We start from the raw sequence: 144,179 nt of genomic DNA, 5'->3' as shown, positions 1-144,179 counted from the left end.
TGAAAGTGCGCCCAGCACCACTCCCATTCTCAACCAGCTCTTCTTCTCAACCAATGCCAGGAATTTTCGGAGGAGGATGGTTATCTGGCGTTTCTTTTCATTCAATTCTTATTGATTTAGCTTGTAGACATGATAAATATCACACAAATATTTTAGCAGTATCTTTTATCTTTACTCAATTAAAAAATTCTATGAATATCCTCTATTTCATTTTTCCCCTCAAGAGGAAAATAATTGCAATGGAAAATATTATCTTTTACATATTAAAAGACAGGTGTCTTCAAGTCGATTCCCAACCCTATAGGACAGAGTAGTTTCCCCATAGGTCTCCCAAGGCTGTAATCTTTATGGAAGGAGATTGCCACAACTTTCGCCCTTGGAAAGGCTAGTGAATTCCAACCACTGGCCTTTTGGTTAGCAGCCAAGGGCTCAGCCACTGCCACACCAGTGATTCCTTTTTAAATATTAGTATTATGTTATTTTTGTTGTTAGCTGTCATCGGGTAGGCCCCTGATTCATGGAGCAGGCCGCCCTACTCAAACAGAGTAGAACAGCTCCACAGGGTTTTCTTGGCTGTAATCTTGACAGAAGCAGATTGCCCAGCCTTTCTTCTGAGGCACTGCTACATTGGTTCCGAATGCCAAACTTTCAGTTCGAAACCAATCACAAACTGCTTGCACACACAGGCTCCTGCTGGTATCACAGGAAGGGAGAAATAATCTATTCTTTGGTGCACTTTTTAAATACTGGTGCCTGTGTTCGGTATTTCATATATACTGCTCGGTATAATTTTGATAACAGCCCTATGAGGTAGGCAATTACAATCTCTGTGTTACTGAGCTGCTTTGTGCAATCTGGTAACCACTAGGCTCCTGTGACCATTAAGAGCTAGAAATGTGGCTGATTCAAATTGAGACATGATGTTATAGAGGCTGAAGGATGTTGGTTTCATTAAAAACCTCACTAGTAACTCTATGGTAGAGTCATTCTTAGGGGAGACATTTTGACATCATCCTTTACGGTCATCAAAAACTATGAGAGCATTTCATTTTCTTGACACTTATTGAGCAGACACTAGGTTAAGTGGCAAGGATACAAAGATCATAGAATAGTCCCTAATTCCAAAGGAATATATAGTCCTGTTGAGGGGAGATACATTAAAAAAAAAAAAAAAGCCGTGTGGTCCTTACAGTGATGGAGCAATGCACAGGGCATTATGGAACCAGAGAGCAGGGACCCAGACTTTCTGGAGATGGAGGGTAAGAAGGTGGAGTGAGATCAGAGGTTTCTGGTGGAGGATGTGCCTAAGCTAAAGAGTAAGTGAGATATAAGACCAGGTTGTAAGAAGCCCTGGTGGTGCAGTGGTTAAGGGCTCAGCTGCTAAGTGAAAGGTTAGTGGTTTCCAACCCACCAGTGGCTCTATAGGAGAAAAGGCCTGGCAATCTGCTCCTGTAATGAAAAAAGCCTAGGAAAACCTATGGGACAGTTGTACCCTGTCCTATAAGGTCGCTATGAGTGAGAATCAACTTGACAGCACACAACAACAATGATAAGAATAGGTTTTACTTTACCTTATAGACCTGGGGAGAGGGTTGGGGGCTAGGTGGGGATTGGTGGGAGAGGAGAGCCATCCCAGGTGGAGGTGGAGCTGAGGCAGAGACAAGTAGAAAGGAAAGCAGCATGGACAATGAGGGATTTGCAAATGTTATAGCAAACGCATGAAGACTGGGAATGACAGAAACAGTGCTGGACGATTAGGAAGGCCTTCCTCTTATGTAAAGGATTTAGTCTTTCTTCTGTAGCCTGAAAGAAACTATTGCCAGGTTTTTAGAGGAGTGATGAGGTCAGATTTACACTTAAGATCTGTCACTCTGGTGGGTATATGCAGAGGATGAATTCGAGGTGGACGAAGTGGAGGAAGACCCATGTAACCTCTGGCAGCAGTCCAGGTGAGTAACGATAAGGAATGGAAAGGAGACTCCAGACTCCAGGTTTAGCTGGAAGGTAAGATTGACAGAAACCAGTCACTGAATGAATGTGGGGATCCTCAAGAGGATGGCTGGCTTGCGGGACCGTGACTGTGACTGTGATCAGACGAGAGGAAACAGGCTTAGGAGAAAAGATGATGAGTGTAGTTTTTGCTACAATGAATTTGAAATGTCGACGGACAGCCAGATTGTTATTGTTAGTTGCAGTTCAGTTGGCCCCTGACGCACTGTGAGCCCATGCACGATGGACTGAAACACTGCTCTGTCCTGTACTATCCCCACTATTGATTGTAGATCAGACCATTGTGATCCAAAGGGTTTTCATTGGCTGATTTTTGGAAGTACATCACAAGGCCTTTCTTTCTAGTCTGTTTGAGATTGTAAGCTAACCATCAGAGCAACACACAAGGTTCCACTGACAGACAGATGGTGGCGGCACATGAGGTGCATTGGCCTAGAATCAAGCCCAGGTACCCTGCATGGAAGGTGAGAATTATACCACTGAGTTGGTGGTTGGATATTTCATTCTGCAGATCAAGAGTGAATCTTGGCCAGGAGAGTCACACTTTGGAGGTTCATGAGGATATAAAATAGGCAGAGAGTTACCCACGGAGAGGAGGGGGAAGGACTCTGCTCTGGAATGAGGTTGTTTAGTAGACAAAGCAATAGGGAGGTCTGATCAGAGGGCCACTGAGGTGGATCTCTTGGTGTTGGCCGGGAGGAGGTCATTAGGTGTTGGAAGGCAGCTCATAGGGCACTGCAGTCACCAGAGGTAGGCAAGAAAGACGCTCTGTTGAGAAGGGGAGGAAAGAGTTTGGATAGTAGCTGGAAAGGAAATAGGGTCCAAGAAGATTTTTTAAAAAATAAATTTAAGTATGTGTTTGTTTCTTTGTTTAAATAAGGAAGAGGTTTAAAAATATTTAGGACAAAGAGTAGAAGCCAAGAGATAATGACTAGTAGACTTAGCTCCTGTACAAGAGAGAAGAGGTCTGGGTTGAAGGCATAAGTGGGAGTTTGGGCTTTGAGCAGGCCCGGTCCCGGAGCTGACTCAGACTGCACAAAGGGAAGCGGGAGGAGACGTAGCTACAGGTGTATTTGTAGGGAGGGCAGAAGATCATTGACAAATGAGGTATGAATGCCCACTGTGAGGTGAGCTTCCCTGAGGTCTGATGACACTGGGGAAGATTTGTACTAGTTGGCATGAGGATAGGAGTAATAACTGACCAAAAACAAATTCAAGAGTTGGTGGGAAGTGGGAACAGACTAGCTGGGTGGCTGTCCACAGATCCCAGGCACGCAGCTACGGAAGCAGCAAAGGCAGAACATAGCATGGCTCCAAGGCAGTATTTGGCTAGATGGCTTGGGTTGGATGTAGGGGATGCAGGAGAATAAAAGGCGCTGGTAAAAGAGTGATTCAGATGGTCATGTTGAGATCCCAGCTGGGCTGGTAAGGAAGAGCAGCTAAGCAGTGGTAAATGGATGGAAGGGAGTAGAGAGACAGATAAAATCCTTTCCAAGGCTTTTAAAGAACAGGTATTTAGCTTGTAGTTCCCATGGTTAGTTACTTGTATTATAGGTTTCTAAAGGAGAAGCTTTTTTAGGGTTTTAAAGGAGAAGCTAAGGCACAAGGGGCTACTTTCCAAAAAAAGTTGCATTAAGTCGTCACAACCTGGAGTTTAGGGATTATGGTATTTGCATCTTTGTATACCTAGTAAAAATGAATAGTATTAAAGCAATATGAATAAAATAAAACAGAGACCTGTGTCTTAATAGCAGCCTAGTCTGTAAGTTCACACTATTACAAATAGAAATGAGGAGAAATCTGCATAGAAATATTAAAATGCTATGATAATTAACTTTATTATTTAAATGCCATATGAATCAATTATTTCCTGCTAATACCTTAGATTTGGCCTTTGCTACCTCTAGGACTTGGGCAAGGCAGCTGACCTTTGTGAGCCTTTCTGGGACCCTCAGATGGAAGGAGCCAGTTCGTTCACTGTATCTCAGCTCCTATTCCTTTCACACAGCAGGAACGGGGTCTTACCGATCTTTGTACACGAGCAGCTATCACTGGCCCTTGTGCACAGGAGATGCTCAATAAATGGTTATCAAACAGGTGAAGGAATGGAGGAGTATAAAGTGAGAGGATTGACTTGGGTGATCTAGTAGGGCCTTCCTAGCTGAAGGTCTCTCATAGGCTGTCATGGCCATCTCAAACAGCTCTGCGATAGATCACAAAGATCACAGCGGTTCTCTTCAATCTGCCATTCTAACCCATGGATAATAGAAATCCCAGACACATTTAGGGATGGGATGTTATCCCAGAAAAGTTGATTATATTTCTAATTTACTGCTTCTAGCTCTCTTCTCCTCTCCTTCTACCCTGCTTTGTCCAAATTTATCTATTTTTCTCTCACTGTACTCAACCTTTGCCCTTCTTCACTGATGCTCTTCTCAAAGATGCTGTTTTCTTAGGCTACTTAAAAAAAAAAAAACCTGTGGTAGTGTGTGTGTGTGTGTGTGTGTGTGTGTGTGTGCGAGGAGCAGGACGATCACGGACAAAGGTTTGTGCCATTGAAGCGAAAATCTCACCTCACAGTTTTATCAGGAGTCAGTCCTACTTCTCAGACTGGATAAAAGGACATTGGGACCTTACTATGAGGCCCAAGTAGAAATAAATTATTATTTTTTAAAATTACATTTGTACATCCACACAATCATTTGGGCAGTTATGTTGTCTTTTTAGCTCTTATATCAATCTGTATGAAGGTAGGGCTTTCTACTTAGGTTCACCTCTGTGAGGAGCCAATAATTTGTGTATGTATACTTGGAAGGGTATATGAGATATCAGCGTTAGGGTCAGTGAAAGCTTAGAGATCAAGAAAATTCCTTAAATTCAGTTTCCTAATTCTGAAATAGGGAAAAGAATACCTACCTCACAGAGTTTTATCTCAGCTAAAAAATGCATTGAGGAAATAAATCCTGGCCATAATCAAAGCAGGGGGTCTATCAAAAAATAAAATAAAACAAAAAATGAACCTGTTGCCGTCAAGTCGATTCTGACCCATAGCAACCCTGTAGGACCGAGCAGAACTGCCCCATAGGGTTTCCAAAGAGCAGCTGGTGGATTTGAATGCTGACCTTTTGGTTTGTGGCTGAACTCGTAACCACTGTGCCACCAAGGCGCCAGGTGGTCTATAAGTGGGGGAAATTTTGAGAATGGGTGAATGATGCATGGATATCAGAAAGTGCTTACCAAAAATATTAAATAGAAAAGAATTACTCCACGGAGTAGAGAACAATGTAAGGAAAAACAAGAAAATGTAATGATCTGAGTAAGTGTCTGTACGAGGGTAAAGAAAGAATCAAAGATACTGATCTTTATAAGATAGGCTAATTGTTATAATAAGGCAAAATCTTTGCCCTTAAGTCGATTCCAACTTATGGAGACCCCGCTTGTGTCAGAGTAGAACTGCGCCAAAGGATTTGCAATGGCTGATATTTCAGCAGTAGGTAGCAAGGCCTTCTTCTGCAGTGCTGCTGGGTGGGCTTCAACAGCCACCCTTTAGGTTAGCAGGCCAGCACAAATTGTTCATTCTACCTGGGCATCTGTTACAATAAACAACCTATATATCATAGTATCTAAACATAATTAAAGTTTATTTCTCGTTCCTGGTTAAGAAGTAAATTTCAAGATTGTCAGGGGGATGGGAGAGACATTATACTGGGCACTGTCAGCTTTAACCATGCCCTTGCAGGTCATTGTGGAAGGGAAAGAGTAAGGGAGGAAGACCACACAGAATTTGATGAGGGGCTTGCATGTGTTCTACATCCTTCCTGCCCTCATTCCATTGGTCAGAACTCAGCAGTCACTTGGCCCCAGCCTGTCTGACGAGGAGGCTGGAGAATGTCAGATGTTCAGAAAGAGGAACCATTTGTGTAAGCATCTAGCCCATATCTGCAATAATTCATCTTCTGGTCCCCAAATTCTACTCTTCCTCTGATACATAGAGCACATTCAGCCCCACTTCCAGAGAGACACCCTAAAGCCTCATGCAGCCATGCATCCTGTTCAAAGGTCAGGATAGTCACATGATGCACAGTCCTCTACACCAGGTCCAAAAATAGCTTCTCATGGTCTAGTGAATTTATGAATTAAAAAAAAAAAAATGCTATCTGCCCTTCTCTCCGCCATATGTTCACCAAAAAAAGGGGTAAAGAAAGCATATCATCGGTCCCTCCCAGTTGCTGTTGAGTCATTTCCCACTCATGGGGACCCCATGTGTGTCAGAAGAGAACTGTGCTCCATAGAGTTTTCAGTAGCTGATTTTTCAGAAGCAGATTGGTAGGCTTTCTTCCAAGGTGCCTCAGGGTGGGCTTAAACTTGGTTAGCAGGCAAGCATGTTAACCGTTTACACACAGAGAGCTTCTCAGTTGTCCCTCCATTAAACAGAAACCATCCCATTGATTGCAACTCAAAGCAACCCTATGCACAGAGGAGAACTGCCTGGTAGGGTTTCCAAGGAGTGGCCTGTGGGTTTGAACTACTGGCCTTTTGGTTATCAGCTGATCTCTTAACCACTGTGCCACCAGGACTCCTCACTGCTCCTTTGTTGTTGTTGTTAGGTGCCAACAAGTCAGTTCTGACTCATAGTGACCCGAGGTACAACAGAAAGAAATGCTGGGAAATGCTGGCCGGTCCTGCACCATCCTCACAATTGTTGTTGTGCTTAAGCTCATTCTTGCAGCCACTGTGTGGTCCCTAGCATCCCTGAAATTCCACTGGGCAGACATTGCAAGAACCCTTAACCTGGAGTCAGAGGGGTTCCAAGTTTAGGACAGCTGTCTAGGATGAGCTTCCTTTTCCAGTGTTCAGGCCCCGGCTTCTACCTCTATGGGCATTTTCTGTTGTCTTTTGTTGTTCTAGACCACATCCAAAATGAGTATTGAGGAGGTCGGCCTCCTTGGAGGCAGCACAGCTTTTGTATCCTACTTTCTACCCAAGGGGTGTTTGAGGGTTTTGCCAATCAACCAGTCTTTTTGGGCCAGACTTGTGGTTTTCATGGCAGCACAATTCTTTTAGAAACTTAGTAGGCTGCTGATGTACTTGTTTCTCATCGGTCTGTGGGTCAGTAACCATACCCAAAGTTCCTTCTAGATCCTGTCTCATTTCTTTGTTTCTTAGCTCTTAAATGTCTCTTAATTTACTGATGGCTGCCATGAATCGACTCGACGGCACTGGGTTTTGGGTTTACCATGAATCAGAAGACTACACCCTTCATCTGATTTATCCTTCTAGACTGAGACATTGTTCCATTAGGACATCTCACTGGGCTTTTGTCCCTGAAAGTCCTTCTTAATCCTATTACCCTTCAGTTTCTCGAAACAATCATTCTGACCCAGCATATCTTGGGACTCTCTATTTCTTTTCAGTTCTACTTGCAAAACAGTCAGTACTTTCCTGAGCTCATTTCTTACATCAAATACCTTGTCAAATTCAGCCAGTAATAACCAAAGCAGAGTATTAACAGTCTGTATTACAACTTCTTCCTTCAGAGCCATAATCTCAGTAAGCACATGGTCTGTGTACCAATTTACAGCAGACATCAGTTTTGTAAATTATTTTGCTACTACGTAACATTGATTTCCTGACATCCAGACAGTTATACTTCTTTCTTCATCAAATTTCTGCCAAGGCAATTAGATATAATTGAAGGTTCTGATTTGGCAGCTTTCTAGTTCAAAGAGCCATATTCAACATTAGGTGGGCTATATAAGAAAAAAAAAACAAAAAACTGAAGGCTCGGTAGATTAATATAGCAAATGAGGCTAGCAGTGCAGGTGAGATCTTCTCCAGGTAGTTATTAAGAAAGACAAATCTCCCTCCATTTTGCAGCTCTTCCATCCTGAACTTCCAGGGCTCACATTGAAGAAGAAAAGCCATCATGGGGGATCTAACAGGTAGGTTGAGATCAGGCCTGGGATTGGTGAACATCACTTCTGCTCACCTTTCATTTGCCAGAACTTAATCACATGGTCTCAACCTAACCCCAGAGAAGCCTGGGAGATGTAGTTTAAGCTATGTACCCAAGAAAGGGTAACAAGCTTTCTAGGTATTCTCTGCCATTCATAATCAAATTTCTTACTTTGCCTAAAGTTGGATTTCACTGCCACCAAAAGTAGTCAAAAAGTAATATATATACATATATATATATTCCTTTTTAAAAATTACCAAATCATTTGGCTTCTTCCCCAAACTGAATTACCTCAATCATTTTTTGGTACCTCCTGGATTCTCCAAACTTTTCCCTGTGACATTGCTCCATTAAAACTAGATGATTAAAAAAAAAAAAAAAAAAAACCCACAAATGGCCCACCTCTCTAAAGGTTTAGTCAAGTACTAATTATTTTTATTTGAAATGCTAGGAATAGCAACAGATGGACTAAAAATTGAGAGATCCTCCCCCATTCCAGTCTGCCTGGGCTACCACTTACTGTGGTGTGAGCTCCAGCCATTTACCTTCTCTGGACCTTATTCTGCTCCTCTGTTAGACAAAGGCATTAAACTCAATCTTTTGCACGGTTCTTCCACTGACATCGAGTCTATTTCAACTCATAGCAACCTTATATGACAGAGTAGAACTGCCCTATAGGGTTTCCAAGGAGCAGCTGGTAGATTCTAACTGCTGACTTTTTGGTTACTAGATAAGCTCTTAACCACTAAGCCACCAGAGCTCATGGTCCTTCCAGTTGTGCACTATTGCATCCTCTCTTTCCAGCTTTCAAGGGGAAAGGTGGTACTTAGGTTGGACATATGTCCAGGAAGGAAAGGGGAAGCACAGTCAGAAATACCATCTTACTTGCATATCCTCAGCAGCCTTAGACTGAGTTTGTCTGCATCAGGAGTAGAAAGAACATTTGCATCCCATTCTCCTTACTGCTCCTTCCCTTCCCTGCATCACTCTTACATTACAGGTGGTGAAGGGTGACCGTCTCTGAGCTCTCTTGTCACCCAAGCCTGGGTCAGGCACAGTCCAATAGTAAATCCTTTTCCAACAGGCTCATCCCTGGTGCAGCACAGTTACAGGGCCTCTGAGCAGCAGTTCCAGAAATATTAATTATGACTGAAAAAGGCTGTTGAGCAGCTCGATTACAGGCTCTCTGGGTGAGGCACCCGTGGCCCAGCTGTGAAAGCCATTTCCAGGAGACTATCAATTCTAAGGAAATGGCCATCCAGCTGAATTGTGGTGGATCAAAAAAATGTTAATTAAGCAGGGGACAGCACTGTAAAGCAGCAGCTTGTGCCCTCCCTAGGAACTAGTAGCAGAATGTTCCAAGAGCTTAAAACATGCTTCTGTTGCAATGGCTTTTATTTCCATTTCATATTCTGAATTCAGGGTAAATAAAATATTTATCCTTTTTTAATCCCTTCCTTCCTTCCTTCTTTCATTCCTCTCTTTCTCCCTCCTTCCTTTCTTTCTTCCCCCTTTCTCCTTCCTTCCTTCCTTTCTTTCAGTTTGTTTCATACCATCTGTGAATGACAGCATTCTGACAGCAGTGTGGGAGCATCTGAAATTCTTTGGTATTTTCTGGGAAGGTTTGGAACTACAACAAGGCTTCTGTCAAAATCTATCAGAGGCAGTGTTCTACAGACCTGGCTTCAACCTCATTTCCCCAGATTGGGCACTCCTGGAGTTAGCGCCATCTTGAATACGCATCCACTCACACTGGTTCAAGTAAAGAAAAGTTGATTGAATATTTTACCTAAAAATCTCTGGAACACCTGAGAGATGGAATATAATTCCATAGGGGGCTCATGGGGACTGGAGTGTGGAGCCCTGGGCCCCTCCCTCCTCTCTTACAGGGCTGCATCTCTTGGTCTTGTATTCCCTGTTGTCTGCTCCACTCTATTGCCTTCCTTTCTAGACTGAATTATCTGTTCTTCATTACAGTGGTGTGCATGGAACAGTGGCTGACAACACCTACCCTCCCAACTCAAGCACCTAGTATGTCCAGCCTGGGCTAGAGGTTATGAGCACAGACTCTGGAGGCATCCTGCCTGAGCTCCAATCTTGCTTCTGCCACTTAACAACTGTGTTACTTTGGGAAAAGTGGCTTAACTTTTCTAAGTCTTAGTTTTCTTACTTGTAAATTAGGGAAAATAATAGTACATACTTCCTAAGATTAAAATAAAATGCCTCTTTAAAGTACCTGGTAAGTAGAAAGTGCTCTATGAAAGCTGGTTATTAGTGTGACAAGTGCCCACTTTTATCCACTGAAAGTAGGCTCTGTTTCTCTTAATTTTAGCTTTTTACTGAGAAAATCTGATTGGCCCAACCTAGCCAAGGGATTTGCTCCTCTTAAGATAGCTGGGCACAGAAGTCCTGTGGAGAAACGGCACAGTATGGAGAAGGGTATGTGATATAAGCAATGATTGGCATGTTGACATCAGTACTATTTTTTTTTCTTTCTATCTGCTTGCCTTCATTATCCCTTGACTAGCTTGCTTGATTTATTTATTCATGTATTCTACACACTCTGATGAAGGGCAGGTATATGAAGGAGCCCAAAGAAGAGAAGGAACCAGGACTTTATTCAGCTGTTAGCCACCAGTACAACTGTACTGCTTGTTAAAATATTGAATTATATTTTGTTTGTTAGTATGATACACCTACACCCTGAGCACCACAGATGTTCTTGCTTGTCCCTACCACTTTGCTACTCCCACCAAAACCCACAGGCATCCTTATCATCCAAAAACTAAAGGAATCATGCCTGACACAGGACAGGTCCTCATAGACACTTGTCCAAAGCATGACCAGCAACTTATGTTCTAGCTACATTCTCTGATGAATAGCTTTTGTTATTCTTTTTTCCAATCCTTATCCATCCAATGGGTCCTCATGGCCTTCTCTCAGCTCATGGTTGCATGCTAGTTGGATAAAAAAGAGAAGAAGAAGGCCATGTAGTGTTTTCAATGACTGGCACTGGAGTGTTATATTGGCATAGGGGCAATGGGCTGTGACATTCTAATGACCAGTTTTAGCCTCTTGATCCACCACTTCTTACGTGTGTAAGTGTTCATTTCCCAAACTCATGGAAACACTGGATATCAGGGGCCGTAAACATTTTTCCATTCCGGTGGTCAACGAATGATATCTTATTGTTTCAAGGTTCATTTTCTGGTTACTAATGAGGTTAATTTTTTTTTTTTAAATATGTATTTATAAGCTAGTTTTTTCCTGCATATTTTCTGTTACTATTCTGTTCTAATTTCTCTATTTAGTTGTGGAAAATTATTAATTAAAGCAGGAGGATATACTGTAGTGTTCAGTTTATAATGTGGATGAAGACGGTCTTTGGAAAATTTGTGAGAAGGAGAAAAAGGGAAACTTCTGAAGGTAAACTAAATTAGGAATCTTTTCTAGTAATTTAGGCAAAAATCTATTTTTGTTAGAGAATTGACATTACCTTTGACTTATTGAATACAGGTATAGGATCAGAGTAGTGCAAACAAATGGAAGTCAATTTGTCTCATAAGAAGACCAGAGTTTGATGGCTGCACTGGTATGGCTTCAGTAGCTCAGTGATATCAAGTTCAGAAAGACTGCAATTATATTGAGCTTCTTCTCACACTTAAGGAGCCCTGTTGGTACAGTGGTGAAAGCTCTCTGCTGCTAACCAAAAGGTTGGCGGTTCAAACCCACCAGCTGCTGTATGGCAGAAAGATGTGGCAGTCTGCTTCAGTAAAGATTTACAGCCTTGGAAACACTATGGAGCAGTTCTACTCTGTCCTATAGTGTCGCTATGAATCTGAATTGACTCATCAGCAGTGAGTTTTCTCACGCTTGTTGCCTCGTGAATACAAGTTTGTTGTAGCACCTCTGGTCATCACATCTTCATTCCAGCAAGAGAAAAAAGAAAGAGGAGCCTATAACTGTAATGCAAGTGCTTTCCTAGGAATTCAAGGTTAATGTCATTGTTAGGGAGAGTGAATGTTGGGTCACTATATGATACATAGGAAAGGAAAAGGGAAACCTCCAAGACAAATGAGATTTCTAGCATTGGAGACTGCATGCATGGTGACCATTAAGAAAATGCAAGAGGAGAAATTGGTTGAGAGTTTATGTGACACTTTTAGATTGACGTATTTTGAGCTCTTCACACAGATGTAAGGCAACTGGAAATATGGATCTGAGGTTGGGGAAGAAATAGAGATTGAAGGAAGAGATTCAGTTCAGGAGTCATCAGATTAGAGAATAGAGTCATAGTCATGGGTAGAATATAGGTGGGTAGAAAGAGCAGAGGATTAAAGACAAAATGGCAAGAAAATTCTAGAAACTGTTTTGTTCCCTTAAGTTTCGTAAATCAATTCTCAAATTTGATATAAGAATTGAAACCACACAATTACCTTTGTCAGTGCTGCATCGCTTCCTAAAGCAACAAAAAACCAAACCCAGTGCCATTGAGTTGATTCTGACTCACAGTGACCCTATAGGACAGAGTGGAACTGTCCCACAGAGTTTCCAAGGAGCGCCCGGCAAATTTGAACTGCTGACCCTTTGGTTAGCAGCCGTAGCACTTAGCCACTATGACACAAGGGTTTCCCATTGCTTCTTAAAAAATAGAGCTTATTAATTCCTAAATAATAGACTCAGGCAGTGTTGTACTGGGGAGGAAACTTTCAGAGCTTCTAAAGCAGCTCTTAGATCAATAGAAGACTTCGCTCTCTAGAACTATTTTTTTCCTCTCTAGCTCTTCCCTGGTAACTATTCCGATTATGCATTTAAAAAAAAAAAAAAGGGTAGGAAAAAAAAATTCCCTGATACATTTAGCTGCCTTGAGGGATAAGAATATGCAGCAGTAAGTGTGATATGTAAAGCATCTGCTCTGTGTGGCCTTGAAGGTATATGCGGTTGCCCTCTCCTGAGCCTTTGTACTGAGCTTCAAAGCCACAGTGCTGGAGCTCAAAGGCCTGTGGGAGTGGTGCCATCTTCCTCCTTTTTACTGAAACTCGAAAGTGAATACACTTTGATAGTTGAGTTGGTGTTTAAAATTGTTGGTTCTGGTAATGCACCCTTCTGAAAGGATTTTTCATTTTATAATCACATATTTAGAATTTAAATGGAAACCTCTATTTACCTGAATATTAAAATGGGAAATTTTCTCTTGCCGAATCCTGAATGCTGCTGAGGAAATGTTGAAATTGTCAGCTGATGAGCCTATAATAAAACAAATAGCTGAGAGTTATTGAGTGTCTGTTATTATGCGAAATACTTTATATGAATTACCTCCTGCAACCCACACAGGTGTTTTGTGCAGCAGATACTATTATGCCCACTTTGTATGTGAGGCTTAGGTAAGTTAAGGACTGTACTGTGTGTGGAGTCCCTGGGGTAGTGCAAATGGTTAATATGGTTAGCAGCTAACTGAATGATTAGAGTCTACCCAGAGATGTCTTGGAAGAAAACCCTGGCAACCAGCTTCTGAAAAATCAGCCACTAAACACTTAAAAGATTAGCTCGGAACCTTAGGGGACAGTGAGTTTATGTTATGGGGAGAGAACAACTAGAAAAGGAGGGTGAAAATAATTGCACAATATTGTAATCAAGGTCCCTGAATTGTATATGTAGAAACAGTTGAATTAGTGTACGTTTTGCTATATATATTCTCAACAACAACAACAAAATAAAATACAAAGATGCCAAAATCCCAGGAAATATGGGTGGGGCACCACCCATGTCAGCCACGGTAAATTAGTGTTTTTGTTGTTGTTACAGTTATTCTACTTTCGTGAAAACACACAAATAAACCCTCTGAATTAATAGAAAAAAAAAAGAATGCAACCAATGTCACTGAACAATATGTGTCAAAATTGTTGAATGGAAACCTGTTTTACTATGTAGACTTTCACAAAATACAGTAAAATATTATTTTAAAAAAAGAACCCTATGGAGTACAGTTCTACTCTGACATACATAGGGTCGCCATGAGTCAGAAGCAACTTGATAGCAACTTTTTTTTTTTTGGTACTAAATAATAATCTATTTTGATTTGATAGGTAAGTGCTGATGAGACACAAAGACAGAGAATTTCCAAGGATAACAACAAAAGAGAAAAGCTGTCATCAATGGGATGAAGAAATGATAACTTGATGCAGAGATTGAGACCAATGAGCAATGTCTAAGCTTCATTTCTGCAGCTAATAAGGGCCATGGTTGTGTCTGCTCTTCTGTGAAGAAGCATTAATCAAGAGAAGTTTTGGGGTTGAGAGGTGAAAGTAGAAAAAGTCATAAATTCAGAAAAAAATTTACATAATTTCCAACAACTCCAGTTTTGTCACATAGCTCCAGTGGGAACAAGTAATAATGATTTAAAACTAGCATGCCTCTCGATTCAAAAACTGTTGTATAAAGCTTGTGGAACTTCCTTGGCAAATCTACAGTAATTATATTTTAAGGAGTATTTGTAAACTCTAGTAATTACCTAAACAAAGACAAGCAAAAGACACATGAGCTATATTATGACAGAAAAGCAGGTGTGCCATTGAAATAAGGTAACTATTTGGAAGGTGTCTTAACATCTTTAGAGGAATTCTCTGAACAGAGGCTCTGCCTCAACTCAGGGCAATATTTTTGCTCTAGTGTTTTTGTACAATTTTCCTAAACAAATTGAATGTCTAGAATGGATTTAGAGTTTTTGTTTCCTCTAGGGTGAGGTGGAGGGGGTGAGGGTCTGGGAGTGGAGGATGCCACACACAAAATAAAGAAGAAAAGGAAAAAAGCTTTTTTTTTTTTACTCTTCTATGCTTAAATTTTTTTTTTTTTTTTTTTATGCTTACCTAAAAAATGGCTGAATCGTGAAACAGCTGGGAAAAACTAGCTAGGTTTTACATCTCTATATATTCTGGAGACTTGAGCCTGTATTTTTGAGTCTACAAAAACTCCACAGAATGAAGGGACCTAAGTTGCACTGGGGTCTAATGTTTCATGTTCAACCTTTCATTCATCCAACATTCGTTGAGACCTGTGCAAGTTGCTGGAGAAAGAATGGTGGAGAGGAGAAAAGTATGAGGACACCGATGCACATAAACGGGGTTAAAGTAGGAGGCTCTGGCTGGTGCAAGTGGTTTAGTGCTTGGCTACTAAACAAAACCCACCCGGGGGTGCCTTGAAAGGAAAGCCTGGTGATCTGCTTCCAAAAGGTCACAGCCATGGAAACCCTATGGAGCGTAATTCTACTCTGATGATCCTGGGGTCGCCAAGAGTCAGCGTCTACTCCATGGCAACCTTTTCTTTTTTTAAAAAGTGGGACCAAAGAGGACATGATGACACGCAGGTATTTAGAGAATCTTAGTAACTGTTGGAGAAAGGTGGCCTATTTTCACAAGTCTTCATTTCTTGGAAGCATGCAGACTTCTGGAGACTACCCTACAGTCCTATTCTAAAACACCCTGGATTAAATTCTTTTCCATTTTTCTTTCCTGTAAGCTTCCTTTCTTGTTCAGAGCTCTCTGACTACACATTTTCATTGCGGACTAATCATATTTTAGATCATGTCAGCAAACTTCCTTAAATCTTGTTTCAAATGAGGGTGTCCAGACTAATGGGGTGAGCTTGTGAAAGTGGACTGAAGCCAATGCTTTCAGGGCTTTTGTTCTTTTCACTGATCTTTAGTAATCAGCCACAAGTCACAAAGCCATATTAGTCACAAATTCCCTACTTTGGGTTTGTACTTTACCTCTATAGACAGATCTTTTTTATTCTTGGGGAAGACAATGTAGTGGAGGTCTTCTCACGGGCGTGTGTCAGGAGGGGATTGAATTCAGAAACGCTCACTAGGCAGCCATATTTCTTCATCATTAACTATAGCCATCAAACACATACTAAGTGCCAAGCACCATGCTGAGCACTGAGGATATATTATTGACCATAATGGACTTCATTTTTCCCTCATAAGTTTTTTTAAGTTAGAATATACCTTTAATCATTCCTTCATGGGTTTGAGTTTGCTTGAGCAACTGTTTCCTTGTCCTTGTAGCAAATCACTCATAATAGGTGTAACGCTCCCCAAGACATTATGGTCCATCCTTTAGATTGTAAGAAGGAAAAATGTGCACTATCAACAGTGTGTTGACAACTAGGCCCCATTAAGAAAGTTTCTATAAGATCTCAAGATCTATCATCCACCAGGCCTAGATTAGAACCTCCATGCCCTAAGTTTGGAGTCCCTGGGTCATGCAACAGTTAATGTGCTGGACTGCTAACCAAAAGGTTGACAGAGCCTACCTAGAGTTGCCTTAGAAGAAGGGTCTGGCAATCTACTTCTGAAAAAGCAGCTGCTTAAAACCCTGTGGAGCACAATTCTACTCTGACACACATCATGGGGTCACCATGAGTGGGAGTCAACTTGACAGCAACTTATTGCCCTAACTTCTGGGCAGAGCAAAAAAAGAAGAAGAAAATGGAAATGTCAAACTCATCCTCATGACTTGTGGGTCACCCTGGAGTTGAAGTGTTCAGGGCCTGGGGCTTTCCTACCTGGAACCAGGTGTTTCTCCATGCCATCAACCTTCCTGCTCTTCCTGTGTCCTATCCAGTCTTGCTCTGACCTAAGGTAAGTCATCTTTGGGCTTCATTTACCTTCTCTGTAAAATAAGAGATTTTGATTGGGTGATTTAACTTTTGGAGTTATGGAATTCTTTAGGAATCTCATAGAAGTTATGGACCCTCTACCTAGGAAAATAACAAGGTACCGGAATACACACAACTTTGCATACACTTCCAGGGAATTCATGGGTTTCCTGAGCCCACTCATAAGCCACCAGTGATTAGCACAGTCAACACTTTTGCATCAGAAGGTTTTTTTTTTTTTCATATTTTCCAGATTACATCTTCCTTCTCAAAGAACAACAACAACAAAAAAATGTGTTCTCTAGGTAATAGTAAAAACGATTTAGGATAATTAGAAATAATTTCCAACAGAAGAGGCTCACCATATTTTGATCGATGACAAAGAGCTTAAAAGTAAATCTTAATGATAATAATATTGGTAGAAAAGACATTGGGCTGAACACATTCATACATTTTTATTAAGAAGTCATGTTACTGTACAGTCACACAAGGAGAACAATTGCATGAGGGCTGTAAAGAGTATTGAAGAAACGTTTGCTTGGGATGGAGAAGGAGTGATTGTGCCCCAGAAAAAGGGGGCAAGAGGTTGAACAAGGCCAATGCTATGCCCGAGTGATACTAAAACACGATCTCTCAAAGTGTGTTTAATCAAATACTAGATAGTACAGACAGTAAGGGGAAAAAACATGTTCCATGGTAAATAAGTTTGGGAAGTATTGCAAATGTATTATATACTTGTAGAATGCATTTCAGATTAGTACACTGAAGGCTCTGAAAAGTCCTGTGGGGGGGGGAGGGGAGAAAAACTGTTAGTGTTGTTTAACTTCTATTTTCCAAATTTATTTGACAAGAGAACACATTTTTATCCCACGTATCAGCTATTAATATGAGTCTCGCTGAATACACTTTCAGAAAAATAATTTTTGAGATGTCCTAGGGGAAAAAGGCTACGAATCAATTTCTCAGGCAAAAGTGATGATCAGCTGAGACAGCATCTACTCGGGAAACACAGGAGAGGCGCATAGTTTGCATGGGAAAATTGACAACGTTTTCCTGCTATAACAGAGGGACTTGAGAAAGTGATGAAATGATATAAAGAGTCATAGTCCACTGGGGTGGACTATAAACAAAAGGCCTGATTGGACTTAGATATAGGGTGTATTGTCTACAAAATAAGAGTATTTTTGTAATTATAAAATGTTTCCACTACTGATGACCTTGGATTGTAAAGCTGTCACTCCATCTGTTAAGAAGTTTCTGTGCTGAAATCTGAAGAAGAGGCACAGAGTCTTACCTGCTCTGAACCAGGGACACTGATGAGACCACTTGAGAAGTCTGGCACATCACCAGGGGTGATCTGATCCAGTAGCAGGGGAAAAACCGAAGACAGTACCACCTTTAGAACTTGGCCTTGGACTCCACGTGACAATGGTGCTACACCAGGCTACAGGGAGGTTGGGCACTCCAACAAGCCAAGGCATCAGGAGACTTTGTGCTGCCTGAGAGAGTGAGTTGATGACTTTCATGTCCCTGTGTCTGATGGCAAGTAGACAGAGGCTACAGAAAGGTCATTCATGGCTTGATTTAATAGTAACAGTGATAGGCAACATTTATTGAGTTCTTAGTATGTATGAGGCATTGTTCTGTATGTAGATTACCTCATTTATCTTTATTATTTTGGGGGGGCAGGTTCTCTTCTCTCCATTTTATAGATGAAGGGACCAAAGCTTAAGGAGTAGAGCATTTGCCCAAGACCACGCAAAATGTTCGTTGGAGAGCCAGGATTTGAAGCAGGCCATCTGAATCTACCTTTCTAGTGGATTTATGAGTTCTGGGGGGAGTATTTGTGATTTTATCCCAGTCATTTAGTAGATCTTTTATTGCAGTGAGATACCACTCTAACCTCAGTATGTTGTTGTTGTTAGTGGCCGTTGAATTGGCCCTAGACTCATGGCAACCCAACAAAATGCTGCCCAGTCCTGTGCCAACCCTATGAGGGGTTGTGAATTCAACCATTGTGATCCATAGGACTTTTAGTGGTTGATTTTCAGAAGTAGGTTTCCAGGCCTTTCTTCCTAGCCCACATTAGTCTGGAAGCTCTGCTGAAGCCTGTTTAGCATCCTAGCAAAACACGAGTTTCGACTGACAAATGGGTGACTATACACGAGGTGCATTGGCTGGGAATGGAACCTGAGTCTCCTAACTGAAATGTAAAAATTCAACACTGCACTCTTATTGAAGGAGAAGATCACGATAACTCAGTTGCTGTGAGACCAACTCAAGAGTAAAAAAATTGGCCCTGGGGATGGAGCTGAAGACATGTTGATTCCAGAGACCTTGAGTAGCATTTAGAGATGCACTAAATCAGTCAAACAAGGAGGACCCAGGAAATAGCTCAGTAATAGATTGGAGACCATCGAAATACTGATACTGTAAGTGCTTCAGAGAAAATGAAAAAGACTCATTTTCTATTGGGAAAGGATTATTCAAGTGAAATTTATTTGCATTAGTCTCTGTTATGGCATTGTGGTGGTGGTGAGGCTGAAGATAAATGGGATGCTCACAGTCTCTCAGAGCCCTGGTGGTGCAGTGGTTAAGAGCTTGGCTGCTAACCAAAAGGTTAGCAGTTTGAATCTACTATTCACTCCTTGGAAACACTATGGGGCAGTTCTACTCTGTCCTATAGGGTCACTATGAGTCTGAATCAACTTGATAGCAATGGGTTTTGGTTTATAGGAGGAAACTAACAGACTTTTGGTTCAAAGCAGCCATCTTCTGGCCTAGAGTTTGCAATTGGTATGAAAGGTTTTTGTCTACATAACACTAGGCCAAGCTGCACAATAGCAGCAGGAGTAGACCACAGGCGAACTTGACAATTTAGACACGGACATTCAATTCACCCAACATGTTGGGATGATGTCTGGAGATGAAGGGAGTCTGTGCTGACTTCAGATTTTTTCCAAGCCACAATGTAAATCTGTGCATTGCCCAATCCTAGAGTTAGTTTTCACAATTCACCCAGTGGTACAAGGTGGCCCTTGTATTGTAATGCTGCTTTGACATGGTCAATACACTATTCCAGAATGCAATGGGGCAGATGAAAGACGAGCCATTTCCTTTCTTCTGACATGGCTCTCATCTGGTCACTGGAAGGACTGGGCAGCAGCCAACAAGTAATGTCCAGAATTCTGCAATATCTTGAATGATTTTAATAGCCTGGTTTGGGGTGGAGATGATACTGTTTTTAACTAACTTGCCACCTTTTTGCATTCTTGATTATATAGTGTAATAGGAAGAGTCAAAAATTCAGGCTCAAGAGCATTGTATTTGTTAAATTATATTTTACAAATATCCTCAGTGTAAACCAGAATGCTAAAAAAAAAATCAGCCTATCCCAGTGAACTTTGATCTTTAGTTTTTTTTTTTTTTTTTAATAAAAACTATGTATTCAGAAAAGAAATAATTCAAAAATTATAAAATTCCTATCTTGGTTGGCAAAGAGAAGTTTTATACAGTAATACATGTTGTCCGAGAGCTGTTGCTTAAGGCAAAACTGGAACTCTTTGAGAAATATTTAAAAGACAATTGGGTCTGAGTCCCTCCTCTGTCTCTTTTCCCAGATTGATACATGTGGCCTCCTACACTTAAAATGAAAAGTCCTCAGACAATCCCAATCACATTGTCAGTCAGATAGTCATCTCCTGAAAGGGGCTCCTTCACCTTTAAGGATGCATGTACAATAGTGATATGTAAGCAGCTCAAAGACTCAATACCCCTTTTTTCTGCAAAGCAAGGCTGGGTTAGGAAAAAATCAATATGTTGGAAGTAAAGGTCAGACGAGGAAAAGTGAAATGAAACAGAACTAAGGGAACAATATCCTTCATGAAGACTGTTTGAAGTTCCCTTTACCCTTGTGCTAGCTTCAGTGCAAATACATTTTATCCGAGAACAGAAGGCAGTATTCTTGAGGAAAAGTCATATTTTAAATATTTATCTATTCGAGGGCATCCTTATTGCATATTATCTTTGTCCTATTGACTAATACTCAAAAAGAATAGTGTATACTTTAAAGCGCATGTTGCTTGAGAATTTGAGTTGCCAGAGTCTTTTTTTTTCCCCCCTGATTTTGTAAGCCATGTGATTCGAACACATATGCATTTGCCTACCTTTTTGAACAGTTCTCAATTTACTTTTTGAAGTGGGCCAGATGCACTACTATAGTCCTTAAAAGGGTCAGGACCATCTCCTTATTTCCCCACTCTCTATACTTATTGCTTGGGTATAGCTTTAAAGTAGCCCGTGAACCCTTTTCACTCTTGCAACACATTTACCCACAATTAACAATCAAGCCGTCTTCCCTTCATTCAGCCGTCCATTCTCCCCGGCCTCATTTTCCCTGCCTCTCTCTTGATCCGCCATTGTGCCGAGAGCTGTTTGTGCCATCTCAATCTGCCCCCCTCACCAGCCGCACAAAGATTGGGGGGAAGAAAGCGCCCGGTATTCAGATGCTGAATAGCAAATTGCTCTTGAGTGTCCTTGCTTCCCCCCGGCTCTCCCCCTTCCTTGGGAAGGACAAGGGAGGCGCTGAAAGCAACCATACATTTTGTTCAGTGCTCTTGAAAACAAGCGTTTCACACCTGAAGCCTTTCACTACAGCCCAGAAGCACCCCTTCAAACCACTTAATTGCCAATTGCTTCAGAGGTCCTTGTAAAAGTCCATTATGTCAGCCAGCTCCATGGTGGAGACAAAGTATACGAAATGAGAGTCCTCCTTCTTCCAGGGCCAACGTGGCATTAAATATCCCCAGATCACTGGTTTTCTTGTTGTTAACAGACCATGATTGGCTGCAGTTGGAGGTACGCACAGACACCATCTAGCATTCTTTGAAAATGAGAGATGCAAATTCCCTTGTGTTCGGTATCAAAATAAGAGAAAAATAAAGAGATACCAAAGACATTGGAGAAAGGGATCTTCCCACATGCATTTGCTACGCTGGGAGTTGAAGTGGGGAATGGGACAGAAGGAGAAGCCCCCAGAAGAGTGTGCCTATAAAAATGAGATCACCTCTTGTTTCTCCATTAGGTTGAAAAATTAAAGTGTGTGCAAATTCTCAAAGTTAAGAGGCTCTATCCTTGAAGTCCAAAGAAACCCACAATAAGATAGTCCGTAAGAAAAGAATGCTCGCGGCGAATCAGGGCTTTGAACCATTTCCAACCTGTTCAGTCACGGCTGATGAAATGAAACTGGAGCAGACGCAATTTTTTTAAAATTTGGGTGATCTGGAACCATTACTAGGATGGGAGTAATTACAGGTCTAAGCCCTGGAACGGGAGACTAGGAGGAGGCATAGTGAGCCCTTTCAGAAGCTTGGTGTCTGAGACTGGATTATTGCTCACACTGAGGAGAATGACACACATTCAAAGCAGCGTCATTGGCCGCCATCTTTGAGCGGGCCACCGCTTCCGACTCTTCCCAAAATCCAATTAGCAAGAGATTTGGTTGCTAGGAAATGCATACACTGCCTTTGTTTTCTAAGAGGGAGACTAAGTTTCTAGCAGTGCTTCCACCCATGATTTTTCCTGTTGCAGGTATGGTTTTGGTTCAAGCAAATTTTAAAACTTTGGGTCTGTTCTGGTGCCCCTTCCTCTGCCATGATTGAACCAGGAAGAACCACCTTGAATACAATGGAAATGAACATTTATTCACTAGTAGAGAACCAGTTCAAAGTTGCAGCTGCAGGAATTGACTTTAAAATGACTTGGCTTTTTTTTTTAGCTCCCCCCGCCATTCCTCTTCTCCCAGTCTTTACCACACTGAACAACACCACAATCAATTTGATGAAGATCCACACTTGATAAGCACCTGGGTAATGAATGAACTATTCATAGAGAAACATAGCTCTTGTAGGAAATGCTTATCCTCTAGTGCTGCCCAGGTGAGGGACACTCTGTGCTGACAGTAGAGGCTTGGCGTCAATTTGCCAGGGTTTAGTAGTTCAAGGCGTGTTCTTTTTAATAATGCTTCTGAGTTACTCAACTCCCACTGTGCTCTGGTATTTTGAAAACCACAGGCCTGATGATAGAGGAGTTTGAGAAACCTGTAAGTATGTCCTCCAGTTAAAAATGTGTTGTGTGTTTATTTAGATGTACCTGTCTTTCTCTTTATCAATAGCGTTGCCATATTCTCAGACACTTGTGAACTGAGGTTACGTGTAGAAATCCACGTGTTTCTTCCTATAAATTGCAGAGTAGTGTATGAGGGAGGACTTGTGAGCATCGTGATTCTAACCAAACATTATAAGTGGCTTGATTCTAATGAACCATTGTAGGCATCTTGATTCTAATAAAACATATATAAAGCTTGGCTTCTATTTTGAGCTGAAATACTCCACTGTGGTGATGTATAGATTGCTTTCCTTACCATGTGTAAACTTCCTTTGCCACTGAATAAACCTTCCTTGGGAAAGATGATTCTCCCAATGTCTTTATTGGTCCCCACCTCATTGTCGTTATTACCTTCAGACTCCCAACTGCAGTTGCTTGTCAAATCAGTTTGGCCATGCTCAGTCTTGTGACTGCAGAGATTTTGATTACCAGGTTTTCTCTCCTTCCCAAGATGTTGTTTTTTATTGTTAGGTGCCATCAAGTTGGGTCCAACTCATGCTGGCCTTATGTAAAACAGAATGAAATGGTGCCCAACCCTGTACCATCCTCATAACCATTGCTATTTTTGAGCCTTTTGTTGTAGCCACAGTGTCAATCTCATCATGTTGTTGTTGTTTGGTGCCGTTGAGTCGGTTCCGACTCATAGTGACCCTAAGCACAACGGAACGAAACACTGCCCAGTCCTGTGCCATCTTTACAATCATTGTTATGCTTGAGCTCATTGTTGCAGCCACTATGTCAATCCGCCTTGTTGAGGGTCTTCCTCTTTTCCGCTGACCCTGTACTCTGCCAAGCATGATGTCCTTCTCCAGGGACTGATCCCTCCTGATAACATGTCCAATGTATGTAAGATGCAGTCTCGCCATCCTTGCTTCTAAGGAGCATTCTGGCTGCACTTCTTCCAAGACAGATTTGTTCGTTCTTTTGGCAGTCCATGGTATATTCAATATTCTTCGCCAGTACCACAATTCAAAGGCATCAACTCTTCTTTGGTCTTCCTTATTCATTGTCCAGCTTTCACATGCATATGATGCAACTGAAAATACCATGGCTTGGGTCAGGCGCACCTTAGTCTTCAGGGTGACATCCTTGCTCTTCAACATTTTGAAGAGGTCCTTTGCAGCAGGTTTGCCCAATGCAATGCGTCTTTTGATTTCTTGACTGCTGCTTCCATGGCTGTTGATAATGGATCCAAGTAAAATGAAATCCTTGACAACTTCAATCTTTTCTGTTTATCATGATGTTGCTCATTGGTCCAGTTGTGAGGATTTTTGTTTTCTTTATGTTGAGGTGTAATCCATACTGAAAGCTGTGGTCTATGATCTTCATTAGTAAGTGCTTTGAGTCCTCTTCACTTTCAGCAAGCAAGGTTGTGTCATCTGCATAATGCAGGTTTTTAATGAGTCTTCCTCCAATCCTGATGCCCTGTTCTTCATATAGTCCAGCTTCCTGTATTCTTTGTTCTTATCATGATAAACAATTATTCCAGCCATGTTTCGTCAAGTACTCTTACTATGCAGTGTGTCTTAGTTATGTAGTGCTGCTGTAACAGAAATTTGTTCTCTCACAGCTTAGGAGACTAGAAGTCTGAATTCAGGGCACCAGCTCCAGGGGAAGGCCTTCTCTCTCTGTCAGCTCTGGGGGAAGGTTCTTGTCTCCTTTCAACATCTCTGGGCCTGGAGTTCCTTGTAGATCTCCATGTGTCTTGGCATCAATCTACCCCTGTCTTCAGGATACTTTCACTGTAGGGACCTTGGGTCCAAGGGACACGCTCTGCTCCCAGCTCTTCTTTCATGGTTGTATGAGGTCCCTGTGCTGAGAACCTCCTAGAGCCAGGGGAAGATTGGTGCCAAGACACGTGGAGGTCTCCAAGGAATACCTGGCCCAGAGATATTGACAAGAGACAAGAGCCTTTTCCCAGAGCTGACAGAGAGAGGAGGTCTTCCCCTGGAGCTGGTGCCCTGAATTTAGACTTCTAGCCTCCTAAACTGTGAAAGAATAAATTTCTGTTATAGCAACACTAGCTAACTAAGAATTTGGTACAGAGAGTGAGGTCTAGAGAAACAAAATAATAAGGATGAGCTGTCTAAATTGGTTCTAAACCTGGTTAGTCTTAAAGTTGTTGATGACTATGCTTCCAGTAGTAAAGAGGGCGCTGACAATCCATGGCATGAGGTGGCAATAGAAATATGCAAAATATCACCACCAATAGATCAAGTTTTGGTGAGAGGCAAAACTCTGGGTGATCACTTGTGATACTTTTCTACAATTTTGTCTGAATGAGAAGTATAAGGAAGCTGGTTGGTTGGTTGGTCCTATTTTTCTCTAGACAAAGCTGTGAAAAAAAGAGTTGTACACAGGGCTTCAGAGTCACAGCTCAAGTGACACATAAATGACCTCATCGGTGCCACGGCTGGCCTGAAAGAAAGACGTATCTCTTGTAGTAACAGCTGATATTGCTGAAAACTGAACCCAGAGTATTATCATAAATTACGTTAACTGAATTCTCAACCTCGAATGGTATCTGAAGTTAAAGTGAGGATTTTGATTGGAAGGAAATGGGATACTGAAACTTAGGACAGACATATGGACAGATAATCAGGAAGCTGAGGACACTGAGCCCCTAAATTCTGTTGAATCTTTTCTGGCAACAGAACCATCCCTCTCACCCCTAACAGAAGAGATTACTCTATCTTTGTCTGCTAAACCACCCTGCCCTGTAAAACCATTAGTCCCTCCACCCCTATCTGATGAGATTAATTTATCTGTGTCTGAAGATTCTTTTTCTGAGATATCGACTGGAGGGCTGTCTGAATCATTGTCTGGGGCATTACCTGAGGCAAACCCCTTATAAGACATTGTTGAATGTTCTCAGAATAAATCCCACCACCCATTTTTCTTCTAGACCTATAACTAGACTTAAGTTCCAGTGAACTCTGAAAGGTGAAGTACAACATGTGACACAGGTGGAGATGTGCTATACTCCAAAAGATCTGCTTGACTTTTCCAATAAGTACAAACAGAAACCTGGGGAATACGTGTGGGAGTGGCTTTTGCTCACTTTGGATCCTGCATCTGGCTCGTTACCATCTGACCTCTGGTTGTTGGGACTGAGCCAGTGGCCTGCAATATTGCCTGCTGATCTTGGGATTCATTGGCCTCTGCAGTCTGTGAGCCAGCAGACTGACATCTGACCTGCCAATCTTGGGTTTGTCAGCCCCTGCAGCTACATGAGCCAGGAGAAGCCTCTGCATGACACCTGGCTCATGTACTTGGGACTTGCCAGCTTCTAAAACCACATGAGCTATTTAATTGAGATAAATCTTTTTCTCTCTCTCACTCTCTCTCTCCACATATATATGTATATATACACAAACACACACTTTACTGGTTTTTCTTCTCTAGAGACACAGTCATAAGACACAGTGCTTCTAACTTGGTGTGATTTAGAGCCTAGAGGAATAGAAGATGCCTTGTCAGTTGGGGAACACACTCTTGTTGGTCTGTGCATAGCCAAAAAAATAAAATAATAAAATAAAAACGAGGCTTATTCCATACCTCATATCCCAAGAAATGTTCCTTCACTATTGTATCTTATCAATGGCCATATATATGAAATCAATTCTCCAATAAGCATGTGACCTATGGAAGGTGAAAGTAATTCTTCATCCAAGGTATTTATATGCCTTTCTTCCTTTCTGCTTTTTCTCTTGGCTTTTTTCCTTTGTGTTTACTTGCTTAGGTCATTTCTTTTCTGTTTGTATCATTTTTTAGTTTGCTCTGTGGGAAATATTCAAATGTATTAATGTATTCTATTAACCATTCGGCAGAACTGCTTATGTAGGATATATGATACATTTCCATTAGACATTGTGGTAACTGTTAATGGCAGTGTGATTTTCTTGTGTGCTAAAATAGTAAATGGGAGGAAAGCAACATTGACAAACTCTATTCTCCCCAAAAATGTTTATGGAATAAGGGAGTGTGGATAATGGATACTGGGAAGGAAAGCTAGTGGCTACAGTCTTGTAAAAAAGATTCAGCTTAGCGTAGAACACTGCAGGACAATACCTAACTAGATAACAGGTGTCATCAAGCTATGGCCAACAGGCCAAACCTTGCCACCTGTTTTTGTAAATAAAATATTATAGGAATATAACCACATCCATAAGTTTATGTGCTGTGACTCCTTTTACACAACGGTTGTGGAGTTGCAAATTGCAACAGAGGCCACATGGCCTGCCAAGCCTAAAGTATTCACTATCTGGCCCTTTTCAGCAAGTTTCCTGAACACTGGAATATAGGGAAAGAATTGCTGAGGCCTCCTACAATATATTTTACATGGAAGAACGTGAAACATTTGCAGAGGAGATTATCAGTTATATTTTTGTTGGGAATCTGGTCTTTACATGCTAGGAGGAGAACACTTTTTTTTATATATAATTTTTTTATTGTGCTTTAAGTGAAAGTTTACAAATCAAGTCAGTTTCTCACACAAAAACCCATATACACCTTGCTACACACTCCCAATTACTCTCCCCCGAAGGAGACAGACTGCTCTCTCCCTCCACTCTCTCTTTTCGTGTCCATTTCGCCAGCTTCTAACCCCCTCCACCCTCTCATCTCCCCTCCAGGCAGGAGATGCCAACATAGTCTCAAGTGTCCACCTGATCCAAGAAACTCACTCCTCACCAGCAACCCTCTCCAACCCATTGTCCAGTCCAATCCATGTCTGAAGAGTTGGCTTTGGGAATGGTTCCTGTCCTGGGCCAACAGAAGGTCTGGGGGCCATGACCACCAGGGTCCTTCTAGTCAGGAGGAGAACACTTTGAAATAAACTATATACCTGTGTGTATTTACCTAATAAAGTTTAATTAAGCTTGAATTAATGTCCGTTTGCATGTCTGTTTTCTCTGGTGGATCACAAGGCCACCATCTAATTTACAACCTGACTATGGCCATACCCATGAAACAGTTGCCACTCAGTGAATTTTTCTCAAATTGGAATTCTTTGGATGAATGTTCTTTGTTGAAGAAAAAAAAAACATTTCATAACCCCCTTAATCTTTAGTTCCAGCTCTTTGAAATCAGCTTGTGAAGCAGTGAGACCAGGCGTCGGTAGTTATTTTTGATGTGTGCCCATTACATCACTCTACTTCTGGACGTTGGGTAGACACTTGGATTTTTTTGTGAACAACTGCATGCTTTTCAAATGCATTTTCTTCTGCCTTTTGTCTTCATTTTATTCCACTTACTCCAACTTTCTGGCATTTTTGAACACAAGTGAACAATTTCTCTTAAGGAATAGGTTTCGTATAATTGCTTTAGCAACAAAAACACTTTTTATTATTCCAGAAACAATCCATTTCCCATGATAGATTCATGCTTCCTCTTAGTCACCATATTCAATATAGCAGCTGCTTTCCCCACTATCCCTTGGCACAACTGTGCCAACCTTCTTTAACACTTACCTGGCAACATTTGTTGACACAGACAGTGGCAGATTAAATCGAAGTCCTGCCAACACATCCTTGGTGCCATATTTGTAATCTCACATTATTTGGTGAAAGTCTAGCCATTTCCAAAGCAGGAAATAAAGGAGTTCTCCTTCTTCTTAGAAGAAAACGAAAACAAAAAACTCTTCATTGGCAGAAAGGAGAAGGCTGAATTAGCTCCCATTTGCAGAATGGAGTTTATACCTCTGGGAAATCTCTGAGAAATTTTAAAAGCAAGGAAATTTAAATCCACTTAAAATTGCTTCAGCTTCTTTTCCAGCCCAAGAAAATTTGCTTAAATATGTCCAGATGATAGTATAATTCCACACACAGTTTTAGTATTGGTTTTGAGCAAACTTTTGGAATTTCAGCTCTCTGAAAGAAATGGTCCTAATATATTTGAGTGCCTGTTTTGAGTCCAGCACTCTATGTGGGTTACCTAATTTCATACTTTATCTCACCTCCGTGTGTTATTTAATTTAATACTCACCTACATGTGTCAATTGGCTTCCTAGGGCTGCTATAACTAAGTAATACAAGTTAGGTGACTGAAAACCACTGAAATATATTCTTTTGCAGTTCTGGAAGCTAGAAGTCTGAATTCAAGGGGTTGGTAGGCTCACACTCTCTCAAGGCTCTCAGAAAAGATCCTTCCTTGCCACTTCCTAGCATTTGGTGGTTTCTAGCGAACCGTCACTCCACACTCGGCCTCCATTGTCACAAGGCCATCTTCCCCTGGTTTGTCTCTGTCTCTTTTTATAAGAATGTCAGTCACATTGGACTAGGCCCCACTTTCTCCAATATGACCTCGTGTTAACCTAACTGATCACATCTTTAAAAACCCTATTCTCAAACATGGTCATATTTCTAGGGACTGGGGATTAGGATTTCTACATATCTTTTAGGGGGAAACAGTTGACTCCATAACAACGTGTTATCTGATTTCATATTCACCTACCTGTGTTATTCAATATATACTCTTCGTGATTACCCTGGTAGGAAGCTATTACAGTGCAAAACTTATAGATGAGGAAATGGAGCCTCACAAAGGCCAACCATGTTTGCAGAGCTAGGAAGAGCCCAATTTTCCTCCCACTTCCTCAAGCTGCTGAAAAAACAATTGACCTTCCCTGACGAGGAGCCCGACAGGTCGTGGGTAAAAGTACACCTTGTGTGAGGGTGCAGCTGTAACAAGCTGATATCCCTACACACTCAATATTTTACCTAAGATGACTAAATGTACTAAGTCTGCATGTCACCAAAATGAATAAGCCCGAGCATCTTCCAAAATGATCATACAATTGATTTTACTGAGACTAAAAGAGAAAAAGCCTTTGGGAAGGGGATGGGTGGCGGGAGTGGATCTAGTATAGAATCAATGGGGAAGGATTGACTATGTTCTCTCTCCACTTTGTTCTTAACATTTAGTATTGGGTTCTGATGTGTGGTCATTGCTTGTGCTTTAAATATTGATACTACACAAGACTCCATTCTCTTGCAATTATCACTATCATTATAATAATAATAACAACAATAACAGTAATGACTAGTAGCTATTAACCATTCACTATGTAATGACAGGAACCCTGGTGGCACCATGGTTAAGATCTCAGCTGCTAACAAAAAGGTTGGCAGTTTGAATCCACTAGCTGCTCCTTGCAAACCCTATGGAGCAGTTCTACTCTGTCCAATAAGGTTGTTATGAGTTGGAATCAGCTCAAACTCAATGTGTTTGGTTTTTTGGTTTTATGTACTGCCAGAGGAGCCCTGGTGATGCAGTGGTTAAAGCACTCAGCTACTAACCAAAAGGTCGGCCATTCGAACCCACCAGCATCTCTACAGGAGAAAGATGTAGCAGTCTGCTTCCATAAGATTTACAGCCTTGGGAACCCTATGGGACAGTTCTACTCTTTTCTATAGGGTCCTGAGTCAGAATTGACTTGATGACAGTAGGCTTTTCTGGGATGTACTGACAGTTCATATGGATTAATTTATTTATCTCTCCCCAATACCCTATGAGTGGATACATTATTATTTATCCTCTTTAGATAAGAAAACTGAGGCTCAGGAATGTTAAGTAACTGCTTATGGTTATGCAGCAAGTAAACGTCGGAGTAAACATTCAAACCCTTCACTGTCTGATACAGAGCTTGTGTTCTTCATCTCTACACTCTTTACTATATTCTATATAGAGTCTCTGAGTGAAGTCTTCATAACCATGGCTTCAGCCTATCCATAAACTAAGCTGATGATGTCCAGATCATGTCATTGCCCAGCAATGGCCTGCTGAAGACAGACACATTTTCTACATCTTTCTAGAAATCCCCACTGATGCCCAAATCTGAACTTGTAAACTTCTCCCCAAACCTGCTTTTTTTTCTTTTATTTTGTCTCTTGATAAATAACAACACCTTGCACCTAATTATCTGAGCCTGAGCAAAGAAATGATCCCAGTCCTCTTCTTTTCATTCCCCCTGACATTCAGAGCAATTGCGGATGGAACTTTTCTTAGATTTTAGTGCTGCTATAACATAAATGGAAACCCTGGTTGCATAGTGGTTAAGTACTATGGCTGCTAACCAAGAGGTCGGCAGTTCGAATCTACCAGGCGCTCCTCGGAAACTCTATGGTGCAGGTCTACTCTGTCCTATAAGGCCGCTATGAGTCGGAATCAACTCGACTGCAATGGGTTGGGTTTATAACACAAATACCACAAGGGAGTGGCTTTGAAGAAGAGAAATTTATTTTCTCACAGTTCTGGAGGCTAGAAGTCCAAATTCAGGGCATCGGCTCTAAGGGAAGTCTCCCTGTTGGCTCTGGGGGAAGAGTCATGTCTTCCTGGTGATCTTCATGTGAAGTGACACCTATCTTTCTTATTTGTGCTTAATTGTCTCTGTGTCTGTGCTCCTCCTTATAACTCAGATGTGATTGGGTTTAGGTCACACCCTGTACTGATATGGCCTCACCAGCACAACAAATGAAACTGTATTTCCAAACAGGATTACATCCACGTATATAGGAGTTAGGATTCCAACACATATTTTGAGGGGGTTCATTTCAACCCATAACAGTACTGTTGAGTCTCCCTCTTTATTTTCTCTCATGTTTGTCCTCTTCTCTGCATCTCATTGCCACACCTTTAGCAGAATTCATCCGTCTATCAGTCACTGCACTTGTCTTCTCTAGGCCGCCCCACTCCAGCCTAATTATCCAGAAATCCATCATTGTCCCTGCAACTGGACTGATTTTTCTAAAGGCAATTCGATCTGCACTCTCTGAAGTTTAAATTTATTCAATGGCTCCCATTAACTGAAGATCTTCCTAACCCAACACACTTCGTGATATGGGTTCTCTTCACTGGACTTCCCTTTCTGTATCTTTCCTGAGATAGATGGCAAGCCCCTTAAAGACAGCAGGCATGTATTCTCAGAACCCAGACTGGTGCCTCACACACAGCTGGTACTCAAAAAATGGTTGTTGAATACATAAGTACGCTTATAGTCACAAGGTTATATCGATATTGCCTATAACTTAATATTTAAGATCTGTAGTGCAAAAAATGAGGTATTTTTAGTGTTATGGGCCACATAGAACATGTTTATAGGTCTATTGTTTCCCAAAAATTGTTTGCAAGTCAGCAACTAAGTTATTAATGCACATATCCATATCATTGGTCATACTCCACTGAGCGACTCTTCTCCAACTTGAATGAGTGATCACTGACAGAACATCAGATTAAATTAATTTCAAGGCACATGCCTAATTTTCAAATGAATTATCTTTTTATTATTTAAATCCAAGCCAAGTGTTTTTTGTTGTGTTTTGTGACTGAAGCAGTTACACATTACCTCTGCCCTGCAGATACAAAGTTAAGGTTGCTGGTTAATTGTCAGTATTTGGCAGTCAGGTTGGAGAATGACTTTGTCAGACTTAGTTCAACTGACTTGAACTTGAACACTGCCTGCTCCTCACACAGAAATTCCCAAAGCTGTTCTTAACAGGCCTCATAAATCTAGTAGTAAAAGGATTTACTGATGAGAAACATCTGCCTTAGGGCCCAATGAAGGTTCCATAGAAAATTCCATACTTTCTGTGCTGCTCCCTTATATGGATTTATCCTGCTAATCTTTATCATGGGAAAGCCCTTGAAATGTTCCCTCCCAGTTTCTTCGTGAGTTTTTCACATACCTTTTCTCCTTCGCAGAACCAATTACATTGTCTTGTTGTTGGAAAGACTGTGGAAGAGAACTGAGTTAACCCCTACCCTATCATTGTCTTTGGACTTGAAGTCTGGGTCTCTATAGAATTAAATACGGAAAATGCCAAATGGAGGACTCGTAGTCATTATCACACTATTTAAAGTCACACAAAATTACATCTAAGGAAATCTGAAGATAGAACGTTTGATGCTTTCACACCTTTTCCGATTTGGGTAGAAGAGTGACATTTGGATAAAAAAACCTCACATCACATACTCTTCCAGCAATATATCTAGTCTGACCCCAGACCGTACACATGGCCATCAAAGAAGATTGACAAGGTCAACAAGCATTGGACAGAAAGATATGCAGACAAGTCCTTAATGATGGTTGGATTTAAAAATCAGATTGAAATTTAGGATGCACATTTCCTAATTGAAATGGAGGATGTAGACAGCATGAGGAACAAAATGAGAAATTATTAATAAAGAAGGACAAATAACTGAGCTAAGGGGCCTGAGCTGTATTTTTGACTCCTAGTGGAACAGCCCCATATTTTCACTACATCTTGCAGAAAGGAATGCTTCTCTCTGGTGATGCATATCCTACACTCCCACTCTCATGGTAGGAAAAATCTAATTTTAATGTGTGCTTAGGCATGTGGTGTTTATGGGAAAAGATGTGTGTGTGTGGGTGTGCACTTAACTACTCGGGAGGCATCTGAAGTATGATTCAAACTTCAGGAGGCTTTCCTACTTTTGAATATCAAGAGACGAAAGCAGTAAAGAGGATGAATCCACTTATAAGCCAAGAAAAGCAACTTGGCATTTTCATATCACAAAAGTAGGGTTCATTTTTGCCATGAATTGTTAAGAAATGCTTGCCATACCCTAAACAGCTGATCTAGTTCCTCTCTTAAATTGGCGGTTGGCTTTTAAAGGCTAAATGGACCACATTTTGATTAAAAGCAAATACAAACCAATTGATACTTATCCAGTCTGACAGTTCTCATGGTCTTCAAAGTCAGGGAGAGTGGTACAGGGCTTAATAAGCTAGACCTTATAGGTATTATACAGAACCAAACACATGTTATGGAAGTTCATTTTTACAATTTAATTTTGATTATCTATAAATACATAAAATGTATGACAATACAAATTTTCATAACAATTTTCTAGTCATTTATTGTTTATGAAATTTTGATTTCTGTTGAACTTCAGAAAAGTTAAGATTTTCATCTGCTAATGAACTAGAGTCCAAAATTGATGTAGGGACAGCATCCTTTGGAGGCCAGTTCCATGATCATCCATGACCTCTGAATGTTGGTCCATTGCTCAGAGATGAGCAGGTTGACAGGATAAAAGGGAGAGGGAAGCATAGAGAGAATCTAGCCCTATACAAAGTCATGGGCCTGATTCCTGGTTTTGCTAGTTGACATGGTGAGTGAGAATTTCCTCCCCCCCTGCTGTTTGTAATAGAAATCCCTGGGGTAGAATATAAGCATGCGGTAGCTCCTTGATGAGATTGCTTCACAAGTTTTGGCACCCACTAGTACTCCTTTCCCAGTCCAGGATTTGGATAATCATCTTGGTTCGTAGTGGGTGGTATCTCACTGCCAAATTGTTCTCTTGAGAGTAAGGCTGACTCAGGTTTCCAGCAAATGGTCTGAAATTTCTGGACTAATTCAATTAGATCTGTAATACTTCTTTGTTTGATCTAGAAACTATTGGTCATATCACTGAAGGGCCTCTTGAAACTTATAGCTTTTACTCTGAAACTAACCTCTTCGTTTTGCAAAGTTTTTCAATGGACTGTAAGTTTCATGAAGGTAGGAGCAAATCTGTTTTACTGACTTGTGTTTTGGCCCCAAGGTCTAGCACAGTATCTGCCATCCAAGGAGTAACTAAAGATCTGTTGAACTGAACCCCAAATATGTGTCCTTGCTTCTGGTGTAATTCATACATGTGAGGCAGTCTGCAATAATAGGAAGAAGAAAAATAGAAGTGATAATCTGGCAGCTTTTGCCCTAGTTCTTTCTTTGCTTATTAACTGTGTTAATTACTTAACTCATCTGTTGTTGTTGTGTGACATTGAGTTGACCCTGACTCATAGCAACCCCATGTGACAGAGTGGGATGTCCCCATAGGGTTTCCTAGGCTATATTCTTTATGGGAGCAAATGGTCAAGTCTTTTTTCCTACAGAGCCACTGCTGCATTCTAATGGTCAACCTTTTGCTTAGCAGATAAGAGCTTAGTTGTTGGGTCACTAGGGCTTCTTATTAACTCATCTAAGCGTCAACTTTTTACCTGTAAAATGGGAGTGCAAGAAGATCCTGGCCTTGACTCACAGAGTTATCATGAGGATAAAGGGAAAAAATGGGTACATGAGTACTTGATAAACATAATGCACTATAGAAAATCAAAGTATAATTAGAATAACATGGTGGAAAAGTATTGAATTTCACTTGTCTTCCTGATTCTCTTCTTTGTCCCATTCTTGGGTTTGATAAGGTGAGGGAGTAACTTCCCCTGACCCCTACACTGTCCTAGCACTCATTTTTCTGACCTGTGTTTAATTTGATTATCTCTAAGGTTTCTTTCAAATTCAAACACGTGTTCTCAAGCCATGATTTCCTGATTTGTATAAATCAAAGATCGTGTACTATGACTTGGGCAATACATTTCAATGTTATTAAATAGTTTGTTACACCTAAAGAATAAAAACTAGATGACATAGAAAGTAAACAAAGGAGGCCCAACTTGTAATAAATTAAATTTCAGGCATTTTTGTTCTATGCTACTGAGGACACTGCTTCCTCTACTTGTTGTGAAAACAGCCCTACTATGGGGCTAAAATTTCACATGGTTCCAATAGTAATGCAGATGAAGGAAGTTGTAGTGGGCATCATAATGAAGATCAACTTGGCTACAGACATCTCTTGGGGAGACTTCTATAGGAAGAAGTTTCTAAAACTGTTCCTAGGTCAAGGTGGGAGACACCTGTTCATCTTTCAAGACCCAGTTCAAGTGACTCATTCTCCAAGAAGTCTCCCCTGACCCTTCTCCCAATAGGCAGGTGGAAGTGACCATTGCCCACCTTGTGTACCCACCTTTGTGTCCTAAGGAGATGTCTCTCATGCCTCATCTAATGATGCAGCCTACCTCTTCGTTTCCAGGCTGCTTCCCTTTACCTGACTGAGCTCCTTTAGGGTAAGCCTGGGTCAGTGTACAGCACATGGTGGTACTTAATAAGGATTTTTCTGCTTAAATGAATGAAGGAAACAAAATGAGGAATCTGAAGTAAGAAGCACAAGTGGAAAAGAAAAATGATTATGCTAATCTGGCTGAAGATAGATGTGAGAAAACATGAAGGCCACTTTGAGAGATGTTAATAGAAATAGCTGTGTAGTTGTATGACCTCATGATTGCAGATGAATGGAAATGGGCAGATGAAAATGGCTAATATGTCTGCACTGATACCAATGAGGCTTCAAATGGCAATTAGAAATCTTGATAGGAGAAGGTTGGTAGGACAAGATGATTTATGTCATTTAAATGCATAGTTCTATCCTAGGGGATGATGACAGGCTAAATGTGACAAGGAGCATTTTGAGTCTAACCAGGGTGACACTGGTGGCTTAAGGAATCGTTTTAGCCTGCTGGTTAAGAACAACAGAGCTGTGGGCTGAAGTAAGTCTGGTTTGAGCCCAAACTCTCTCTAGCCATGTGACATAAGTTATTTAAACTTTCTCAGCCTTAATTTTTTAAATATTAAAATGAGATTGATAATAATAATGTGAAGTTATTATTATTGTCATCAAAGCATCGTGAAGATCAAGTCCATTTAAACCATTTAGCATGATGCCTGGTAGAACTCAACAAATGTTTAACTTGTATGCCTTTGAAACTTTAAAAACTTCATACGAACAGGAAGGAAGTAGTTATAACTTGGGCCCTTGGATACTTCCTTATGGGAAATTTGAGTCATGAAAAGGGCCTGCCTTTCTCTATTAACTCAAAGCATTTATTGAACATTGCAGGGCCCTGGACTTGTTTCTATAGCATATACAAACATATGCATAAAGCACTGTCCCTGGATTTCAGTGTCTGGCAACTAAGTGAAGGAAAATAAAATGTGTCTATAGAAGAGTAAAATGAATAAAACAAAACGGCATATAGGAAACTGAGAAGCAGGGAGAAAAGAAAAAAAGGTGCTGGTAAGAGACAAGAGACCTTGGTTTAAGCCCTGGACTCCTGCTCATTCTCTGATCTTGAGGTGGTCTTACCAGCATTCTGGTCTTCAAGTTCCTCATCTGGAAAGTGAAAAGGTTGTTGTACATAATCTCAAATTTCCTTTAGGATTTGAAGGCTCAGAGCCCAATGTGGCTATTGCTGCCATCCAGACAGATGCTGAGGGAGAGATCATTTCCTCTTCAGGTGGCCAGGAAATGATCTACAGAGAAAGGACATTTGGGTCTGGTCTTGAAGGAAGAGTAAGCTTTCTCTGGGCAGAGAAGGAAGGACAAGTGCTCTTAGAGGAGGGAGGAGCAAAAGTCCAGAGGTGAACAAGGGCAGAATTTACTTGTAATTATCTGTGCAATCAGAATCACAGGACAGATGCAGACAGATGATCCAGTTTCATATTTAACTAAGTTTTACTGAGAATCTCTCTCCTGTATCAAGCTCTGACCTGAGGCTTTTACATATGTTGGCTAATTTAATCCTCCAAAAATACAGTGTCCTAGGTATCATTACTCCTCTTTTACAGATGAGGTGTGGGCAACATGCAGATGACCACAGGGGACACACAGAGTAAAAGGTAAAGTAGATTATCAGGGCCAACCCAGGCATCTGGTGACTGTATCTGGCTTGTTTAAAAAAAAAAAAATTTGCCATTGAGTTGATTCTGACTCACAGTGACCCTATAGGACAGAGTAGAACTGCCCCATAGAGTTTCCAAGATTGTAATCTTTATGGAAGCTGGCTGCCACATTTTTCTCTGGGGGAGCAGCTGCTGGGTTTGAACTGCTGACCTTCAGGTTAGCAGCTGAGTGCTTAACCACTCTCTTTCAAGGCTCCTTATCTGGCCTATAGACAACCAGTTTTCAACCTGTGGCATGAAGAAGCTGAAATTCAGAGACGTTAAGTGGCTTAACCAATGGAGTCTAAACAAAAACCAAACCAAATTCTAGCTCATAGCAACTGTATAGGACAGAATAGAACTACCCCATAGGGTTTCCAAGGAGCACTTGGTGGATTTGAACTGCCTAGCTTTTGGTTAGCAGCCGTAGCTCTTAAACACTACACCACCAGGGTTTCCAAATGGAACCTCACGAAAAACCAGCCCAAATAAGCTGGGATTCAAATGTGACTTTCCTGAATCCAGGCCTGGTACTTTTCCACAATATGATCTTCCTACTAGAAAGATCAGAAGAGAAACCTGGAATGGTAAGTGCACCCAGACTGCAAAGAGTCTTGAAAATCAGCCCAAGTCCTTAGATTTTATTTAGGGATCAACTGATGACTCTGAGCAGGATAGTGAAAAGCTCAGTGTTACCATTGATTTTTAGTCTGGAGATATGGGAACACAAACAGTACAACTTAGAAGTTGGATACTGTGATGGTCAATTATATGTGTTAATTTGGCTGGGCTATGATACCCAGTTGTTGTGTAAAACACTAGTCTTGTTGTCGTTATAAAGTGGTTACATGTGATTAAATCAGTTGGCCTCAAGTAAAGCAGATTACCTTCCATGAAGTGGGAGAGCCTCAATCACTCAGTTGAAGTCTTTAAGAACAAAAAGAAAGTTTCCCTAGGGTGTGATCTGTCTCCAGAGAATAAATAGATATTTTTTCCAGAACAATCTTACTCTTCACACTTCTCATCTTTTGACCTACAGATTTTGGGACAAAAGCCTACAGGAGTCTCCAGCCTATCGCCTTACCTATGGATTTTGGACTTGTAAGACCCCTACAATTGCATGAACAAATTCATAGAAGTAATTCTCTCTCTCTCTCAACATATATATATATATATATATATATACACACACATACATGCATAATATGTATGTAACAACATATGTGTATATACAGATATATACATAATATGTTGTCACTGTGTGTCGTCAAGTAGATTCTGACTCATAGAGACCTCATGTGACAGAGTGGAACTACCCTATAGGGTTTTTAGGTTGTAATCTTTATGCGTGCAGATCACCAGGTTTTTCTGCTGTGGAATTGCCAACCTTCAGGTCTGCAGCCTAGTGCTTAATCATTGCATCACCAGGGACCTATCTCTCTTCCTCTCTCTCTTTCTATATGTGTATACATATACATAGATTTATATCACTAGTTTTATTTTTCTAAAGAACCCTAAGACAAGTACTAATGACAGAAGTGTAAAAGTAGAGTTCAGAATGGAACACACAAAAAAAAGAAATGGAATGTGGAAAAGGACATGACTACACGTTGATAGAGTCAAGAAGAGGATTCAATCAAACACAACAGATGCCTGGAATAGTGAAGTGTCTTTCTTAGGGCTGTGTCTGTCCTAGTAGAAGAAACTGACATATACAGAGAGTCCTTGAAGCCATGTGGGTGGTTCAAGGAAAAAGATGAAAATCCCATGATGGAGTTCATGTTTACATGCATAACCCACCAGATCAGAAATTGGTTTCAGAGGTTTCCTTTCCCACCTCCATAATGGAAACAGACACCCTTTGCTGATTCGTAAGCATATCAACCAGAAAAATGGGGGTGGGACTCCAAATTTTAATATAAAGAGCAAAAATTAATTCAAGCACTGTGAAAATTTTGGTTTGTTAAGCGAGCATAACTTTCTGTGAAGAACTTAGCTAGATTACTTTGAAGGAGAAACTATTTTTTTGGTGATCTCATCAGTTTCTCTGTTTCAATGGTCTGTTTCACAACTGTTTACCTGCCAATACCCTGATTATGCAGTTGCCCTTATAATGGCAGATGGAGACTTTTCCCCCTGCAGTAGAACCTCGAAAATGCTGCTTTGAATTTGAAACTGGCTGATCTGATGGAAAGACAAGTGCCAAATTCTTAAGATATTTCTGCCACTGCTAACTTGAAGCATTTTGAATTTTAGTACTGAAAGGAAAAATAGTAAACTTCAGAAAATTAATTTGTAAAAATAATCTTTTCAAAATACAGGTCACTGGAGACTACGGAGTGGCTGACCATTTTTGTTAATGCCACAGTCTGTCAATTCAAACCCAGGGTTGGACAAATATTGATAAGCCTGAAGTGATCAATATAGCCTTGAGCTCAATTTAAAATATATATCCAGTGTCCATTTTATTAAAAGAGCAAACTTCTTAAAGTATGTTGTTTTCTTACCAACTAGATTCTGAATTATAAATGGCTCGTAGATGATAGAGTTCAAATGCAGCAAAGTAAAACTGAAGGTCAGAAAATACTATAAAATACTAATACATGTAATCTATAGCATCTTTCTAAAGTCACCTTAGCTGGAATCCTGTTCAATGTGCCACAGACAGCTCGTTCCTCAGGATCCCAGAAAGTCCAGAAGACGTGTGTAACAATACTGTAACAGTGTATAGTTACACACTGTGTTAAGTATGCAGAGTGGTTTGTTGAAGTATTAACACAAAATTTTGTTAACCATATTTTTATTGTATAGCTATTCTAAAAATTCAAAATTACTCAAAGCCTTTTTCATATGAACCCTTAATCTGAATGTTGACAGCCTTTTTCCTCTTTTCTTTCTTTTTTTTCCCCCTTCTTTTATTTTTTTTTCAGATAGTGCACTGTGCTGCCTGTTGAAGCCCTTTGACTTCAAAAAATGGTGGTCTAAAACAAATTCTGCCATCCAGAAGGACTGTGGCCAAGGCGGGAGCTATTGATATTAGTGTGTAATGTTATTGCTTTCTTCATTTCATAACTGCAAAGCAGTGTGCTGATCGCCCAGTGAGTCTGTCTGTGTGTTCAAGTAAGCTCCCTGTCGGGGTGGTGGGCTGATGGGTCCCAGACCTCCTTGCTTTCCAGGTGTGCTACATGTGAGTCCACCTCTGTGCTTTGGATTTTGATTTGTTAATAGCTTGAGAGGAAAATTTAAAGTTACAGTAATATTTTCTTAGACAGAGTGATGTTAAATCAACTTGAATATTCAAGTTAATGTCTGAATCTCTCTAATATAGAATTTTTTTTTTTAAATGGGTGCTAAGAATCTTTCCAACCTGTGTGCAATTGATCTCATTTGTATTTCTTTTTCTTACATGGGCAGCATAAATATATTAAGCAGACCCCAACCCATTTTTATCAGAGTAAGAAGCGAAAACTTTGTGGTTTTAATATGATGCATGTGGGGAAAACATCCCACAGCAACTACTTAATATCGTATTTTATTTATTTTTTGCTTGGAAACCTGGACAGACTGGGTCATATTCTTTACACTTTGCTTCCAGTCACTTTTTTTTTTTTCTTTACAATTGCCAAAGCTTGGCTGTTGCTATTTGGAGTTGCTAGACCCTTCTGGTCTAGCAATGACTCCCGAAGGTGGCAGAGAGCTTCTAAAGTTCTGAAGGAGAAAATTTAATCAGCAAAGTAATCATTTGTGCTGTTATGGGGAAAAAAAAGGGGGGGGGGGAGTGAATGACAAAACAGCTGTGGACCACCAAAAAAGTCAACCAGAGTTGGATGGAGGTAGGCCGGAAAAAAAAAAAATTGCTTCGAAGACATAGCTTTAAAGGAAAAATGAATCAGAAAAGAGTTCTGAAGTGCTAGAATGCACTGGCTAATAACTTTAAATAGTCCATTGAGTCTTCCGGAATTTTTTTTTTGTTCTTCTTCGAGAATAATCTGCTTACATCGTTAAGACCTCAGCTAAGCTCAGTAACACAAATTACCAGATGTTGTGTCCCCTAGCTTTTCCATCAAAAGACCAACCACCAAGCTTGTTGAAAGGAAAAGGTCATTGTCCCTCCCTGGCTATAAAACTATTTTTGCAATTCCTAACAAATGAAATGAGAATACCTTTCAGCTGTAGAAGGAACCCATCTCCCACTCCTTCCAAGTCTCCTGTTTGGCTTTGTTATTTTCTAATGCACTCATGTGTAAGCTAATAATGTGAACAGAGGGAAAATGAAGAGACTTAAAAAAAAAAAAAAGAGGAAAAAAGCAGAATGAATTAGGGCAATTGAGGTCGTTCTGTTTCCTTTTTGCTGGCAGGATTTTAGCCCTAGTTTTTACCTTATCGCTTATTACACAATTTCCGATAAAATGAGATGTAATTCCATTCTTATTGTTGGGCTATAGCCTATTGAACATGCATACATAGAATTCATTTCAGATTTAAACACTATCTTAATTATAACCTGAATAAAACGGACAACCTATCAGGTTCTCTAAATTGCATTCTAACACATAGTTTCATTTTTTATCACATTTTCTACCGATGACATATTAGGTATAGTAATATTCAGGAAATTTTTTTTTTTTTAATGCAGTACCTTAATTGTGCCGAAGTTATTTCCTATATGACAACTAATACTTTTTTCTGACTTAAAAGTGTGAGAACTTTAACCCTGTGTCATGCCTGGCGATATTTTTCATGATGTTCTCCATAATTCACACCAGGAAAACTTAAAAATTTAATATCAACAACAAATAGGATACATTCTCCATAACGAAAACATAATAAATAAATGTAACTTTCTATTTTCTTTAAAAGTAATTTGATTGTAGTTTGCATTTAGAATTCATGTATAGAAATTTTTCCACAAAAGGCGTGTTACAAGTTGGAAATATTGAAAGAAATATTGTACTTGTGATTAAAAGTCAAACATATACTTACAGTATTTTTACTCAAATAACATGCACCTTCTGCTTTTGTTCACTGGCTGTGCCAACTCCCCCCACCCACCCAAGTGAGCTATGCTATTTTTTTTACAGCAACATGTGGAAGGCAATTGGCATGGCTGCGCTTCTTAGGGTGTCTGGGGGAGTGGGAGAGAGGGAGGGCGTGGCCTGCAAACAAACACAGAGGACTTGCATTATTTGCGTAAAATACAGTAGTAAAATATCAAATCTATTCTACAAAGAAAAAAAAGTGTACATGACCTTAAAAGTTTAACTTTATATTTATTTGCCACAGGCTATTGAAAGTTGCTTTAAAGAAAAAATACATGCACAATTAAACATATAGTTTTATGGTTAATATAATCTTTCAAAGTATATTCTGAGTTAACTTAATAGTATAGGTCCTAATCATCAGAATGTAACAGTCCATTCTTTAAAAATATCAATTTACATTAAAAGTATATTTCCAAACATAAAATAATCATGTTTACAAAAAAGTATAGAAATTGTAGACAACATGCAGTTTTGTCCTTATACATATATTTTAATGTATGTAGTGTTCATTGAAGAATTTTTAGCTTAAAATCATTTATAATTTTACATGTCAAGTAAGTACCTATTTCTTTGAGGACAAGGGAATGCAAAATAATTAGCACTTTAATGTTAATTATTTGTTAATGTGTTAAGTTTACCAAAATATCTCATTTACTTAATAGGTATTGCTATCAACAACATACTTTTTTTATTCACAGAAAATGATATATACACACATATATAAGTAAATATCGCACACACACACACACACACACACTTTGGATTTTGTTCCCTTCTTTTTAAAATTCCTATGTAGCATCTAAAAGTAAACCTGGTCAACTGCTGCTTTAGAAGAGAGCCTGGTGTTTCCTGTGAAGTTTGTACTTAGGTGGTTAAGTAAAGCAGTTGGCCTGTAGCATCCCAGAGCCACCCTCCTGCCCACCAATGTCGTCTTGCAGATACTTTTTTTGAACAGTTCAAATGGAAGTTGACTCATTTTTCTCACTCTTCTTCTTTTACTTGAGATGAGGGGTTGTCCAACACACACACACACACACAAATACAGTTTTTAGTCATTTTTTTTTCAATTTAAATGATTTGCTATCACAGTTACTCCATCTTTTATCTCTAAAATAGTTTCAACCCTGTTAATGTCTGCACGTACTTTTTTCTTATCAGCCTCTCAGCAGCATTTGTGATTCATAGCAGCCATCAAAGTGATAATAAACTCATTCACAATACTAACAAACACGGGCTCCCAGTTATTTACGAGGCAAATTCACTGCAAGGCTGGGCTGCAGAACAGGGGAGAATCAAGATGGTGTTGATTGATAAATTGACAGGTTAATTTACAAGTGGATAATAGGAGTTAGACCCAGAGGGAAAAAGGAAAGGTCTGGATTCTAGCTTGGTTGCACTGCCATCTGTCTTATGCCCGGAAATCTGCAGGACTGTGAGCTGTCAGGATCAAATACATACGCGTTCTTCATAACTTAAAGATAAAGACCCCCATTTACTGCTGTTTGATGGGTTTGTTGCCTTGGTTCTTCACACCATTGACCCTCAATATGTCAAAAATGGTGCCATGTCTCAGTGTTTTTTATAAGTACCACTTAGGACATGGTTTAAAATAAGTTATTCTGTTAGTTGCACAAACTAAACAAAGGACAAAATTGTTTTCGAGACTGTCTTTCACAAACATTAATTGTATGATGGTTGATGGTTGAGATGCATTCTTTCTCATTTCCAAGGCCTCTAAGATGTCCTTGTTCTAGGGTGTACGTGCCTTCCACGAACACACACCTTGTCTTTTTTATCCTTGGTATTAGATGTTAGCTAGCTACAGTAAAAACAAATTATGGGAATCTTACATTGAGGGTTTACACCATTAATATTCTCCTAGAGTTTTATTATTGTACATTTGGAATAGATGTGAGAATTTTTAAAGATTTGATGAGAGAATTTTCACAAGGTACCTTAAAAATTAAGTACTATTAAATTTGCTCGTTTTTGTCTTCAACCGAAGCATTTTAGCTTACAGGACAGCCATTTATGTTATTGATTTTGTAGGAAAAGTCTTAAACAGTCAATTTTTTTTTTTTTTTTGACTTTTAGGTCTGGTATTTCATAAAATTTCATCACATGTTGTCACAATAGTGCTGTTTTACTGGGCTACTGCCACAGTTAAACAGCAAATTTGTAACTATTGCCACTTTGGAAAGAGCTTAATTTGTGATCTTTTAAAATTAGCTGGTTGGAGACTGTTCGCAGCAGTACGGCCGTGCCCCGCGTCTCCCAACAGCGGGCCTTTGATTCTTAGTTGCCAGCACCTATAACCAAGGCTGCTAAAATGCTCGGGTCGTGGCCCGAACCCTTTCTCCCCATACCGTCACATCTTAGGTGGACACTCTTCTCAGATTAGAAAGTTCATTTAATGCTGAGCTAATGTTAAAACTTGGTAGATGTGAGCAAGTACTGGGAAATTCAACACGTTTTCAAAGGAAATTGAATAAGGCACAAAAGAGCATGTCTGTTCAGGTTCTGTAATTCATTTACAAAATGCCAACAGTAATATTATTTTTAAACTGATTGTCTCCTATTAATCAAAGTATTAAAATGAACTATTAAAACCATGCCTCTAGTTGAAGAACTCGATAAAACCCACAGAAAATATCTGATCAAGAAAGAATGTCAGAAAAATAAAAACAAATAACTTGTGTGCATGAAGTTTTATGATGTCACAAGGTTAAAAATGTTCTCTTAAAGGGAAAATATCCTTTGAAAACCAAATGCATTTATGTGTGAATGCTACGTAGGTTGAACGGCTTTTACGGCTTTGTTTAAAAGTAGACAATCACCCTTCAAATTTTTCTTGGAAAGTTGTATAGCTTTTTTTTTTTTTTATTTTTTTTACAGTTCCCTAAAAATCACAATATGTTTATATTGAAGATGGTTCATTTTTGTTGATGTGGTGATTGTATTATTAAAAGGATGCCTGTTATTCAGAGAAGTGTTTCTTTTTATAAACTTTATAATACAGAGTAAACCTGAATTCTTTCTTCAGACTGTGAAGCCAGGTGTTTTCTGAGGACCAATTTCAATTTTGCATTATATATCATCATCCTTTATAGGGGTTAGTGGCAAACAACATGTTCAAATAGAAAAATTATGGTTAGCAGGTTTTAGAAATATGTACTTTTATACCGTATTTCTTTGGAGGATCCAGTAGAAGAAAAATACATTCAAAATTCAGTCTATTAGTCTTCTCCTATCTCTAAGATTCTAGCTGTAAAGCGATTATACTTATGGAACCATTATCTCTAATACATTATACTTTCCTAACTTAAAATACATAAACTAACTTTCTAGATATTTAGTTAAAATTTTTAAAAGCCCATGATCCTGCCGTGACGGAGCAGAACTCACTGTAATCAGAAACGTGTTGGTATAGAAGAGAATAAAGATCTGATACCAGAATGGGCGGGCATTGATCATTTCATGTGTTTATAATTCTGAACTCTTTTTAATAAAGTGCCCTTCCTTCTGTGCAAGCTAAGGAGAGGTTTTCTGCCTTTTTCTCTCCGCAGGGACTAAAAGAAATGCTGAAGCTAAAAAAACAACACAAAAGATATCAGATCTAATATCCCACCCAATTTCTGAGTTAAGCCAGTGACAGGTATGTTTCCAAGCAAGACTATTTAGACACATTGATTTTCGTTGTCACTTTCTTCTCATTTCATATGTCACGTCAAGTCTGGGAAATTAGATGAATGTAAGAAGGGTCCACTGTTCATTGTTCCTCAGAAGGAATTTTCAAAGTCAGCTAGCTGTGCTTGATAAAAGTAGCTCTGCCTGGAGCACCGCTTTGCTGACAGGGAAGTTTAGGTAAACTCAACTTTACCATTTCACTCCAAAGACTAGGAGCTTCTGGTTTCCAAGAAGGCATCTATTTAACCAAAGTCTGGTAAATACCAAAAGTAAAACATTAAAAGAAAGAAAGAAAAAAAAGCCTAAATTACCACTCCCCCAAAACACACACACACACTTCAAAGTCCTTTGAAATGAAAAAGTGCAACTCTGATTCTGGTGAACAAATTTTAGGGAGCAAGTCATGCAGGTGAGGTTGTCTTCAGCTGGATGCTTCCAGGATAAAGCGTTGACATCCAGTCTTTGGGTTGTGAAGAATTTGTAATAACAAATAGAAATCGATGCTGGCAACTGAGGGGTGTATCAATTATGCTTCTTTGAGCTCAAAGATTCTTCCCATGGTGTGTCTATTGGTCCACAAGAAGTTTATTTTTTAACATTGTAAAGTGTACTGTCATCTAATTGGCAAGATAGATGCTGAGCGTTGAGTAAGTCTAAATTATACTTTGACAGAGATAAAAATTGCTTTATTTTATGTGGAGTCAAATATTCACCTGGCCTTGGTTTTGAATGACAAGACTTTTCTGTGTCATAGAAAAAGGAATTGCAGAATAGGTATGAAAATAACATAAATATATATATATGTGTGTGTATTTTTATATATATATATATATATATATCTCCATGTGGTGCAGGAAAAGAGCAAAAAAAAGACCAAATTATTGAAAAGTATTAAGTACGGTGGATAAGTATCAGAAAGTTTCAAACTGAAAAGATTCAGGAAGAAGTGGTTTATTTCCATCAGCTATGGAAAGGAGAGGCCCATGACTGACTGGTGAAATCTCCAAGAGGAAGCGGTTTTGGGACCCAGTGTGTGTGTGGGGTCTGATGAGTTCTAAAGCAGACAGGAGGGAACTGGAGGCTCCTGGGCGGATTCTGCAGATGTAATAGCTGTGGTCTCAACTGTAAAACATTGCCCAGATGTGTGGAGAGAAGGGAAGGATCATGGATGACATCTTAGTGTAACAGAGATTTCCTTTCCAGAGCATTTACAATTCCATTCCTGCCTGTGCCTGAACTACAGCCTTTAGGAAATTTTTATTTGAGCCCACAGGGAGAAAGCACTTGCTAGGCTGTAATTTCCTATGATTTGAAATATGGCATAAGCAGACCTCCTGTGTAGGATCATTCGGAAGAAAAACAGGGTTTATCTTATAAACTTGTTTGACTACTTGGTCATTTTTAACTCAAATTCCCTCTTAAGATATTTTCCTTTAAAAGACAGGTACATGTAATTGTGTTGACATTTTTGGATAGTGACATATTGACCTATGTTAATTATTTATTAACATCATTTTTTAGCTTGAATGAAATGTTTCTCCTAGTCAGATTATTCAAAATAGTAAATTAAATTAGTTAAAAGAGGAGAATGTTAAAGTGTTAATATAAATGAGCATTTATGAAAACTAGGATTGAGGTCAAAATGCTAAATAAGAGGGAAAAAAAAAAACACAAATAAAAAGGAATTTAAAACTAACTTTCCAGAGGAAAATCATATAATTTTTTAATTCTAAACCTGGGCGATCAACTTCTAAAGGGCAGTTGATACCAAAGCAGTGAACAGAATCCAGTCCTGTGGATTCTTGGAGCTGTCTGGTTACCACCTGTTAGAGGTTGAACTGTGTCCTCCACAAATAGGTGTGGTAAATCCTAACCCCTATAACTGTCTTTATAATCCCACTTGGGAATGGGTTTTCTTTGTTTTGTTAACTAGGCAATATTAGTGCAAGGTGTGTTTAAAGTCAATCTTTTTTGAGATACAAAAAGAACAGAATGAACAAGCAACCAGGCAAACAAGCAAAGAGAGATGCCACGCCATGTGAAATCTCCAAGGAACCAAGAAACAGAAGCTGAAAAGAGACAAAGACCTTCCCCTCTAGCCAACAGAGAAAGAAAGTCTTCCCCTAGAGCTGGTGCCCTAAATTTGGACTTCTAGCCTCCTAACCTGTGAGAAAATAAATTTATGTTTGTTAAAGCCACTCATTTGTGGTATTTCTGTCATACATAACAACACTAGATAATTAAGACACCACTTCAGCATGCTGGGGACTGTTAATGTGGCTGTGGAATTTTAGGGACTAGAGGGAACGTGGCGTCTTGGGTGGTCCAAACTTAATGGAAACGTTGGAGGTTCAAGTCCACCCAGCATTATCTCAGAAGAAAGGCCTGGCAATCTACTTCTGAAAAACCAGCCATCGAAAATCCTATGGACCACATTTCTACTCTGACAAACATGGGGTCACCATAAGTTAGAGTAAACTCAAAGGCAACTGATTTAGAGGTGGCAAAGAAAGTCAACTTGCCACTGAGCCTCAGTTTTTTTAAGCTAGAAAATGAAGTCAGTTGCACTGCTTTCTAGTCCTAAACAATGAAAACAATGTTTTAGAATTTTAACTGAGCACTGAATTAATAGGGAAAGTAAAAAAAAAAAAGAGAAGATAGATGTGGCATTATTTATAATAAACACTAGTTTCTTCACCTATCAGTAGGCGTTACAAGGCAGAAGTGCAGGTTGGCCATGGCAAAGATCATCCTAGAACAAACTTTTGCAAGATCATGGGGTAATTATGGCCTGCCATCATTACACACAAATATGAGCATGTACATTTTTCAGAGGAACCATGCTGCCATATAACGTTTTTTTAAATTTAATAGAACCAGAGTTTGGAGCTGTCATTGGATTGAGTTGTGTCCCCCAAAAATATGTGTATGGGTTTGGCTAGGCTATGATTCCCAGTATTGTGTGATTATCCACCATTTTGTCATCTGATATGATTTCCCTATATGTTGTAAATCCTATCTCTATGATGTTAAAGACATGGGATTAGTGGCAGTTATGTTAATGACGCAGGATTCAATCTACAAGATTAGACCGTGTTTTAAGCTGATCTCTTTTGAGATATAAAAGAGAGAAGTGAGCAGAAAGATAGGGAGACCTCATACCACCAAGAAGGCAGTGCTAGGAGCAGAGCACATCCTTTGGACCTGGGATTCCTGCACGGAAAAGCTTCTAGGCCAGGGGAAGGTTGATGTCAAGGACCTTCCCCCAGAACCAACAGACAGAGACAACCTTCTCCTGGAGTTGGCACCCGGAATTCAAACTTCTAGCCTCCTAGACTGTGACAGAATAAATTTCTCTTTGTTAAAGCCAGCCACTTATAGTATTTCTGTTGTAGCAGCACTAGATAACCAAGACAGGGGCATAAGGACTGGAAAGGAAATTAAAGTCTATATTTACTCTCTAAACTCCTGAATTCTAGTGGCCCAAATCCCTCATTGATAAATTCTCAGGATATTTAGACCTTCCAGATAAATGGGCAGTGTATGTGTGTTTGTGTGTGTGTGTGTATGTGTGTGTGTTGGGAGAGGAGGATGGTTACAGTGTCTACTGGGCACTTTCAAAGAGTCAGCAAGGATGAGAGGAGATGTAGGGTAGCCCCACATAACTGTTTAAAATATTTTATAAATTGGCCTAGGGTCGGTCTTATATAGGAATCACAGTCAAAACCCCTGGGAAATTTGGATTGAGCCTAGGTCATGTGCAGTCCCAAGGGCAACTGGAAGACAGAAACTTCTGTGCATGTTTGGGCTGCTTTGACAAGCCTGGGATGGCACGATGGTTCCAGAAACAAATGGACTTTACTAAAATGTCACTAAACTACAAAGGTAGAAGAACCGTATAAGGATGTGGTCATGATGACTTCATATTGTGTTTCTGCCTTCCTCTGCTCAGTGATGATGACTACGATGGTGGTAACAACAAGGATGATGATAACAGCATATATTTATTGCATGTTACATTCTCAGCACAGTATCCTTTCCTCCTCACCACCATTTGTTACGTTGTTGTTGTTGTTAGTTGCTGTTGAGTCAATTCCGACTCATGGTGACCCAACATGTGCAAAACGTAGCTGTCCTCCATAGGGTTTTCAAGGCTGTGACCTTTCGGATGCTGATCACCAGGACTTGCTTTCAACGCATCCCTGGGTGGGTTCAAACTACCAATCTTTTAGCTAGTAGTCGAGTGCTTAACTCTTTGCGCCACCCAGGGACTTCCCATTTTTGTCAATTCACAAAGATCATAATGGAGACATTGGAGTAACTTGCTCAAAGTCAGAGAATGAGTCAGTGATGGCAATGGGATTTAAACCCATGGAGTCTGTCCAGAGACAAACGCTTGATCATGACACTGTACTCCGTCTCAGGAAGGCAGAGATAAAATTTCATCTGGGGTGGTCAGCAAAGATTTCTGGCATTTAGTAAATTGCCAGAGCAACCCTTTTTTGAATTGGCATGATCCCAATTCAAATAAGTGTTCCTATAAGTGTTCCCTTGACTTCCTCTTCCCTCCCCAGTCCCTCACTCGTTCAGTACATTCTATTCACATCGTCTCTTCCCCGCTTTTGGCCCATGACAAATTCAGGTCAGCAAATTGTTCATGTCTCTTGAGTTGGCTTCTTTTTCTTATGTTATTTTAAAAATTGTGGTAAGTATGTATAACATTATTAACAAAACAAAACTCACTGTCATCAAGTCGATTTCAATTCATAACGACCCTATGGGACAGAGTCTAGCTGCCCCTGTAGGGTTTCCAAGACTGCAAATCTTTACTGAAGCAGACTACCACATCTTTCTCCCACCAAGCAGCTGGTGGGCTTGACCTGCCAACCTGCCAGTTAGCAGTTGAGCACTTAACCACTGTGCCACCAGGGCTTCTTAGATGTAACATAAAATTTGCCATTTTAACCATTTTTAAGTGTACAGTTCAGTCGCGTAATGTCACAATGTTGTGCAACCATCACCATTACTGATCTCAAAAACTTTTTTTCATTCCCCAAACAGAAACTCTGCATGCAAGCGGTAATAACTCCCGATTCCCCTTCCCTCCAAGCCCCAGGAAATTTATAATCTACTCTGTCTCTATGAATCAGTCTATTCTACATGTTTCATTTGAACCAATTCACAAAATTTTTGCCTTCTTTGTCTGAATTATTTCAGTTAGAACAATGTGTTCAAGGTTCATCCATGTGGTAGCATATATCAGAACTTTATTCATTTCTGAGAGTGAATAATATTCTATTGTACATAGATACCACATTTTATTTATTAATTCATCTGCTGATGGATACTTGAGTTGTTTCTGCCTTTTGGCTGTTGTGAATTACGCTTCAATGAACATTGCACACAAGTATCTGTTTGAACCCATGTTTTCATTTCTTCCGGGTATAGGTCAAGGAATGGAATTATTGAGCCCTGTACTAATTCTATGCTTAACTTTTTGAGGAAATGTCAGACCGTTTTCCACAGTGGCTATACTATTTTACATTCCCACTACCATTGATTGTATGAGGGTTCCAGTTTCTCCACATCTTTGTCAACACTTAAGATTTATGTTTTAAATTTTATTATGGCAATATAGATCTGCACATATATGGTATATTATTGTAATCAATATATAGTATTATATATTATTGTAACCATTTTTAAGTATACAATGAAGTGATATTAATTACATTTCCCAAGTTGTGCAATCATCACCGCTATTTCTAAAAGGTTTTTCAGACAGTAATTTAGCAACCATTATGCAATAACCCCCCTTTCCTTCCTCCTCCCAGCCCCTAGTAACCGCTAATAAATTTTTGACTCTATGTATTTGCCTATTCTAGATATTTCATATAATTGGGATCATGCATTATTTGTCCTTTTGTGTCTGATTTATTTCACTTAGCATAATGTTTTCAAGGTCCATCCATGTTGTGGCATGTATCGAAACTTCCTGTCTCGTAATTGCTAATATTCCATTGTGGGTACATATGACATTTAGCTTATCCGTTGAGCTGTTGGTGGATATTTCTGCTTTTTGGGCGTTGTGAATAGTGCTGCAATGAACATTACAAGTGTTTGTTCAAGTCTGTCATTTAAAGACTTTTGGTAATTCTATGTTTAACTTTTTGAGGAGCTGGGAAAATATTTTTCACGTGGCTGCACCATTTTATATTCCTATCAGCAATAAAGGAGAGTTCAATTTCTCTATATCCTCACCAAGATATATAATTTTTTGTTTTTGTTTTTTGACACTAGCCATGCTAACAGGTTTGAGGTGGTATTTCATTGTAGTTTCAACTTACCTTTCCCTAATGACTAAGCTTTGGGCATCTTTTCGTGTGCTTATAGGCTATTTGTATATCTCCTTTGGAGAAATGTCTATTCAAGTCCTTTGGCCATTTTTTAATTGGATTGTTTGTCTTCTTGTTGTCTGTTTTGTAAAAGTTTTTAAAATATATTTTGGAAATTAAACCCTCATCAGATACGTGATTTACAAATATTTTCTCCCATTCTGTTGGTCGTCTTTTCACTTTGTTAATAATATCCTATAATGCACATTTTTAATTTAGATGAAGTTCAATTTATCCAATTTTTTTTCTTTTGTTGCTCATGCCTTTGGTGTTGTATCTGAGAATCTATTGCCAAATCCCAGGTCATGAAGATTTACCCCTGTTTTCTTCTAACTCTGTTTTATTTTCACTTTTATTTTTAGGTCACTGGTCCATTTGAATTAGTTTTTGTGTATGGTGTGACATAGGAGTCCAACTTCATTCTCTTGCATGTGAAAATTCAGTTGTCTCAGCCCCAGGTTTTGAAAAATGCATTCTTTTCCCATTGAATGGACTTGGCACCCTTGTCAAAAATAAACTGGCCATGGATGTATGTGTTTATCTTTGAATTTTTAATTGTATTTTATTGGTTTATATGTCTAGCCTTATGCTAGTACCATACTATTTTGATTACTGTAGCTTTGTAGTAAGTTTAAAATTAGGAAATATGAGTCCTCCATCTTTGTTCTTTTTTTTTTCCAAGATTATTTAGGCTATTCAGGGCCCATTCGAATTTCATATGTATATGAGGAATGGCTTTTCTATTCCTGAATAAAATGTTGTTGGGATTTTGATAGGAATTCTGTTAAATGTAGATCACTTTGGGTAGTATCGGCGTCTAAATGATATCAAGTCTCTTAATCTAAGAACATGGGGGTGTCTTCCTATTTATTTAGTCTAACTTTTTTCAGTGATATTTTGTAGTTTTCAGTGTACACATCTTTCACTTCCTTGGTTTAATTTATTCTTAGATGTTTTATTCTTTTAGGTGCTTTTGTAAATGAAATTGATCTCTTAATTTTCTTTTTGGATTATTTATTGTATATAGAAATGCATCTAATTTTTGTGTGTTGTTCTTGTACCCTGCAGTTTTGCAGAACTTATTATTTTAGCTCTAGTGGTTTTCTTATGAACCATTTGGGATTTTCTACCTATGAGGATCATGTTCTCTGAAAATAGAAATGTTTTTTTAAATTTTTGCTTTCCAATGTGGATGCTTCTGTTTCTTTTTCTTGTCAAATTGCTCTGGTTAGATCTTCCAGTAGAATGTTGAATAGCAGTGGTGAAAGATAGCATCATTGTCTTGTCTCTGATGTTACAGGAAAATGTTTCAGGCTTTTACCACTGAGCTCGTGTTAACAACGGATTTTTCATAAATGCCCTTTATTACCTTGAGAAAGTTCCATTCTATTCTTAGCTTCGTTAGTGCTTTTATCATCAAACTGTGCTAGATTATGTCAAATATCTTGTCTGCATAAATTGTGATGACCATTTTTTTTTCCTTCATTCTATCTATATGCTGCGTAACATTGATTGCTTTTCTTATGTTGAACCATTCTTCCATTCCTGGCATACATTCCACTCGGTTGTGGTGCATAATCCATTAAATATACTGTTGTGTTCAGTTTGATAATATTTTTTAAGGATTTTTGAAACTGTATTCGAAAGTGATATTAGCTTATATTTTTCTCTTTTTGTGATGTCTTTATCTGGCTTTGGTATCAGTGTAATGTTGGCCTCATAATTAGGGCACAGTCAATCCTCCTCCATTTTTTTGAAGTCTTTAAGAACTATTGGTGCTAACTCTTCTCAGAATGTTGGTTAGAATTCAACAATGAAGACATCTGGTCCTGGACTTTTCTCTTTTGGAAGTCTTGGTTAGTAATTCAATCCCTTCTTATAGGTTTTGTGAGATTTTCTATTTCCTCTTGAGTAAGTGTAGGTAATTTGTGTGTTTCTAGGAATTTGTACATTTATCTAGGTTATCTAATTTGTTCATGTACGTTTGTTCATAGTATTCTCTTATAGTCCTTATTTCTGTAAGGTCAGTAGCAATGTCTCCACTTCATTTTGATTTTAGTTATTTGTACCTTCTCTCATTTTTCTTTGTCAGTCTAGCTATAAATTTGTCAATTTTGTTCATCATTTCAAAGAGCCAACTTATGGTATCATTGATTTTCTCTATTATTTTTATACTATTTATTTAATGCTGCTCAAATCTTCATTATTTTCTTCTTTCTGCTAGCTTTGGGTTTTGATTCCTCATTTTTCTAGTTCTTCAAGGTATAAAATAAGGGTATTGATTTCAGATCTTCTTTTTTAATGTAGGCATTTACAACAATAATTTTCCTTTCCATAAATTTTTGTGTGTTGTATTTTTTTTTTTTCAGTCACCTGAAAATATTTCCTAATTTCCCTTGTGATTTCTTCTTTGACCTGTTGGTTGTCTGAGAGTATGTTTTTAATTCCCACATCTTTGTAAATTTTCCAAATTTCTTTCTGTTACTGATTTCTGAATACATTTCATTGTGGTTGGAGAAGATACTTTGTATGATTTCAGTCTTTTTAAATTTATGGAGGTTGATATGCCTAACATATGGCCTATACTGAAGAATGTGCTAATGTGCACTTGGGTAAAGTATTTTCTGCTGCTGTTGGGTGGGGTGTTCTATGTAATAGTGTTGTTCAAGCTCTCTATTTTCGTATTTATCATGTTTAGGTGTTCTCTTCATTATGGAAAGTAAGGTATTGAAATCTTCAGCTATTATTACACGACTGTCTATTACTCCCTTCAATTCTATCAGTGTTTGTTACACATATTTTAAGGTTCCATTGATGGGGCATGCATGTTTATAATTCTTATTTCTTGTTGATGAATTCATTTTTTCCCCCAATATATAACGCCCTTCTTTTTCTCTTGTACCAGTTTTTCACTTAAAGTCAATTTTGTATAGCCACTCCAACTGTCTTTTGATTATCATTTGCATGATGAAATATCTTTTTCCTTTCTTTGTATTTGTATTAAAAGTATTCTCTTGTAGACACTATATAGTTGAATCATTTTTTAAAAATCCATTTTGGCAGTCTTTGCCTTTTGATTGGAGTGTTTAATTCATTTACATTAAAAGTAATTACTGATAAGGAAGGATTTATTTCTATCATTTTGCTATAGATATATAATACATATGCATATAATTTTTTTTTTTTTAGTATGTCTTATATCTTTGCATGTCTCTCATTTCCTTTGTTACTGTCTTCTTTTTGTTAGGTTGATTTTTTGTAGTGAACTGTTTTGATTCCCTTCTCATTTCCTGTTGTACATAAACCAAAAACACCAAAACCAGTGCCGTAGAGTCGATTCCAATTCATAGCGACCCTATAGGACAGAGTAGAACTGCCCCATAGAGTTTTCAAGGAGCGCTTGGCAGATTCAAACTGCTGACCCTTTGGTTAGCAGCCGTAGCGCTTAACTGCTATGCCACCAGAGTTTCCCTGTTGAACGTATTTTCAAAAATTTTTTCTTTGTGGTTACCGTGGTGGTTACATTTGGCATTCTGAATGAATGTATAGCAATGTAGCTTGAATTGATACCAAGTTACTTCAAGAGCATATGAAAACTCTGCTCCTGTACAGCTCTTCCCCTTCTGATTTACGTCGTTGTCACAATTACATCTTTATATGTTGTGTGCCCAGTAACATAGACTGATATTTAATTTTATGCATTTGTATTTTAAATAATGTAGGAAATAAAAAGTGGAGTTATACACCAAATATACAATAATATTGCCTTTTGTATTTGTCCATTGAGTTACTTTTACTGGAGATTTTTATTTCTCAAATAGCTTTGAGTGACTAATGTAAAGGTTTGTGTATTTCATCAAATTTGGGAAGTTTTTTCCATTATTTCTTCATATATTTTTTCTGCTCTTCTCTGTCTTCTCCTTCTGGGAATCTTATAATGCATATTTTGGTATACTTGATGGAGTCCTACAAGCCTCTTTGGCCCTGGCCAATTTTCATCTTCATTTTTCTTTTTTGTTTTCTGTTCTTCATACTAGATAATTTCAATTGTCATATCTTCTAGTTTGCTGATTCTTTCTTTTGCACGCTTCAATCTGCTGTTGAATCCTTCTAGGGATGTTTTCATTTCAGTTACTGTATTTATCAGCTCCAGAATTTTTGTTTGGCTAGTTTTCATAATCCCTATCACCATACTGATATTCTCATTTTGTTCATACATTGTTTTCCTGATTTCCTTTAGTTCTTTGTTCGTGTTTTTTCTTTAGCTCTTTAAGCATATTTAAGATAATTATTTTATCGACTTTCATAGTAAGTCAAATATTTGTCCTTCTTTAGGAACAAGATGTGTCCCTTTTTTTGTTTCTTTAAATTGGTCATAATTTCTTGCTTCTTTGTATGAAGCCTGTGATTTTTGTTAAAAACTTGACGTTTGAATACTATAAAGTTATAACTCTGTAAATCAGATTTTCTCCACTCCTTAGGGTCTGATGATTTTTTAATGGTTGAAGCAGTGGACCTTTTTATGTGTAGCAACTTTTTAAAATGATTTTTGCAGAGGCCATATTCCTTGGGTGGTCATGAAGACTTTGGTCCTTTAGCTTGTGTTTAGCTAGCGTTTTGACAGAGAGCTCTTTGCCAATTACCAGGATGTACCGAGAGAGAGAGAAAGGCAAAGAAAAAAATCTTGTCTCAGTTTTTGCAGATTCGCTCTGTTTTTGAGTCCTTCTTCAACATTTTGCCAGGCTTTCATTGAACTTAGCCATTAGCTTAAGGTGAAAGCTTAGAGTCTTTTCAGATCTTTTATGAGCATACGGCTTTCTAAATCCCCTTGTATATGTATGTGCTTTTGAATTCCCTAGCTTCTCAAATAAACTCTCCCCAACTTTTTCTCTAGAACTTGAGGTAATCTACTGTATGTTTCAATCAACACTTTCCCCCCAGGCATCTTCAGGTTGCTTGTTAACCTTACAATGTTTTTGTGAAATACTTACCACTTTTCCCACTTGAGTGAGTCCTGTGTTCAGCAAAACAGAAACAAATGCCTTGTGTTTGTCCTTCAGATAACCCCCGGACAGGTTACAGCAGACATATACGATAATTTACAAATAAAGTCTACTCGGATCCTTATGGTGATTAGTGAGGCTGCTGCTGAACTGGGGATGCAGTGGAACAAGGACTAGAAAAGCCACCACAAAGCTTTCTCACCATTTTTATGTTGCTTTTTTCTTGATGTAGTGTTCATTTGGTGACTGTTAGAATGTTTTATAGAGTTCCAAAAAAGTTGGTTCTGGAGGTTTCTGCATATTTTTCAGTGTTTCTATGAGAGAATAGGAGCTCGAGCTTCCTATCTTGCCATTTTGCTGATGTCACTATTGAATTGGCATGTTTCTTGATACAAGGTAAGAATTCTACAGCTGTCACATTTTCCTATTTGTTATGGTCCTAAGAAACTTGTAATTAAGTTCTGTGCTCATTTCCTATATTTTTGACAGTTCTTGATAAATGATGTGTTGTTTTTGGAGATTTCAGTGTTCATGTTCATGTAGGAGCCCAGGTGGTTAAGCACTCAGCTGCTAACCAAAAGGTTGGTGGTTTGAATCCACCAGTCATTCTGCAGACAAAAGATGTGGCAGTCTTCTTCTGTAAAGATTATAGCCTTGGAAACCCAATGTGGCAGTTCTATTAGGTCCTACAAGGTCCTTATGAGTCAGAATCGACTCAACAGCAACGGTTTTTTTTTAATAATCATGTAGGTATTTTTTTTCCTCTATGTCCAGAGCCCTTTGTGGAAGGAAGTGATAGAGTTTAATAAATTGAATAAATGAACTTCAAAATTACCAAGAAAAAAAAAAAACTCCCAAGAAATAATCTCACCGCATAGAATCATGACTAACATGTATGTCCTTTTAGAATCTATAGCTAATAAATATCTGTTACTACATGTAAATGTATGTGTGTGCATGTATGCACATGTGTGTACACATGTGAAAAACCTACATTCTGGAAAAACAGAATCATACTATGGTAATGTTTTATAACCTACTTTTCCACTTAACAATGTAGTTTGAGTATTCTCTCATCATTATTTATGCTCCAAATTGTTTTCAAAGAATCTCACAAAGGGGTTTACTTCACTGTGGCCTCCCATAAGTAAGAGTTCAAATCATGCATTTAAATGTTAATTTACATGTAGCACTATAATCCACGCAATCTTGCATAAATCCTTCTAGGTAATTAAGTTCAGGGACTATTATTGAAGGGATTATTTCTCTTTACTAGCAAATTTGAGAATAACTTGAATATGCAAAATGTATTATTATAACAAATTTATATCAAACTCAGTCGGCAAAACCCCTCCTCCTTATCTGAATTTACTGTTACCCCTTTGCCCATAGGGGAAAGAGCTATGCTTTCTTCTTTAGCTTTTGTGGGACTCCAGTAGAAACTGAATCTCAGAGATAAAGAGAACAAATTCAGCTGAGCTGCAGTCTAATGCTCCATCTTCCACCCCTACCTCTTGCTGCCAGTTCTGAAGGCTCATACTACACTGTCCTCATTTCTCATTATTCAGAGAACAAGTGCTACATGCATAGTAATGATGACCTACTAAATTTCTCTTCCTACTCAAAACACACAAATATCTCAGGAGCACACTCAAATGACCCTGGGAAGAACGATCTTTTATTCACTTTACAGTCAGTTAACAGTCTGCTCTTCCACTGTTGTTTCTATTCTTTCTAGAGAGTTGCTTTTCGTTCCCATTGGTTCTCCATGGCCTCTCTACCTACCCAGATCTCCAATGCCACTCCTCTCTTTATCAAATTCTTTTTCTACGGTTTTATTTTATTTTGTCATTCTTTATTAGTGAACATCTATATTGAGAAGTTTTTTTTTTTTTTTTAATGTTGACATGTAATCCATACTGAAAGCTGTAGTCTTTGATTTTCATCAGCAAGTACTTCAAGCCTTCTTCACTTTTGGCAACAAGTTTGTATCATCTGCATATCTGAAGTTGTTAACGAATCTTCTTCCAATTCTGATGCCTCATTCTTCTTCATATAGTCCAGCTTCTCAGATTATTTGTTCAGCATATAGACTGAATAAGTATGGTGGAAATATATAACACAGGCATACACCTTTTCCAATTTTAAACACACATAATCCCCATGTTCAGTTTGAACAATTGCCTCTAGGTCTACGTAGAGGTTCCACATGAGCACAATTAAGTGTTCTGAAATTCCCATTTTTCACGATGTTATCCATTTGCATGCCTTTGAGTAGTCAATAAAACACGAGAATATATTTTTCTTTTATACTCTGCTTTCAGCCAAGATCCATATGACATTAGCAATGATATCCCTTATTTCATATCCTCTTTTGAATTCAGGTTGAATTTCTGGCTGTTCCCTGTCAATGTATGGCTGTAGCCATTTTTTAAGTTATCTTTAGCATAATTTTGTCTACATGTGATATTAATGATATTGTTTGATAATTTCTGAATTCCATTGTATCACCGTTCTTTGGAATGGGCACAAATGTGGACCTCTTCCAGCCGGTTGGTAAGGTATCTGCCTTTCAAATTTCTTGGCATAGATGAGTGAGTACTTCCAGCATTGCATCCATTTGTTGAAGCATCTCAATTGGTATTCCATCAGCTCCTGGGTCCTTGTTTTTTAGCCAGTGCCTTCAGTGTAGCTTGCACTTCTTCCTTCAATACCATTGGTTCTTGATCATGTACTAACAAAAATCTTCAGAACTGGACCGATAAGCAACATTATAATAACAGAAGAATATATATTATATTAAAGTAGCCAAAGATTTCATTTTACTTGAATGAATAATCAACACCCATGGAAGTAGTAGTCAAATAATCAAATGATGTATTGCATTGGGCATATCTGCTGCAAAAGACCTCTTTAAACTGTTAAAAAGAAAAGATGTTACTTTGAGGACTAAGTGCCTGACCCAAGCCATGGTATTTTCAATCATCTCATATTCATGCAACAGGTGGACAATGAATAAGGAAGACTGAAAAAGAATGGACGCATTCGCATTATGGTGTTACGGAAGAAAACTGACTATACTATGGATTACCAGAAGGAACAAAGCTGTCATGGAGGAAGTACAGCCAAAATGCTCCCTAAAAGTGAGGATGATGAGACTGTCTCATTTGCTTTCGACATATTATCAGGAGGGACCCATTCCGGGAGAAGAACACCATGCTTGGCACAGTACAGGTTCAGTGAAAAAGATGGAGATCCTCAATGAGATGGATTGACACAGTAGCTGCAACAATGCGCTCAAACATACCTACTATTTTAAGGATGGCACAGGATCAGGCAACATATTGTACTGTTATGCATGGGGTCAGTTTGAGTAAGAACTGACTCAATGGCACCCAAAAATAACATGTTGAGGAGATAGGTTGACAAGGTTACTTCAACATCAACCAACTGAAGATGAATCAGAGCAGAAGCCAGTACATTGCCAAAATTTCACTGAGATCGATTGAGAAATAAAATTACATTTAAGTAAGGTAACCAACACACAACTTTTCTGAAATACATCTCTTACCTTTATGTCTTTTTGATATAGTAAACAACATTCCTAAGAAAGAAGCTCTATGTAAATTCTAGAGAATTTTTTCACAGCATTGTTCATAATTCAAAGCGTGTCAAAAATCCATATTTGACTTGTTAATGAATCTTGACATTGGCATGAGAGAAACAGCCTCATAAAAATTTAAAGAAATGTTTGGACTACTACCATGATTGCCATTGAGAGGGAAGAAAGAATATCCTGTTGAATGTATTTAACACTTAATTTTACAGCTTGAGTCTTCAGGAAACTTCTCCCTCTAACATCTTTTCTTCCTTGGTGTTTTCTACTCTAGGTCAGGACTTCTCAGTAAATAATGCCGGAACTGACGACTTGTGCTAACTCACATGGGTATGTTGTTGTCCACAAATTTTCCCAATTAAATGGCTTCTTTCTTGAAGCGTAGGACCACATAATATCTTCTATAATCATATGTTTCTTGGCATGCATCCACTATTGTCCCTCCACACTGAATGTGTTGGACTATAATGTTTAATCCTTAGACATCATTTAATTCAAGAAAGTTAGAAATTTTAGTGCTGGAATACAATTATCAAATGGCATCTGATGCTGAGCTTCGATATAAATGCTGGTAAAAGAATGCCATGAGGAATTTTTCAACTCACCCCACTCAGTCTCCCTCTTGACCAATTTCCTCCATTCTAGTAACCCTGGAGGTGTAGGAATAGAACAATATGGTTCTGTAGATAACAATTTGAGAATGACTGGTTAAATTTAAGCTTCTAATTTTTCTTGGGAAACTAAGGGCCAGAAAGATTAAGTAGCATAGCCAGTGTGAAACAGCAGGTATTGGGCAAATCTGAGTCTAGGACTCAGGTTTTCTGATCCTGTCCGCTATGCCTTTTCTTTGAAGAGGTGCAACAAATGAGAATAAATACAAAAAATAGAAAATATTGTCCCAGGATGCAATGTTGAGACAAGTTGCTTACAAAGCCCATTAAGACATTGGCATGTTTGGTGCTGAGGGCTTTATTCATGACTCCATATTTCTCTATTTTTTCCATATCTCTGCATTTAATAACAAATCGTATTAGTAGTCTTTGATATCTATAGATACATGGTTCTGTTAGTTCCTGAATATCATTAGTGTCCATTTAAGACTTTGATATTAATATCACTTTGATGATAGATACTATCTTGATAAGGATACAGATCATATGGACTAAAAAATTTTAAAGGTATTATAAAATGAAAATACTGTCTGTTATGAATTGAAATGTGTCTCCCAAGCAGATATGTTGGAGTCTTGGCCTCTGGTATCTATAAGAATTTCCTTGTTTGTAAATAGGGCGTGATCAATTATGTTTACATCAGGTCAAACTGGAATAGAGTAGGTTCTTATCTAATCTGAGTGATATTCCATAAAAGAGGAGAAGAAACACAGAAAGACAAACAGAAAGAAAATGGCCTTGTGAAGGCAGAGTTATGCTACATCTGCAAGTCAAGGAAGGCCTAGGGCTAACAGAAGTCGAAGGAGACAAGAGAAGATCTTCCTCTGGAACCACTGGAGAGAACATGGTTCTGCCAAACCACCATCATGAATTGAGACTGCTAGCCTCCAGGACAATGCAACAATAAATTTCTCTTCTTAGAAGTCACCTACTTTGTGGCATTTTGTTGCAGCAGCTCTAGGAAATTAGGAGTCAAATTTCAAAATGTTGCCACTATGGGCATTATGGTATCTGTTTTCTGACTCTGAATTGGCAGAGAGTACCAAACAAAAGAATACCAGCTTATATTACCTGAAAAATTGAGAAAAGTGTTAACAATATGAAATTCAATAGGACCGATACACCGCAACTTTGTAGAGTTAAATGCGATTTCTGTTTGGGAACCATTGTGGAGTAAATTAAGATTTCTGCAGTTTCCCATCATGGTGCTCTGAGACTTTTACAGGGTGAATGATTAATGATGGAAACAGCAGAATAAGAATAGCAGGCTGTCTCTAGCTTCTTGATGTTGCCACAAAAGATAGAAATTGCTAGACTATTCAACCCATAGCGACCCTATAGGACAGAGTAGAACTGTCCCATACTGTTTCCAAGGAGTACCTGGTGGATTCAATCTTCTGACCTTTTGGTTAGCAGTTGTAGCTCTTAACCACTATACCACCAGGGTTTCCTTGATAGTTCTATTCAAAGTTAATTGTAATTTATTCAGGTTTCATGTGGACAGGAAAAAACGTCAGAGAGAGAGACACAAATCAAAATATTGAATCACAGAATATTGCATGCAGGCTGGCTCTGGGGCAAACAATTTTAGATTGCAAGGGAAAATTGCTGAATGGCCTAAGCAGGTAGGGCATCTGCCTCACTGTAGTCTGCACTTTCTGTTGAGTGAGGCAAGGGGGAGATTTAGCAACCTTGTGTTGTTTTCAGGGTAAAGTATTGGAGTCAAGCAGATGCAGCCAATCTCAAATGAGAATTCCTGATCTACCTTGTGTTTGCCAGATGTGTGTGTTATAACTTCATCCACCCTCACTCGAAAATAGGATTTTTCAAATCAAGAAAACAAAAGTAAGAATTAGAACTAAGTCCTAGCAAGTTTAAAGGCTATTCAACTACACAGCCCTGTAAGAAGAGTCTTTTATTAGAAATTTTTTTAAAGGTTGCTGTAGATAATTTGGTTTCTTCTTGTCTCATCGTTATCCCCTGAGATAAGCTGGAAGTACACTATTGTCAGTTCAAACATGTCATATTCAGTCTGGTGCAATCCCTTGAACCCTGTGGTGCTTGCTATGGAAATCTAGAAGTAGCCCATATGAGACATTGCAGAAACCTTCCTTGACATTGGCATTGGGGTCACACAGACCTGGGCCCAGATTCTCTCTTCTGCCTCTTACAAGCTGTGTTGAGATTCCAAAAACCAAACCAAACCCATTGACATCGAGTAGATTTTGACTTAGCAACCCTATAGGTTGGAGTAGAACTGACCCATGAGATTACCAAGGAGCACCTGGTGGATTCGAACTGTCGACCTTTTGATTAGTAGCCATAGCTCTTAACCACTAGGCCACCAGTGTTTCTGTGTTGACATTAGGCATGTTAATTTCTCTTTGCTTCATTTTCTATACCCGAAAGCAAGGATAACTGTAAGAGCTTCATGGAGTTGGTATGACAACAAGAAATTAAATGCGGTACGTGTATGCCAACTTTCTAGTCATAATAGCAATGCGTTAATGTATTACTTGTCCTCTGAGTCATTTCTTTTTAGATGACATTCTGGCTGCTAGTCCTTATTTCTAATTTACCTCAAGTTTTCATGTTTGGAGTTATCTGTCCCTTTAGGCAACTATTTTGTGATTTTTTTTCCAACAAGGAGAACTCTGTATACAGTAACCTAGAGTACCTGGACGAAGTGCAAGTCCTTGCCTCAGAGCTGCTATAATGATTCCCAGATTCCATGCCAGGAAGCATCTTGAAAAGCAAAGAGCAGGTCCCTACTGTGGGCTCAGATAACAGCTGAAAGCCTAGAGGACATGTGTAGCTTACATCCAGACTTTAGAAGTTACTAATCTGAAAATGAGTGACTTCCAAGTTCTAGCTCCTGAGGCATAATTGTCAGTTGTAAATCAAGAAAATATAAGAATAAATGAACTATTACTATGTTATCTTTTGGGGATCAAGATTTCTCCCCCCTTAATTAAGTCATTTCTAATTAAGTATATCCTTTATTCTCCAAGTAGTCTAGGTTTTTTAGATCATTGTAAACATGTTTTTCCTCCTTTGCCTCCTCTGCCCCCATATCCAGCAAAACAGTCCTGTCAAGACTTCTTCAAAATATATCCAGAAGCCATCCACTTTTTCCAGCATCATAGGGAGAACTCCCGTCTCCTGGGCTTCACACTTTTACTCTTGCCTACAGATAATCTGGAAATCCTAGTGGTGTAGTGGTTAAGAGGAGGGCTGCTAACCAAGAGGTTGGCAGTTTGAATTGACCAGCTGCTCCTTGGAAACCCTATGAAGCAGTTCTACTCTGTCCTATGTGGTCACCATGAGTCAGAATTGACTGGATGGCAACAGATTTGGTCTTTGTGCAGATAGTCTACTCCCCGAAGCATAAATGAGAGGTCTTTCAAAATGTAAATTAGATTATGTCACTCCCATAAATAAAGGCTTTTGATGACTTCTCGTTGCTTTCAATGAAGTAGAATGTTCCTTAGACACATGGATAGCAAGACCTTGACTCACTTACTTTGGACACGTCATCAGCAAAGACCAATCTCTAGAAAAGGACATTATGTTTGGTAAAGCAGAGGATCAGCGAAAATGAGGGAAACCTTTACTAGGGAGAGTGACATGATATCTACACCAATGGTTTCAAATACACCAATGATCATGAAGATGGCACAGAACCAGGCAAAATTTTGTTCTGTGGTTCATGAGTCCGCCATGAGTCAGAGTTGACTCAACGGCAACTAACAACAGCAACAAAACCCCTTACTGTGGCCTACAGAGCTCTGCATGATCACTCTTTCTGCTCACCTTCATACCCAATCCCTTCTCCCCTGGTCCTCTTTTGTAGCCATTCTGAAATATTTGGTTTCTTTAACACCAAGCTCCTTTGTGCTTCAGACTCTGTTTTGTAACCCCTTCTGTCTGGAAAGGCCCTGCTTATTCTCATATCTCTAAGTATCACATCCCTAGAGACTTGTTTCTGGAATACTCTATCAAAATAAACACCTTATTCTATTTGTTTCTTTATATGATTTGGCACTTTTGTAATTATATTAAAAAGAAAAAAACAAACTCGAGTAAATCATTAGCCATTAAAAAAACTAAATTGGGTAACCAGAAGCCTCTATACTCAGATGGTTTTATGGATAATTTTTATCAAATCTTTAAGCTATAGGTAACATCTAACCTATACAAACTGCTTCAGAGAATAAAATGTGAAAATGACAATATTATTCTATTAAGTTATATAAAAATCGCCTAGCGTAATGTAGGAAAAATAATTATAAGCTAATCTCATATGTGACCATAAGAGTAAAAATCCTAATACCAACAAATGGAATTCATCTGTGTGTGTATTTACACACACACACACACAAAAACACACTTCTTTCTTTCTTTCCCTTTCTCTTTCTTCCTTTCTTTCTTTTCTCCTTTCATTCCTCCCTCCCATTCTTCCTCTCTCCTTCCCTTCTTCTCTCCTTCCTATCGTCATTCTTTCCTTCTTTCTTCTTTCCTTAATGTATTTATTTATAAAAACATCCTAAGGGCTTTGTGTAATATAAGCCTAAAGTGCTGTCTTAGTTCCCTAGCACTGCTCTAATATAAATATTACAAGTGGTGAGCTTTAAAGAACAGAAATGTGTTTTCTCACAATTCAGAAGACTAGAAGTCCTAATTAAGGACATCAGCTCTAGGGGGAGACCCTTGCCTCTTTCAGCTTCTGTAGCCTTCATATTCCTTGGCATCTGTCTTCCTTCCTTGTGCACTTTTCTGTATGTCTGATCTACTGTTTTTACAACTCAAAGTGATTAGATTTAGAATCCACCCTATTCTGGTATAACTAGCATAACAAAGAAAATCCTCCTTCCAAATAGAGTTACATCCACAGGTATAGGGGTTAATATTAGGGTTATTATTCCAACACATATTTTGGAAGGACACAAATCAACCCATAACTGTTGCTATACACGGAAGAAATCTCAAAACATGATGTTTAAAGATGAAAGTTTATCTCTCTCACTAACAGTCCTGGAGGAAGAGTTCTTTTTTGTCAAGCAGGTCAAATCTATTCATCATTTTAGAAACCCATCTTGTAGTTCAACACCCCCTTCCCCCGGCCCACAGAGTAGTGGTCCTTACATTGCAGTTCATCAGTATTACCTAGGAACTTGTCAGAAATGCAGATTCGCAGGCCTCAAATCAGATGCACAAATTAGATGCACAAACTTGCTTGAACAACTTCTCCAGGTGCACACTAAAGTTGGAGAATGCATGCTCTCGGACAGGGGTTAGTGACATTTTTCTGCAAAGGGCCAGATAGAAGTATTTTAGGATTTGCATGTTAGATGGTCTTTTTCAAAAATCTTCAACTCTGCTGTTGTAGCATGAAGGCTGACATAGACAATACTGCATTACAATAAACTTTATTTACAAAAACCATTGGAGGGCCAAATTTAACCCTAGGGCCATTGTTTATTGACTCTTGCCCCAGGGCATTGTCTTCATCCACATGTTCAAAGATAGGTTTTGTTCTACCTTGTTGGAAGCAGAAAGATAGGAGCTTCAAGAAAACAGTTTGGCTTTTAATTCGTTTGGATGCTGTAAATATCCTTCTGCTCACATTTTGTCAATCAGAACTTAGTCACGTGTACATACCTAGCTGCAGGTGAGACCAGGGAAGAGTAGTGAAAAGCTTGTACCAGCTTATACCGTTATTACTACAGAAAAAGGGGGAAAAATTGTTGGAAAAAGCAGCCAAGTCTGTCCCAATGGCCAAATAGTTTATAACCCAGAAATGCAATGATGGTTTAATATTAGAAAATCTATCAATAAAACTCGCCACAGTCATGTCAGCGGTGGAGTTCCAGAAGACCCCGGTTTATGGGGATGATGCCACCCTGGGGTAGACAGAGTATGATCTGCACAGTCAAACATGCAGCTCTGGTTTGGGATTAATGGATCGAAAGGAAAAAAAAAATAGAACCATCTCAGTTAATGCACAAAAACATTTGACAGCGCTCAACACTCATTGATGATGAAGACTCATAGCAAATTTTGAAGAGAAGGGAAAGTTTCATAACCTGACAGACGATATAGTTCCAATACTTTACAGAAAAAGTCATACTTGCTGGTGAAAATTTGGAAGCATTCTCATTCAGTTGAATAGCAAGATACAATGCCCATTATCATTATTCAATTAACTTTAAAACTGGATGCCTCAACCAATAATAAGAAAAAAAATAGATATAAGAACTGAAAAGAAAGTGAAAAACTGCGTTCACTTGTAGATGTGGATTGGATACATAGGAAATCACAAAGAATCTACAAACTCTTAGAGTAAGTATGAAATTTCAGTAAGTTCATTAGAGTGAAGACAGTAGAAAAAATAAATTCTTATTCACTAAACATAAATTCCTTGTTATTTTGCATTTTTTATTGTAATATACACACAACATACACAACATTTCATCTATTTCTACTTGTACATTTCAGTGACATTGATTACATTCTTCAAGTTATGTACCCCTTTTTGCTCTCTTTTTTCCAAATTATCCTACCACTCTCAACATTCCTACAATGCACTCCAAACAAAAAAAATTAAAAACCGTTTCCCCTCCTTTCTACCTCTGGTAACCACTGAATACTTTGGATTTCTATATATTTGCTTATTTCATATATCATAGAGTATTTTTCCTTTCGTGTCTGACTTATTTCACCTAACATAATGTCTTCAAGGTTCACCCACGTCATGGCATGCATCAAGGCTTCGTTCCTCTTTATGGCTGAGTGATACTCTGTTGTATGCACATAACACATTTTGCTTATTTATTCATCACTTGATGGAAATTTCAGTTGTTTTCATCTTTTGGCTAGTATAAATAGTGCAGCAAGGAATTTTGGTTCACATATGCCTGTTGCATCATTTTCAGGTCTTTTGGCTTTATACCTTGGAGTGTGTGATGGTTAAGGTTGTATGTCAACTTGGCAGGGCCATGATTCTCAGTGGTTTGATAGTCATATGTTGTTGTGATCGCTTCCATGATGAGATTTGATATTATGTGATCACCTCCATGATGGCATGTGAGTAGCCAATCAGTTGAAAGGGAGTTTCCTTGGGCGTGTGGCCTGCATTGAACATAAGTGGATATTCTGGAAAGGCTTGTGGACTTTCGCTTGTTCTGGATCCTGCAGCTGGCTGCTGTTTGTCTGACCTCTCGTTCTTGGGACTTGAGCTAGCAGCTCACCTGCGGTCTTGCCCACCAATCTTGGGATCTGTTGATCTTTGCAGCCTGTGAGCAAGAGCCCTGCTTTCTGACCTGCCAGTCTTGGGTTCTTCAGCCCCTGTGGATACATGAATTAGAAGAAGCCTCTCTCCTGATCCACGGTCTTGGGATGTTCCAGTTCTGCAACTGCATGAGCCACTTCCTTGATATAAATCTCTCTCTCTCTCTCTATATATATATTTATATGCTTTTACTTCTCTAGAGAAGCCAGCTTAAGACAGAGTGGAATTGCTGTGTCATATGGTAGCTTCATGTTCAACTTTTTGAGGAGCCATCAAACTGTTTTCCACAGTTGCTGCACCATTTTATACTGCCACTATCAAAGGATGAGTGTTACTGTTTCTCCATAGCTTTGCCAACACCAAATGTTTTCCTTATTTTTGATCATTGCCATTCTAATGGGGGTGAGATGGTGTCTCATTCTGGTTTTGATTTGCATTTTCCTAATGGCTAGCATGTGCTTGTTGACTATTTGAATACCTTCTTTGGTGAAATATCTGTTCATGTCTTTCATCCAGTTATCGATTTTTTTTTGTTAAATTGTAGAAGTATTTTATCGATGTTAGATATTAGACCTTTATCACATATATGGTTTCCACAATTTTTCTTCCATTCCGTAGGCTGTCTTTTCATTCTTTTGACAAAATATTTTGATTAACAGAAATATTTAATTTTTATGACATCACATTTGCCTATTTTGTCTTTTGCTGTTCATGCTTCTGTTGTCTTGTCTGATAAAAAAATAGCCCATTAAAAAAACCTAGGTCCCATGGCTTTGTCCCTACATTTTCTTCTATGAATTTTATGGCTTTAGTTTTCAAATGAAGGTCTTTGACTTATTTTGAATTGGCTTTTGTGTGTGGTTTAAGGGGTTGAGTCCTGGTTTATTCTTCTGTATATAAATATCCAATTATCCCAGCATAATTTATTGAAGAGACTCTTCCCATTGTATGAATTCAGTACGTTTGTTGAAACTCAGTTGACCGTACATGTATGGATTTATTTCTGGGCTCTCAATTCTGTTCCATTAATCTATATGTCTATTATTACACATTGGAGAAAATGTTAAGTAGTAGTGGTGAAAGTGGGCATACCTTTTGAAATTCATGAAGCTCAGCAGACCAGAGCTGGAGGCTTATCATTGTGTAGGCTGAGAATTCTGTTAAGTAATGCTTCCGGGATGTGTTAGTTTTGTAAACTTTTACCATTTTTTCCCTTTATTCCTAGGAGATAAGACTTCCAAGCATTATTATACCTTACCTGGGTGATAGTTAGGGAGCCCTGATGGGTTTGTTTAGGTTTTCTGTGTCATATATGGAAAACCAGAGGTTTCACATGTAACCTAATGGAACAACCAACAAAACAAAACAATCAAACAAAAAACCTGTTGCTGTCCAATCAATTCCAACTCATAGTGACGCAGTAGGACTGAGTAAACTGCCTCATAGGGTTTCCAAGGAGAGGCTGGTCAATTATGAACTGCCAACCTTTTCGTTAGTAGCTAAGCTCTTAACCACTGTGCCACCTAGGCCAACCTAAAGGGGAAAAAAAAAAAGGGAAACAAAACAAAAATACAAACCCATTGCAGCTGAGTTGATTCCAACTCATAGCGACCTTATAGGACAGAGTAGAACTGCCCCATAGGGTTTCCAAAGAGCAGCTTATGGATTCGAACTGCTGACCTTTTGGTTAGTAGCTGAAACTCTTAACCACTATGCCACCAGGGATCCAACCAATGGAAAGGTGCCAGCAATAAGTTATCTATCTCGTTCCCAGTGGCTTACTGTCATGCCACAGACGGGTGGCACCAAAATGCCACTTGCCTCATTGGTGGGTTATATTGCCAGATATTTCTAAAAATCCATAATAGCAATCAAAAATTTAAACACACAAAATTAGTAAGCATGCATTCCAATACTGAAGACAGATGTCGTCTTTTTTTTTTTAAACATAAACATTTGGTAATGAAAGGGCTTAGTGTTTGATAGAATCTCTTGTAAAATCATATGAATTTTTCCTTTTTTTGGATTCCTGCTCTTGATTACTAATTCATTCCCTTCACTAGTTTTGGGTCTGTTGAGATCCGTTATTTCTCTTGAGTCAATTTGGGAAGTTCATGTGTTTTGAGGACTTTGTCCATTCCTTCTAAATTATCTAATTTGTTGGTTGGCATACAACTGTTCATAGTATCTTCCTATAATCTTTTTTTTTTCTGTAGGATTAATTGCAATGTCTCCATTTTTGCCTCTTTAGATATTTGCATCTTCTCTCTCTTTTTCTTTATCAGTTTAGCCATTTGTTTGTCTATTTTATCAATCTTTTCAAATAACCAACTTCTGGTTTTGTTGGTTCTTTATACTGTCTTTCTCTTGTCTATTTCATTTATTTTTTGCTCTATCTTTGTTATTTCCTTTCTTCTGGTAGGTTTGGGTTTGTTTTACTCTTTTTTTTTATTTCTTCAAATTGTAGGGTTAAGCTATTGATTTAAGATCTTTCTTCTTTTTTTTAACATAGGCATTCATTGCTATGAATTTCCCTGTGAGCATGGCCTTCACTGCATCCCATACATTTTGGTATGATGTGTTTTCATACTTATTAGATTGCTAAGTTTTTTTTTTTTTTTTTCAATTTCTATCTTGTTTTCTTTTATGACCTATTGGTTGTTTGATAGTGTGCTATTTATTTTCCTCACATTTGTATTTTTCCCAATTTTCTTCCTGTTCATTTCTAATTTCATTCCATTGTGATCTGAATAAAAGTTGATTTTAGTCTTTTAAAATATATAAATTGATGTCTGGAAACCCTGGTGGCGTAGTGGTTAAGTGCTATGGCTCTTAACCAAGAGGTTGGCAGTTCGAACCTGCCAGCAGCTCCTTGGAAACTCTACAGGGCAGTTTTACTCTGTCCTATAGGGTCGCTATGAGTCAGAATCGACTGGACAGCAGTGTGTTTGGGTTTGGATATTGCTGTGTCCTAAAATATGGTCTATTCTGGAGAATGATCCATGTGCGCTGGAGAAGAATGTATATTATGCTGTCGTTTGGTAGAATGTTCTATATATGTCTGCTAGTTCCAGTTGGTTAATAGTGTTATTCAAATCTTCTACTTCTTTATTGATCTTATTTTTCTTTGTTTTATCCATTACTGAAAGAGATGTATTAAAGTCTCCTATTATTCCTGTAGATCTGTCTGGTTCTCTCTTCAGTCTGTCAGGGTTTGCTTTATAAATTTGGGGGCTCTGGTGGTAGGTGAATGATATTTATAATAGTTACATCTTTTTGTTGAATTAACCCTTTCATCATTATATAGTGTCCTTCTTTGTCTTTTATAACAGACTTTGACTTAAAGTCTCATTTGTCTGGTATGAAAATTGCCATGCCTGCTCTCTTTTTGTTATTGTTTGCATTGAATGATTTTTTTTTTCCTCCATCCTTTGACTTTTAATCTATTTATGTCTTTGTTCCTAAGGCGTGCTTCTTGTGGACAGCATATAGATGGGTCATTTGTTTGTTTGTTTGTTTGTTTTTATCCACTCTGCCATTCTCTACCTCTTGACTATAACATTTAGTCCATTTACCTTTGTGGTAACTACTGACAGAGGATTATTTACTTCTGCCATTTTGTCATACATTTTTTGTGAGGCTGATGGCTTCTTTGTTCCTCTTTTTCTCCATTACTGAGCTCTCCTCCTATAGAAATTTCCCCTCTTATATATTTTGTAAGTGTTGAGCCATTTTGTTTTCCTTCTTTTTTGGTATATAATTTTAAAATTTACTTTTTTTGTGGTTACCATGAGGATTACATTTAACAACTTACATTTAAAACAATCTGTTAGATCTTGATATCAACTTAATTTCTTTAATACACAAAATCTCTATATCTACACCAGTCCGCCTTATTACAGTAATTACAAAAAGAAAGAATTTTTTACAGAGCTAGTATATAGAGTAATGGAATAGAATGGAGAGCTCAGAAACAGATCCACCCATATATGGAAATGTGATCAATGATAGAGGTGACATTATACATAATGGTGAAAGAACAGCAGTCAATAACTTATTTTAGATCATCTGGTTATCTATATAAGATTGTATCTCTTTTATACTCCATACATGTAGATTGAAAACTCAAATATAAGAAGCAAAACTTTAACATTTTAGAAAAATTTTAGGAGACTAGATTTATTATATTGGAATACACAATATCTTATATGATTTAGAAAAAGCACAAACCAAACAGGATAAGGTAGATAAATTTGACTATGATAAAAACTTCTTTTCAACTAAAGCACTTTATACACAGTTATAAAGCACAATCCACAGCCTAGAACAGCACATATAAATATGTCATATCCACAAGAAGGAATCTACACAGCAGTTACAAATAGTGATTTAGAACTACATTTATCAACATGGGTTTTTTTTTTAATGTAATCATATTAAGAAATAAAAGTAATTTATACAATGACAAATCTTATCATTGTAACTTCTATATAAAATTTAATACACATACAAAATAAAAGTATATATATATATATATATACACGCACACACACACACAGAAGATAAAAGAACTTTCCTGAGAATTTTAAGTACAGAATTCAGAATAGCAGTTAACCCAGGTAGTGGACGTGGGGTAATGTGATTGGAAGGAAACCATAGGAGTTTCAACTTTACCTGTAGTATTTTATAACTTAAAAAGATCAAACGCGAATGTAGTGAAATGTTAATATTGGATAAATTAAAAAATCTGGGAATTAAGTACACAAATGTTTATTATATTAGTCTTTTGACATTGTATATGGAACATTTTATAATACTAATATTTTATGTTTTTCTTAAGATTTTTATTAAAAAATATACTTTCATATCCACTCTCTCACTTTCTCATCTATTTTAACTTAAAATATAGACTGTCTTTTCTGGACAAAGGTAAAACACTATCAACAACAAGAAACCAAAAACCAGCGTTCAAATTTATTTGAACAGTATAAATATGGCTTTTGTTTAGTTATGCCATATAGTTCTACATTTTTTTTTCCCATAAAACATTCTTGCTGCACACTCATTTGTTGATTCCAGAACTTTTGTCTTGATTTTTTTTTTTTCCATTTTGGCCAAATATGCAGATTTGGACCATTTCTCATTTACTTTCATATCCTAAGCATCTATCCATGAATTAGAATATAATATAGTCAGTTTAGAACATCGAAACAACTCAACAAATATTTGCTGAATATCTCTCTGGTTGAACATCCTAACCCAGTGTTAATTATAACTGTGACAAATACTCATTATAGAATATTTTGCAAATTGGAAAATTATAAAGAAGAATAGTAAAATCACTTTTAATCCCATCATCCAGAACAATTTCTCTTAGGCTTGTTAGTTGCTGTTGAATCAGTTTTGACTCATGGTGACCCCATGTGTTGCAGAGCAGAATTACCCCACAGAGTTTTCAAGGCTGTGACTTTTCAGAATCAGATTGCCTGGCCTGTCTTCCGAGATGCCCGTGGGTGTGTTTGAACCATCAATGTTTCAGCTGGTAGTCAAACACTCAACTGTTTGTGTCATCCGGGGTCGCTCTTAGCCTATTGATATATTTATCTTCAGCTTTTGCCATATATACACATGTGGAGTAAATTCACCTTGAATGCTGGTTTCCTTAAGGGTTTTCCCATATTCTCAGACTGGATTAATGGATAAGGGGAGGATTGGTAGCAAGTAGACCTTTTACTTGTCTAATTCGTGAGAAGGAACAGAGACCCCCACGTAAAGCCATATGGTCTAAGAAGCAAGTATTTGGAAGAACCACTGTAAATTTATGAACTTTTTGAGGAAAATAAAAATTTCAATAATCTTTCTAATAAATACAGAAAACATACTTTTTTTGGTGAATGGTCATGAGTATATGATCTCAAAATTTTAAAAATTAAAAAAAATTTATACATAACATTTAACCATTTCAAACTGAGAATCTAAAACCATTTTTAGATCTTCCTCAAGCAACATACCCTAGGGATAGATTGAGTACTTGATGATTGGTTACTTACACAGTCTCTGGTCTCAGCTGCTGAAAGCCTGTGCTGAGCCCTCAGGTGTTAAGGTGCACCATGTTCCTTGTCAAGGTAAGTGAGGAAAAAGGTCTCCCCCCAGCTCTCTTTCACATATCATTATTGAGGCTTAGGAGAAGTATTATTTATGCCCAGCAAACTACCAAGTCTTAGTAAATTGAAGTAACTTCTTAAATTCTTCTATCCCAAGCTCTTTCTTCACAGGGCCTCAGAAATAATCTGTCAAGTCGAGGTGCAAAGGGAGAAATGGCGGAAAAGGGTAAACATGCCCTTCATGTTCATACTGTCCTCATTTATCTGCCTGGCTCTGCAAATACACATATACCATGAAGTTTCTTCCTTCCTGCTGAATAAGCAATGGAAGTTCCCTTAGATGCTTGGAGGAGGAGGGCCCACGTTACTGAAGTAGCCAAGTTATAGTTTCAGCTCAGTCAAAACCCCCAAATCAAATATGCATTTTTCTCAACAAGAATCTATTGCTGATCAAGCCAGAAAAAATGGTATGATCTGATTCATGCAGTAAGCCTCCCTTTACTTGACATTGCAGTCTTGTCAACATGGCAGAAAATTTATCCTGAAAATCCAGGGCAAATGTTTGTTTTCCATAAAAAGGAAGGGGCATGGTTAAGAACGAGGATCACATAGTCATATCCCATCACACAGACCCTTGACCTCATATCCTCATCCAGTTTTCCCTCTAGTTGCCTAACCAACACTCCCCAGAACCTTGGCGGGAACTTCCCTTCCCCACATTCTCAGCCTGCAGGAACTGAAATGGCTCATTACTTCAAAACGATTAGGTGGGCAATAGAGAAAATTAAAGTAGAAAAGAGTGGAAAGAGTAATGTGCAAATTTCCCCTAAGTTTTTATTAAGTCTTGATTGCAGAGAATCTTTTCTTGCATGGATAGTCAGGATACTTCACTAGTGTTTCACTACCCAGAAAACATCTTCAGCAAACACACTACCATATTACATTCATGAGACTGTTGGAGAAAATGCAAATATACATGGCTACAGGGACATATAATATCTTAGGAACTGGGTATTACCCATCTTTCATTCCGTTCCATCATTGTATAGCTCTATGATCTGTCTCTAATATATATTTTTCCCCGGGAAAATACTTTAGTACCTTAAACTGTCCAAAACCCATTTGATGTCTAGACATTCTTTTTCAATCATCAAATAACGAGTCTCTGGGGGAAAGGCTTTTCCTACTGATGTATGCAATAGGTTGTTCTTGACTGGCTGGTTTCTGCACGAACAGTGATCTCAATCTCACCTGCACTTTAAAAGACTTCTCAAAGTCACATTTAATTAACACTGGCTCTGTATATGAAAAGACTTGATAATGACTTCTTATACTCAACGCAGGTAATTTTTTTAGATCATTCCAACCCATAAAATACAATGTAGAAATTACAAAGTAAAATATGCATATTACTTAAATCCCCTTAAATGCCTCTTTGTCTTGTTTCTCTTGATATTTTTTTCACCGCTCATTTGCAGTTCATGCTCTTTGTAACCAGCTCTCTCTTACTCAAAAATCAAATACTTTGACGAGTGAATTTTCATCACATGGAAACATATTTTAAAGTCCGTCAGAAACCAATTTTAAGAAACCAGATTGTATCAGTTGTTTAATATCTTTCTCAGAATTCTTGTTGTAAGGAAAACCTACAGATATTTGAATAAATCTCTGAGCAAAACTAAAACTTGGAGAAATAAAATAGTAAAAAAAAAAAAAGAACAATTCAAAAGTTCCTTATAGGAAACTCCTTATCCAATCGATCACATGAATAATTGTGGATTGTAATTAACACATGTGAATTTATTTTCTAACCTTCTCAAGTTCTCCCATCCCACTAAATGTCTACCTTCTAAAGAGAAAGAAAAAAAAAAATGCCTACTAATATTAAGTCTTTCCAAGTGAAAGGAGAAATCTGGTCTAATCCTGAATACATTATTTTCTTTGGGGAAAAACAAACCAACAAAACACTGGCAGACAACTATGCTGAAACCAGGTCTAGAATCTTTGGCTAGCCAGTCACCACCTTTCGATTCCAAGGTGAGCACCTCCTCTGCCCATCTTCACAAGCCCTGGGGGACTCAGTGTTCCCAGGTTGTAATGGAGGTGAGCAGTATCTTCCTCTACCAGTCAGGGGCTGTGACACATCTCTACCAGGTCAGTGGAGAATGTCACAGTGGAGACTTCTTCCCAACTTTCTAAGCTCAGCAAACTAACTACTTTTCAGTTTAGTGGACGAGGGTGGTATCACTGGTGTCCTCTGGCAGCGAGCAGGTTGAAGCGCCGGGAAGAGATCATTCATACATACCCTGAGTGGTAATGTTGGAGTCTGATCTTAAAAAAAGGAAAAGTAGAGTATGAGAATAATTAATTCTGAAGATAACCCAACAACAACCACCAGCTGGCTCCTCAGTTTCTTAAAAATTTAATATCTCACATCCTTATGGAGACCACAGTTAAGCTATGTATTTGATACATTCATGTCTACCCTCATGCCCATCTGTTAGTCCCATCTCTGTGCTGCAGTCATTGTCTGAATGCCACCCCAGTTTTGGTCAAACCCCAAAATTTTCACATAGCTTTTCTGATAACTGAACAGTTCATTATTGAGAATTCCTCAATATGAAAGAAGCATGAACATAGACATGAAAATACAAAATGTCATGCTCTGGAATGCAACAGATGCCCATATAGCTTTTAAAAAACAACTTTGAGTTTTTATTGTTGTTTGCTGCCCTCAAGTCAACCCCTGATTCATGGTGGTCCCATGAACAAGGAAGGAAACATTGCTTCGTTCTTCACCATCCCCCGATCAGAACTTTGAATAAGGGGTCTCATTTACAAATTAGTCAACAAACAAATATTGAGGATCTATTATCTAAATGGTATTGTCCCAGGTTTTGGGAGAATAGAATGTGAAATAAGAAATAGTAATTTTTCTCAGAGCATTGACTTTACAATGAGAAAAATCACAAATATGTAACTAAAACAAAAGGTAGTATAAAGTCTGTGCTCAAAAGAGGTCAGATTTTAATTAGAAGAATAGAAAGGAACTGATTCTGAGTACAGCAGCCAAAAGTTTCCATAAATCTGTGGCATTTGCACATGGAAATTTCTGGAACCCCATGAGGAAAGGTACAGATATGTGAATATGCTTGCCCTAGCGAGGACAAAGAGTGTAAGTGGTGAAATTCATCAGAAGTGGTGAAGAGGTCAGGGTGTTTTGGATTCAGATTACAGAAGGTCTTGAATGTCACCTTGAGGCATTTCATTCAACTTTATTCTACACACCTTGGAAGTTTGTGATCAAGGGGAGAAAGGTCAACCGACCTGAGCTTTAGAGAGATAACTAGGACAGCCACGTAAACCACAGATCTGATTGATAGTCTAGTTAATGAGAAGCTGTTAATATATTTCCACCAGCTTGTTTTTGGCTTTTGCTTACTTGGTATATCAGTTTCAATCCTTTACTTTCATACTATCTATGTCTTTTTTATTTTTAAATCTAGCCTGACTAGTGCCTTTTAAAGGAACGGTTCATTAATTTACATTTTTTAGGGTCCCTTTTTTTTTTTTATGAGTCAGAATCAACTCGACGGCAGCGAGTTTTTGTTGTTGTTGTTTATGATTATTGATATAATTGGATTTATTTTGTGCTTCATATTTATCTGACTTTTCCAGTGTTTCAATTCTTCTCCTTTCTTACACTCTTCCAAATTGCTTTTTTTTTTTCTTCCCATTCCATCTCACTCTGTACTGGTTTATTTCTATTCTTTAGTATATCTGCTTTAGATTTTAACCTGCAGACTTAAGCATGTCTCGGTCAATATTATTAGCCTCCTCAACTAACGTCTAGGAGTATTTTACCTCCAATAAATCCTGTTTCTCCTTATTTGAAATATATGTTCATAATTTGTTTTGTTCTTTTAATCCACAATTTATCATTAGCAGTTGAATATTAACTTTTAAAATTTATCAATATATTAAGCATTTCCTTTACTTACCATTCCGTTTTACATCTCTGAATGTCCTCTAGGGCCAACTTTACTTTTTTGGTGTAATTCCTTAGGATTCCTTTTTTTTTTTTTTATAGCAAACACTTGTATGTTTATTTTCTCAAAAAAGTTTTTCACTTGGTTTAACAATTCTAGATTACAGTTATTTTTCCCCAACCTTCTAAAAATATTATTTGACATTCTTCAGTCTTTCATCTTTGCTCTTGAGAACTTGTCAGCACAAAAGGCATTCCTTTAAAGGTAATTCATTTTATTTTTTTCTCTTTCTGACTGATAAAAAATTCACACTTTTTGCCTGAAATGTTCTGTAGTTACACTACAGTGATGTTACTGGGCATGAAACTCTCCTTCTCTTTCTTGGGATTCATTAGCATCTCAGGATCTGAAGATTTATGTGTTTCAGTGTTTTGTGAAAAACTCTGACATGATTTCTTTAAATAATTATTTTCTTTCATCTTCTGTAGTTTTCCTTCACTAACATCTATTAGACATATACTTTTGATTAGACTCTATTCTTCATGTCTTTTTAACCTCCTTTTCATATTTTTCATCTCTTAGCATAGTTATTGCTAATTTCTTCAGATAAACCTTCCAGGCCAGCAATACTCTCCTCTATTGTGTCTAAACTACTATGCAAACTAGTCACTGATTCTAATTTCAATTATTATATTTGTCATTTCTGGATAATTATTTCCTTCTTTTTTATCTGAGTGGTTATGTTTTGATAGTCATTTGTTCCAAATTCATGATTTTTGTTTTGTCTTGTTTTTTAAAATATGTTAAATTTATTTTTAATTATATGTCCAATAATTTCAATAATCAAAGTGGTTACTGATTTAATTCTTGATTCTGCTGACTCCTGTGTGTGGCTTACTTTCTTTTGTTTACTGGGACTTTATCGTGTGTTTGTTTTTGTCAAGACCACTATATGGTCTTTTTGTTTGTTTTTAATTTGACACCTGCTTTGAGGATACATTCCTCCAGGGAAGATTTATGTTTGCTTCTACCAGCCCTGGAAGGACACTAGCAACCTGATCCATTTTAAATTATAGTTCTTTGCATTTTTTAAAGCTATGAAAAAAAATTGTAAATTCAGACCCCAATACCATATGAAGGCAGGTCATTGTTTGTGTTGATATTGCTGTTTTCTTTTACCTTCTACTCAGAGGTAAGCTAAATTGTTGTGTTGACAGTCTTAAATGGTTGTTTTTCCCTAGCTTAATTTCTCTCTGAGTGTGAGGCCCGTCCTGAGTTCCACCTTTATGCAGAATTTCTCAATTGATAATTTTAGTGTATTGTCTGCAGTCATCCCCTGCCACTGATGCTGTAGTGTGAGTAACACGACCTCAGATTAGTAAGTTGCTTCAGTACTATTACCTCTGCCCTTCCATATCTATGGAAACCCTGGTGGCTTAGTGGTTAAGTGCTAGGGCTGCTAACCCAGAGGTCGGCAGTTTGAATCTGCCAGGCACTCCTTGGAAACTCTATGGGGCAGTTCTACTCTGTCCTATAGGGTTGCTATGAGTCAGAATGGACTCATAGTTTTTTGGTTTTCCACATCTATACTCATTTCTCATTCATGACCCCAAATTTCCCTTACTTCCTTTCAGGTACACCCAGTCATTTAAAAAACAAGTTTTAAAATATTGCATTAACCATTAAATGGATCTTTTTCAATTTTTTTTTTTTTTTAGCAGAGAGGGAATGATTTCAGGATCTCTATTACTGCTGAAAGTGGAAGTCTGATTTTTTTTCAAATGTAGTGGAGACACTCTTTAAGGAAGTACCAAACCCAGAAGCTTTCTTTTTGGTCTTTACCAGAGAAAAGTTTTTTTAAAAGAGTTTAAATTGGTAGAAGACCCTATTTCATTAGGTCCCAAATTGGAAGAATTAAATGGCACAATAAAATACAGCCCTTAGAATCAACTAGAAAGTCTAATATTTTAGTAGTTGTCAAAAGAGAATCATCTGCAGTTAGTATAGAAGCCAAGATAAAAGAAAATGACCAGGATAATCCAGCAAGGTGTGATGTGGACAGCCATGAGAAAAGGAGGCTGTCTTTTGGAGATAAAAGTAAAGGCTACAGCTGGCAGAGATAGTTTTCTTGATCACATCTGTATTGAAGAGTGAGAGACGCATGGCCGAAAAAGCAATAGTGGACTTCTTATCACCGAGACCTGGACTTGAGTGATGCCTTCACTAACAAATAATTGATGTCCTTGGTTAAATCATTAAACTTCTCTACGATTCAATTTGTTTGCCAGTGTAATAGCTACAATTAAAGGTTAGTCATATGCTTTGAAAGAATTCATCTATATAAAGTGAGAGAAAGGGTTTATGGCACGACATAGGCACCTAACAATATCTGCTACAGTATTCTTGGATGGTGCAAATGATTTAACACACTCTACTGACTACTGACTGCCAAAACGTTGAATTGTCAATTCCATCCAGAGGTGTTCCAGAAGAAAGGCCTAACAATCCATTCCTGAAAATCAGCCACTGAAAACTCTACGGAGTATAATTCTACTTTGACTCACATGAAATTACCATGAGTTGGAGCTGACTCGATGGCAACCGGTTCTGGTTACAGTATTTTAGTTGTGAGAACATCACCAGTACTCTACTTATGGGGGACTGGAGGTGAACACCAGAATAAAACTTGAATTCTTCATATATTTTATATTTTTGTTTAAATTAACTACTACTAGCTATATTTTCTTTGTACCATATTATTAGTTAAGTTACTCTCAACAACTTTTTTATTGAAGAAAAATACGGATAATATAAAATTCATCATCTTAACCATTTTAAAGTATATAATCCAGTGGCTTTTAATACATTCACAGTATTGTGATACCATGACCACTACCTAATTCCAGAATATTTTTATCGTACCAAAAAGAAACCCTGTTTCAAAGAAGCAGTGACTTCCTGTTTTTTTCCTCCCCGCTGCTCCTGGCAACCACTAATCTGCTTTCTGTTTCTATGGATTTGTTTATTCTGGACTTTTCATATAAAATGAAATTATACCATATGTGGACTTTTGTGTCCAGCTTCTTTCCCTTAGCATACATAATATTTTTAAGGTTGATCCATTTTGTAACATGTATCACTTCATTCCTTTTTACGGCTGAATAATATTACAATGTATAGATGCACCACATTTTGCTTATCCATTAATCAGTTGAAGAACATTTGAGCTGCTTCTAATTTTTGGCTATTAGGAGCAATGCTTCTCTGAGCATTCATGTACAAGTTTTTCTAAGAACATCAATTCTTTTGAGTGTAGACTTAAGAGTGGAATTGTTGGGTCAGATGGTAATTATATGTTTAACTTTTTGAGGAGCCACCAAACTTTTCGATAATGGTTGCAGAATTTTACATTTCATCAACAATGTAGAAGACTTCAATTTTTCCACACCCTTTCCATCAGTTGTTATTTTCTTTTTTAGATAATAGAAATTTTTTTCTTTTTTTTTTTTGTAAGCATGGTGTCTCATTGTGATTCAATGATTCAATGATGGTGAGCATCTTTTCGTATGTTCATTGGCCATTTGAATAGCTTCTTTGGAGAAATATTTATTTAAGTCATTTGTTCATTTTTTAAAGGGGTTGTTTTCTTGTTGTTGTCCTTTCATTGCCACCTGAAGGATTCCTTTTAACATTTCTTGTAGGGTAGGGTTACTAACAACAGATTCTCTCAGTTATTATTTATCTGGGAATGCCCTAATTTCTCCTTCATTTTTGAGGATATAGAATATTTTGATTGACAGCTGTTTAATTTGTTTGTTTTCCTTTCAGCACTTTGAATATGTCATCCTACTCCCTTCTGACCTTCATAGAGTCTGATGAGAAATCAACCATTAATCTTATTGAGGGTCCTTTGTATGTGATGAGTCACTTCACTCACGCTACATTCAAAATTCTCTTTGTCTTTGGTATTTTACCGTTTGATTATAATATATCTCAGTGTGGATCTGTTTTCATTTATCCTGCTTGTGGTTTGTTGAACTTTTTGGATTTGTAGATTCATCTCTTTCTTAAAATTTGGTTAAGTTTTGGGCCATTAGATCTTTAAATATTCTACTTCCCCTTTATCTCTATTTTCTCTTTTGCTAATCCCATTATGTGTATGTGGGTACACTTGATGGTCTCTCACAGGTCTCTTAGACTCTGATTCTTTATTTGGCCTGTTCAATCTGCTGTTGAATGCTTCCAGTAATTTTTTTCAATTGTACTTTTCAACTACAAAATTTTTTTTGGGGGGGGTACCTTTTTTAATGTTTTTCACTTGGTGAGATATTGTTCTCATGATTTCCTTCAATTTTATGTACAAGATTTCCTTTAGCTCTTTGAGCATATTTAAAATTGTTGACTTAAAGTCTACTAAGTCAAATGATTTAACTTCCTCAGAGACAGTTTTTATTCATTGTTTTTTTCCCCCCTGTGTATCAAGAGGGACTAGTCCCTAAAGAAGGACATCATGCTTGGTAAAGTAGAGAGTTAGGGATAAAGAGGAAGACCATCTATAAGATGGATTCACACGGTGGCTGAAACAATGGGCTCAGACACAGCAATGATTTTGAGGATGGTGCAGGATCAGACAGCGATTTGTTCTGTTGTATACAGTCGCTGAGTTAGAATCGACTCGACAGCATCTAACAACAAGAACAGGCCATGCACTCTTGTTTCTTTTTATTACTTTTGTAGTTTGTTGAAAACTGGTCATTTTGAATATTTTAATATGGCAAGCCTGAAGATCAGAATCTTAACCCTCCTCAAGGTTTGTTATTGCTGCTTGTTATCATTTGTTTAGTAATGTTTTGGAACTAGGTTTGTAATTATGTATTTTATGTTGTGTGTGACCACTGAAGTCTCTGTTCTATTAGCTTGGTGGTGAGTTAGTTATTTGACAGAGATTTCCTTAAACACCTCGAACAACAACAACAACAAAAATCTCTCGTCTTTACAGACAGGGTCTGTGTGTGTGTTGGGCCAGACCTTCCACATTCAGCCAGGCAGTTTACAACCCTACATTAGCCTTTACTTCCTGCTTGTGCACAGTGTGGAGGTGAGAGTTTAGAGATCTCTCAGGTCTTTTCTGAGTATGCCCCAAGCTCTGAGCATCTGCGTGGCTTTCTAGATTCCCAGGAATATATGGAAACTTTTCAAGTGTTTCATCCATTCCCTACTTTGGATTAAATTGTGTCCCTCAAAAACATATGCTGAAGTCTTAACCACTGTACCTGTGCATGTAGCCTTGTCTAGAAATAGAGTTTTTCTTATCAGTAAAGTTAAAGGAGATCATATGGGTTAGAGTGGATCCTAGCCCTAATCCCTTTTGAGTGACTTTTTTTTAAATAAAAGAGAAGAACAGATGCAGAAATGGAGTCTGCTCTGTGACAGTCTGCTGCAGTGTGTTGATGGCTGCAGATGCAACTATAAACAACAAAGAAATGCCAAGGACTGCTGGTAGCCACCAGAAATTAGGAAAAAGGCATGTTACAATTCCTCTCTCAAAACCCACAGAAGGAAGAGACATGGTTGAGACCCTAATTTAGGCTCCAGATCTGTGAGAAAATAAATTTATGTTCTTTTAAGCCACCATCTTTGTGATTTTTTGTTATGGCAGCCTTAACAAATTAAGACATTTCCCCAAAGCGTCTCATCTCCAATTTTTCCTCCTACACTTTGCAGTTTGTCTAGTGTTTGCCCCAACTGTTATCTCTTACTCCAGGAACTAAAACCAAGGCCAAACCCATTGCCATCTATTCGATTCTGACTCATACTGACCCTGTAGGTTTCCAAGGCTATAAATCTTTATGGAAGCAGACTGCCACACCTTTCTCCCGTGGAGCCGCTGAGTTTGAACTGCCAACCTTACAGTTAGCAGCCAGGCACTTAGCCACTGTGCCACAAGGGCTCCTTCCCTCAGGCACTAGCAGTTATGTATTTGCCTTCAGATGTTGTCAGCAAATACTTCCTGGTAGTGTCCTCAGTCCTGGAAGAGTTCTGAGTTAGGTTAAATAAAGGCGAGTCCTTTGAGCCAGTCCTTTAAGAAGCCATCAGACAGGCGAAAACAACAATATTTCTTTGAAATAAGTTCCATGGTTCTCTCTCAGGTACCAGGAGCCTGTATCTATAATGCAGGCTATTGTCTTCAAGGCCAACACCAAGCTGGGGAGTGGAGAGTAGTACCAGGGTAAGTTAAATGCCACAAAACTGCCTTACTGAGACACAGTTATTTTTTTCAACATTCCTCTGGTTGTTGAAGTGGGGCCCTGATGGCGCAGTGGTTAAAAGCTTGGCTGCTAACCAAAAGGTCAGCAGTTCAAATCCACCAGCCGCTCCTTGGAAACCCTACGGGACAGTTCTATTCTGTCCTATAGGGTCGCGATGAGTCGGAATTGACTCAAAGACAACGGGTTTCGGTTGTTGAAACTTGATTGAATTCCAGCGTTCCAAAAAATTGATTTTGACAGTTTTTGCCAACTTGCTGCTTTTGTTGAGAGACAGACTCCTGAATTTCCCTACTTCACCTTTTTCACTAATGTCTACGTGAACTTTTTTATTGTTTTATATCTATATCTATGTCTGTATATATATATAGATATATATGGAAACCCTGGTGGTGTAGTGTTTAAGAGCTATGGCTGCTAACCAAAAGGTCTGCAGTTCGAATACACCAGGTGCTCCTTGGAAACTCTATGGGGCAGTTCTACTCTGTCCTGTAGGGTCACTACGAGTCAGAATTGACTCAATGGCAAAGGATTTTGGTATATATATATATATATATACCTTTTTTTTTCGTTTTAATTCTGAGTGAAAGAATTCCTTCAGGACTTGTTTTTCTTTCTTTTTAAAGGCCTGAAGCAGACATTTGAGAAGATTCAGTTGCGTGGAATGAATAAAAGCCACCTTACAGGAGAATGCCTGTACAGAACGTGTTCCTGTTTAGAAGCACTCCACTTCACACTAGTCTCTTCAACCAAAAAAGTAAAAATCAAGTATATGACTTTTATTTGCCGATCAAGTACCTAAGTATAAATATCATAATAAGGAAAAAAGTGATACATATTTGACATGCTTTGTTTAAGTGACGTTTACATTTACCTGTTTAAGTGAGTGTACTTGATAAGAATGTTCTACCAGAGAAAAAAGAATGTGTTCGAAGAATTATTTTCCTAGAGAATCTTACAATTGTATCATGTACTTATGAATTATTAAGTCAATAATAAGTTTATAAAACCCACCAAATTTTCAAGTATCAGGTCTTTATTATTCTTTAGGATACATTTATATGATAAATTTTTTATTGTAAATGGATATTTGGGGAGCTAAGTGCTAATTCGGAGACTTTTCATTAATTATTTCTCAATTTGTTGATTATCATTAGTAAAAGCGTATGTGAATGGTATAAATTTAATGTTTTAAAATCACTAATGTTGTTAAAATAATAAATGCATCAAGTCAAAGAACAGAAGGAATTTGCTTCTGATAGTGGACATTATTTCACTAGAGGAGGGAACACTCAGCATTTGAACCCTTATGTTTCTTGTGTCATAGAAGGTAATCCATTGTGTCAGAGAAAGTAGTAGACAGGGCCTTACCTTTGACCATTGAGGCCCAGTCTGCTAGATTCTCCTTCTGTTTAGTTCCTTGAACTAAGGTTAAGGCGTGTGGCATGTTTTCGGTTCACTTGTATGCTCTGACTAGGATTTTGTATCTTGATGTGTGGTAGGCAGAACTCTAAAGATGTCCTCTCCAGATTCCCACCCACTAGTTACTCAATCAAACACTAATCTAGGTACTGCTGTGAAGGTACCTTGCAGATGAAATTAAGGTTAATAATTAGATGACTTTAAGATATGCAGATTATCTTGTATTATCTGTGTGAGTTCAGTGTAATCACATGAACCTTGGAAGCAGCAGAAGAAGACAGAAAAGTTTGTCAGAGACACAACGTGGAAAAGAGAGACAGAAGTGAAATGAGATAGAAGGGGTGGCCAGAGAGACTTTAAGCATAAGAAGGACTCAACCCACCATTTTTGGCTTTGACGTTGGAGGACACTGACCATGAGTCAAAGAATACAGGTGTCCTTTAGAAGCTAAGGATGATTCCCTCCACCATCAGACAACAAGGAAATAAGAACCTTGGTCTTACAACTGAATAGAACTAAATTCAGCTAACAAACTAATAAGCTTGGGAGCAGATTCATCCTCTAAACCTCCAGAAAAGAATGCAGCTCTACTGACACCTTGAATTTCCACCTTGTGAGGCACAGCATGCCACCTCAGGAGTGCTGTACCTGTACTTTGGACTTACAGAACTGTGAGATAATAAATGTGTGTTGTTTTAAACTGCTGAGTTTGTGGTAATTTATCACATTGTAAATTCGAGCAGTAGGAAACTAACAGAGAAAGCAATGTGAAAACATAACTATCACTTGAAAAATATTCTTGGCGAAGGCAAAGGTATTGAAAGTGAGGATGGAATCAAGTACCAGTTGGAACAATGTCCATCAGTAGTGCCCAGCTAGACCATTCCTGTGCTGTAATCTTGTATGCTGCTCTATAATCTCTTTTGGTTCCTAATCATTTTCTACTACTAATACTGTCACAAACTCTTCTAGTTCCCCAAAACATTCCAAGATATTCTTATTCTGCTTAAGCTATACAGAGCTGGTTTCTGTTGCTTGCAATCAAGAACTCTGAACTATACTAACACTGGACATAGAGTGTGGGCTGCAAACAATAGAAACAATGGTATCTTAGGCTGGGTTCTCTAGAAAAGGGAAACTAGTGAAACGTATATATATGTTTCATACCATTGCCGTTGAGTCAATTCTGACTCAGAGTTGCCCTGTAGGGTTTCCAAGGAGCATCTAGAGCTACTGGTGGATTCAAAGTGCCGACCTTTTTATTAACAACCATAGTTCTTAACCACTACACCACCAGGGTTTCCATATGTATATGAGAGAGAGAGAGATTTATATCAAGGAAATGGCTCACGTGGTTGTAAAAGCTGGAAAGTCCCAAGTCTGTGGGTCAGGCTGGAGGCCTCTGCAGACTCATATAGCTGCAGGGGCTGGAGAACTCCAGCTTCAGATGGTGGAGACAGGAATTCCAAGGTAGGCAAGCAAGCTGCTATCTCAAGTCCCAAGAACCAGAGGTCAGATGAACAGGAGCCAGCTGCAGGGTCCAGAGTAAGCAAAAGCCAGCAAGACTTGCCCGAAAGTCCACCTATATTGGATGCAGCCCACACCCCCCCAAAAGAAAAACCCCTTTCAACTGATTGTCTGCTTACAGCCGATCCCATCATGGAAGCAATCACATTATATAGATCTCATTGTGTAGGTGATTACATGATTATACAACTGCCAAGCTACATCGTAACTGCCAAACCACTGAGAATCATGGCCCAGACAAGTTGACAAACAAGCTTAATAATCACACATGATTAAAGCGGGTATTTGGAAGGAATTATCTGAATTATTTGGGGCTAAAACATGCTCTAGGTTGGAATCTGGCAGTTCATGTTTTCATGGATTGAATTATGTCCTTCCAAAAATGTGTGTATCAACTTGGTTAGGCCATGTGTGGTTGTCCTCCATTTTGTGATCATAATTTTTTGTTGAGAGTATTAGAGTGGGATTGTAACACCACCCTTACTCAGGTTACCTCCCTGATCCAAGGTAAAGGAGTTTCCCTGGGGTGTGGCCTGCACCACCTTTTATATCTAAAGAGAGAAGAGGAAAGGGAAGCAAGCAGAGAGTGGGGGACCTCATAACATCAAGAAAGCAGTACCAGGAGCAGAGTACATCCTTTGGACCTGGGGTCCCTGTACCTGAGAAGCTCCTTAACCATGGGAAGATTGAGGACAAAGACCTTCCTCCAGAGCCAACAAAGAGAGAAAACCTTCCCCTGGAGCTGACACCCTGAATTTGGACTTGTAACCTACTAGACTATGAAAGAATAAATTTCTCTTTGTTAAAGCCATCCACTTGTGGTATTTCTGTTATAGCAGACTAAGATATATGCCATGTAGTAGAATAACACTAGTATGCCTGTGTTCACCTGAAATGAGGTGCATCCTTGTAACCGACAGGGTTAAACTGTTCTTCCTCCTGGAATGAACTGACAGGGTTAAACTGTTCTCTTTCCTCCCGTCACACCTGGGTCTGTGAGCTCCTGCTAAGGCATTCTGTGTAGCAACTCAAGGCTGTATTACTGCTTTTCTGTTCAAGGCCACTTCACTACCCACCAACACCTCCTTCCATCTGGACATGAGCAATAGCCTCAAAGCTGTGTTTAGATAAACTTCATGTGTCATACCCCCCCAAAAAACACATGCCCCCAGCAGCCATATTGCACCCCAATGCACCCCCATACATGTTAATTAGTTCCTGAAACTGCCTGCCTATTACCAGCAGCATCATGAATTATGCATAAGTTCCCTATCACAAACCCCGTAACTGCCCTAGAATCCCCAATCTCAGGGAGCTTGGCTTGAGATTTAGTCTCCAAGCTCCTGCTTGTCCGGCTTGCAAGAAAATCTACTTTTTCTTTCTCAAAGGCTTGGTATCTCTCAATTGACTCAAGGGGTCACACCGGGCAGGACCCACCCTTGTCGGGTTACAAGGCAAGTTTCTAATGCCATGCCCAAAAAAAGGAGGGAGTCAAGGTAGCAGGATGGGTGGCTGTTGAAAGAGAATGACAAGGTGGCACTATTAAAATCCAGAAACTTATTTTTTTTAATTTTTATTGAGCTTCAAGTGAACGTTTACAAATCAAGTCAGACTGTCACATGTAAGTTTATATACATCTTACTCTGTACTCCCACTTGCTCTCCCCCTAATGAATCAGCCCTTCCAGTCTCTCCTTTCGTGACAATTTTGCCAGCTTCCAACTCTCTCTATCCTCCCATCTCCCCTCCAGACAGGAGATGCCAACACAGTCTCAAGTGTCCACCTGATATAATTAGCTCACTCTTCATCAGCATCTCTTTCCTACCCACTGTCCAGTCCCTTCCATGTCTGATGAGTTGTCTTCGGGAATGATTCCTGTCCTGTGCCAACAGAAGGTTTGGGGACCATGGCCGCCGGGATTCCTCTAGTCTCAGTCAGACCATTAAGTATGGTCTTTTTGTGAGAATTTGGGGTCTGCATCCCACTGTTCTCCTGCTCCCTCAGGGGTTCTCTGTTGTGCTCCCTGTCAGGGCAGTCATCGGTTGTGGCCGGGCACCAACTAGTTCTTCTGGTCTCAGGATGATGTAAATCTCTGGTTCATGTGGCCCTTTCTGTCTCTTGGGCTCATAGTTATCGTGTGACCTTGGTGTTCTTCATTCTCCTTTGATCCAGGTGGGTTGAGACCAATTGATGCATCTTAGATGGCCGCTTGTTAGCATTTAAGACCCCAGATGCCACATTTCAAAGTGGGATGCAGAATGCAGAAACTTATTTGATCTAGTTTATAGAATCTCATCTTATGCTTTCTTAGAATGGAAGTAGTCAAAATCTAAACTTAATATTTGGCCTGTAGGACACAAAATTAGAATATTAGTTGAATTCAAAGCTTCTCCATATCTTTTATGTCAAAGTTAGGAAAATGATTAGAAAAGGGAAGGAACCCTGGTGACACAGTCGTTGACCACCTGGCTGTTAACTAAAAGGTCAGTGGTTTGAACCCACCAGCTGTTCCAGGGGAGGAAGAGGTGGCAATCTGCTTCTGTAAAGATTTACAGTCTTGGAAACCCTATGGGGGCAGCTCTACTCAGTCATATGGGGTCAATATGAGTCAGTATTGACAAAAAGGAGTTTGTTTCTAGAACCCTAAGATTTAAAATGAGGATACATGGGAGGATTTAGAGGTCTCAGCCTTCTCTTGGAACAGTTAAATTCCTCATCACTTGTATGGTTTCATCCTGACGTAGAGAAGAGGTAGCTCCGACTTAAACTTACTGACTTTCAGGACAATGAATTAAATTTGAAGTTTCGCCAGAGGTTTTAGGTCAGCAATATGCCAATTATTGGGAAATAAAAGCATTTAGATGAGAATATATGGGAGAAATTCAGAGGTCTTGCAACTGCCTCAGATGCAGGGCAGCCTCTCTTTCCTTCTTGATGAGACTCTTTCTCTGTTGCATGAAGGCATTTCAAGTAATTGTCTTGCCTATGTTATTAATTCAAAAATAGAAAATCATTCCCAGCCACCTACTTTGAACTTCCCTAATCCTTCCTTGTCTCTCAAACTGTAACTAGCATTATATCCTAAAAGACTCCTGGAGAACATTACAAAGGGTAACTTTAGGAAGAACTTTAACTCATATTGACCAAAATCTGTGAGTGGATCTGAGCTTGTTTGTAAACAGAGAGAAGATCATCACTTTTGATTTGGCTGAATTAATTGATTTGGTTTCAGTATGCTAGCTGAATTCCCTGGGAGTGATTTTAATTGTTTGCTTGGATAGCTTCCTAAAATTTGAAACCTGGACCTCAAAGGTGGCCAGAACTTAAAAGAAAGAAAGAAAAAATACTGAAATATCAGAAGAACCTTGGTATAACACAGAGAAAAAGCCCCCAAAACTTTGGGGTTAGAAGGTTGGAGGGCATTTATCATGCATTACTCCAGATCATTTCCTAACTACGTCCTCTTAGCTACACCAGAAGATACTCTCTTTACCAAGAAATTGATATATATATATATATATATATATATATATATATATATATATTGTGAGGGCAATGCCAACATCTTTGAAGTATGGTTATTGGCATTTTTTTTTTTTTACAAGCATGAGAGACTGCACTTGAAACAGGTTTCTGGTTTCAGTGGGTAGGAGGATTGCAGATAGACAGAAGCCAAGTGTTCACACTTAATACCTGGAATCAAGAGGCCAACAAGGTAATAAGGCCTTAAAAGTGTTTGAATCTGGTTAACTATCATGACATTCCCTGACACAAAGCCGATTCAGAATTGCTCCAAGTTTCCTAAATGATATGTACAAGTTGGTGTGCGTGTGTATATACTGGGGAGGCTTCATGTCTTATAAACTTAGACAAAACATGAGAAACTATGTTTAACATTTGTTATTAATACCTGAGTCGGTTCCTAAAACCAGTCCATCTTGAATGACAGGGAAACAGATAATATTGTGGTTGGATCGAAAGTATGTATCATGATTCTTATTCCAAGTCTGAAGAGTTTTACCACTGGTACAAGGGAAATATCTAGATTTTTTGTCAATTAAAAATATTAATTCAACACTAACACAATTGCTCAAAAACCCAAAATACCTCTGTGGTCCATCAGTTATAGTGGCGTCTTGTAAGTGTGAGAGAATAAATGAATATTTGATTCATTAGATCCCACATCATCCCATGGTTCTGTTTCCCATTCTTAAATGGAGTATATATTTGAAATGCAAATTCTGATTTTTAAATAGACACACACACATATACAAACAGAGCTTCTGGCAAAATCCCCACTTATTTTTGTGACCAGCAAAGTAAAGGTTATTATGATATCATTATGTCTTCTGGAACTTCTTGTCCTTAATGAATGAGAAAGTTCTTTCCAGGGGAATCTCCTTCTCCAGAGAGAGATTAGTGGTACCATCAAAGACCTGAGAAAAGCAGTGTCTTAGGCTGGGTTCTCTAGAGAAGAAAAACCAATAGAGAGATTTATATCAAGGAAATGGCTCATGCAGCTGTAGGGGCTGAAAGGTCCCAAGTCTGTGGGTCAGGCTGGAGGCTTCTCCTGGCTGAGAGGCTGTGGAGACTGACAAATCGCAAGATTGGAGGACAAGATGGCAGGTAAGCTGCTACCTCAAGTCCTGAGAACTGGAGATCGGCCTAACAGAAGCCAGCTGCAGGATCCAGAGTCAGCAAAACCCCACAGGCCTTGCCAGAAAGTTCACCTGTATTGGATGCAGGACACACCCCCAAGGAAACTCTCTTTCAACAGATTGGCTACTCACAGCAGATCCCATCATGGAGGTGATCACATTATATCAGATCCCATTATGTAGGCGATCCCATTATTATACGACTGCCAAACTACATCATAACCGCCAAACCACTCAGAGTCATGGCCCAGCCAAGTTGACACACAACCTTAATGATCACAAGTAGGAATAGTGATTCTTAATACAATTCCACTTATCTCTCCAATTTGGAAAGTGCAGAAAAACAGAATGAGAATGAATTATCTTAAAATCAAATAGATTTTACTCTAACAGTAACGGCTATTTCAGGTGTGGTTTTTCTGCTGGAGAAACTCAGCCCACTCAGTGGCACCTGGAATACCATCTGTGGATCTTGGGAATGCTTTCTGTTCTACCCAAGTAAATAGAAAATGTCAGAAGTTGGCTTAAACAAACAGGGATAACAGTATACCCTCCCTGCCTTCCCTCATGGTTTCAACTGTATCCAAATAGTTCCCAAGGCCCTTGACTATCTCATCACGTCAAATGACATCTTGCTGGTCTACCAGATGGATAATGGCATATTGATAGAACCTGGAGAGAAAGGATTAGTAGGTATGTACAGCAGAACACATGCAGGCCGTAAGTTTACAGATAAAAATTCAAGGGTTTACCAACTCAGTGAATTTTTTCATGGTCTATGGATCTGGAATATTTTAGGATATTCCCTTAAAATGGAGGCTGATGAACCTCCTGTCTCTTAATATCAAGGACCAAAATGCTTTGTTGAACGTTTCATATTTTAGAGCCAATATATGTCACATATGGGTGTTCTACTCTCTCCTATTTACTTAGGATTCCAAATTGAGTAGAACCCAGAACAAAAAGGTCTTCTTTAGTGATTTAAACTTCAGGGAAAAATGCAACAGCCCTTAGCTTTTATAATCCAGTAGATCCAATGATCCTTGACATATTTGTGGCCATTTAGGATGAAGCTCTAGCTTTTGGAGTAAAACCGTATTTTTTAAACAAATAAATATACCACTTCTAAGAAACAGTTATTGTGTTGCTATCTATTTCATTTGGTGATTAAATTTCTTATCATGAGACATCAAATGATCATGTAACTTCTGTCAAGCATCCCATTATAAAGTGGGTTTTATATTATTCACCTATTCATTAAAGTAGGAGCGCCAACTACCCTCCAAACAGGATTGGGGCCAAGCAGGTCCGAAAGACATAAGTAATATCCTGACTTCCCTACTCCTGGTCGGGAAACTATATACATAAACCTTGCTGTGAGAAAGGTTTATAGATGATTCTGTGTGATATACTGGTGCCAGCAGAGCTTGGTACTCAAAAAAGATAGAGAAGAACTTAAGTTCTGTATCTTGTTGTTCTCCCTCCTTGCAAATTAACTCTGGACAGAGAGGTGGCTTAAAAGCGGGATATATAGCTGCTGTGAAAACTCTTGGGTAATGGCCAATGGTTTGTCAAGGTGGTCAGGGGATAAGCAGAGCAAGTTTGCAAAATAAACAAGGGAGAAAGCACGTGACTTCCAGAAAAAGCAGAGTGTGAGATTATTTCACAATGTTTACAAAGGTCAGACTCACTGCAGAGGAGGGTCTTAATAACCAGTAGTGGTTTTCTAGAAATATCGTTCCCTTGTGTTAGTTTATATTTCAAGTGACCAAGTGTTAGATGCTCAAGATGGGCTTAAAAGCATGAACTTCCCCTTCACCAAGACTGTCCAGGCTACTCCCACTAAGGAACGTCTACTTTACCAGTCACTATTACTGACACTAAAATCTAGATATGTATGCAGGTGACATGACCTTGCTTGCTGAAAGTGAAGAGGACTTGAAGCACTTACTAATGAAGATCAAAGACCACAGCCTTCAGTATGGATTGCACCTCAACATAAAGAAAACAAAAATCCTCACAACTGGACCAATGAGTAACATCGTGATAAATGGAGAAAAGGTTGAAGTTGTCAAGGATTTCATTTTACTTGGATCCAGAATCAACACCCATGGAAGCAGCAGTCAAGAAATCAAAAGATGCATTGCATTGGGTAAATCTGCCGCAAAGGACCTCTTCAAAGTGTTGAAGAGCAAAGATATCACCTTGAAGACTAAAGTGCGCCTGACCCAAGCCATGGTATTTTCAATTGCGTCATATGCACGTGAAAGCTGGACAATGAATAAGGGAGACCGGAGAAGAATTGATGCCTTTGAATTGTGTTGGTGAAGAATATTGAATGTACCATGGACTGCCAGAAGAACGAGTAAATCTGTCTTAGAAGAAGTACAACCAGAATGCTCCTTAGAGGCAAGGCTGGCGAGACTGTGTCTTACATACTTTGGACAGGTTGTCAGGAGGGCAATCTCTGGAGAAGGACATCACACTTGGCAAAGTACAGGGTCAGTGTAAAAGAGGAAGACCCTCAACGAGGTGGATTGACACAGTGGCTACAACAATGGGCTTGAGCATAACAAGGATTGTGAGGATGGCACAGGACCGGGCAGTGTTTTGTTCTGTTATGCATGGGGTCGCTATGAGTCGGAACCAACTCGATGGCACCTAACACCAGCATACATCTTGGAAGGATCAGCCTCAGAGCAGGATAATTACATTGAAACACTTCAAATATATAGGATCCAACACTTTTTCTCGCCAGAATAATTACTGTGGCTTTGGATTTGTTGTTCATGGTCATCAAACATCTACAAATCTGCAAGGAGCATTGCAAGAGATCTTACTGAATGCTCTAGACATGGTTATGGATTTCCACGTAACATTGCTTCTTTGAGGATGAGGGGACTTCAGCTCACTTATTTTGAACACAATATCAAGAAAAATCAATTGCTAGAAAAGACATCATGTTTGATAAAGTAGAGGGTCAGCGAAAACAAGGGAAATCTTCCATGAGATGGATTGACATGATAGCCACACAATGGACTCAAATATACCAGTGAGGATGAAGATGGCACAGGACAGAGCAATGTTGTCCATAAGGTCGCCCTGAGTTCTTCACCTCTCATCAAAGTCAACTAACAACGAAAACAACCAGGTATTATGGATTTAAGTGTGTCCCCCTGAAAGATATTTGAAGTCCTAACCACTACTACCTGTGAAGGTGACATTGTTTGGAAATAGGGACTTTAAACATGTTACCAGTTAAGTTAACATGACATCATACTAGAGTAGGGTAGGTCATAATCTATTCTGAGTGGTATTTTTATAAAAGAGGAGAAAAGAAGGAGAGACAGAAGGGAGGAACCTATCATGTGAAGGTGCATCTACAAGCCAAGGCATAACTGGGAGTACCAGAAGTTGGAAGAAACGAGGAAGGATCTTCCACCATAGTGGACAGAGAAAACATGGCCCTATTGATGCCCTAAGTTCAGGCCCCTGAGAATCGCTATACTTTGATTCATTAGCCTTAACATACTTGTCACAACTCAAAATTTTCTGGCATTATCCAATGTTTAAATGGTGTATTGAAGTTTCAGTTACAGTGCCACTTTAAAATTTTTTGCTTCTTTTTTCCATGAGTTTGGAGACTGCTGGTTTAGAAGTGCTAGTCTGCAAGGGAGGAACGCATCCACTAGTGCACAAATGACATTTCCATTGAATTGGAAACTAATATTACCTCCTGGCTATTTTCAGGTTCTTTTGGCTCTAGACTAAAAGGAAATGATAGGGATTTTGGTGTTGGCAGGTGCGACTGATCCTGACTGTGAAGGAGAAATAGGGTTATTACTTTACAGTGGGATAGCAGAATTAATGGGTGGAACCTATGTGGTCTCTCAGGGTACCTCCTTATCTTACCATTTATAGTAGTAAAATTCAATAAAAGAATAAAAAATTATAAATTAGAAAGAACTTCAAGGGCTTATATTTGACAACAATAAAGTTTTGGTCTACTCACTAGTTTGAACAACAATAACAACCCTACCTGGTTGAAGGCAGAGTACATGCAAAAGGCAAGGAAAAAGTCACAAATAGCAGCTATGCTTTCAAATGAAGTTGTAGAAATGAGTGTGATGACCTTTATATGTATGAGTTTTTGCTGTGTGATGGATGAATACATTTATGTATCATAATTTTGAATTTATTTTCTTTTTCTGTCATTTTGTATTTGGTCTGTGCTACTGAACATTTGATTAATAAAAGCATAATTTCAAGAGGCATGATGACTGCATAAGAGGAATGTACAGCACCCAGTGATCCTGGACTGTGAGTTGGATGAATTAACCGATGAGACTTTGAGATGTCTACTTTTGGGGAGAGAGTGAGTATGTTTATTGTTGCACGGTTCCATGATGTCCTGAGTATCCACCGATGTTTTTCCTTCCTGGAAGTATAAATGAAGAAAGAAGTATATACAGAGATGGCAGACTATGGTGGTCCTTTTTCATTCTCTTGAGTACTCAACATCTGAATGTCCTTTGTAGTTTGGGTGAGTTTCCCTTGTGTCAGTTTTGGTGGGACTCCATTTCAGAAGCAGAAAGGACCATATCTTCTCTTTTCTCTCTCTCTAGTAGCTAGAGTGAGGTTTTTGTCCTAGGCTCAGCTAATTGGAACTTTATGTCGAAGGTGTGATACAAAGACTCAGGGGCATTTTAGAAGTGGTAAGACGAGTACTGGGGATGGTGCAGTTCCAGAAGCTGAGCTGCCAAGGAGGTAGGGATATTGGAGCTGGAGTAGTGTCCTATCCAGAGTTTTCCTGTGGTGAGTCCTTGGCTAGATTTTCTACTTACTAGCAGGCCCCATGCCATACCCTTGACTCCTGCCCATGTTCCAAGCCTGTTCTTGTGCTGTCCTGTGAAGGCTTTGGGTTCTCTGATATTCTTTCTGATTGTATTTAACATAGGCTTCTGTTGCATCCAACCCCAACTAATATAAAATGTAACTTATAACGTGTTATTCTACACTATATTTTAAGTTTAGATTTCCCCTAATCTCTTATGCATTAGGTGAAATAAAACTTACATGCACACATATATACATGTATATGCACTCAAATATATACAAAACAAAATACCAAGTTATTATTATCATAGTATTTTGTTTTTCATTTTTATTTCCATTCTTTAATCTGACACTCACTGTTGGTATTTATGTGAAAGTAACAGCAAGATCATATTTTTACTGTGACAGTCTTCTTCCCCTGGTTGATAAGCTACCATCTATTTAATTTAAACAAGTAAAAATTCATTTTAATGTTACCTTTCACAATTAAATTCCTGATACTGATCACCAAACACCATGCTGCCTGTGACACTATGTTAAGTATGATGTAGAATGGATAAAAAGACATAGAGATCTCCTCCCTAAAGCGGCTTGCAGTCTAAGAGAATCAGCATGATTATAAATAAACATGAACATTCACAGACTAGAACAGACATGGGGGAAATGAATATTTTTATCTATTTATTTGATATGGAGTACAATGGTTGGGTGTCAGGAGAAAGATTTTGAAGAGAAATAATCTTTTTATATGAGAAAGGAACATGGAAAATTTGAGAGCTTTTTTTCCTCAGCCAGTGTAATTATTCAACTTGGTGGTAAACTTTACAAATTCAAAATGAGTCCTTCCTCTGTTCATTAAGATAGCATCACGAATGCTTGGCATAGACAGCGTGTGTCTGTATAGGACAATGTGCTCTGTCTGACTGCTAATAAGTCCCTCCTAAAGTTGAGTCTTCTGTCTTTATGACATTTGAGCTTCTGGCATACTAATTTTATCTGACACAATACAGTCAGGTCCTCCGGATGCGTCTTCCTATTGATCAGTTTCATATAAATAGTTGGTCTTTGTTCCTCTGAAGACAGCATCCCTGAAGTAGCTGTTAGGCAAGTAATGACCAAAAAAAAAAAAAAAAAAAAAAAAAACCCTGCAGTTATGTTCACATTATTTAACAGATTCAGTTTGAATTCTGAATAATTAAATAATATTTGATCTTAGAAAATGTTTAGCCATTGGATGTATTGTACCTGCAATTAAGACTTCAGAGGGTAGTTGAAATATTACCATTAAAGCTTTGTGTAAAATTTGACCAAGGTCAAAAATGATTAAAATTTCCCCTGTTAAACACCAAAGAGGAAGCCACCTGCTGTTTTTTTTTAAAAAAAAGTCTAAAATAAATATGAAAAGCACTGTCACTGGCTGCCAACGTTCATTCCCCCACCCCTGCCTGGCCTTCTTCCTGATAGCCGTCTACTTCAAGGGAAAGGGAGACCTTCTCAAGGAAAAGGAAGAAAATGCTGATTGGTTCAGTTAACCATGTTGACTCTACTACGCCGTTGCCAGTAATTGGTTCAAAAGTAGGCTTGCCACACAGCTCTAGCAAATGAGGCTTGAATGGAGTTGGTACAGTGGGGAGAGATGTGTACAATGAGGGTGAATAACAAGGCTGGGGATGGTCTCAGAAATACAGTTAAAAATTGTGTAATTCATCCTGTAGGCAATGGTCTTTGCATTTCTGGGTATAACAGGTAAAGTTGGAGGAATCCATACTTTCATCCGTCCGGACATACCTTCTCTCCTCTCTTCTGAATGTGGCTCCACCTCCGCGGGAGCACAGACTAGCTTTCATCGTGAATGCTGCCTAAGCAGGACTTCCACTTCTACTGCTAAGTGACCTTACATATGAGGTTCAACAGTTTGGCAGAACAAATCAAATGGAAATGAATAAGAATGGTTTAGGAATTGTCTGGTGGCCAGAGAAATATTTTCTAGGCAATTGAGTATCCATCAATTGTTCCTTAGTGTGGTAGTGACTAGACAACTAGACGGAAACAGCAGAGCTGATCCTAGGAGGAGCTAGTATATTGCTATTAAGGGATTTTAACACAATGGAAAAGAACTAAAGACTACACATGCCTACTAAGCTCCACACTAGGCAGTTATTGCCTGGCCTAGGAATTGGATCAGTATAATCAATAATGAAATTCAAATGCTTTCTTGTATTAGCCATGTTCCCTTATTTTTATCCCAGAGAAACCCTCACTGAATTTGAATATAGTTTCTATATTTTTAAAACAATGTGTTGACTAATATATGGTTGAAATATAAATTTTTTCATTTTACGGCATTCAGATAACGTGTCCTAAAAAGATTCTGATACTCTTTTTGTGCTCAGAGATATTTTCTCTGTAAAATTTATCTTTGTTTTAGAGAATATTTTTTAATGTGTGCATATGTTTATTTATTTATTTATGAGATTTCCTTTAGGGATTCCGGATAGTGGTAGCTGAGATTGCTCTTCTATTATTTTTCTTCAGTTCTGAGTTTATTTTTGCTAATTGCCCTCGGCCTGAGGCTTTTGCTGTCTGGTCAATTGTTTCCACCCCAACAATGGTGGGACGAGATGCTGGATCATTCTTACGACTGAAGCCTACAAGTCACTTGTTCTCCTTTGACTAGTGAATTACTGAGTGTGACATCCATCCGTGCCAGGTGTGTGTTTTGATACATATTGGCTGTCTGGCATGAACTCTAATATCCGTATATTTTATATCAGGGACATCTGTCTTTTTCAAAGAAAAATCGGAAGCACAAAGATGTTTTTCAGGTTGTAAAAACTAATAAAAATAGTACCTGTTACATTCTTAAATACAGTGTTAAATTTCACTCCGCTGACAGTGACATTGGGGCATGACTGTGCAGTGATTGAATTTTCACCTTCCATGCGGGAAACCTGGGTTGATTCTTGGTCAGTGCACCTCATGTCCAGCCACCCCCCATCTGTCAGGGGAAGCTTGCATGGTGCTGTGATATTGACCATACCGACTGAATAAGTATGGTGAAAGGCTACAACCCTGACACACACCTGGAATACTATACAACAATTAAAATAAACTAACAACAGAGGATGGATCTCACCCACATTATTCTGAGCAAAGGAGGTCAGATAAATTAGAACACATAGTTTGTATTATTCAAAAGGGTACATGGGGGTATGATTTCACTTATGAACATTTCAAAAATTGGCAACTGAATCTAGAGTTTTAGTCATCAATGTATTGATTACTTTTGAATAGGAGGGTGGGTTCTTGGCTGGGAAGAGACATGTGTGTTAATAAAACTTCACATTTTGATTTGTGTATCAAAAAGTGTGTTCTTTATGAAAAGTCATCAGTTCGTACCCTTATCATTATTACACTTTTCTATGTGAAGGTTACACTTCAATAAATGTTATTATTGTTGTTGTTAGCTGTCATCAAGTTGGTCCCTTATCCCTGGCAACCTCATTTACATTGAAATTGAACAGTTGTGATCCACGAGGTTTTCATTGGCTGATTTTCTGAAGTAGATTGCCAGGCCTTTCTTCCTAGTACCTCTTAGTCTAGGAGTTCTGTAGAGACTTCTTCAGCCTCATAGCAACATTCAAGCCTCCATTGACAGAGGAGTGGCACCTGTGCTTGAGGTGCATTGGTCAGGAATCAAACTCTGGTGTATCTTATGGAAAGTGAGAATTCTACCACTGGACCACTGCTGCCCTATACACTTCAATAAATATGTTTATTTAAATGTTTACATATATAATAAGTTATGATGATGAAAGACATTTTTCCAAACTATTATTAAGGAAAAATATTCTTCAACCAACTGAGCTAGAAGACACGATAATTACCTTCTATTGTCTTTATAGAAAATTATATTACAAAGGTATTGATCCATTATAAGTCAAAGGTATGCAACTAAAAATACAGGAAAGCAACATTAGAGGATAGTGTCAGGTTCTTAATCGGTAAAAGTTTTATGTTATTTCTCTAGAAAAATTCAGCATGTATGACATAGGATGCTTTTAGGTATGAATAACAGAAAAACAACTTACATGGTTGAAACAGTAAGAAAGGGGAGCCATTAGGTCACCTAAGAGGATGTTCAAGGTGAGCAGATTTAGGGTTATCTGGACCCATATGGGAAACCCTGGTGGTGTAGTGGTTAAGTGCTATGGCTACTAACCAAAGGGTTGGCAGTTCAAATCCACCAGGCACTCCTTGGAAACTCTATGGGGCAGTTCTACTCTGTCCTATAGGGTTGTTATGAGTCGTAATTGACCCGACGGCCCTGGGCTCTGGGTTTGGACCCATATGCTTTCCATATATATATAGACTTTGCTCTACTCTTCATGGAGTTTAGTTTCAACCTAGATCTAGATATGGTGGTGGCTTGGGATGGTAGTTACCAGGATTCATGACTTTTATAAATGTCTGGTCATGGAGATATATGGGTTGACCTCCTTCGGCTCCCTCTTAAGAGTGAAGAACTTCTCCCTGATGTCTTGCATCTCAGTTGCCAGAATTGGATCAAATGTTCAATCTTGAACCAATCCTGTAGTGGAATAAACTTATTCTTAGAGTCATCAGACCCATCCCTGAAGGTGGGCCTCTACTTTGCTAAGACAAGAGACTGTGTGAGGGTGGGGTAAGTACCTGGAGTGGGGAACTAGTAAGTGCTGTGATTAGATAATGAACCGTGTCCATCCTAAGCAGTCATAATGGGAAATCAGTGATAGCAAAACAAAGTAAAAAACAGATGTATTCCAGTTTGAAATGTCCATTTTTATTTGACAATTCACCAGATTATTTAAATAATGAATTTCTTTGTATACACCTTTATATATCTGAATTAGAATTTTATTCATAAAATTTTAGTTACATATAAAATCAGTATTTATTGAATTAGTATGGCATACAAAAATAAACATCACATTTCAACTAAAAAGTGAGAGTCGCTATACAAATTATTCTAGAAACTATTCTTATTTGGGCCTTAATTGTCTGAATATTATAGAAGAAAACAGTTTTTTTTTTAATTATTATTTTACACATTGTTTTAACACAGCCTGTCCTACCTGGGATATTGAGTCACTTATAAAGGCTCAAAGAGATCTCTAAATCTACCCTCAATCTCCCACCCCCTTACACACACACGTGTGCACACACACACACACACAAACACATCGCCAGTGACATAGACTAAACACTCCACAAAATAATGAAAATAACTAAGGTTGGATCTACTCATACAAAATGCAGAATTCAAGCCTGAATCTGGATGACAAATTTTAAGATGACGACCTCATTGCCTCTCTGAGTTGGGGTGGAAATCGCCACCTATTAACCCTGTAAGTTTGGATGAGTCTTTCTTGGCCTGTATTTGCTCTTTGACACAATGAGACTCATTTGGCCAGGAGAACATGGAGTCAGTCAGACCCACAAGTTGCATCATCAGTGGCCAATAAAGGTGTCACCTGTGACAAACTCCCTCACCTCTTCAGCAGTTTCCTAACTACGTAATAGGAGCAGTGCCTGATTGGCAGGGCTCTTGAGAATCTTCAGTAAGATATTTATGATTCTTAGGACAATACATGAAACCCAGAGGAATTTGATGGTAACAAATGTGTTAGGATCTATTTGAGATTAATAAAAAGTTGCAGAGCCCCTAACCTCACAGAACTCCCCCAAGCTGAGATACTATTGGGATTAAATAAGATGGTGGCTTAAAGATATCTGACATGCATAAGAACTCATATGTTATTTTTCTTCTTTTTAAGCTTGTTTTATAGAAGCTGAGTCCTGACACTCAAAGATCCATTTAGAGATGCCTAGTAGTTGCCATAGCTTAATATTTTACATCATTTTTTATATTGTTGCAGGGTGATTGGGTCTCACTTGTAATGTTCACCAGTTGCTGTCTAGTCGACTCTGACTCACGGTGACCCCAAGTGTATCAGAGTAGAGCTGTGACCCACAGGGTTTTCAATGGCTGATTTTTTGTAAGTAGGTTGCCAGGCCAAGGAGCCTCTGGGTAGACTGGAACCTCCAACCTCTTGGTTAGCAGTTGATCACCTTCACAATGGTTTACACCTTCCAGGGACTCCATTTATAACGCTGGAAGTCAGTTATCTGGGCATCCATTGTGACCCACTCACTGTCACTTCCATCACATCCCACAATTCTCCTTCTCACCTTATGAGGATGTATCACTCCATTTTACCAATGAGTTAAGAGCAGCTAAGGGAGGACATATGATCAATAGCCGTTGTCATTGAAGGAGGAAGGCCAAGCTACACTGAGGGCACTGGCAAAAAACAAGGTTCCAGGAATCGACAGAATGCTAAACGAGATGTTTTAACAAGTGGATGCAACACTGGAAGTGCTCAGTTGTCTATGCCAAGAAATTTCAAAGACAGCGATCTGGCCCACTGACTGAAAGAAATTCATATTTGGGCCCATTCCCAAGAAAGGTGACCCAACAGAGTGGAGGAATTACCAAACAATATTATTAATATCGTATGCAAGTAAAATTTTGCTGAAGAAAATTCAAAAACAGTTGCAGAGGCACATTGACAGGGAACTGCCAGAAATTCAAGCCAGATTCAGAAGAGGATGTAGAAAGAGGGATATCATTGCTGATCTCAGATGGATCTTGGCTGAAAGCAGAGAACACCAGAAAGACGGATACCTGTGTTTTATTCACTATGCAAAAGCACTGGACTGTGGGGATCATGACAAATTATGGATAACATTGCAAAGACTGGGAATTCCAGAACACTTAATTGTGCTTATGGGGAACCTGTATTTAGACCAAGAGGCAGTTGTTTGAACAGAGCAAAGTGAACTGGATGGTTTAAAATCAGGGAAGGTGTGCATCAGGGTTGTATCCTTCCACCATACTTATTCGGTCTGTGTGCTGAGCAAATAATCCAAGAAGCTGTACTATATGAAGAAGAACACAGCATCAGGATCGGAGGAAGACTCATTAACAACCTGCGATATGTAGATAACACAGCCTTGCTTGCTGAAAGCAGCAGAGAGCACTTGAAGCACTTACGAAGATCAAAAACTTCAGTATGGATTACATCTCAAAATAAAGAAAAATCTTCACAACTGGACCGATAAATAACATCTTGATGCACTGACAAAAGATTGAAGTTGTCAAGGGTTTCATTTTACTTAGATCCATAATCGAAAACCATGGAAGCACCAGGCATGAAACCAAATGAATTTCATTGGGCAAATCTGCTGCAAGAGACCTCTTTAAAGTGTTAAAAGGCAAAGATGTCACTTTGAGGGCTAAAGTGTGCCTGACCCAAGCCATGGTATTTCCAACTGCCACATATGCATGGGAAAGCTGGACAACGAATAAGGAAGACTGAAGAACTGATGCCTTTGAATTATGGTGTTGGCAAAGAATACTGAACACACCATGGACTGGCAGAAGGAGGAACAAATCTGTCTTGGAAGAAATACAGCCAAAATGTTCCTTAGAAGCAAGGATGGCAAGACTTTGTCTTATGAACTTTGGACATGTTTTCAGGAGAGACCAGTCCTTGGAGAAGGACATCATGCTTGGTAAAGTAGAGGGTCAACGAAAAAGAGGAAGACCCTCAAGGAGATGGATTGACACAGTGGCTGCAACAATGGGCTCAAGCATAGCAAGGATTGCGAGGGTGGCGCAGTACCCTGTTTTGTACACAGGGTCACTATGAGATCTCCACCCTCAGCTGCTCCCTGGATGTTCAGGCACTAGTTGTCCAGCACACCCTCAGGTTAGGAGCAGCCCAGAGGAGCGTAGCACTCCGTCCTTGTAGAAATTCACAGCTTGGAGAGGGGCAACCTGAACACTGTAAAGTTAAGAGAACAGGCTGCTCAGGTGCTTGCTTACCTGACAGCTGGATTTAGAAGTGAAACTAGTGCAGGGCACTGCACTGCCAGGTGATTAGAAAGGGTGGGAGATACTCTTGAAGACTCTCCTGGCCCTTGTGGTGGTGGTGGTCATAGCAGCAACACCAGTAGTCGTGGTAGTAGGTTGTGGGGGTAATGGTGGTAGTGATGGGGCAATAATGATAATACCAGTAGCAAAAACAGTGGCAATAATATACTCTCCTTTTTCAGGAAAGATGATTTAAGGGTTAAGAACCAGAGGAAGCAACAATTATGGACGGGCTGAAAACTCAAAGTAGAATAGAAGAATATAAAAAAGCCAGGGAAATGGCTAGGGAATAATAAAATAAGAGGCAAGCTAAACCAGTGACCCTTGTCAGCAGTGAAAAGAGGGAGATTAGAAAATGTTTCATGCTAATTTCCATGGAGATTTCTCTAATTTCTCGAAGATTGCTTTCCGCGGCTCCGCCTGGCCCGCCCGGCCCGTGTCCTCGGTGGTCCGCGCCGCCCGGGTTGCTGGGCCCCGCGCCGGGTCACTCGGGCGGCTCCCATGTCTCTAGGAGCTGCGCGCCGCCGTCCTGCGTCCCCGCTCTCCTTCCTTGCTCCTGCTTTTTTTTTTTTTTCCCCGCTGCAGCCTTAGGATTCTTGTCACATGATGGCTTCATCGGGCCCCTCTCCTCTTGATCCTTTCAAGCTCTTTCTCCTGCCTGGCATATCAAAGGAGATTTGTGGGTCACCGAGCCGGGACGCGGCGTATAAAGTCATCAGCCTGCTTGGTACCACCTCTATCATTTGCCGCATTGTTCTTGATAGAGCCTCGGGCTGTCTGGGTCTCCATTAGATAGATTAGTAGATTAAGCCAAAAGTACTAATGATTAAAAACATGAAAAATACCAGTGTAGACACCGTGTTACAGTTTATTCGCTTTTCACATGTTCCCCAATGAAATTCATTAGCACTGTATGATGAAGGGACGCATCACATGACAATATACGTTACAGGTCCTTATTGTTTAACATTATTATTATTTCAGGATTTAATTAGCAATTTAGATATTAAACCCTGTGTTAATTCAGAAAAAAATGAAAAAGACAGAATGCGCTAGTTTTTGTTTGTTTTTGTATGTAAATGTGTGCATAAGTCTTCTAAAGGAATAACCATTTTAAGGTCACCAAATCATTGGGATTCTGACACGAGTACTAAAATAGTAAAATATTATTGTAAATGGAAGTGTTGTACAGTGTATATGTAGATGGATCCAAACCAAAACTAAACCGTTTGCTGTTGTGTGGATTCCAGCTCACAGCAACATTATATAGAACAGAGTATAACTGTTCCTTAGGGTTTCCAAGGTTGTAATCTTTATGGAAGCAGGCTGTCACATCTGTCTCCCACAGAGCGGCTGTTGGGTTCAAACCATGGACCTTTTGGTTACCAGCTGAGCTTTTAGCCACTGTACTGCCAGAGCTCCTTTGTAGATGGACAGGTGCATAGTACAAGAAATCTCCGAAATAAACTGCAGAGAGAGGCTCAGGATTTCAAAGCGTTTCCAGGAAGAGATTGCTAACCTTTGCAGCCATATATGGCACAGATAAGATTGCTTCTTCCTACTTCCTTATGGATTTTCCTTCCGGGTATCTGGCTTGGAAACCCTGGTGGTATAGCGCTTAAGATCTGCAGCTGCTAATCAAAGGGTCGGCAGTTCGAATCCACCAGAAGCTCCTTGGAAACTCTGTGGGGCAGTTCCACTCTGTCCTATAGAGTCGCTGTGAGTCGGAATCAAACTGGGCAGTGAGTTTTGGTTTTTGCCTCTTGCTTCCTTAAGGCAGGCCATGAGCATAATTGCCACGGAAGCTACAACTAAGCCCGAGGCACTGATCTCAGTGGAAATTTTGTTGGAGTAAAACTGCTCTACCAAGTCATTTTTGATCAAAGACCGCGTAGTAGCTCTTGCTTATACAGACTGCCTTCCTTTCCCTGTCCTTTCTCCTCAACTTGTAGACCATCCCAGGCATTTTCAAAGGGTGACTTGTCATGGTGTCTTACTTTCCACAGGCATAATTTTTATTACCATGCTTTAGTTAGTCACATCTTGAAAGAGCAGGACAAGTTTCTTTGGCATTAATTATCTATTGTAAAATTCTACCTATAAGAAACTGAAGTAAACGTCCACTTAAAATCATGCTTCATGATAGGACCTTAATGTCCAATTTCTGTAGTGTTTTCGGGAGTACAACACAGGCTCTGCGTTAAAATGCAGAATAATTTAGTTTTTTGCAATCTTTACAATTCATGGACCAACTAAATGTAGCAAATAAATAAATTGCATATCTATACAATACTGAAAAATATAACCTTTTTCTATGCCCACAGATAAATTCACAATTGCTTTATTTATTACCATATTTTCTATTCTATTATATGTCATATTATATTTCTAGTATATTATAAAATATAATATAATATTTATATATTATATTTATAGTATATTATAAAATATAATAAATAAAGTAGCATATTATATCTAGTATATATTTATATTTGGTATATATTAAGGAAACCCTGGTGTACTGGTTAAGAGCTACTTCTGCTAACCAAAAGGTCAGCAGTTCGAATCCACCAGGCGCTCCTTGGAAACTCTGTGAGGCAGTTCTGCTCTGTCCTAGAGGGTCGCTATGAGTCAGAATCGACTCGATGGCAATGGGTTTAGTATATATTAATATATATAGTGTATATTAATATGTATAGTATATATTTCTTAGCACATTATCTAGTACTACATTTTAACCCTGGTGGAGCAGTGGTTAAAAGTTTGGCTGCTAACCAAAAGGTCAGCAGTTCAAATCCACCAGTTGCTCCTCCTAAACCCTATGGGGCAGCTCTACTCTGTCCTGTAGGGGCGCTATGAGTCGGAATTGACTAGACGGCAACGGGTAGGTAGGTAGATATTTACTAAAGAAAAATTCTTTAGCCCTTTTCCAGAATTTTACCTTTTTAATCACTAGATATTATTCAGAGCTGGTATGGCATTTACGTGATGTTTATTCCACTGTTTCCTTCGGCCAAGCTTGTGGCAACATTGACAAAGAATCCAACTCTGGCCCACGTGTGGCCTCAACAACTTCTCCAACCAGCACACCCACCAGGAGGCCAGCGACAGTCCATCAGGGAAATTCTGTTTGCCATCCCTGATCCAGGATAACAAGCACACTCTGTGGATGTGAACTACTGAAATTGTCCCTCACTACCAGTTCTTGACTATTTGGGTGTAGTTCTTATTCAATAATTCATATGACAAGAAAGTTGACTTTATGTGTGCTTCAACCACAAGTGACTTTGGATAGATCATTGACTCTTACTCCCACTTTGAGAATATTCTGAACTTCATTTGTGGGGCATAAGAGACTTTTTGAATTACTCTCTGCATATGGAAGCATTCCACTGTCAACTGGGTTTTGATTTTGAGAATAAGACACAGAACATTTCCAAAGGACTGTTCTATTAACTTGTTGCCTACAATTGTTGATGACTGTATTATGAAATGCACAGTCAAAAACAAAAACCTGATTCATAATCAAATAGAAAAAAACTTTAAAAATAGTACATTAAAATCCTTCTTTCTAGCTAACAAAACATGTAAGACTACTAGGAACTTTCTTTTTCCCTCCCTTCCTTCCTTCCTCCCTTCCTCCCTCCCTCCCTCCCTCCCTCCCTCCCTCCCTCCCTCCCTCCCTCCCTCCCTTCCTTTCTTCCTCCCTCCCTCCCTCCCTCCTTCCCTCTCTCCTTCTCTTCCTTCCTTCTCTGTCACTTAAGCATTTCTAACATACATACATTTCATATGTCAGAGATATCTATATCTATACATTATATATCTATATTAGTCTGGAAATAGCACATATGCTTGGAGCAATAGAATTTAGGACTTGGTAACACCTCAATTCTATCAGTGGGCATGGACCACTTCACTAAATATAAAACCTTAGTGGTATGGTGGGGAAAAATAGTAGGCTCATATTCTTGTTGATGTTACCTTGTCCTCATTAAGCTTCTTTATTTAGTATACAATTTGGTCCTTCATATTTCTCTGTCTTTGTCACCTCCTCAAAATTTCAGATTGCTCTTGCTTTTAACTCTGTGCTTCATGGCCATGTATTCCCATGGGATAAAATTCCATCATCTGCAGTTAAAGTTAGGAGGAATGTTAAGTGTTATATCATTAAGTTCATAAATATGCAATAATAAAATTACACTTGCTGTCAGTGTTCAGCAAATGCCTTCATGTATGCTGGAAGACACTAACTGACCATATGCCTGGGATGTTAGATATTAGCGCTTTGTAAGAAGATTTTCCAAAAGTGATTTGTCCCTTTTGTTTAAGGGTTGTATGGATTGTCAAGATAGGGAATGAGAAAAGGGGATTTTATATTTCATCTTAGCACCCAAACCAGATATGCCACCCCTTTCCACTCTCAGTGTTTCCTCGGAAATGTTCTTAGCAGACTCAAAATCCCTCTGACACACTTTTATTCTTCTATTAATACTAATGCGAGCTGAGGTAAGAGCCAGGAACTATTTATCAGGGTCTTAATGCAGATCGGATAACTTAAATCATTTCATATTCAAACAAAATCTCAGGAGCATTACTCCAACTTGCCTTGCTTAGATAATCCTGTTTTTATCTATTTTAATAATCTGCAAAATTTCCCTTGATCAATTACGCGGGTATATGCAGGCTGTCATGCTTATATTTCTTAGAGTAAAAAGATGGAAAGCAATAGCTTGGCCTAAGAAGCAAGAGGGAGTGGGAGCAAAGGAGCATAGCCAGTACAATGTAAAGAGGGGAGGTACTGGTATCATAAAGGGCTTTAAAAATTGCAGTACATGTGTGTGTGTTTTCCACTGTCACTCTGTAATTACCTCCATTTTCTCTGCCTCTTCACTCACTAAACTTAATAAATTAAAAAAAAATTTTTTAAGATCCAGTGAGAATGATACCCTTAATATCCAGAAACGACATGTGGAACTTACTTCTTTAAATTCTTTCACAATCCAAGAATACTTAGGTAGACCCAATCAGTTAGGGTTTTGAGAGGAGACCCTGCCTGAAGTCTTGCTCCCAGGCTAGGCTTTCTTAGCTTCTGCACTATTAACCTTTGGGCTATGCGGGTTGTCCCGTCCGTTGTAGGATATTTAGCAGCATCCTTGGCTTCAAACCCAGCTCCACCCCAACCCTCTTTGAGACAACCAAAATTTGCCATATGTCCCCTATTGAGAACTACGGCTCTGGGATATTGTATGTTTTGTTTACTCTGCTTAGTATTTTTCTCTATTCTTCTCTTCTCCATCCAACCTGCTCCCTTAATGCCTTTTTGAGTGCCTCCTCTTCATCTTTCAGGTCTCAGCTGAGAAGGCTACTGGTAAAGAAAAGTCTTCCTTGATGGGGAGAGTTGCTTTAAGGTCCTGCCCTGTGCTTCCAGAGCTGGCAGACATCAGTCTTTATGGCCATCCACCCCTAATCCCCTTGGGAGTAGTAATGCCTCTAAGGACCCAAGCTGAGTCTTTCCCTCATATATCTTCAGCACCCAGCATAGTGCCCAACACAGGAGAGTAGGTGCCCACTAGAAATAAGTGGAACAAGTTTGAATGTTGAGCTATGGGTATGCCTTACGTATGATATACTATATACTCTTCTTGGGACTGAGCAAATACCAAAGCAACCATTCCTTTGTTAGTAAATTTAGAATCCCTTTACTGTTGCTTTCCGTCATGGCTCCACAGCAGCCTGACAAAGAATGCGATTTTGAAGGTGACTGGCTGCCTTGTTTAGCTATTATCTTCCCAAAGAACTCATTCAGAAATTTGGGTTGATAAAAATGTCAGCTATGCCTGGGTGCTTTTCATTGCAATATGGCAGATTTCCCTGGCTCCTAAACCTTGGGGGAACACGCTCATCTAGTGAGCATCCCCCTCCCAGTGCCAACGTTTCCTGTGCTATTCTCCAATTGGTCGGCTTGTAAAGAAGGAGAACTTGGCAGGAAACAAGGCCTTTCCGTGGGCGTGCGCGGGAGATTTCCAACCACAATAGCAAGCTCGCACCTTGCGTCTGGCTCGTCTCCTGCTTCATTGTGATTGTTCTATTCTGTTTCCTCTCTCTTTCTTGTTGGGAAGCTGGCTGTTTCAGAAGGAGTGAGATGACTCTAATTTCATGTTTTCAAAAAGCACACAAAATTTGGACGCCCATGTATGAGTGGACTTATCGCGTTAGGGGCGACGTCCCACACAGGCTGAAGAGAATGATGTCTGAGCTCATTCCGTCTCCCTTTGAGTCCAGAAGCCTCTTTCTCTTGGCCATGTAGACGTCTCAGCAGTGGATATGGCTTAAAAAAAAATGAAACAAGGAGACCAGAGGACAGAAATGTACAGTAAATAAGGCATAAAATGGTGAGAAAAAGATTTTGCCTTTTGCTTATGTGTCCCTTCCCTACTTCTCACCTGCTTACCAAAAAAAAGTCAAGTAGCATATCTTTAAGGGATAGAAGAGCAAAAGAGGCTGAGACAGACCGCATTCAGCGCTCTGTTGCATTAGTGAGGTAGCCCAGTCTTTTGTGCTCTATCTTCCTCCAGGTGTCAAAAATACAGTGAGACTTAAGTTAATGGATACTGTCCAAATTGCAGGCAGTCCAGATCGGTCTATGCTTGCTCACTTGGTGGCTGCATTAGCAATGAAACTCAGTTATAAAGACCACATCCATTTTTGAGAGCTCGCATAAGCATGTGAATCAGCTTGTTTCCCTTAAGATAGCTCACATTCATTAAACATATACTATGTGCAAGCCATTGAGCTCAAGGCATTATAAGCATCATCACCTTAAATCACAACCATCACCTAATTACCCTCTGTCCTGAATTAGAATGGCAGAGTGAAATAAAGCAGCAAATTTGAACCAGGAGAATGGAGTTCTCAACCAGGAAATCCATATAGATATAATCCAGCCATCTCATTCAGATTTTCCTGGTTTTATTCGTACTCATTTCTGTGTATATGTGTCTGTGTGTGTATTTACTTTTATGAAACTGTATTACATGTGTAGGTTCATGTATCTAACACCACAGACAATGCACAGAGTAGGTTCCCATGGCAAAGGTCCCTTATGATGCCCTTCTATGACCACACCCACTTACCTGCTAACCCTACCCCCTCTTTAACCCTGGCAACCACCAATATGTTCTCCTGCTCTATAATTTTGTTATTTCACCAGTGTTACATAAATGCAGTCAATTGTATGTAACCTTTTGGGACTGGCTTTGTTCAGCATATTTCCTTGTGATTCATCCAGTTTTTACATGTACCAATAGTTTGCTCTTTTTTATTACTAAGTTGCATTCCATGATATGGATGTAGCACAGTTTGTTGAAACACTTATCCACTGGAGGACATTTGGGTTGTTTCTACTTTCTGACTACTACAGATAAAGCTGTTATGAACATTCATTAGCATACAGATTTTTGTGTGAACATAAATTTTCATTTCTCTGGAATAAATGCCCAAGAGTGCAATCGCTGTGTCATGCGACCATCGCGTATTCCCTAGGTGATGCAAACGATGGTTAGTGCACTCAGCTGCTATCAGGAAGGTTGGAAGTTGAGGTCTATCTTCGGGTGCTGCCGAAGAAAGGCCCGGAAATCTGTTTCCAACAAATCAGCCATTGAAAACCCTATGCAGGACGGTTCTGCTCTGACGCACATGAGGTCGCCGTGAGTTGAGGTTGACTTGATGGCGACGGGTATAGTTTTATAAGAAACTGTCAAAAGTTTTTTCCAGAGTTGCTGCACCATTTTATGCTTCTACCAGCAATGTGTGAGTGAGCTAGTTTGTCTACAGCCTCACCAATATCTGGTGTTGTCACTATTTTTTATTTTATTCATTCTGACAGATGTGTAGTGATGCCTCACTGTGGTTTCAATTTTCATTTTCCTAATGGCTAATGATATTGAACATCTTTTCATATTGCTTCTCAGTTTAGGTGTGTGACACTCTTAAAAAAAAATTGCATCTCCCTCCAAAAAAATTTTGCATCTCCCTCCATAAAGTGGGACATTTAATGGATATTCATGTGTATGAATCAAGATGGAAGGGGATGTATGTTTTGTTATTTGGCACATGGCTTTCAGAAGACCATGCCTAAGCTGCAGTTGAAAGAAATTCATGGCAGTGAAAAACACATGGTCCTTTCTGATCTTTCATCATGTGCAGTCACTGGGAAATGTTGGTTAAGATTAAAAAGCAAACAAACTCCAGAATATTTAAGATGTTATTAATAGGAAAGGGAATATTCCTAAAGTACTTAGCTTTATGTATGGTTTTAGTTTTATTAAGAAGCCTCATCTAAATGCTTGAGGAGTCCCTGGGTGGTGCAAATGGTTAAACGCTTGGCTCCTAAATGAAAGGTTGGTGGTTCGAATCCACCTAGAGGTGTCTGAGAAGAAAGTCCTGACAATCTACTTCCAAAGATCACAACCATTGAAAATGCTATGGAGCTGGAGCGCTGTTCTAGTCTCAACACAAATGGGTTCTCCGTGAGTTGAAATTGACAGGACAGCAACTGGTAGTGGCTCAGAGCTTGCCATCGTACACTAATGCATGGTCCTATGTGAGGATTTGCTTGTTTGCATTTTTCGGGGGGATGGGTGGCAGTTCACTGTGGAACAATCCCTGTTTTCTCACTCATGTGGTGTGGCTAGAGAGGTTGAAACCATGGTCTATAAATCACAGCAAGTAATGTGTCTACATCACTGATGTCCCAGTCATCTGATGAAACCCCCTACCGTTTTTCCTTTGATTCACAGCAGTTAGATGTTCTTGCTGTTTTTGACAATCCTCTAAGTATCATCCAGGGAGTTAGGTCAGTATTTTTTTTTTCTGACATACTAAGATAAAAATAGCATAAGGTATGCTGTATCTCATACCTTACCCCCCTCTGCAAAAAAAAAAAAAAAAAAGAAGTATGAGAAGGAGGTAAATCTCAGCGTGAATGCAGCCATGGCCATTTACTAACCCAGTGACTTTGAACTGGTTACTTCATATCCCTGAGCAAATTTTCCTCAGTTGTGACATGGGAAGATACTGTGGCTTCACAGTGTCGCTGTGAGGATTAAATGGGATGATTATACACAGTTTTTAGCATATATTTTTGCTTGTGGAAAGCACTCCCTCCCCACTACAATCTCCATTCCTACGTTTCTTGCTTCTTCCTTCTAGCTTTATTTGCTGAGAGCCCTGGCTCTCCACCAGTAACAGCATCAGCAGCACCTATTTGGTATGACCAGCCCCTACTGGAGCCACTAGGGACAATAGGATAAGCCTCTTCTCGCCATCACTCATCAGGCAACCTTCTTTGCCAAATACCTTGAACTCATGACACTAAGTCAGGGGGTACAAAACCTTTATTTTGGAAGACTAGTTCATCTATTTCAATCCTATTGATACTTTCCTTAAAAAAAAAAAAAAACAACTTAGAAACCTGCTATCTCTGCTTGGGAGTCCCTGGTGGTACAAATGATTGGTACCACTTGCTGTTAACTGAAATCTGTAAGTTCAAGTCCACCCAGAGGTGCATCAAAAGAAAGGCCTGTGATCCACTTCCAAAAAATCAACCTTTGAAACTCTGTGGAGTGCAGTTCTGCTCTGACACAAATGGGTTGCTATGAGTTAGAGTCCACTCGAAGGCACCTGCTCTCTCTGCTTGAATACATGCAGTGGCAAAAAACTCACTTCTTTACTGAGTAACCCAATTAATTTTGGGTAGCTATAATTATCATAAAATTTTCTTTCTGTTTGGCTGAAATTTATCTCTTCTGAAAGCTTAGCATGACCTGTGTAGAACATCCTTCACACAACTGTGCTTGAACATGCAAATTTCGATCTCACATTTCCCCGAAGTCCCCTCTTCTCCTAAATAAAGGACCCCTTTTCCTTTTCCAGTGACTCTTCATATGGCAAAAGTTTGTAGGCCTGACATCTTCACCATTCTGTCTTCTTTAAATTCTACTTAATTGATATTCCTATTAAAATATGCTGCCAGAAAGGACCATCACTCACCAGATGTGAACGTATAATAACCTCCGTATTTCTGCACACCTTGCTTCTGTTAGTGCACTGTAACATGGCATTTTGCTTTTAAACAGTCATAGCCGAGTCACAGTTATAACTTCCATGTGGCTATCAAGAACCCCTGCATCTCATGAATTGCCTAACTAGCCCCAGAGTCTATTTGATAAGTCAGGGTTCATTTGTCTACTCCTCCAACAGTAATATCAAACCCTCTCCCTGTGCCAGCTTCTGGACACTGGAGATGCTACATATGATTCCTGCCCTTGCAGAGCTCAGTCTTTTGTGGGTTGGGTGGAGAGAATGATGGACAGACTCTTACATGAAGCAGATAATTAGGTAAGAGTGTGGTACAGTGATACGCGAGTTCCAGATTCAGGGGTAGTGGAGAAAAGTGATTGATTCTCACAGAAGGGTGGTTAAGGTAGACTTCCTGGAGGGGAAAACTGACATGGGGATTCAGATAATGGTCTCACCTAGTTTGCTTGATCCTTCAAAGGGTCTAGTTTGTCTATTTCCAACCTAGTTCCTTGCCTCTGTGCTCTTAGCTCCATGACCATCACATACATCGAAGAAAAGTGTTGCCAAGATACGGCTAAATATAGCCAACTGAAACTTATTCACCACCCTTTTGTCTTATTTTAATTTCTGATGCTGGACCAGAAAGAAGGCCAGGATAATGCTGGTTTTCACTGAATATCCCAGCACACAACAGGTGGTCATTAGATGCCTGTGAGATGAGGAAACAAATAAATGATCGAGCAACGCCATGTTTTTCTGCCCTTTGTTACAAAGCACTGTGTGGTTATGAGTCACCTTTGTCTTCTTGTTTTCTAATTCTTCTTTAGCATGACATTGTTTTTATAACTAGAAAGTGGTACACATTCCCCCAAAAGTAAATACATTAGACACAATGAAGTATCCCTTGACAGAGAAGTTTAAACTTCCCAAGCTTAGATTTTAGGGGATCAATAAATAAATAGTAGAGGACTGCAGAGCAGAGTCAGCATGCTGGGACAGAGCTGTCCGTCTATCCAGTCTGTGAGAAAGGCCACTCGTCTTTGGGAATGACGTAGAATTGAAAGCAGGTCCTGCATTGTCAAGCTTCTCTGGATGGACACTTCCCTTGATCTTTACCCTTGTTGTTGTTAGCTGCAGTTGAATCGGCCCCCGACTCATGGCAACCCCACACACAATGGAACTAAACATTGTTTGGCTCTGCGCCATTCCTATGATCAGTTGGGGAGCGGACTGTTGTGATCCACAGGGTTTTCACTGGCTGATTTTCAGAGGTAGATCATCAGGTCTGTCTTCCTAGTTTTAGTTGGGAAGGTCCTCTGAAGTCTGTTTGGCATCAGAGCAACACGCAAGCCTCCACTGACAGACGGATGGTGGCTGTTCATGAGTTGCGTTGGTCTGAGGTGGAACCTGGGGTCTCCCACATGGAAGGTGAGGATTCTACCTCTGAACCACCATTGCCACAGCTAGCGCAGACAAAAAGAACATATGACATAATTAAAATGTAATAGAGAATTGAGGAATGGTTGGCTAGCTGTGCAAAGCTAACAGAAATGTGTGTGTATTCGTGTGTGTGTGTGTGTGAGAGAAAGAGAGAGAGAGATTTCATTGTTTTCAGGTGAAGTGAAGGAGGACGCAATCTCTTCCATCCAGGGTCATTCTCTCAAACCCTGTTCTCAAAGTTACCTTTGATAGAGAGGGAAGATAAAACAATTCTTAAGTGCTCTTCACTTACCTGAGTTTTACAGCTAAGCTGGGAACTGCAGAGAGAACATAAGACTCTCGGCTTCCAAGTCTGATAAGAATGCGGTAAGAAGTGTAGGTAGCCTGCAAGGAGACTCTTTTCTCTTGACATTTTCTGAGCCCCTCTGAAGACTGAAGGGCTGCTTAGAGCTCAGATAAAAACCTGATCTTGGAGATATTTATCCGAACTAGTGTTAACTCTAAACCTTTTACATCACCAGTCTCTGCAGAGGGGTCACGGGCCTGCATTGAGTTCTCTTTAGCCATTGGGCTCCTCTTTGATTATTTTGGAGTTTTACAGCTAAAGTAAATTTCACATTTTGTATGAAAATAGCAAAGAATATATATATATTGAATTTTTTTTCTTTCTTTTGGGCTTTTAGCTCCCCAATAGACCTTTTATTTATTTATTTTTTCTGTGCATTGAGACTCTCCAAGTTCATGTGCACACTCAGACATGATAAGCATAAAGCAGCAGCCTGTCAATGAACCTTAGGGGTGTTTTCAAAGAATCATTTACTAGGCACAGTCCTCCTTTTGGGTCTGCTGAATCAATACTCATGTGGTCCTCTTGCACGGGAACTGATTTTCCTCGGGGTGCAAGTGCACCCCTTTTCTTCAAAGATTTAGGAATATTTGAATATTGCACCGTGGCTCCTTGCCTGGTTCAGTTGCTCGGCTTGTGCGATATTGTAAACACATAACGATGCTCTGTACGGACAAAGACAGGATATGGTTTTTCCATACTTCTAGCAAGTGGCACTTAAAGTTCTGTAGATGGAGCTGGAGCCAGGGTGTCTAGAACACCAAGCTTTCTGACAACCTCGCTTTTAAGTGCAGCAATTGGCTTTTCATAGCAGTGACCCCTGGGACCTCTGCACTAACACGAGCATCTGATATTGGTGCTATATGTTAGGACTGTCACAGGAAGTCTAAATTAAATGGCAAATGCCCTTCTGCCTGAGGTCTGCTTTCGGGTATCTGCACAGAGGTGGACCCTCCCTGAAGGAGAAGAAAAAAACTCCCTCATGTAGCCAGAAGTCAATAAAGTACAAGATCTGGACCAAATTGATTGTGCCCGTAGAAAGGCATGGGTTACATATGATGTCAATTAGAGTTTTATTAATAGGGGCCGTTTGGAAGCTTAGATTGGCATTAATTTTAATGAGGGATTGTATCAATCAAAAATTAGCCCATGGTCATTTACTATTGATTCCAAAGTCAACATCTTTAATAAGTTACAATAGCAAAATGGTTTTGGTAACTTAAAGTTGTTTTTTCGAGTAAAGTTACTTTTTTTCTTTTGCGATTTTGTATCAGCATATCATACTTTTTATCAGAGAATCAATGAAATGAATGGACCAGACGTCATCTGGTATAATCTCACCCCCAGTGCTCGAGGTCAGTATTATGTCACAAATGAATAGCACGAATATGCCTATCATAATAAGCGACGTATAAGATGCTCAGAGATTTACAGGCAAACGCTTTTTCATAAAGGAGTTACCCTTCAACAGCATAAGGGAGCTTAATATGAGAAGGAACTCCACGAAGAGTCTACGTACAACATAAAACGATTGTTGGTCATTCGAAATAGCCCCTGCCTTGCAATCTGCAGATCGAAAACTCGGAATCTCTGTCCAAGAATTTCTTCCCAAATGGCACCCTAATGTGTGTATGCATGCTTCTCCTTCATACCGTTTGCTGGTGGTGTCCTGACTTTGTAGCTGCTTTTCAGGTAAAACAGGCAGAATGGTGCTTTCCAGGACCTCGTGCTCTAAAATATCAGCTCTGTGTCCCATCACATCACTTTCTGCTATTATCCTATTTTATTTTCTTACAGTTACCACTATAAGACATTGTATTACATATTAATCTGTCTGTCTGTTACCTGTCTGTCCTCCCTCCTCTGCCCTCCAATTAGCATCAACTGGAATGGAAGGTCTTGAAGTCAGGGACACAGTAAGTTTTGCTCCTGATTGTAGCCCTGCTGCCTGGGACCTAGCATATACCCAGTATATCCTTTCTGAATGAACGAATGGGTGATTTGCTGGGGGTGAGTAGGTGACTAGCATCAGTCAAGCATCACGCTGAAGCAGGAGATATGTGCCATGCATTGATAGACAAAAAGCTTTTACAAACTGCAAGCAAGATTTCCCCCTCCCCTCACAGGCCTCTCAGATGGCAGCAGTTGAATAGTTAAGAATGAGAAGCTGGAGCTCTGGCTTTGAAGCTCATCAGCTCTGTGACTCTGGGCAAGTTGCTTCATGTCTCTGAGCCTCCCTGCCTTAATGCATTAAAATGGGTTTGTTACTAGCAAGGGCTCTATGAGTTTAACATTGATTCGATGAGCATATAGGTGCAAAAATTTCACCAGGGTGCTTGGCATAGACTAAGCTTCCAATAAAAATGTTATTATTACTATTATTATTGTTGATGTTGTTGATTTATTTTATTATTGGCATGATTGTCTATTTTACACAGTTTTTCCTTGTTAAGAACGCAAACTGAAGCAATTGTTGAAGCAGGAATGGAGGTAATTCATTACTGCTTTTGCCCTTGGGGTGTTTAATGACCACCAGGGAAGAGTTCTGCCTTCTGTACACACGGCTTCACACCCTTCATTTGCAGAACACGTACGTGCATACACAAGATTTCCCTTTAAAGGTACTTCCCAGCTCAGCTGCCGTTCTTCTGATTAACCAACTTTCTCTTCAAAGACTTGAAGTCATGAAGTTTATTTTTTGTGACACTCACGTGAGTATAGAAACAAGAATTGCCAACGGTTTTTTTCCAGCAGGCTTTTATTTCAGTTTCATCATGCAAACTTGCAGATGTTGTTTACATGAAAGACACATTTGTAGAAAGAAGGTAACATTGACAGATGACATCTGCTGTCAGGGACAATTCTAAAAAGCATTGTGAAGCCAATTCCACTATTTCGCTATAATTTTCCACAATTGTCAGAGCCTTATTCAGGAGTATTTCACTCAGAATTAGAACATAATTTTTGGTAAGTTTCATTCTCTTAAACTTTTCTTTCTGAGGTATAATATACATAACCAGCTAACCAATCAATACATGTGGAAATTGAGTATCTTCTATGTACTTAAAAATTTTCAGACTTCTAGTTATTCCTATAATAAAATCCAAGCTCATATATGTTTTGTAAGGCACTAAGTGATCGGACACTTCCCACCCCTTTTCTTGCTTTCTCTGTTCTCATCCCTCTGGTCTGCCTTCAATTCCTTGGGCATTAGCTCATTTCTCATCTTAGAGCTTTGCCTTCAGTTTTTCTCTGTCTGGACCACTCAATCCCAGGTCTTCATGTGGATTGTTCTTTCCCATCATTCATGTCCCAGCTTCAACACCAACTCCTCGAGTTTTTTGTGCCACACAATATAAAACAGTAGGCTCCAAGCCAGTTATTTCTTAATACATCTCCCTTTTTTTTTCTTCTTCGTTCTTAGCATTATTTGAAATTATATATAACCCAGTAAACCCAGTATATATAGAAACTCTGGTGGTATAGTGGTTAAGAGCTACGGCTGCTAACCAAAAGGTTGGCAGTTAGAAACCCCTAGGCGCCCCTTGGAAACCCTATGGGGCAGCTCTACTCTGTCCTGTAGGGCCGCTTTGAGTTGGAACTGACTTGATGGCAGTGGGTTTGGGTTTTGGGTATATGTGTATGTGTATAGAGGGAGAAGGAGAGGAGCCCTGGTGGCACAGTGGTTAAAGCACTTGGCTGCTAACTGAAAGGTCTGTGGATCAAACCCATCAGCCGCTCTGCTGGAGAAAGATGTGGCAATGTGCTTCCATAAAGATTACAGTCTATAATGTCACTATGACCCAGAATCAACCTGACTGCAGCAGGTTTGGTTTTGGTTTTATATATATGTTGTTGTTGTTGTTAGGTGCTGTTGAGTCGGTTCCAACTCATAGCAACCCTAGGTACAACAGAACAAAACATTCCCCGGTCCTGTGCCATCCTCACAATCGCTGTTATGCTTGAGCCCATTCTTGCAGTCACTGTGTCAGTTCATCTCTTTGAGGGTCTTCCCTGGCCCTTTACTTGACCAAGCATGACGCCCTTCTCCAGGGACTGATTGCTCCTGATAACATGTCCAAAGGCTGTGAGGCATAGTCTTGCCATCCTTGCTTCTAAGGAACTGGTTGTACTTATTCCAAGACAGTTTTGTTCATTCTTCTGGCAGTTCATGGTCTATTCAACATCCTTCACCAACATAATTCAAAGGCGTCGATTCTTTTCAGTCTTCCTTATTCATTGCCCAGCTTTGGCATGCATATGAGGCAATCAAAAACACCAGATCCCTCTTCCTAGTCTGTCTTAGTCTGGAAGCTCAGCTGAAACCTGTCCACCGTGGGTGACCCTGTTGGTATTTGAATACTGGTGGCATAGCTTCTAGCATCACAGCAACCTGGAAGCCCCCACAGTGTAACAAACTGACAGGCGCATGGGGGTTTATATATGTACATATGTATACTATGCAGTATTTTAAAAATTACTTGCTTAGTTTTATCTCTTTCGCTGACCAAAATGTAAGACTTAAAAAACCAGGGTCCTTTTCTGCCTTATTTCCTGCTGCGTCACTAGTGCTTAGAGCCACGTTTTTGGAGAGGGTAGATACATAGCACTGTGAGGAATACAGAGATATTTCAAGACGGATCTGTGCTCTTTAGAAGCTTTCTAAGAGAGTTAAACATGGAGTATATGAAAAGATAATTTAACAAGTCAGTATTTTTAAGCGATGAAAGCAATAAATCCTGGGAGATCTGAATACGGAGAGACGACTTTGCACTGATCAAGGGTGGATTGAGTGTGGAGGTGGATTTTAAGCTGGACCATGAAGAGTGAGCAGAGTTTATAAAAGGAGAACAGTCATAAGTCAGCTCTTTATTGCACAAATCCAGGGTATGTCGTTTCACATTTATTATCTGAAATCTAGCTATATTCAGTAGAGCCCAGGTGAATGGAAGGAAGAAAATGCATTCCGATTTTATTTTTTGTTGCTTTTCTCATAAATTTTACTTGGAATAGAAAGTCTTTCCAATGAAGTACTGCCCACCCTTACAGCTTATCTCAAGCCACTTGCTCCTTACCGCATTTGCTCCAGATGGACTGCTGTTAATGTTCTTCCGATATTCTAGAAAATACCTTGCTCACCCGCCCTTCTGAAACTTCACTGAAGCTTTTCATTGGGCCAGGACTCTCTCCTAGCTGGGCCACTTCTGATAAATGCCTTCTCACACTTCAGGTTGTACTTTACATATAAGAAGCTCAGAAAGCCCCTTAGTTAACCCCCAGACTAGGCTAGATCTCCCTGTTCTTGGCCTTCACCCCGCCTCTACTTCTTTCCTTTGTCATCACCACTACCCTTCTGTCAGTTTGTCATACTGTGATGGCTTGTGTGTTGCTGTCATGCTGGAAGCTACGCCACCAGTATTTCAAATAATAGCAGGGTTGCCTGTGGTAGACAGGTTTTAGCGGAGCTTCCAGACTAGGACAAAATAGGAACCAAAGCCTGGTAATGAACTTGCAAAAATTAACCAAAGAAAACCTTATGGATCACAACAGAACATTGTTTGACTCCCTTGCTTTGGACATATCATCAGGAGAGATCAATTGCTAGAGGAGGACATCATGTTTGGTGAAGTCCAAGGTCAACAAGGGCAAAGGAGACTCATGGTGAGATGGACTGGCACAACAGCCACAACAAGAGACTACAACATCCTGGCAATCATGAGGGTGGTACAGGACTGGGCAATGTTTCCTTCTGTTGTGCAAAAGGTTGCCATGAGTTGGAGCTGATTCAATGGCAACTGTCTGTCTATCTACCCGTCTACCTGTCTGCCTGTCTACCTGTCTACCTGTCTGTCTATCTATCTATCTATCATCTATCTATCTGTCTGTCTGTCTGTCTATCTGTCTATCTGCCTATCATCTGTCTATCTATCATCTATCTCTCTACTTACCTACCTATCTACCTATCTGTCTACGTATCTATCTATAACCCAGCTAGTCTTTCTACCTATAATCTATCTAATCTATCTATAATCTATCTATCTGTAATCTATATAATCTACCTACCTACCTACCTTGTCCATCACATTTCCTTGTCACTACCTATAGAATGTTGGTGTTCTCTCTAGACCACAGATTACACAAGAACAGGAACTCTACCTGTTTTCATCACCTCCAAATCTCACGATCAACATACAGTTAGCATGTCCGAGGAACTGAGTAAATTTTCCCCAAATGAATGAATGCATGTAGAGGGAAAGCAGACAGTAGTAGTCTCTCAGTAGGATACTGGATTGCTGAGCTTAACTCGAAGCTCTTTCTATAACCATAGATTGTTACTTAATAGAAACCAATCTGAAAATGCCAACATTACCTTATTTACAAGGTGCTTTATTCAGTAAAGCTTTTAAAGGGCCCTGCCTATGGGAAGTTCTGTGTAATTTGGGTGGTATGCCAGAAACCACGTACTGTCAGGCTGCCAGACCAAAGAGGCAGGCATGGTACTCCTGAGACTTTCACCCAACAGGATTATTAAAAGAATCTGTAGGTGGGTGGTAGCTCATAAAACCAACTCTGAATGCTTTACTTTGACCACAGGTTCATTATATGGACCATACTGGGGAGCCTGCTGAAGCCTGCAGTCACCCTTAGGGCTGCCTTGTTAGGCTTGCAAGGAAGGTAGGCACTATGTGAGGAGGGTAGGCACTATGTGAAGAGAGTAGGTATTTGAAAAGCAGTTAACAGTAATATGCCCCAGGTACTGCCAACAGTAATGTGCTTGGCTGCTAACAGAAAGGTTGGAGGTTCAAATCCACCCAGGCTAGCCTCCAAGTAAAGGCCTGGCAATCTATTTCCAAAAATCAACCACTGAAAACCCTAAGGAGAACAGTTCTATTCTGAGGCACATGGGGGTCACCATGAGTGGAATTCAACTTGACAGCAACTGGTAATGGTAATAATGGCTGCCGTTGACTGAGGCCTCCCTCCCATACCCCAGGCCCTCTACTGGGAACTTTCTATATATCATCTCCAATCCTTACAGGAAACTCCCAAATTAAGAGTTATCATCCTCGTTTTAGATCAGGAAACTGAGACTCAAGAAGACTTTGTGGCCATAGGAAGCAAGCTATTAAAAAGTGCCATTCCCCTTCAGCAGTGACAACTGATGGAGCCCCCAAACAGCTCTCATAGAGTTTTCTATGAGAAAATATTATTGATGGACAAGGCCTATTCACCTCATCCCTTCAATCTAAAACACCACGCACTGTAGGGTATATTAGAGATTTAATAATGGCTTAGAAGGAAAAATAAAACATGGAATTAAATATACATTTTTTAAAATAATAAACTAACCACAGCATTAGATTACGAACCACTGTTTTTGTTTTTTAAAAATTGAGGTAGGAATTTTATACCATAAAATTTATCCTCTTAAAGGATATAATTCTGTGGGTTTTAGTATATTCACAAATTTATGTAACCATCAGCAAGCTATGTGGCTTTAGAACAACCATTTCCCATTCCCTCCTCCTCTCAGCCCCTGGCAACCAACTATTAATTAATTTTTTGTCTCTATCAACTTTCCCATTCTTGACACTGCACATAAATGGAATAATATAATACTACGTGGTCTTTTGTGTCTGGCTTCTTTCATTTAACATCATGTTTCTGAGATTCATCATGTGGTAGCATATACCAGTACTTCACTCCCTTCAGTGACAGAAAAATATTCCGTTGTGTGGCTATACCATTATTTGTTTATCTGTTTGTCAGTTTTTGGGCATTTGGGTTATCCCCACTTCTTGGCTCTTATGAATAACGCTGCTGTGGACATTTGCGTACAAGTTTTTATATGAACCTATATTTTCGTTTTTCTTGGGTAGCTACCTCGGAGTGGAATTTCTGGACCCATTGTTAGACTTACATAGCTTGATTCTAAGTCATCGTCACATTCAAAGTCTAAAGTGACTTCTGGGAGGCTGTAGAGTGTACTGGTTACCTGCGCAGCTAAATTGACGGGGCTGAATGTCAGCTCTTGAACTTACGACCTCTTTGCCTATGTACAAATTCCCTAATCTTTCCATAAAAAAAGGCACTGCAATGGCATCTACCCCACAACCCTGATTTGAGATTTAGAAGAGTTAACACATATATAGCATTTGGTATCATACCAGACTCTTCATAAATAGACCAAAAAAAAAAAAAAAAAAACAAATCCGTTGCCCTCAACTCAATTCTGACTCACAGTGACCCTATAGGACAAAGTAGAACTGCTCCTAGGGTTTCCAGGGAGTGGCTGGTGGATTCGTACTACCAACCTTTTGGTTAGCAGTTGAGCTCTTAACCACTGCACCATCACGGCCCCCTAAATAGACCACACACAAAAAAAAATACCACACACACACACAAATAAATAGATAGTAGTTATTGGGCTGAATCATTTTGGATGAGTGACAATTTACAGCACTTCATTTATTTACTTGTTGCACATCATTGACTGCGAACCCCTCTGTGCCCATCAGGCTTTGAGGCACTGAGGACACAGCCCTCAAGGAGGTATAGTGATATGCTGTATTTCAAGGCCTGTGCTCATGATCCTGACCAACCTAACAAAACCTTTAAGATTGATAACTTAAGTTTTGAGCATATGGAAATGTGCCTGGATTCCATTTGAATATTCTATATTTTTAACCTAATTATTTTGAGTTTCTTCCTCATTCATGTATTTGGAAACCTCTTGGCTTTGTTTCAAGGTTGGTTGGGCTTCTCTGACTGAAAAATCATGCTTCAGGAAACACAAAGTGGTTCCACCAGCCTCTCTCAATTTGACAAATGGTGGTGGTTTCCAGTGCTTTGCCCTACTTATGACAGAAGTGCTTTTTATTTTTTACTTTCGATTTCAATATTGCATCTTGGTGTATTATCTTTGAAGGCACGTGAAACCTCTACTGCTGTTAGCTGCTGTCAGGTCAGCCCCTGCCTCACGTGATACTACACAACTGAACGTAATGCTGTCCGGCCATGTGCCATCTCCAGGAATGGTTGTGGATTGGACTGTAGTGATAAATAATGTTTTCAAAGGCTGATTTTCAGAAGTAGGTCACCAGGCCTTTCTTACTAGTCTATCTTAGTCTGGAAAATCCCTAAAAACCCACGGCTGTCAAGTTGATTCTGACTTAACTGAGATCCCAAGCATTGAGAGAAGGAAGTTTGAGTAGCAGAAGACCACAAGAAGTAAAACATAATTACAACTTGAGAAATCATTCCCAAGGCCTAGCCTGCAAACCAGTGCAAAAAAATCATCATTAATTCATTTACTCTCATCTAAATGTTTCTTTTCAGAAGAGGCTAAATATAATTAATGTAAAGTTTAAGATATTTGCTTATTAATAAATGAATCTCCAACAAAGTCCTAGCTTAATGCATGGCAAGTATTCATGGGGGCATAAGAAGGCCAGGACATGGTTTAGTCAGATGGGACTAGATTTGCCTTCATGTCACACATGCTCCATATCAGTTTGTTACTTTTATGCTAGATTTCTGAGTCACACCAATCAATAGAATTAGTCCCCGCTTTCCCTACATGCCTTCATTTAAACATCAAGGTGAAATTCAAAGGATTGCAGAGACTACTTGGGTCATCCAGGAGATCATTGGCCTTCTGGGAACTGCCTTTGTTTTTTATTTCCCCATATTGGTTTTACTGCCTAGAATTGGATTGTGTGCTCCCCTCATTCATGGCCTCCTGCCCAGGACCTTTCAGGAGCTGAGCAAAAAAAATCCTATGCGAACAGTCTTGCAGACACGGAATAAGGTGTGGGGATAGAGAACTGGTTTTATTTTTTCTGAACTATTTAATTGCAATCTTGTGTGGAAACTCCCAGTGATGACCAGGGACTTTATAAAACATTGTAGCCTCATTCAACAACAGATTACTAATTAGTTCATTTACTTGGGTACTAAACTTATCTAAGAAGAAGAGCAGAGCCTAATTAGAGAAATCTCAGAGGGTATTAAACCCCAATCCTTTAAAGTTACAGTTTTTTTTTTCAAAGCACAAATCCACAGAAGCATGCAAGCTTGTACGTACGCAGGTGCATAACACATATACTGGAAACAGAAATTCACATGAGTGGTACCCCCACGTACTTGATGAGAGCTGCCCATTAGAAAGGACTTCGCCCACTGTTTGTCTTGGTAAAAAAGAAGACACATCCTGCATAAAATATACTCAAGTCGAGCCAAAGCATGAATTCATTTTTCCTTCAACTTAGACATCCTTCCTTAAAAGATATGGTGGAAATTAGAGGCTTTTGGTGTGTTTTTCTTCCAACATTATAATATTTTTTCTTGCATTTCGTGGGAATCTTTACGGACATCCATCCTTTTTGTTTAGACTAATGCTTATGTTATGGCAGGTCAATGCTTTCATTTATTTGTATAGCCCCCTCCCCTCCCCTTCAAATTTTCCAAATGGCAGTTATATTCCTGGAATTATACTAGGTACTCTGGGAAACACCTAGAATTAGACACGAATCTTGCCATCTGAGTAGCAGCTGTATGTCAGTCAAGTCAACAAATGGTTAATGATTATTTATAAATGTAAGAATTAATAAGGTAGAATCCCCTCCAACTAAATAGAAATTGTTGTTAGCTGCCCTCGAGTAAATTCTGACTCATGGCGACCCTTTGCGTGCAGTGTAGAACTGCACTCCTTAGGATTTTCAAGGCTGCGATCTTTTGGAAACAGATTGTCAGGCCTGTCTTCTGAGTCACCTCTGGGTGGGTTTGAACCATCAACCTTTCATTTAGTAGTTCAGTGCTTAACCATTTGCTCCACTGAGAGCTAAATAAGTGGAATAAAATGAAACATATATATGCGTGTGTGTAGAGAGAGAGACTGTTGCAGAAGAGAAGTGTCAGAAAGGAGGGAGAGCTAGAAATCTGAAGAAGTCAGGGAAGTTTTCACTAAGGAAGTGGTTCTCGATCAGGGTCTGGTGGACAAGTGAGAAAACTGGCAAAGGAGAAGTGTATTAGTTTAACGAAGAGAAAGGACAAGTGAGAAAATTAAAAAAAAAAAAAAAACAAAAAACCAAACCCATTGCCATCAAGTCAATCCCGACTCATGGTGACCTGATAGAACAGAGTAGAACTGCCCTATAGGGTTTCCAAGGAGCACTTGGTGAATATGAACTGCTGACCTTTTGGTTAGCAGCCATAGCTCTTAACCACTATGCCGCTAGGGTTTCCAGTGATAAGATTAGTGGGCATTTAAAACAGCTTTTTTTTCCATGCCTGATGACAGTGCTTGAGGTGGGAAGTGGAAAATTAAGCAGACTAGTGGATAGGGGTATCTCTTGTGTGCTCTGCTTCAGAGTTTGAAGTAGGCCATAATAACAGCATAGGCAATAATAATAATTACTGCATTTACGCAAATAAAGTGCAACTTCGACGTAGTTTGCCACCTGTGCCCTCCCCCTGCGATGTATTTTCATAAGTGCCGCTATGCTGATTTTTTTTACAAGTTGCTGCAAAAAAATTAAAACATAATGTGCTTATGAAAACACCTCATGGGGGAGGGCCCAGGTGGCAAACAAACATAGAAGGCCTGTGCTATATGTGAAAAATATGGTATTATTTTTAATATTAACATTTATTGAGAAGTGACCTGGAAACTACTAAAAGATACATGTATTGCCTGTATGACCATCATAATATTTCTAAAAGTTAAGTTCTATTATTATCCCAATTTCACAGATAAGAAAACTGAGGCACAAAGAGGTTAAATAACTTGTCCAAAGTCACACATTAGTCGGTCAGTGGCTGAGTGAGATTTCAGTACCCTCTTCTGCTTTTAAGGCTCCAGGGAGCCACAGAGCGCTCTTGTTCACCTGGCACAGCATAGTCAGATTTGCCCTTGAGGAGAAGGAACTGACTGGAATCAAGTCGATCCTGAATCATATCAATGCTATAGGACAGAGTGCTTCTACCCATAGAGTTTCCAAGGCTGTAATCTTTACGGGAGCAAATTGCCACATCTTTCTCCTGTGGAGCAGCTGGTGGGTTCAAACTACCAACATTTCCATTAGCAGCTGAGCACTTAACCACTGCACCACTAGGGCTCCTTTGAGGAGGATTACTGTGTTGGAATAGCAGGGATATAGAAATATGCCAACAAAATATACGGGGATTTCTGTAACATAGTTATGAATAGAGTGAGAGCCCAGAGAAAGGAGATGTTACTTTCAGCTAGGAGCAGCACGTAGGGCTTCATGGACAAGCTAGCATTTGAGCAGAGTTTTGAAGAACAGGTAGGATTGAATCCTGTTGGAAGAGAAGGAACAGTATTCCAGACAAAGGGAATAACTTGAGCAAGACCACAGCAGCCAGGAGCACATTGTGTGTGAGGAAAACTGTAGTTGTATTGACTAGTGGACAGGGTGCACGGAGGAGGGTTGGGCAGGGAAAAAAGATTAAAGAGAAAAGCAGGAAGGCCCCTTCAAGGACACCAGCTTAACCCTTAGGCAATGAGCACAACTGGTGATGGTGGGGGGTGGTTTGTAGAACATTGGAGAATCACTATAAGTTAGTTTTACTCAGGCAGTGAGTAAATCGGATCCAAGGGAGGAGAGGCTGGAGGTCAAGGATGATCAGGTGATTGTTTGGACTTGAGTACCTCTGTGACTCTTTCCTTATTCAAGTCATACCCAGTGAGGAGACCCTTCCTGGATCCTGGTACGGAAAAGCGATAAATGAAGGGAAGTAAGCTGTTTTGATGGGGATGTGACTTGCATAATATTAGGAGATGATGACTGTGGTACACCGAATTGCTTTTATATGCCCTTTCTAGCCATGGTCTCTTAACTTCAGCAAAATGATTGGCTGGAGCTATGCAAATAAGTTATGTAAAACTCTTGTAGGGATTGGACAGCGACTCTACAAATAAGGTGTCTGTGGCCTACTGAGGGAATTGGTTAGTTTCACCATCTTGCTAGGCTTAAAAGAATCAAGCCCACATAGGTTGAGGGGGACCTCACTGCCATCAAGAAGAAGAGCCAGGAGTGGAGTGCGTTCTTTAGACCTAGGGTCCCTGCACTGAGAACCTCCTAAATCCAGGAGACAGAGAGAGCTGTAAGACCGGAGACAGCATCAGAGGGCACAAGACAGTCTGAGTGGCGAGAAACAAGAGACCAGCATGAGGAGGCTGAAGTGGGCTCGCCGACCCACGGAGCAAGAGAGCTGAGCGCCTTTGGGCAGGAGGCTTGCTGACAGAGTGAGATGCCTCCAGGCACATGTTGGTGGAGCTAAAGAGATGTAACACTTACTCAAGCAGGGCAGAGTCTGAGGGCGAGCGTTGGTGGTGGGCATGGCCAAGAGCAACGCCATCTACTTGTGGGCACAGTGGTGGAGCTGAGAGGTTGAAAGCTGTCCTGACTGACAAATTGTATCCTATCTCCTGAGTTGTTCCTTTTATTTCCAAGTGGATCCTTATCCAGAGCTGTAACCTCCTACTTCCCCAATAAACCACATAATTGTGATTATGGTCTGTGAGTTCCGTGTGGCCATTGAAATGAATTATCAAACTCCTCAGAGAAGTAGACAGTGCTGTGGGAGGGATGACTGGTGTCAGAATTGGTAAAAGAAAGTTGGAGAGTGTAGGTGTGTCTGACCTCTACCTCATAGGAATCAGCTTTGGGCTGATGGTGATTATTCTCCCCCCTCATGAAGTTAGAGGATTCAGGTGATACCTTTTGACAATAATGGAATGTGGATATGTTAAAATCTGTGAAATTCAAACTTCACAGGGTAGGCATGCCTGATTAACCACTTGTAAGGTGAATGTATCAGGTGTTCCTAGACTTCCTTTGGCATTTATAACTGCAAAATCTTATAAGTCATGGTTTAGATCTTTATTGTGTGTTATATATTAAATATAACTAATTTGCAGCATGAGTTTTTAATATGCATTTACTTTTGTCAGTGTGAGCTCTGAGGAATAATTTGCTAATAAGTAGGGAAAGACACATTTTGGAGATCAAATATTTTGGTAAACCTGACCACCTTTAAGAATTATTTTAAAAAGGCTGTTCTTACTATCTGTATGAAATGGCTTATGTTAGATTAGTCAGCTTGTGTCAGTGTTAATCAAAGGATGGGGTCAAGGATCATAACTATCAGCTAAGCGGGAAAGATCCATTCCCTCTCCCCACATCCTGAGAACAGGCTTCCTGGCCTGCAGCCAAGATGAATAGGCCAATGTTGAGATGTTAATGGTGTATTTCTCCCCAAGTAGAAAGAACTATTTCTGATTAGAAAAGTAGTGCCTGCTCTTTGCAAGCAATTCAGAAGTAGTAGATCAAATATATAGAAGAAACAAAAAATCACCTGCAATCCCAATACCCAGAGTTACCAAAATTGTGTGTATATATGTACACCTATATTATGTGTGATTATCTTAGTCATCTAGTGCTGCCATAACAGAAATACCACAAATGGATGGCTTTAACAAAGAGAAATTTATTTTCTCGCAGTCTAGCAGGATACAAAGTCCAAATTCAGGGTGTTGGCTCCAGAAGGCTTTCTCTCTCTGTTGGCTCTGGAGGAAGGTCCTTGTCCTTAATCTTCCCCTGGTAGAGGAGCTTCTCAGGCACAGGGACCCCGTGTCCAAAGGACCCACTCTGCTCCTGGTGCTGTTTTCTTGTTGGTATGAGGCCCCTTTGTCTCTCTGTTAGCTTCTTTTATATCTCAAGAAATTGCCTCAAGGCACAATCCAATCCTGTAGGTTGAGTCCTGCCTCATTAACACAACTGCTCCTCATCCTCCCTCATTAACATCATAGAGGCAGGATTTACAACATATAGGAAAATCACACAATACCGGGAATCATGGCCCAGCCCAACTGATAAACACATTTTTTGGTGGACATAATTTAGTCCATGACAGTGGTCAACAATAAGATTATTCTTTGCATTTCTTTTTTTTAATTTTGCTGTGTATTACAGGGATCATTCTCTGCCAATAAATAGATCTAGATCATATTGTTTTAGCACCTGTATGGTACACCAGGTGGAAACCCTGGTGGCATAGTGGTTAAGAGCTAAGGCTGCTAACATACCCTTTATTGCTGAGCTGCATTGCATTGTACTGTGTACCACAATTTGTTTATCTCTTCATCTGTTGAGAAATATTTGGGTTGCTGGGTCCATGTCTAATTATTTAGCCTCCTTTTTTTTACGGTGCAAACTTTAAGAAGCCCTCTTGACACAGTGGTTAAGGGCTTGGCTACAAACCAAAAGGTAGGTGGTTCGAATCCACCAGCCACCCCACAGGAGAAAGAGTTGGCAGTCTACTTTCATAAAGATTACAGCCTTGGAAACCCTCTGGGGCAGTTCTTCTCTGCCCTATAGGCTCAGTATGATTCAGAATTGACTTGATGGCAAGGGGTATGTATGTAAGTTGCAAACAGTTCATGTATTTGCTGCTAACCAAAAGGTTAGTGGTTCAAATCCACCCAGAGGCACCTTGGAAGAAAGGCCTGGTGATCTACTTCCAAAAACGAGCCACTGAGAACCCTACACGGCACAGTGCTACTATGACACACATGGGGTTCGGGGTTGTCATGAGTCGAATCAACTCAGGTACAACTGGTTATAAGAACATTTAGTTCCCAGGTCCTGCAGGCTCCATGTCTTGCCCTTGCCATTATCTACTGGTAGCCCTGAACTCTTACTTGAATAGATGGAGAAACAAAATTAGGCATGGTTCATATTACAGGAGTTTATAGTGAAGGTTTTTACCTGGCCAAATGTGAACCACACAAATCGGAGTTAACTGCCAAAATTTAAAATTGATTGAGTTCAAAGAAAAATCCAAATTTCTGGCTTATCTTAAAATTTAGAAAACCTAGCAGCACTGGATATGTGAACCACTTGGTTAGACAAAAGAAATGCTATTCTCGAATTGCTTAACTAATTTAGAACGCTAACCTGGTTCTTGTATTCATTGCAGCTTGAAAATTCTGCCCTAGTCAGGTTTAGCAAGAGACTTTAAACCATCCATCCATTCATCAATGTCAGCTGAATGTACTGATTGCATGCAACACACTATGATGGCTGCTGTCTATGGACAGAGACGTGAACACAAACTCCTTCTTTCCAGAGAGCTCACAGTTTACCAGAACTAACCGAGACGCTATTGCGCTGTTACAATTCAGCAAATATTCTTAAATCAAAGTAGAATGGTCAGTGGTGGTCATAAATAGTTTTCCTGGAGTACAAAATATTGTCATGCAGACAGGCAGGAGGGAATGGTGTGTTGGGTAAAGGAAGAGCATATGAAAAAGCATCGAAGCATGAAATGAAAGACAAGTTTGGGGACTTGTAATTAATTTAATATGGCTGGGATTAAGGATAGGGAAAGGAGTAGAAGCTAGGGACAAGTGCTCCAAAAAGAGATGCCTACTAGAAGAGAACATTGTTTGGGATTAAATAGATTTCTCCCCAGTAAGAACGAATCAGTTACTTAACACAAGTGGATAACCACTCTGCAACTAGAAAGCAGAGAATTGGTTGTTGTGTAAGATAAGACCTGTAAGATCCATCTCCACCCCCTAGCTCTCTTCTGAAGATTTCTGTTACTATTAGGTGACGTATGCTGGTATTGGTCATACGTTTTATTTTTTCACACATTTATTTTCCCTTTTGCGAAAATGATTTTCTTGTAAATTCTTGATTTAAGTTAAAAGCATAGGGTTCTTTGGAAATAAAGAAAATGATGAGACCTCAACTCTAGTAATTGCAGTCAAATATTTGAACTTGCAAGATACATATTTCAAACAGGGTCTTCCAACAGTGGGGTTTTTTCGATGCTTTAGTTTTGCTTGTTCCATCATCAGCGAGGCCATTTCCCACCCCCACTCCCTTTTAGCTCAAAATTTCTTGGCAATATCCAGGTGAAATACAATACCCATTAACCCTCATTAACCCTCTAGCATCTTCTGTGAAGGGGAGGTGTTCCCAGTACAATGAGAAGAACTTAGGTCGTGATAAGAGCACAGTGTTTGTTGGAAAGTCTCTAAAATCATATCTAAGATGGGGGAGGGACAGACAAAGGAAGGTGAAAGAAGAATAAAAAGGAGGGGGAATGATATTGTTGCCACAAAATATGAATTTATTATTGTTTACCTTCAGGAAAGCAGGAAAACTGTGCGTATCTTTCTTCCTTAATTGCTTGGTTGACCTGGGGGAAACAAAAAGAGAAGTCTAAGTTAAATGCACAGCATTTCTTCTGCCGATACTCATCCCCTGCCCCCAGTTTGCTTCTGGCTGAGTACCCATGCGGTTTCTGTGCTTCTGGGCAGAGAGAGGCAGAGTCACTTTAATACCCCTTGAGAAAGTGCTTCAGGAGGCATTTGCAGAGAGCAAGGTGCCACGCCACAGCCTTGTCTCCTCAACATGCCCCAGATATTGAACCTTCCAGTAACTACAATTACAACCAAAACCACAAAATGCAGATTTACAGATTGTTTTCAGCAACACCAATTCAAATTTACTTATATTTACACTAGAAAAATTAGGGTAAGTGCTATTGTGACCAGAGAAACAGACCAGGATCAATAACCAACCAATTCTTGGCTAATAAAGCACTTCTCTAAGGTCTACGGTTGCTCTATTCTGACTTGAGGTTGGCCTCTAATGTCTTATCCATTGACTTTTCCCGTAAATATGTCTAATCGAGGCCATGTAGGATTCTAAAGAGAAATGATACACTCGGTTTGGTAAGAATTGCTAATTAACCAAGTATGTAAAACCTGTAGCTGCTGCTGCTCACAGTATTTCTCCTGTGGTGAAAATTCATAAGTCACAAGGAACTAAAAAATGTAAAATATCAACTTCCATTTTAGGTAGAGAGATTTTTCTTAATTCTCCCTCTCCCAAGTCCTAAAGGTTCCAAATTCACTTTTAAGAAAAAAAAAAAAAAAAAAATTAAATGTCTGTAACAGCATTTCCTGGAGTGATCAAAACTCCAACCAGAGAAATAATGTGTGGGGTATTTTCATGTTTCATGGAATTCTTTAATTATGCTTAACCTCAGTTTGTACAAAGTTCTCTTTATTACAGCCACAAAAGATTATACTTCATATTAGAAAGGTCAAGAAAGATTAATTTGGTTCCTTGTACACTTGAATCATTAATTTTGTTCAAGTAACAGAGCAGGATATTTAATCAAACCTAAAGGAAATAAAATAATGAATGACAGGGGAAAGGAAAAAGGAAGAAATTTTGAAAAGGTTTCTTAGGATACATTTCCAGTTGGGAGTGTCACCCCAAGGTGCTAGCTCATGCAAAGGCATTCTGGGAAAGGCAGCTTTGCCTGCAGAACTCTCCTGATGTATCAGGCTTTCCCCCTCCGTGCTAGGTCTGTTCTCTGAGCCAGAGGCAACAATTTCCTTTCTGGGTTGATTGATTACAGTCTGGTACAAGGGAGTGAAGACTGTGATGGCCATTACCACAGGGTCTTGCTGCTGTGACTCAGTGTCCAGTTTGAGAAACCATCCCGAGCAAGGGCCAGAGATCACAGGGAAAACCAGTTATAGGAGTGACTGTCTCAGGCTGAATCTATTACTCGTCTTGAAGGAGAAAACAACCAGAATGCGTGCCTCGCAAACAAACATCCCAGCTTTCCCCAGCATCTTGGGACTCTTTTCAGGTTTGTTCTCTCATCAAGCTTCTTACTTTGCTCCAGTTGCTATGAAACATAGCACTGTTCCATGCGGGAGGGGGGAAGGATTTGGAAGATGTTATTTAAGCAGAAACTTAATGTAAGGTTATGTTTAAGGCCCTTTGAGGAAGATACCTTTAAGTTGTTTGAACCATGATGTGGTAGATAAACCATAGACTTCATAGTCTCTGTGTACCAATTGCCTGGACCAATTGTTATGTGTTGTTAGTATTATGAAATTGTTAGTATTATGTTCTAAATATGATATGACATTTTTATACAGCTTAATAAAACACACCAATAAAATGTTTACAGCCAATTACTCATTTTGTCCTCAGGGGAAGCTTTGAGAAAGAAATTATTTTTGTTATAATTTTACAGATGAGGGACTACAAATTTCCATTCTCAAGGAGTTAAATGGAGGAAATGCCCAGTTAAGCTACTTTATGGCAAGGGTTCTCATACAGGTATTTGGACAGGTAGTGAGGATGACTCTCTGTGCCAAGTTCAAGCTTAAGACGCATGTTTATGGAACAGAAAGCATTCGGAGAAATAGAAATAGGAGTGTTGACGATGTGGGTACCTTGATGATGAGGTATTATTGACAACATTTAACCTTTAAAATTAAGAATTTCTCTACTTTACAGCACTATAAATATTTTAAAGAGATAATCCGGAAACTAGAAGAAGATATTTACAACCCACAGAAAAGTCAATGATTAGAATTCAGAATATATAAAAAACTGCTACAAATAAAAATAAAAGACAAATCTACTGAAATACTAAATGGACAAAATTGATGGACAGGAATTTGGTAGCAGAGAAAATGCATATTACTATTAAATATGTAAAAAGCTCATCTCAGATTTATTAATAATCATATGAATATTAATTAAGACCACTCAAAGTCTAGATTGGCAAAAATCAGGAAGTCTTAAAAAAACCACATATATTGCTTTGGGGAGTATTAATTAGCACAACTAATTTGGAAATCAATGTAGAATTATGTTGTGAAGTTAAACATTCAAAAATCCTAAGACCCAGCACATGTGCCCCAGGAAATATGTACATGAATCTTCAGAGCACACCTGTTCACAACAGCAAAAGACTGGAAACAGCCCAAATATCCATCAGTGGGAGAATGGATAAATAGTGATACAGACACACAATGGAATATCTTCAGTAGTATGAATAAACTAAATCTATAGGCAACAACATGGAAGCTAGCAAAGCAGGGGAGAGTCGTACTATATGATACCATCACTGTAAATCTTAAAACATGTACAATTAATCAATACATTTTTTCAAGCCTAATACATATGTGATAAATGTATTTTAAACAAGGCAGTGAAAAGTTAAGCACAAAATTCAGGATAATAAGTAATTCTGGAATGAGGTAGAGTGATAGAACGTATGGGGTACAGATATTCAAGTTATTGGTGATTAAGTCATTTCTGGTTCAAAATGTGTCAAAATGTTATTTGCAAAAAATAATGAAATACATTTTCTCAGTGATGGTGTCAGTCATTTGTGTTGGTAATAATACTATAAAGCTTCTACCGTGAACATATGAGTCTCTGGGTGGTTTAAACTATTAACATGCTTGGCTACTAACTGCAAGGTTAGAGGTTTGAGCTCACCCAGAGGCACCTTAAAAGAAAGGCCTGGTGATCTACTTCTGAAAAATCAACCATTGAAAACCCTGTGGAGCACAGTTCTACCCTGACACACATGTGGTTGCCATGAGTCAGAGTCAACTAGACAACAACTGGTTAATTGGTTCAACTGGACCATAAACATGTCTGCTTTTATCTAACCACAATGGTTTATTAAATAAACAAAACATGATTAAAGTAGTGACTCTTGGATCAGGATGAAGGCCCGACAATTTGATTGGGCCTTATGCGTTTTACAAGAGATGCGTAAAAGAAAATAAAATGGAAATATTCAAAGCAGGAAAACTCAAACAAAACAAGGTATAAATTACTGTAATACTTGCAAGTACAGCAGGATTTAATGAAAGACTTAATGCATAATAAAGCCCTAACAATTGTGAAATGTTATGTACCAAATAACTGAGCTTTTAAACACGTAAAGCTAAAACTTTGTAAATTCTAGAAAAAAGAAAAACCAATGACACTAAAATATAAGTTGAGAAACAGCATCACAATAGTTCTTAGGATAGAATAGGATAAGACAGAATAGGATAGAATAATAAATAATAACAACAAAAACACTTATATTTTGTTTGACATCTGTCAGATAGTCTTTAATTCCAGATATTAATTCTTTATAATAACAGTACTCTGTGAGACAGGTACTATTAACGTTACCAAGGCATTGAGGATGCGTGACTTGTCCTTGTCTATACAGCTAATAAGTGACAGAAGTGGGTTTTGAATCCAAGATATCTGGCTCTGTAGTCTGTGCCTTTACTACACACTATCCAAACACCAAAACTAAACTCACTTTCAACGATTCGAATCCAACTCATAGCAACCCTATAGGACAGAGTAGAACTGCTCTATAGGGTTTCCAAGAAGTAGCTGGTGGATTTACACTGCCGACCTTTTGGTTAGCAGCCGAGTTCTTAGCCACTGCACCACCAGGGCTCCTCCATGTGCTGTATTCTCCCTCGAAGATTGTGTTTGAAAGATAGCCTACTGCATATATATTTAATTCTGTCTACTAAAAACAGAGCAAAATCTTCTTTCCAAATGTGTTTGAATTATAAAAAATTGCTCATATCTTGAGTCCTACTACCCAAAGTGCAGGCACCGGAAGACTAACAGTATGAACAGCCCCTAGGAGCTTGATGGATATGATATGCGGTGTCTCCAACCCCACCCCAAACTTACTAAGTCCAAATCTGCATTTTTACAACATCCCCAGGGGATTTATGGACCCCTTAAAGTTTGAGAAGCATTGAATAAAATCAGAATTTCTGCAACTTCAAATGGGTAAGGTATATTCTTTGATCACAAATCAATAACACTGGGAAATGACATGTGACCAAAGAAATCACTTAAACCTCTAAAAGACATTATTTTGAATAACTGCTCAAAGAACACAGAATGAAATCCTCAACACCAATTTTTTCATCAGCTAACAATATAAGAACGATATGTTGGAAAACTTATCTAATGTGACAAAGACAGTGTTAAATGGTAAATTTACAACCTGGTGCTGAAAGGAAACAAATGAACTCTATTTTAATTTGAACAATTATGAAAAGATATCCTAAGAATATTTTAAAAAATTGAAAATAATGAATATTAAAACTGAACCCAATGAATTAAAAATAGGAAAAAAAAAAGATGTATTAGTGCAAAGTTAGCTCTTTGAGAAAAACAAATACATTCCTGGAAAATTTACCAAAAAGGAGTGAAAAAAAAGACCAGTAGAGACATGGGATATAGGAAAAGAAATATGAATGAGCAAAAGTTTATGGCTTCTGCTTCAGTACTATTCCCTCACACTTTCTTTGGCTTCTAGATAAATGATAGAACATCAAGGGAAGTCTTCTCTGGTTCTGGCTTTCATCTTCCTATTGATTAGATCATACAGTAATGTTGCTAAGGGCACCATATTCTTTGCATATTCATTGGAAGACTGGGAGGTATTTATGAATTGTTAAAGACCTAGTTCTGAGTCAATTCCTAGTTATTGAGAATGCCCTTTGTGCAGAGTACTGGACCTGGCAAATCACAGGATTAGCACAAGGCTAGAGGACATGGCGCCAGCTTGCAAGGAGCCAGGCATCGTGGGGAGGTTCCCTCAAGGTTATCTCCTGCCTCTGGCATTGACTCTCCAGGTAAGTAGAAATAGAAGGGTTAAAGGCAAAAGGACAATAGAGGCTACTGGTGGCAAATGATCCCACCTAGCAAGGGGCTTCTTGGAGGGGCAGAGTCCCCTCTCATTCCACTTCCAAAACTGGGGTGACAGTTATGGTAATCTACAGTTGGAAGGTTTCAAGAATCAGAGTAATATTCTGGTAATCATAAAAGATGCTTAAAAAGAAGAAGAAGAAGAAAAAAAAAACCAAAAAACAAAGAGAAGCAAGACATAAAACCAAACCTGTAGCTTTCAAGTTGATTCCTACTTGTAGTGACCCTATGAGACAGAGTGGAACTGCCCCATAGGGTTTCCAAGGAGCAGCTGGTGGATTCAAACCACTGATCTTTGGGTTAGCAGCCAAGCTCTTAACCACTGTGCCACCAAGGCTCTAATAATGAATACCTGCATATATGTAAATAAAGGCTATTGGAAAAAAAATGCTACCAATTTAGTGGTGATTATCTGGGTAATTATAATTTTCTTCTCTTCTGTATTTTCCTAATAGTCTACCATAGAAATTTATGAAGTTTATATCTGGAAAAATCAATTCAATACTATTAATATTCTCTTAGATTTTTCATTTATGAAAAATGTTTCTCTTCAGCCTCATCTTTTCCAGGGTCTTATTCTCCAATTTGTCGTATGTATGGGGAGACCTGTAACCAAAGCCCTGTTGTAACCAGACTGTTTCAGGTCTGCTCAGTGCAGCCATAGAGACACCAAATGGGTGACAGTGAAAGAAGCTTTATTTGGTTGGCCAAGAAAAGGAGCACACCGAGACTTGCGTCACCAAGTTGGCTCCTTGTACAATGGCCTAAACAGTTTTTATTAGGGGAAGGGTCCTGGCAGAAAGGAGCAAAGGCATTGGTTAGTCTAGCCTGAAAAAGACATTCCCGGGGAGGTTCTTTCAACTGTGCTTGCTCAGTCCAAAAGGGCCTCTCAGATCGGATCTTAACATTGAAGCTATTGACTTATCTCCCTCCAACTCAAGGTGACCCCAAGCACAACAGAACAAAACATCGCCTGATCCTGCTCCTTCCCCATGACCGGTTGTGGACTGGACCATTGTGATTCATACGGTTTTCATTGGCTGATTTTCAGAACTATATCCCCAGGCCTTTCTTCCTAGACTATCTTAGTCTAGAAGCTTCACTAAAACCTGTTCAGCCTCTTAGCAACACGCAAGACTCCACTGACAGATGGATGGTGGCCGCACATAATGGGCATTGACCGGGAATCTAACCTGCTTCTCTTGCCTAGAAGGGGAGAATTTTACCACTGAATCATCAGTGCCTTATAATTAAACCATACTCCCCTTTGATTTGCATAGCACAACCTGGTAGTAGTAGTTTAAAGAATAGCATTCAGAACAAAATCATTTTTTCCAGGATTGATCTCTTTACAAGATTGATGTCTACACTACAGAGTTTAACTATCTCACAGGTAGGTTTGCGCTGGGCTGTCCCTGGTCTTGGGGCCCTGGTGGCACAGTGGTTAAGAGCTCAGGCTGCTAGCCAAAAAGTCAGCAGTTCGAATCCACCAGCCACTCCTTGGAAACCCTGTGGGGCAGTTATACTCTGTCCTGTAGTATACCTAAGAGTTGGAGGCTATGAGTCAGAATCAACTTGACAGCAACGGGTTCTTTTTTTTTCTAATGGTCTGTGGTCTGCATTCCAGAAGATCATGCCATACGCTGGCCCTGCTAGCAACTGGAGGTATCAGAGAGTTGTGGTGAAGCCTGTGTCCATGCATAAAGCTCCAAGGATGCTAGCTGGGAGTTTCTATGAGAAATATACACTAGTTACATCTGAGATTTGTGTGGTAAAGTAAGGCTAAGCAATCCTGTGATACAGCACGTAGAGAAAGTACTTTGATCACTCCTGCTACCTTGGTTTCATCATTTATTATATAGTGTAAATTCACAGCTATTCCTTTGTTATTGATATTGCCATTCTTAGCGGGAGCAGTGGCGGCTCAAGGGTGGAATCTCACATTCTATGCTGGAGACCTGGGTTTGATTCCAGGACAATGCACTTCATGCTTAGCTACCACTTGTCTGTCTGTAGAGGTTTGTGTATTTCTATGGTGTCGAACGTGTTTTGGCAGAGCTTCCAGACTAAGACAGACTAGAAGGAAAGGCCTGGTGATCGACTTCTGAAAAATCCTCCAGTGAAAGCCCTATAGATTGCAGAGGTCCAGCCACATTGTGCATGAGCATCTCCACGAGCTGGGGCTGGTTTGATGGCAGCTAACAACAACACTGACTTTTTTTTTAAGCAGTAAACCATTTCGGCACCAATCATTTTAAAAATCAGCAAGGGTGTATTGAATACAAGCCAGGTTTGAGTTCTGAATTTCTGTTGGAAAGCTGTTGATGAATCGGTCACTCATGGTGGAATCTGTGATGATATCGCTGACCAATGAAAACCAGAAGAAAAATCACCTGAAGAGGTGGCAACATTCAACTTCAACAGTTGGTAGGATGTTAATAAGACTGTGCTCAAAGACAAAGATTCAGTGCATGTAGCTAGCTGCAGAAGGTAAGTTGATAGATCAATTTATGACACATGACCATCAATTATATAAAATAATTTTTCTCAATTAAATTTTAAAGTTCTTGTGTATACACGTAAAGTGATAATATAGCTGTTAATGCGTGGCTACCCCATGCACAATGGACTTTGTCCTGTGCTGTCCACATGATTGGTTGCAGATCAGACCATTGTGATTCATAAAGATTTCATTGGCTGATTTTTGGAAGTAGATCTCCAGGCCTTTCTTCCTAGTCCCTGTTAGTCTGGAAGATTTGCTGAAATCTTTTCAGCATTATAGCAACATCCAAGCTTCCACTGACAGACATGTGGTGGTTGTGCCTGAGACCCATTGGCCAGAAATGAAACCGGGTCTCTCACATGGAAGGTGAAAATTCTACTACTGGATCACCATTGCCTCTCTAAAAAGACCGCACAATCAACCAAGAAATGGAAGTCGTCACTTCAGAACTGACAAATATTTATATATATACATGAAATACCTGAACTACAGTTTTTGTGTGTAATAAAACTGATGTTAAATTAAAACTAAACCAAACAAAATTTTGGCAGTATGCACTTTTCTTTTTGCCCTCATTACTTGTATTTTAAAATATTTGAGACTTAGAAGGATTTTGTTTATAAATCAACATAAGTGATTAACAATGAAATTAAACTTTTTTTGTATTTTTTTACTGTACTTTAGATGAAGGTTTACAGAGCAAATTAGCTTCTCTTTAAACAATTAATACACATATTGTTCCGTGACTTTGGTTGCCAATCCCATGACATATCAATGCTCTCCCCTTTCTTGACTTCGGGTTCCCCATTACCAGCTTTCCTGTCCTCTCCTGCCTTCTTGTCCTTTCCTATGGGCTGGTGTGCTCATTTAATCTCATTTTCTTTTACAGGCTTTGGCTGAAGGGTGAGCCTCAGGAGTGACTTCATTACTGAGCTGAAGGGTGTCCAGGGGCCATGCTCTTGCAGTTTCTCCAGTCTGTCAGACCAATAAGTCTTTTTTTTTTTGAGTTAGAATTTTGTTCTACATTTTTCTCCAGCTCTGTCTGGGACCCTCTATCGTGATCTCTGTTAGAACAGCCAGTGGTGGCAGCCAGGCACCATCTAGTTGTGCTGGACTCAGTCTGGTGGAGGCTGTGGTAGTTGTGGTCATTAGTCCTCTGGACAAATCTTTCACTTGTGTCTTTGGTTTGCATCATTTTTAATGCAGAGACCAGCGGAGTATCTTAGATGACCACTCACAAGCTTTTAAGATCCCAGACGTTACTCACCAAAGTAGAATGTAGAACATTTTCTTTATAAACTGTGTATGCCATGGAGCTAGATGTTCGCCAAGACCATGGCACCCACAGTTCTCTCAGGACAGTAATTCAGTCCTTCA

Source organism: Loxodonta africana, chromosome 13, assembly GCF_030014295.1.
Source record: "Loxodonta africana isolate mLoxAfr1 chromosome 13, mLoxAfr1.hap2, whole genome shotgun sequence".
NCBI classification, from domain to species: Eukaryota; Metazoa; Chordata; class Mammalia; order Proboscidea; family Elephantidae; genus Loxodonta; species Loxodonta africana.
The sequence above is the reverse complement of the archived record's forward strand: the minus strand, read 5'-3'. Positions refer to the sequence as shown.